Raw genomic sequence first — 116,222 nt, 5'->3', positions numbered from 1 at the left:
TCCTTCGAGTCTGCTAAATTCGTGGGTTGCGTGGGTCAGTATTTTTTGTGTTCGGGACAGGCGTTATCCCAGAAAGGTTACCTACTCTAAGCTTTTCCTGATATATCGTCTACTCAGCCTCGCACACATGGATTGAGTACTGGCGTGGCGTGGCGTGGCGGCGATGCGTATTATTTTCTGTCAACGGATGAAGACCTGCGCAGCGACCAAAGACCTTCAAAACTTTTACTTGAGGTTTTCCAGCGGCCGAAGACCTACACAAACGGCTTATTACCTTCAGATTTAATGTGCGATCACTTTCCAGCGGCCGAAGAGCTACACAAACGGCTTATTACCTTTAGATTTAATGTGCGATCACTTTCCAGCGGCCGAAGACATACACAAACGGCTTATTACCTTCAGATTTAATGTGCGATCACTTTCCAGCGGCCGAAGACCTATACTAACGGCTTATTATCTTCAGATTTAATGTGCGATCACTTTCCAGCGGCCGAAGACCTACACAAACGGCTTATTACCTTTAGATTTAATGTGCGATCACTTTCCAGCGGCCGAAGACCTACACTAACGGCTTATTACCTTCAGATTTAATGTGCGATCACTTTCCAGCGGCCGAAGACCTACACAAACGGCTTATTACATTCAGATTTAATGTGCGATCACTTTCCAGCGGCCGAAGACATACACAAACGGCTTATTACCTTCAGATTTAATGTGCAATCACTTTCCAGCGGCCGAAGACCTACACAAACGGCTTATTACCTTCAGATTTAATGTGCGATCACTTTCCAGCGACCGAAGACCTACACTAACGGCTTAATACCTTCAGATTTAATGTGCGATCACTTTCCAGCGGCCGAAGACCTAGACTAACGGCTTAATACCTTCAGATTTAATGTGCGATCACTTTCCAGCGGCCGAAGACCTACACAAACGGCTTAATACCTTCAGATTTAATGTGCGATCACTTTCCAGCGGCCGAAAACCTACACTAACGGCTTATTACCTTCAGATTTAATGTGCGATCACTTTCCAGCGGCCGAAGACCTAGACTAACGGCTTATTACCTTCAGATTTATTGTGCGATCACTTTCCAGCGGCCGAAGACCTACACTAACGGCTTAATACCTTCAGATTTAATGTGCGATCACTTTCCAGCGGCCGAAGACCTACACTAACGGCTTAATACCTTCAGATTTAATGTGCGATCACTTTCCAGCGGCCGAAGACATACACAAACGGCTTATTACCTTCAGATTTAATGTGCAATCACTTTCCAGCGGCCGAAGACCTACACTAACGGCTTATTACCTTTAGATTTAATGTGCGATCACTTTCCAGCGGACGAAGACATACACAAACGGCTTATTACCTTCAGATTTAATGTGCAATCACTTTCCAGCGGCCGAAGACCTACACAAACGGCTTATTACCTTCAGATTTAATGTGCGATCACTTTCCAGCGGCCGAAGACCTACACTAACGGCTTATTACCTTCAGATTTAATGTGCGATCACTTTCCAGCGGCCGAAGACCTACACTAACGGCTTATTACCTTCAGATTTAATGTGCAATCACTTTCCAGCGGCCGAAGACCTACACAAACGGCTTATTACCTTCAGATTTAATGTGCAATCACTTTCCAGCGGCCGAAGACCTACACAAACGGCTTATTACCTTCAGATTTAATGTGCGATCACTTTCCAGCGGCCGAAGACCTACACTAACGGCTTAATACCTTCAGATTTAATGTGCGATCACTTTCCAGCGGCCGAAGACCTACACTAACGGCTTAATACCTTCGGATTTAATGTGCGATCACTTTCCAGCGGCCGAAGACCTACACAAACGGCTTAATACCTTCGGATTTAATGTGCGATCACTTTCCAGCGGCCGAAGACCTAGACTAACGGCTTATTACCTTCAGATTTAATGTGCGATCACTTTCCAGCGGCCGAAGACCTAGACTAACGGCTTATTACCTTCAGATTTATTGTGCGATCACTTTCCAGCGGCCGAAGACCTAGACTAACGGCTTAATACCTTCAGATTTAATGTGCGATCACTTTCCAGCGGCCGAAGACCTAGACTAACGGCTTATTACCTTCAGATTTAATGTGCGATCACTTTCCAGCGGCCGAAGACCTAGACTAACGGCTTATTACCTTCAGATTTATTGTGCGATCACTTTCCAGCGGCCGAAGACCTAGACTAACGGCTTAATACCTTCAGATTTAATGTGCGATCACTTTCCAGCGGCCGAAGACCTAGACTAACGGCTTATTACCTTCAGATTTAATGTGCGATCACTTTCCAGCGGCCGAAGACCTAGACTAACGGCTTATTACCTTCAGATTTAATGTGCGATCACTTTCCAGCGGCCGAGAGCCTACAAAAACGGTCGAAGACCTGTAAGACCTCAAGTAAAAGTTTGAAGGTCTTCGTCCGTTGACGGAAGAAAAATCCGCGGTGACGATACTGAAGAGGATGTGCGAAAATAGAACTCACGCAATGTACGGTGAGCAACAGTTGTACCGTCACTACCCGACACAACGATGCATTGAGCACTTCCCCTAAACTTTGCATGATACGCAGCAATTCTACTCAAGTGGTATTATGGATTAACCGGAAGACGTGTGCATGTTTCTTTATAAGAAAAAACTGTAGAGAAAAATAAGGCTGCGATTGCCAAAATACTGATAACAAGTTAAGAACATTTTAAGGCTTTATAGACTCTAAAATGTCCATTCTGTTAGGAAATTGCACAAAAATATTCAAAAAATGGCGAAAGTAAGAACATTTTAAGAAAATTTTTAGGGGTAAAACTGAAAAGATTTGGATGTTCTTATAAAAAACGTGTATTACTAAAAAACGAACTTACCAGTTAATTATTGTATTGGGACCTCATATCTAGACATGACCAGCCATTTTCAGATTCATACTCTAATCGTACCCATCCTGCTTTATTCCATCAATTTGAATATTTTTACGTCAATTTTTTTTATAACTGTGACGAAAGAAGACAGAAAATTCCGTAATAAGATTTCTTTGTACAAGATCTACAATCATGGTCATAAATCATTAGATAAAGCAAATTTCAAGTATTTTCCCCTCTCCTCCAATTTTGCAACGTTCGAGATACAGTGTGACTCAAAAGGGGGGCGAAGATCTTGCTTCTTAATTTCTGAGGCAAGATCCTTTGTTTTTCTCAAATATATTTGTCAGTAAATGTAATCTACTTTCGAAGATTTAACAAGGGTTACACGTTATACAGAATTGGGCAAAAAATAGACCATTTTTTGAAGTCGCATTCGACGAAGACGATCGATACCTTTGGATACAGTTAACTACAACAAGTTTTATACTCAAACAAACGAAGAAATATCAGCATTTGAAGTTCTAAATCCAAACAGTTCGAGTACAAATTTAATGTCAATCGTTTTCAAACAGTTAGGACTTATAATTATTCCTGTGTTTGAGCATGGGATACTTGCTTTGTTGTAGGATACTTTTCTGTGAACTAAACCAAACTGTATTTATTTAGTTGAAAACAAACTGTAGAACTGCAAAAAAACATCAAATTTTAAAAAACTATTATGCAACTTTAAACAGAAGTAACAACTCAATTCCCAAATGTAATTATACGTCTAGATTATTATTTACATGGTTGGACTATGTGACTGAAAATATTTTAAAAATGAAGTAAGACTAATTATTTTTAAAAAGTCCGAAGGAGTTGTTAAAAGATGTCCCAGAGCTAGGATAATTTAAAGCTATAAATAAGTGAGAGAGAGGCTGGTGATTACAAAAGTTGCTACTAGTAACAAGGAAACAAAGCCATTTTACGACCTCTTAAAGTGAGTGAAATGTACTCAGAAAAGAATATATTTTGACAGTTTTTGAACTAATGGCAAAAAAAAGTTGAAAATATTAATTTATCAAAGAATAACAGGATAAAAAGTTGATCGAACAACCCAAAGTTTCAAATTAGGATAATAATTTATCGTGTCGCAAGTGAAATCACTTGAGCTTTTAAAAACAAAAGAAGTTTACCAAGACATTGAGTGGAACATTTACTGATGCAAAACCGACCAAAACTTCGACTTATATGCATATGTTGATTAGAGTATCGATACACCAATCTCTCAAAATGGATACATTAGGAGCCACTGTTTACGGAATCCCTTCCATTCTACATGCTTTTGGTTTATTTTTTTTAATCACCACAAAATTTGATGACGACGAAATGACACAAAGACTTTTTTTTATCATGTTAAGTCTGGGTGAGTTGACCATTGCTGTAGGGGAAATGACCAGTTGGATTATCTACGAAACACATGAAACTTTCGTTTACTATATCGAAATTTTGATCACTTTCTTTGCTTATACTTTGATGTATGAAGTTATGATCGCATTAACAGTGGATAGGTTCCTGAAGATTTTTCTCAACATTAAATATCCCTTATATTGGAGCTACAGCCGTACTGTTAAGCTGGTTATTGCCTTCTTCTTTCTGAATGGTATGATGTGTTCTTGTTTCTGGTTAACTAACAGTGTTGATAATCTGTATACCTACTATTTTCTACCATTTGACCTCCTCTTTCTAACTGTTGCTACCTGCACATATGCTTACATCTGTATCAAAATTCATATAAATCGAAGAACACGACACCTTCAGTTTCCACAAAAACAACTGGATTCTAAACATCCAACATCTTCGACAACTACAAAAGAGAAAACGATGATTTTGAGGCAGAATAAACTATTCTTATCAACATTTCTTCTAGTCATAACTTTTTCTTGTTTCAATGTGGTGCCAGATCTCTGCTACTTTTTATTAGACCACAAAGGCTGGCAAAATTGGATTCATATTGTTTGCACTTTTCTATACTGCATAAGTTACATTTGTGATTTTTTTATCTACACTTTTTCATCAAAACCGATCAGAAGGAAGTTGATGAAATGGGTGCGATGCTTTCGACAAAGACTTAGCAACAACCTGAACTAATTTACGGTGTATTTATTTTTTTGGCGAATGAAATTAACGTATCATGCACAAATTACAGCGCCAAATATGGAAAAATATTATATACATCTTTTTGAAAATGAATAAAAAGTATAATCATTAAAATATCTATCTATAACTTAAAATATAAAATTGTAATTTCTAATATACACAGATTTTATTAACACGTGACTAAATTTATCCCTTCAACCCATCGTACACTTAGTGATAATAATAAAAGCTATGCTTCAATTTTTGAAAATATCTTTCCAACGATTTTATCTTTTCAAGCATACATGGGTCTCGAGAAAATAAAAAAACCAGAGAAAGTCTTTAAAAATGCAATTGAAATTCTGTTCTGTCAAAGGATCTCCTTTTAAAAATTTCACCAACCAAACCACACACCCACTAGCACTCTTCTAATGATTCTGGTATCAACTATTTTTTAAACTCAAATTCAATTTCCTTTTAAAGGAATCTTGCGAAGAGGGCTTCTTATTGTTTGCATTATAATGATTGTTCGATTTGGTTTTTTTATTTTGCCAGCGGTTCCAACTCGTCTCTGATTGGCTTAAACCAACAGGTGATGACGTCACAGAGTTCTTAGGTGACTGAGCTCCTGAAAGTGAACTCTTACGCCCTTGGGAAGGGGGCGTTGGTACAATTTCCCTTTGAGTGAAATTCCTGGACGCGAAAGCATTTTCTGAGGACGTTGATGGAGACGAGAAACGTTGTATGGATAAGAGTTCCGTACGTGCGTTGGATAAAGCTTCCGTAAGTTCGTAGCGTTCTTCACACTCACGGCGAACGCATTCACGTAAAGATTGGATCTAACGTGATTGAAAAAAAGTAAAATATTATAAACTATCATAGGTGAGAAAATACCGACAAGGCTAACTTATAGGGACTGCTACATTGGCCTTTTCCAGAAATAGTCTGTGCTCTGTTGAGGATATCGGATATCCAGAGGGTTAACGATTGGGTAAAGTGTCTTTTCAACTAAACAAGTGATACTTTTATGGACCTACCTAGTTATGCATTTAACAAATATAATTGATATCTACGTGAGCATGACCGTTAAACAATCATTCAGAACAGAAAAAGTGACGATCTATTAAAATTAGTCGTTTGTTTCTTATAAAAAAACGTTTAGAAACCAAAATTTCATGCTCTTGAAATAATCTTTCATATTCAAATTTCGTGAGCAAAATAAAACATCTTTCTCATTAAAAAATTGAGTAATTTGGCTACGAACATTGATGTATGCTTATTAATAGTGATTCTTATAAATAAAGATGCGTTTTTTTAGCTGAAAAATTCTTTTTTTTACAAAAATCTGCTCGAGCTATCTTTTACCTACTTTCATGTAAAAAATCAGAAAAAAACAATGATCCAATGTTTCACAAAGTCCAAAAAACCCTTTTTTTAGCCGTTTTTTGGCCCAAATTTGCCCAAAAACATTTTTTTTCGAAAATCAGGCTCCGTCACATTTAAGGGTTTAAAGTTATGCATCTTTGTGCAAAAAATCATAAAGAATGAAAGAGCTAATCTCGAGAAAAGCTAATACCTAAGTAATTGATAATGTGCTTATAAAAAAATATCGAATTTGGCCAGTTTTTCTATAAAACACGCTAAGGGCAACCAAAATTTCATGTCTAAACACACATACTCTCTAAAAGTAAGCCCTCATGAGCAAAAAAAACATCTATCTCATAAAAAAATTGAGTAATTTGACTAAGAACATTGATGTATGCTTATTAAAATAGTGATTCTTATAGATAAACATGCGTTTTTTGAGCCAACAAATTTTTTTTGCAAAAATCTGCTTGAGCCATCTTTTACCTATGATGGTATTCTACTTTCATATAAAAGATCAGAAAAAACTAATGACCCAATTTTTCACAAAGTCTAAAAAATTGGCCCAAAAAATTTTTTTTTCGAAAATCGGGCTCAGTCACATTTTGGCCACCACCATTTTGCACCTTTGTACCAAAAATCAAAAGATTCCTATGATTCAATCCTGAGAAAAGTTGGTAACAGACGAACGAACGAACGAACGGACGAACAAACACAGGTTAATTTATAGGACCTCCACCGGGGTAGGTCCAAAAATACGATATCTTTATAAGAGCAGGGTTGAGCATATTTTGAAGATATTTTGAAGATATTTTGAGCATATTTTGAAGAGTGGATATCTTTACTAATAAAGTAGGATATCGATACTTCGAAAAATCAATATCCTCAACAGTGGGGGTAAAAATTTTTTTCTGGAAAAGCCCATTAGTGATGGTCTAATTTGTTGAATTTTCCTCAAAACAATCTCAACTCTTTTCCGCTTTGGGAATTGTTTCACAGATCCTGAGGGTCTTGCCCTTACTTCGTATACTTCATAATATGTAGTTTATATATTTTTCCCACTTTTTAGAAGAGAAAACCTTATCAAGTAAGTTTGACAAACCTCATTGGTCTTTGAATTAACCAGAGCCTCTTTCTCTGCCAGCTGTACTTTCAAATCTTCTAAGATGCTCTCATAATAAGAAACTTTATTTTGATTTTGTGATGTGAGTTTTTGAGATGTCTTTGTTTCTTGTAACTCTTGTTGAAGCTCTTTGATGGTAGTCTGAAGTTTTGAAATTTCAGTAGATTTTGAGATCTGAAAGTTGATAAAAAATACATTTATAAAAACACAAGGTTGACCAAAACCTAACCTTTTCAAAACAATCTAAATTGTATAGGTTAAGAAGAAAATACTGGTTTAATTTCATTTTAAGCATACCATATTCCTCCCCTTAAGTGTACATTTTGCATGATCGAGGAAAAATTACTGATGGTATGCTATAAATTTTTTGTACCCTAACTATTCCTAGATCTTACAATTTGAAAATCGCAATGAATGAAATTGAAAAAGTTTTGCGAAGAAGACTATTTAAGGAAAGAGAGGTGGTTGATATTTTATTAACGTATTTTCAAAGTTCATAACGTAATTTTATGTAATTAAGTTTTTAATGACTTTTTAATAAGGGAGTTGGCAGGAGTTGATTAAAAATAAAACCTTACAAACAGTTTTCTTGTTTAAAGTGTTAAAGCTTTATCTTTGAAAAGAAAAATATATATTTCATTTCAATGGCCAGCTTTCGAAATTCTTATTAATAAAAACGTTATATTTTTAACTGCCCTATATAGCATGCATTAAAAAAACCATCATAAAAACCGGTATCATGAAGGGGTTATCCTGCATGTAACCGAAATTTATGAGGTTTACGGGTCGTGCACATCGAGAAAAGCTAGAGTAGTTGTCATAGATAAAAGTGGTTATAGGTTAGTAAGATGTTAGTTCGGCTGAAACCCACTATTTTAGATTTTTGAAAAATTACGTAGTAATGCAGACAATTAAAAGAAAACTATCGATTGTGTATTCTTGAAGGAAAATGTGTATAATTTTTGATACTTATTTTGTGTTTTTGAGGAAGGAGTGGTAAAAAAATAAATTCATGTGAGAAGGCAATAATATTATGAAAAAGGCCATCGCGGATTTTTGAAGGAAAATGTGTCAAACTTGTCAATTCATAAGTTCATCAATCCATAAATATGATAGATGAATTTGGGTCATGTTGCATATTTTTAGCGAGAAATATGGTAATGGAGTATGAAAAATATTTTGCTATGCAAATCATGATTATTCATAATTAAATATATCGTTTTAGTATTTGGAACCTTGAGAGCATAGGAGCTTGTGGACAACTCAAACATAATTTAGCATGTGGTCGAGAAATCTCAAAGATGATATGAGATTGAGATCTATCATTAAATAAATAATTCGTTTTAGCATGATGAGCCTACAAAATATTGAATATGTGAAATTTAAATTAGAGTTATGATAAATGTGAGTAAGACTTTTAGTGAGAAATAATGAAAAGTTTTTATTAGTTTGTGATCATTCGTAATTGAACATATCGTTTTTGAACATGGAAAATTATGAAGGAGATAACGGAATAGTGCAATGTGAACAGGAGACCATGACAGGTAGAATGCAAACTGTCCATTGTGTATTTTTAAAGGAAAATAACTAAGTCTTATTTTGTAATTTTAGAGGAGAGTGTGGTGAAAAATGAAAGCATTTCGTTTTTGAACGTGAAGAAATATGAAGGAAATAACTGATAGTGCTGTTAGAATAAGAGGCCATGATAGGTACACAATTAGTTGAATGGAAGGTGCCCCATATATAACCCAATTCATCTACATCAAAACTACTGACATTCGGAAACAACAAACAACCAACGATAGGTGATCCAACCCCAAGAAGGACGGGCCTATTCCTGTTGTGTAAGTTTTTGAATAGTGAGCCTTTAGTCTGTATAATACCTTTAGACTGTGGAGGTATGGAAGTAGAACAAATAGTCTAGTCGGATTGAAGATAATCTACTTGAGACTACCTATGGTCAGGTGTGGTCCAAGAGTAAGCGCCATCTGGGCCGCCGGGGCCACCTGTCAATCCTAACATAGGGTGCATCCTGGATCCAAAAGATGCAACCTATCTTCCATCCGTCCTTAAATCACAGGAACAGTACCATCCCACCCTTTATAGTGAGGTGGACCCTCCCATGTACATGTCAAACAAACTTATACAATCTCTACATCTTATAAGATCAGTCAATCGAGGTGAAGCCAGCAAAAGAAAATTTCCACAATAAACCTATGATCACATTTCAGTCATGGTTAGACCCTGGAAAACTGAAGGTATACAGACCTAGTGTCTGACCTGGGACAGAGTTGAGGCAGTACCATAGGTGTAGCTGTAGAAACAGTGATGTGAGAAGAAAAATAAAAGGAAAAAGAGCTTACTTTGTCAGTGAAGTTGTCTGAAGACTGAGAAGTGAGCAATGTTGATGTTGGTTTGAGGATCTTGAAAGTCAGGATGATGATGAAAGTACAGTGAAAACGATAAAAATCCAATAGGATGAGTAGCAAAGATTGTGAAAATTTTGTAATTTGAAGAGATTCAATACAATTCAATTCAATAGCTGTCTTGAGATTCTTGAAGTCAAGGAATGAAAATTTTCGATGGAGGAACTGGTAGTCTAGTGAAATTGCACTAGAAGGGCTTCAATATCCAAACGTTGGAAGGGTATCTTTTAGTTCGGAAAAGTGAAAGTGAAATCGAAAGTGAAAGTGGAATTGAGAGTGGAAGTAAAAGTGGTTTTCAGTAACAACTTGTGTAAAAAGAAGGAAAAGGAATAGGTAATGGGGGGAGGACGGAGCTTTGTGTGAGAGATCTGAATTCGAGTTAAGCGGCTTATTTGGGCAATAAAAGGACAAAATGGAGAGGAGATGTTAGGTCATAAAAAGTTATGAAAATTATGAAGAGAAAAAAAGAATGACAGAAGTGGGTTTTGAACCCAATTCATTCCGGTGCGACGCGCAATCGGTGACCATCTCACCGGCGCCTTGCCACGGTGGTTAAAAGTAGCTGTATTGTGGCCACATAGACTTAGCCTGTGACGTCACACAGCGAATTATGTTTAGGTTTACAGAGCCTTGTAGAATCATCAAAATGCCTTCAAACTTGGTAAGTAAATTCAAAATAATAAAAGAAAAATTTTTGTCTTGAAAATTTTTAGATTTCCCGATTTCCCGATTTCCCGATTTTCAAAAACGGAAAACCATCATTTTTACCCCCGTCTTTAGTAAAAAATCAGACCTAGCAGAAAATTAAAAGCCTTAATTCCCTAAGTCTTAAGATAGAAAATTTCCTTTTAACCATAACTTCCTTCATGTCAGTTTTCAGCTTTTAAGTATATCGGGAACATACAGTTTTAAACTCTGTAATCCGTTTTTTTACCATATATGGTCATACCTTTAATTCTAAATTTCTTGAGTTAATCAAAAGCTGAAATTAAAAGTGACCCCATTTTTAAGCACAACTCGTCAAGATCTATCGTTTGGAAATGTTGCTTTAAGCATTATACCAACTTCAAATTTTCGTTAAAATTTTGATGACGTATTTTTCGGTCACGTGATGACTTTTTTTCAAAAAAATTTTTGATTTTTTTTGGAAAATAGTTTGAAAAATATTTAGGGCAAAAAAAATTATTCTAAGGCTATAAGAATGATAAAGAACAGGATAATGGATTTAAGTCATTAAGTAAGTGGTAATAAAAAAGCCTATTTTGACCACCGGAAAAGTATGATTTCAAAATGTAATAATTATGAAGTAAATTTGGATTAAAACTTGTTGAATAATCCATGTGGATTACTAGGAGATGAGATAGAGGTTATAGGAAATGCGTTCTTTGGGTCCATAAGGATATAATTAGTGTAGTTGGAATGAAAGAGGGAGTTTCAGAAGGTAGTGTTCGATGGTGAAGGGAAAACGAAAGTGAAAATGGAAAATCTAGAATTAGTGGAAAGCTAGGGGGTAAAGAAGGTATGTAGAAGGGTGGATAGAATGAATAAGGGGGATGAAAGACGGGGGAAACAGAGAATATTTGGTGAATAGGAAGAAATCCATAAAAGATAAGAGTGGAGGAATCAGATGGGGTTCGAACCGAGAGCATTGCGGTGGGAGTCTATGGAAAGAACCATCAGACCAAAAGGTCGAAGTGCGCAGGGGCGAAAACTAGGAGAGTGATCTAGGAGAAGTAAAGAACTAATAATGAAAGTCGAATGTGACATAAAGAACTGTGTGTAAGTGACTATCCAAGATCATCATTAGTAGGAAAGCTAATTAAGATTGTGAGAAGGAAACCATGGCAGACAATAATTGTAGTATAAAGGAGTAACACGAGGGTTGGTACGTAGAAAATATAGTGATAATAAGAGTAGGATTATAATAAATTTATTATCGTAGATTTCAAAACTTGATGGCATATGGTATAACAATTTTATAAAGAAGAGTTTGTAATAGGTTCAAGTATTGGGGCGTGGTTTAACATCGGTGGAAGTCAAGATCGTGCCAAGGGTGGTGTTGTTGCGGTAAACAGTGGTGGGTTTGACGAGGATAGTGTTGAGGGTTGGGTCTTGTTCGATTATGTTCCATTTTCCAAGGATAGTATTTCTGATGTTATTGTCTCGATTGTTGTATAAAATTAAAGGAAGGATTTGACGTGGAGGTTGAGGTGGTTGGTTGATGTTTAGGAGATGGTTTCTAGGGATTTGAAGGGCTCTCATTATGTTACGGTTGATGATTAGAAGAGGATACCCCCGTGCAATAAGAATTTTCATGAGATGGTACAGTTCGGTTTTGAGAATAGAATCATCACTAATAATAAGATTGTATCTTAAAGCCTGTGAGTAGACAATGCCTTCTTTTACGTGGTTCGGGTGGTTGGACATGTAGTGGAGTAGTTGTGATCGGTCGGTAGGTTTGCGGTATATGGTTGTGTGGAACTTATGGTCTTTGATAAATATGGAGAGGTCAAGAAACTGCCCTATATAGCATGCTAGACAACTAAATTCAAGATAATGTAGGATAATGTAAAGGAAAATGAGAGACATTGGTATAGGAACACAAACTAACAGTATTATCTTATTTAGATTATCGTATTATCATAACACTTATACTGTTTATACATGTATCATAAAACGAGAGGTTAGAAACGTCAAAACAGGTTTCACTATTTTCCCTGAAAACTGCAAAAGAACTGGAAATAAAACCTGTCTGAAAAATGAATAATAGAAAATTTGCAAAAATCTTCAAGATCTAAGGAGCTTTAATTGGAGTCGTATTGATGGTTTTATTTACCACTAATTGAAAGTTCGACGATTGATTGAGACGAGAAGTTGTCTCGAAAAATACACCACCAGATCGCCTCGAAAAAAAAAGATTTTTGGGAAAGCCTAATAAATAATGAATCGACATGATAAATGAGGAAATGAAAGTCTTAAGATGGAAATATAAAAAAATTGTTTTTTCTATCCATTTTCGAGAAGAAGGAGCCTTCCTGGACATTTAAAACTTTGAACATCAGAACGTCACGAACAAACTATTTGAAAGTACATCAGAACGTCACGAACAAGCTGTTTGAAAGTACATTCTGAGAAAAATGCTAGGAACTGAGGGAATTATTCTCGTGGTAGCTTATACTATCCCGTTAGTTTTACACTTATTTGGTTTATTTCTGTTGACCATCACTCGATTTGGGGATGAAGAAAAGACGCAAAGGCTGTTCTATATTATGCTGAGTATCAGTGAATTATCAATCTCTATCATGGAAACTACAAGCTTCATACTGGACGTGACAACTGATAAATATTTTCTACGAATGGCAAGTCTGTGGCTGGGTTACACCTTGATGTATGAGATAATGATCGCATTAACAGTGGATAGATTCCTGAAGATTTTTCTCAACATCAAATACCCCCTGTATTGGACATACAGTTGTACAGTGAAATTGGTCATTGCATTTTGTGCCGCCAACTGTATCACATTTGTAACACTTTCACTGGCTGGGACAAGTATTGATGATTTATACGCCTATCACTGTCTACCTTTTGATATTCTGTTTCTCTTAATCGCCGTTGGAACATATACCTACATCTTGGCAATGATAAGAAAGAAAAACAAAGTCCACACTTTCGATATTTCGAACAATGTGCAAACACAATCAACTACCGGAACCCACATACAATCTACTGGCGCCCCAACACATTCAACAGGCGCCCACATACAATCCACCGGCACCGAAACACAACCGCAGAGAACTGCTGGTAAGGAGACAAATCGCAAACGAAGCCAAAGAAAAAGACCGCATCAAAGTAAACTTTTCTTATCCACGTTTCTACTCGTCATAACTTTCTCAATTTTCACGGTCATACCGGATCTGATATACTTTTATTTGGGTATAACAAATTATGAAGGATTTGAAAGTTGGATGCAAGTTGCGCTAGCTATGTCTTATTCTACAAGTTATATTTGTGACTTTCTCATCTATACTTTTTCATCGAAACCAATCAGGAGGACGTTGAGAACACGGAGTCGACGCTAACAGAAACTTTCTATTCATATAAACGTTTTCTTATTTATAAGAAAAATTTTATGTAAGAGCACCAGTCTCAGATTTAGGCCCTCAGAACAATAGCTCTATTGTTTGGAACAATATAAATTTAAGAACAATCTCAGGCTCAACCCAAATTTACGATTCTTATAAAAAAGCGTGCAATTATTGTTTTAAGAATGAAGAAATACTCATGTTATATTTACTCATAATTATCTTTTCATCAACCTACAAAAGATTTGCAGTTTTAAATTTAAGCTCCATAGGTATTCTCATAATAGATTTATCTATAACTTATTCTATTAACATTGTCTATCTATCACTCTTGCCTAAAACGAAAGTTCTAATGAGTTCTAAGTTTAGGACAGATAAGGATGTAATAATTTGTACACATTTTTTTTCTATTCTGCGAATCCCAAATCAGCAATTTTGTCTTTCCAATGAAAAAAGTATAAGACTCTCCGAAATTCAACTTCTAAATCGTTATTTAAAAGAAGGTAACTTATTCCTGGCATACCCGGGAATTATACATCTTTTATCCAAAATCTTGTAAATATCCCTGATTTTACTGAATCCCCTCTAAAAGCTCAACCCCCCTCTTATCCGAAAAAGCCAGCCATCTCCGACAAGTTTCTGAGCTATTCCACATTAAATCCTCGTTTTGCCGAAAAACCTCGAACAATTTGGTAGCTATGTGAGCTTTTCTTCGTTCGATCAATGAACATTTCAAAAGAAAACATTGATATGCTAATATGCTGAGCTTAATACTTAGTCTAACCTTCATAGTCAGGTAGAATTACGTCATAAACCGTCAAAACCGGGCAAAAATGGTGTAGAGATCAGAGGTCCAGGAATATGTCAGGAACCCCCAAAAAAAAGTCCCACCCCCAGGAAGATGGGAACACCCTCAAATCCATAATGGCAGACATGGTACTTTTTTCTACAATTAATCTTGATAACCCTTGATAACTGATTTTTAATGGTTTTCAAATGTCAAATGTCACTAGACAGGGAGATTCCTCTCGATGAGTAGATAAAGAAAATGGGGTCACTTTTGAAATTTGAACCACGTGGTCCCGAAATATAACCTCTAAAGTCCAAAAAATGACGATTTTGATGACGTCAGCATTTTTACCGAGATGGATAAATTGGAACGTCGGTGATTTAATCATGTAGCCCTGATCATGGGCTTACAGACAAATATATGGTTTAGTATGTTTGAACCAACTGTTGGCCATTATGGATTTGAGGGTGTTCCCATCTTCCGGGCTTTTTTTTTGGTGATTCCTGACCTGTTCCTGGACCTCTGTGCAAAATTTCATCTCTAAACCATTTTTGTCCGGGTAGTTATGCAATTCTACCCGACTATCATATTGGTAAAAAATTTATGATGCTTATAAAAATTTTACTTAAAACTGAACAGAAAAGGTCTATTTTTTTAAGTTTAAAAAAATCAAAAGACATAGATTCAGATTCCTTTAAAAAATGGAACTTCAGGGATCATTTCTGAAAGGGACATTAATAATTGATTCTTATTGACTTGTTCGATGAAAGTCAACGAACTGCTTTGGAAAACTATTCATTGAAAATTAAGTGGTTAATCTTAAAATATTTCTCCCTCTTCTCAGATTGAATTTAAGCCCCATCAATTAAAACCTGAGGAGACCAAAATAACCAAATGCAAAATACTTCAACGAAAATAACTTAAGATGTTGACTCACTACCGGGTTTGTGCAGTTATTGCGTATACGATACCATCGGTTGTACACATTTTAGAATTATTTCTATTAATCATAACAAAGTTTGAAGAAGAAGATAAAACACAGAGGTTGTACTTTATCATGTTAAGTTTTGGTGAATTGTCGATATCTTCTTTGGGAACTCTAAGATGGGCATTATATCCGAATGAAAATCCTTTGAAGATGATTCGGACATTCTTCGGCTACACTGTCATGTATGAAATTATGATCGCATTAACACTGGACCGATTCCTGAAGGTTTTTCTGAATATCAAATATCCCTTATTATTGGAGCTACAGTAGTACTGTTAAGCTGGTTATTGGTTTATTTGTTTTGAATGGATCGATGTGTTTCGTCATCTGGATGGCTGACCCAACAGAGAAAACTTTGGATACCTATTTCTATTTGCCTTTTGATGTTCTATTTATCTTAGTTGCCATTGGGACTTATGCTTATATTATATTCGTGAAAATAATGAATAACAGGAAGATAGCAACTTCTGAACACCCTGCAGACAATCAGTCCGCAAACAGCCACTCCTCAAAACAAACAAACAGCCAATCACAATCTTCAAAACAAACAAACAGCCAATCACAATCCTCGAAACAAACAAACAGCCAATCACAATCCATGAAACAAACATATAGCCGATCACAATCCTTGAAACAAACAAACAGCCAATCACAATCATCGAAACATATAAACAACCACTCACAATCCTCGAAACAAACAAACAGCCGATCACAATCCTCAAAACAGTTCTTATCTACGTTCCTTCTCGTTATAACGTTTCTCATTTTCACCGTTATACCTGATTTCGTTTACTTTTATTATGGGCTGAGCGACTACAAAGATATTAAGGGATGGCAAAAAGCCTTGATGACAATGCTTTATTCAACAAGTTACATCTCTGACTTTCTTATCTACACTTTTTCATCCAAACCGATCAGGAAAAAGCTAAAGAAATTGTTTCAACGCCGAAAAGTCGACGCACTGTGATAGTCAAAGATGAAGAAAAAACAAAACTAAAACAAAAAACTAAAAGAAGTCTACTAACTTACCTTTAAAACCACTGCTGCATGACGGGTCTGAAGATTGTTAGACACACTTATCCCTCAAACCTTAATGAAGAGGCTGGATTAGAGTTTAACAAAAACGAATTGACGTCAAAATGTCTGAAGTAGTTGGAATGATTTTCTTCTTCTTTTTTTTATTCATCAAACAAATACACGTGTACACTATACAAACATATATTACAAAACATTACTTAAACATAAATATAGTCCCTCCCCCGCTAGGAACTAACGTTATATCGCCAGAGGTAATAGAGTATGTGAAAAAAAGAGCAAAAAGAATAAGAAAAAAAAAGATCTTGGAGAAGGAAGCTACAATCGTTAGGTAAAAGCCTAAAATAAAGCACCGCTAAACCTTCGTTAAGAAATAGATTGATTTTCTTACATATAAAGACAGCGTTGACTTTATTTCTTCCTGCAAATCTATAACCGAGTCTCCTTACAATTTAAAGGGTTGAAAGATGTTTTCTCAAACAATGGTAGAGAAGTGTTCACAGCCGTTTTGTCGTCATTCAGATAAAAAGCCATTGAATGGGTGAATTCTATTGGCAAGTAAACATTACCAAAAGTCTATACCTTTAAATTGTCAATGTCTTGGTGAATCCTTCTCATTTCTTTTTCAAATTGTTCTTGCAGTTTGGTAATTTGTGCGTTTAACTTAAAAATAATTGAAAATTGATTGGTAGAAACCCTAATAGAATACTAATGAACTAATACATACATAATTTCAAACTGGGTAGATATTGATTAAAGGGTTACTCTATTTCATTAACAAGCCGTTTTGGATTGAATAACTGGAAAAGAGATTTTACCAACTTTTTTCTTAATAAACTAACAAAAACATATTTTTGAAGCTCCCATTTTAAACTTTCACGACATTTTTGTAAGTTTTCACCTCATAGTAACTCAATGAGAAATATTTACAGCTCACCTTGTTTTCTTTATCTCTGTGAATTAGTTTTTCATTTTTTAACTGATCATTCAATCTTTTTTCCAATTCGTTCATTTTCTAAGAGAAGAAATTAACTGTGTTAATTAAATTGATTGTCTTTTATTGGCACCATGTTTTCTACCCCTTCATTATCCTCAATGACAAAAAGGGTGTATATGTTTAAATCCATGGTAATTTAATTTTAGCTTTAGATCTAATTTACATCTAACGTTTGGGAAGAAGCAAAACGCCTTTTTCATGTAAAACACAAATGATCAAGATCTTAACAAACCCCAAAACTTCGTATCATAAAGAAGTATAACAGGTAAATAGTTGATACAACAACATAGTTGATATTGATTAGCCTCGAGCTAAGTACAATTTGTACTACTTTACACTTAACTTTAAAGAAAAGAAACATAAATATAACGTGATACTTGTTCATGTTCTAGTATTAACTGCTGTATTGATTGTTGATGTTCTTCTTTGAGACAGTTTTCTTTTTCCTGCAATGCATTCTGCATCTAGAAAGTTAACCAATGCATTTACAACACTGAACACCTCGAATTCAGCTCCTATGTTACAGTTAATTTCAAATCCATATTTGACAATACAAGCGATTCAAAGGACATGAAATATTTTCTTTGTTGCTGGCAGATTGCTGGAAAAAGTCTCCCCTTAGGCCAAATCCTTTTCTAAGAATACAATTTACACAAATGTTGCTGGCAAACTGTCAACCGGCTTATTGCCCGTTGCAATTGATACATTGTCGGACTCAACAGGAGTGTAGCCAGCAGGATGCCGTTGATTTGTCGGTATCAAACCAGAAGAATATTTATGTACCTAAAATCGCTTGGAGATTCACATATAGACACTTCAAACGACTAACGTAACCATAAGATTTATATTTGGTTGAAAATTATCTCGATTTGAAAAACAAGAGCCTAAGGTAGCCTCGTTTAATCTGAATTAGCATGAAGAAAAGGTTAAAAAAACAAAGTAAGAACACTTTTAAAACAAGTTACTCTTTTTGGCCATCGATCGATCTCTTTCAATTTTTCATTGAAACTTTCTCTTAGTTGTTGTATGCGGTGCTGGTGAGCCTCTATCATTTGTGTTCTGTAAAACGGTGAATCAAAATTGTATCAAATTTTCAATTAAAAAAGAGTTTAGCACTTGACACCCCTTGAAGAATTATTTACCCCTTAATAAGCGATGTAGTGCTCTCTACCTCTAAAGAGTGCTGCACCTTTAGATTTTTTTAAATTTGAAGACTGTTGCATAGTTTTGTGATACTCTCGAGTACCTAATAAGAGCCCTCTCACTAATTAATTTTTAGAAAATTTCCACCCAGGACATTCTTATTCCTACCCCCTCCCCCGCTTAATAATTTTTTGGAAAATGTTTTTAAAAGTTCTGCTGTATTAGCCACCTTTTTTAAAAATTTTAAACCCAGGCGATTTTCAAAAAACCTTCAAAAATTTTATTAACATATACCTTTCTTGCTCCAGTGAGTTGATCTTCTCCTGTTGTCTTCTTGAAAGTGACCTCAATGACTAAAGAAAATAAAAAAAATAGAGTAGAATAGCAAACGTCATAATTATCACTTTCAACATTTGACCGAAATTCAATCCCACAATCCTTTTCATCTTGATTTGTAATGCGTGCAAGTTATTGTGTTGTCAAAAAGTGTAATTGACTTGCAAAAATTAATGCAAAGGATGATGGGATTAAACTCGGACAAACAGTAATTTTGATGTCTGTAGTATGCTATTGACACTAACTTTTATGGTAAGTTATCTGTAAAGTCATCTGAAACCATTCCCAGAACCAAAGAAAAATTCACCCTACATTTTCATCTTTTTGGCTTGATTTTTCAATGTTTTGTAAGTTTTCTCTCAGCGTAACAACTTGAACATTCAAAGATGATATCATTTCAGTGGCTTTCGCTTTCTCACTTTCTTTGTCTCTCTAAAAAAACAAGTACATAAAATAACATAAATTTTGTTGGGGAATATCTCACACATAACATCTTTATCAATAATTTGAATGATATCGATTGCTTTGATATTCAATTAATTAACACTCAACTAAATTAACATTATAAGTAAATCAAAATTGTTGTATAATGTATGGAATAGAAACTATCCAGAAAAATCAATGTGAAATAACCCTAGACACAGTAGCAACAAAACTTTGATAGAAACTTGAAACAGTCATAAGAATCATAAGAAATACATTTTCCTATAATCCATAAAGGTTTTTAAATTAATTAGCAACACAGTTCTCGAGAATCTTTTACTGGAATACCTCAATCGACAGCATCTTTCTTTCCAAATCATTACGTTCATCCTTCATAGTTGCTATTTGAGTTTCTTGCTGTAACAAGGATATCAATTTTAGGAAAACAGACATTATTAACAAATTCGTGGCAAAAATGATTGCTATCATTCATGTATGCATTTAATTAAAATGCAAAAACACCAAAAAATATATTTCGTTGAAATTGTAACACATTTTACATTTTGTAAATTGAAGGCGAAAAACTTACCCCATCTATCAGATTATTTAGATTCTTCTTTTCCTCATTCAATAGATTTTTATGACATTGTTCCTTTTCACCAAGTTTCTAAATAAAAAGAAAATTGACAATGATAACTGTTCTGGCCAAAACTTCTCCATTTATAAAAATATTTCTTTAAAATTCTGAAGAATTTACTGTAATCTAATTAAATTCAAAAGGAAGAATTTATCGAAATTCTCAACATCTTTCTGCAAAATATGCAGTTTGAAATTATTGAATTATCACACAACTGCTAAAATAAAAACTCTGCCAATTTAGGTGTTTTCCCAGCATTCACCAAAAGTTCTGTGCCAAAAAAAGTGATGTCCAAGATATCTAGTATGTGCATTCTGTTCCAAGAAAAGCAAAGCATCAAAATTTGATTTGAAAATTGCAAGTTCCAATTTTCCATCGAACTCCATGTTCTTAATTGACAAACCATCTTGGCCAACCTTGGCTAACAGTCACGCCTAACTCCTAAAATACTTTCTGCCGAGTCCTCTAATCATAGAGTTTCCCAAATAAATATAAAATAAATAAATAAATATAAAAGACTTGAATGAATAAAATTAAAAATATGACGATCTTCACACCATACCTGGGTGAGTTGTTCTTTTGCTTCCTTCTTCAAATTCTCAATGGAAGCTTTGTGTTTTAAGTACTGTACCTCAAATTTCCCTTCCATCTAAAATGTATCATGAAAATAAAGAAAAGACAAGACTCAAGAGACTAACAGGAATAAATTATAGATACAATCAAATTTTCAAAAAGAGCAAAAAAATTAAATTGTGGTCACTTGCTGATTTAAGACAATAGAGCATCATCTTCTGCCGCCAAGAATCGTGGTCGCGCATGGCAGTCTTCAGGTCACTATAATGAAGCCCAGTGTCCCTGCTGACTGCGTCAGTGAAAGTTAATTTTTCAATCTTTCTCAATCTTTACAAAAGAGCAAGTACGTCGGAAACATGTGAAGGAGTGCAATGCTTGTTAAAAGACAACGAAATTACAATTACAAATCTCTTCTTCTTATAAGTTTGACATGGTCTAAAACCGCCTATGATGGTATAATAATAAATGAAAATTAAAATTCAATATAATTAACATTAAACTTACTGAAGATAATTCCTTCTTTAAATGTGTTATTAAACTGTTGTTGATTCCCAATTGACTGACAAATTGATTTTTACATGATTCAATTGTCCTATTTGATTGGTCTTTAAAACTTTTCACATCAATTTTCATTTGGTTTAACTGCGATGATAGGGGTTTTATAATACTATCATAACTTGATTCTAGCTTTCTTTTAAAATTTGAAAGCTTGTTGTTGTGATCATCACACTCATCTCGTAATGTTGTCACTTGATTCTCCAAATTTGAAATAACCAAATTCTGCTTCAACATCTTTTCTTCGGAATATTGAAGCCTGAAATGGATAAAGAAAATTTAGTTATTTATCTGATTCAAATAATCAATTTTCATTCACAGACAATAATTGCAACAGATATCAGAATACGCTATTAATGAGCGAAGGCAGAACAAAGTAACAAGAATGAGCTTCTTATAGAAAGAAAGGAAAATTTAATCATTCATAATAATAATAATATTACTCCATTGATTTTGCATCCAATTGATCGTTCAAATTAAGTTTCTCTTCTGCAAGTGTTCTCAAATCCTTTTTCAAATTATTTTCTCTTTGGTCAAAATGTTTCAATCTCTCAACCTAAAAAATATGATATCATAAAAATAATAATAATAATACCTCTATTATCTAGATCTTATCAAGAAAAAAATGTAATGCATCAAGGAAAATAAATTGTTATTTAAATGAAAAAGATTAATAACTCATGAGACATGAGCAAGTTTCAATACTGTGCAATACTGAGACCAAAACGGTCATCAATCTCAACCAACCAACTTTTATTAAAAAGGGAATTTAGTCAAACAGATAAATCTGGATAAATTAAGATCAAGTATGAAATGGATAAATTTTAAGATCAAGTATGAAAAATAAGTGTGAATTATAATAAAGTGAATTTAAAAATCAAAACAAAAGATATTACAATAATAATTTTTTGTTAACCTAAAAGCTCTATCAAAAACACCAAGCTTGAATTTTTGAGTCACCTGGTAGAGAGAGTTTATATAGAAAAAAATATTTACGTAAAGGGTGGAATGCAATTACTGAGATTTTTCATTTAAGGAGGCCGTGTATTCAACAGAGTGTTAAGCAGAAAGGGTGTTTATTGAAATTTATGGCAAACCTGGAATCATTGAAATAAATTTGTCCAAAATATCTTTTTGATGGAATGATCACCCTGATCCCTGCTAATAATTAACTCTATTTTCAATATACCTCTTTTTGACTTTCCTCTAGCAGCTTTTGCAGTTTTTTCATCTCATTGTGAATAAGGTAGCTGACACCACAATACTTGCATATTGTATCTTCATGGCTCATCTGTTGAATCTCTTTAGGTAAAGGATGTTGGGGTGCAATAAATCCACTTTCATTTGAATTCATGTTTAATTTTCAGCATTTAATTCATTCTATTACTATCAATATTAGGATTACAGATAACTTTTCAGGGAGAAAAAGCCCTATTCCATCTTTCAGTAGATATATAGTTACTTTAACAAAAAGACCGTTTGAAGGACACAATGTCATGTTGGACAATTGAAACTTTAGTATTACAACAATAATACACAAATGCATAACTAGTAACATGTATGTACTAAATATTTCTTATTGTTGCTTTGATGCTGGAGTCAGTTGAGTTTTTTAATTATATTCAACATGACATTGAATTCTACAAACAGAAAAAAATTCTTAATTGACCATGTTATCAAATGGCATTTGAAGGTGGGAAATTCAAACTCATAGCTCAAACCATGCCAATAATTTTGCTATAGACAGTCAGGGATATCCTTGCAATATCATGGGGTTATTTGCATATGCAATTGGCTGCAAATGCAATGGGTAAAAAACAAAAGTAAAAATCATCATGTGCAACTTCATTGGGTAAATAGATAAACTTGTTTTCTTAGATTTGAAGATTATTTCACGGAATAAAAGAAGTTGCCATTTCGATTCCCTTTTGCCACTTTTGATTTAAAGGTCAAATTAGTATGTTTAGCCCCAGACATCCTAATGCATTTACACTGGGTATAAAAAACTTGTTGTAAATGCATACCTTAAGGGAAGAAAATTTCGCGAGAAGAAATTAATTTAATTTCGCGAATTAGAGTTTCAAAATGGCAAATTTCGCGGAATTTAATTTCGCGAATGAGCCAATTTCAAAAGTTTCACGGAATTTAATTTCGCGATTGAGAAATTTCAAAAGAATTTTTTTTACAGAGAAAATGATTTTTCATAATTTTCATCGACATTCAAGACGATTTCAGTCACATTACCAAACTTTAACAACAAAATAATAACATCAAAGATGAATGTTTCTATGATAAGTCATGATTAAACTTCATCGCCTTCTTCTTCCTCCAAAAAATCGAATTTCGCGGAATTTAATTTCGCGATTTAGCCATTTTGATGTGTTTCGCGGAATTTAATTTCGCGAATTTGGGCGTAATTCGCGAAATTAAATTCCGCGAAAATTTCTTCCGCGAAAATTTCTTCTCGCGAAAATTTCTTCCCTTAAGGTAGATGTGCCAGACTGATAGACCTTTTGCAATGTTGTTCTTTCAAATGAGAATAGGTTGGTTCTAAAAAATTGTTAAGACCTTGAAAAATTCCCTTTAAAGAGAGAAACTTTTTTGTGCACCCGGTAGTTGTAGTATGCTATGAAATAAACGTTTATTTTGAAATTTGTTGTTATGATGGTGATTTTATTTGATCATGTTTCATGAAATGTTTTAAGTGTTTGACCTTTCATTCCTTTTCCTAAGCCAGATTGCAGTGCAGTGTTTGATTTTCTTCTCCACACTATATATTAAACTATAATGTTGATACAAGAACATGCCAAAACAGAAATTTGCTCTCATCTTTCGTTGCACAATGTCTCGTCGTTCTGCCTGCCATTTTGGTTTAATTACGTGATAACTCTCCCATCCATACGGTATCCGAAACATTACGCAACCAACAGTATGCTCTTCTCCACATCGCTTTCTACACGGGCAATTATCGGCATAGCAGACAATGCACACAGAGTGTACTAAGCTACGATAATCATGAGATACACTCTGGTACAGAGTAGTAGATCAAGAGCGGAGAGTAGTTTGTTCCGGTAGACCCGTTCTTTACACTGCAGTCTTTACACAATGGTCCTATTCCTGCGTCTTAGTAATTTAATAACATAACCTTTAATATTATCAAGACAATAATGTTTTGTTATCAAAGGCTAAAACGATAACATCTAGTAGTTCCCAAGAGTAATAAAAATGACAAACTTTTCTAACTTTTTTCTTTGTTGGAAGCAAAGTTGTTTTAACAAAACAATCAGAGCAAAAAAATTGTTGTTTTTGATTGACAAGCAAGATACTGCACATGAGATAAAACAAGTCAGGTGTCTGTAAAAGTTAGCTACTCCAGAAGAGTTTTCAAATTTAAATTCCTTTTACAAAAATTATCTCGTAATGTAGAGCTTTGAAAAAGAAAGAAATGAGGGGAAATTTCCGGTCTCTAGCTACACTAGGATATTTAAATATCTTTACAAACACCTAAGATAAGGATTTTTTCCAGTCCTGCTTCTTTAATTTTTTGGAGGGAGGGTTCTTTGATACCGTCAACTGCTCTAACTTGGGACTATCTGACAAAACATAATTTATATTATTGCAATTTCAGTCAGTCCACAGTCGGGTTCAACATATACGCGTGTTTTTATTCACGTGACCGAAGTGCCTACTAAAACAATCCGGGGGTAAGTGGCGAAGCAATGCAGCAGAATATTTGTAAAGTAAAGAAATATCTTTTGGCATTAACAATCAAATATAATATATTACATTATATTTCCTTAATTCAAAAATCAAAAATTCATTTTGCATTCGTGAAAAAAAAATTAAACAAGCGATACTTTTATGGACCTACCTGGTTATCAAACTAATCAGTGAACATTGAAACAATGAAACACATAAGACATAGCTGGTCAAAATACAAAAAAATAAAGAAAATGAAAGCATATCTATTGAGAGAAACTATCAACACTATTGAAAAAGATTTTTGAAAAAGAAATAAAAAAGCTATTATAAGCGCTTTTCTTTATAAAAACCACTAATCAGAAAAATGCACAGCTTAAAAAATAAGGTTTCCAGAAAACTCAAACTGTCGCACTCTACCGTGACATTTTCTTCTGTTAGAAAAAATAATAATAAAAAAACAATTTGGCTAATAACATTGATCTACATAAATAGTAATTCTTATAGATAAAGATTCGTTTTTCAGCCAAAAAAATAATAAGTGTTTACAGAAAACTCAAATCATTACCCTCCACCGTGACATTTTCATCGTAAAAAAACTAATAAAAATAATAATAATAATATGGCTAAGAACATTGATGCATTCTTATTAAAAGTGGTTCTTATAGATAAAAATGCGATTTTTGAGCCAAAATTTTTTTTTGCAAAAATCTGCTTTAGCCATCCTTTATGATTGTACCCTACTTTCATGCTAAAAATCAGAAAAAATTAATTATCCAATTTTTCACAAAGTCCAAAAGTCCTGTTTTTGAGCCGTTTTTTGGCCCAAATTTGCCCCCAAATTTTTTTTCTTCGAAAATCGGGCTCCGTCACATTCGAGGGTTTATAGTCATGCACCTTTGTGCCAAAAATCAGAAAAAACTATTGAGCCAATCTCGAGAAAAGCTGGTAACTAACACACTAACTAACTAACGAACATGGGTTAATTTATAGGACCTCCACCCCACCGGGGTAGGTCCAAAAATAATGAATTTAAAATATTACATACTAAGACACCCCCGTCTTTTACTTTCATTTAATTTCCGGTCTTGAAACGTGCAAATCTCCAGCGCATTTCCAGTGAGTAAATGATTCTGACAATTAACAAAATTGATGATGATTTTTTTTTGGTCAAGCAAATGTCTCGTATTGGGGATTCTAGTCTTGACCCCTAAGCCTACGCAAGATTGAAGCGTTTGGGTAAACGAGACAAAACTCGAAAAAAGCTGGTGTTTTGAAGCGCTTCCGTGCGATTGAATAAATAATATATTATATTTGATTGTCAATGCCAAAAGATATTTCTTTACTTTACGAATAATCTGATGTGTTGCTTTGCCACTTAACCCCGGATTGTTTTAGTAGGCACTTCGGTCACGTAAATAAAAACACGTGTATATGTTGAAGCCGACTGTGGACTGAACAAAATTGCAATAACATAAATTATTGTGGAAGTGAACGCTTTAGACAAATGTTTGGGAAATCAAAAAGACAACTTTTGTGAGAATGTTGAGTTTCATTTATATGGCTGTTTGTGACGCACTGCTGATGTGATTTGGAATCTACGTCAAAAAACGTGTCGAATGGTATATATTAGATTTTTACATATTGTTTTTAAATGAATTTTTTTATAACATTTTAATTAGCTTGTTTCTGTAAATTTTGATTTTAGAATCCTCATTCTGTATTAGATTTTTACTCTGATGATGACAGTTCTTGTGAGTGAGGTCGAATATATAGTTTTTAATAAAAACAAAAATGCTTCTGGTTATTCTATTTGTCATTAAGCTGTTAGCCCAACGAAACACATTTCAATCTGTTTCAATATATCATTACAATGTGCTGAAATCAAATTTTCACTTTTGGTGGTGACATCGTCAGCTGATAAATTACTACCGGACGTGTCCGATGAAATAAATTTTTGGACGCCGAGTAAAATTTTATTTTAGGATCAGTAGATCGTCCCAGCTGTTGAAAAAACTACTTAAAGCACCATAGCTCTCACCCAACAAAATTGTGGATTTTAAAAATTAGATATTCAGAATCTATTAAAAATTTCGCTTTCAATGATATATAACATCATGGGGTTTTGTGAATGTGCTGGAAAGATATTGGTTCTTGAAAGGTCAACAAATGGCCCATTTTTGGCTTAAAATTTGATGAAACAATAAAAATCACAAATATGAATAATATATATTATTCTCATTGTATTTAAACATATTGCCATCAAAACAATAATGATTAAATATTTCCCAAGGCATGTATTTTCGAAGATCAAAAATCATATACTGAAAAATTAGCACTGTTTAAAAAATATGGACATTTTTGGAAAAAAAATGAGAACGAAACATTTTTGAAAAAAAATCTGTTAGTATTTTTCCCTTGGCTATTTCTAAGGAATGACTGAGTCTAAAATTAAATTTTAGCAGCTAAATATTACCAGATGACTTGTTTGAACATCAAGTTGTTTGATATACAAGTTTTGGAGAAAAGCTAATTTTAAAACGCCAACCTGGATTTTCTGTCACGGCGCAACGCAAACTTAAAAGTACACTAAAAAATTGCCTTGGTGTTTTAGAGTGAATTCTTTTAGTGATTCTCAACAGACCTATAAGTCTAATATTTTAAATATTTAAAAACTGAAAAAATTCTGCTTTGTTCAATTTTATTTAGAAATTATGATTTTCCGTCACGGCGCAACGGAATTTTAGACCCCCAAAAAACTCCATTGGACATCTGAAATGACTTAATTTCTTCAGTAACTTCAAAATTATCAATATTTAAAAATATTTGGTAAGGTAAACTACTTTTAGCCTTTATATTATATGCCCATTTTGTAAAAATCTTAATTTTTGTGAGCTTTCCAGGGATTTTAGCCCGGAAATCGGAAATCTGGTCATAACTTTTCACTGGAGCATGTTCCTGCTCTGATTTTTCACATATTGTTCATGAAAAGATATTCTTTACGTCTGAAAATTTTTGGCGTTCTGAAAACTTCATTTTTTGCCATTTTTCAGATTTTTTGGGACAAGCTTTTTGCTTATTGCTAGGTGCAGACAACAAATTCCAAAAACAAGGAAAGAACACTCTTGTCTACTGCTCGTTCGACATCGACTTTTTATTTCTGCCTAATCTTCTCTGAGGCTTTTTTCTGACGCCCTGGTGACTTTTAGAGAGTAAGTTTTAACTTATTACTTATGAAAAGGTTTCTGATCAGAAATACAGCGCGCTATTCGTTGAGCCACACTCGCACAGCAAAACACAAAATTTGGAAATACTTATAGAATGACAATGACAGGGGTAATGTTATTATAATATGGGTAAAATTGCCCCTTTTTTACCAGACGATCTCAATCGAACGGAATTGACGATCGAACCAGTCGAACCAAATCGAACGCAATCAACCGATTGAAATTCGATTGTCGAACACAATCGAATCTCAATTGAACGTCAAAATTCTGGGTAATATTCGATTGGTTAGATTGTTGTTCGACTGGTTCGATCGTCGATTCCGTTCGATTGAGATCGTTTGGCTTTATTCTTGCAGCTTCCCAACATCCAAGCTCTCAAATATCACAAGCCGAATGAAATTACTTTCCATTTCCCGTAGAAATTATGCAATGAACAATCCGGGGGTTAATGAATTGACGATCTAACGCAATCGAACGCAATCGAACATCAATCGAACGCAATCGAATACCGTGAGAGGTCCTAAAGCCGACAGCCCAGCCTAAAGCCGATGGGGTCTTTCAAAGATACAAACTAAAATAAAAACAAACCTTTCGCTGTGACGCAACGAAGATACCAAAGTGTCAACTAAACTGAGAGATTTGATACATTGAACCAATTGAACCAAATAACAATGATTGCTTCTTATAACAAAACATATTTTTTTATTGCAATATGCACAACGTCATAAATGACAACAGTAGTAACAGCATCATAAAAAGTAACGAGATGTTTTGATTTTCCAAAGCACACGAAAATATAAAAGAGGTCTGTGTACAAGCGTGCTCATTTTGAAACGTTACGTAATCAAGCCTGGTTTCTATTACTTTACAATGGCACTTGGCTTGATTGCGGGGCTAGGACTTTGTGTAAGGATACATATAGACGACGTATATTACATTATATTATATATTACATGATAAGAATACAAACAGACGACGTATATTACAATTATTATGTATTACATGACACCTTGCTCCTATTCTAGTAAAGATAATATATGTCGTCAAAGAGTACACTTAAATGAAGAGCTGTCCGATTGCGGGCCTTCCGTAAATAAACATCCGGACTTATAGGTGGTAAAGAGGGCGTTGATAGTTGCCGCCTCATTGATTCGATGTTTGTTATTCAAATTAGTGCTACCGCATCCGCCCTTTTTTCAACTAAGCGCCATTTTTACAATTTAGTCTGTTTGTTTCTTGATAGAAACCAGTCCAAGTTGTTTCGTATTTTTCCCGCACAAGTCACTTTTATTACAAAACTGTTATTGTTTTAAAAAACATGAGCAACTGATCCAGAATAAAAGGTAATTATTTTTACAACTCGCACTTTTTAATTACATTAATTGACATCTTGACATTACAGCTATCTTGTTAGATGTTTTGTTTCCAGAGTTCTAGCAATAGTTTATCGTTCAACTTGGAGAGGGAATGTTTGTAAACATAGAATTTTTTTTCATAACAGTTATTTGGGGGGGTCGGAATTAGGCTGGGCTGTCGGCTTTAGGACCTCTCACGGTATCAATCGAATCTGAAAATTGCGGTAATATTCAATTAATATTCAGTCGATTGCGTTCGATTTGGTTAGACTGGTTCGATCGTAGATTCTGTCGATTGAGATCGTCTGGTTTTTAACCTGAGAAATTCCAGCCGTTACTTACTTATAGCAACCCTGCCGCGCCTGCGGGGCCCAAGGCGCCGAGTATGCACCCGGCACAGTGACAAGCTGTTAATAGCAACCCTGATTGTCCTGATCACCTAAGCAATTCCAAACAACGAAACCCCCTGGAAAATTTAAAATGTCGGAATGAGCAGTAGACGAATCTTACTCACGGCAGACATCCTCCTATCCACTTCCTCTCTTTCTATCCTTTCTATCTCTATCTCCTTTTCTATTTTCCGACTTTCTGAGACTTGTTTTCTGATTTCTACTAACTTTACTGTAACTTTACTGTGAATTTGTTGAATTTTCAAACTTTCTCCAAATATCGGCCCGACCGGGATTCGAACCCACCAAATGAAAGTGTCTTTGATCAGAAACCCAGCGCGCTATCCGTTGAGCCACACTCGCACAGCAGAACTCAAAGTTTGGAAATACTTATAGGATTACAAAAAAGACGGGGGTAATGTTATTATAATATGGGTAAAAAGTGCCCTTTTTTAACCTGACTGAAATTCGAGCCGTTACTAGCAACCCTGCGGGGCCCAAGGCGCCGAGTATACACCCGGCACAGTGACAAGCCGTTACTAGCAACACTCAAAATTGGAAGGAAAAAAAAAATGTAATGGGAGGATGTCTGCCGTGAGTAAAATTCGCAGTAGACAAGAGTTTTTTCCAAAAAAAACAAAGGCCCACAAAAAATTTATTTGGGGGGTGCAAATTATGAGCACAACACTCATCAAAAAGCATTGACAAAAATCTGAAAAATAATTCCTACAGATCATTAATACAGTGTCTGATCTTTCTCTTTTCTTTTCTTTCATTTTGATTCATTCTGTCATTATTCATCTCCGTTTCCAAGGAAGAACGTGCCGATTCAAAAAATGTTTACAGAAACGGTCGCCATTTTGTACAGTAAAAGTATTGCATGGAATATAGTTTAAAGCCATTGCCTGAAACAACAATTTCTTGAGTCGGCACTTTATTCTTGGTCTTGGCGCTGAAACGGCGAGTGAATGGTCTGAAGGTAAAATTTCGTTTGAACTGAACTGTACTGAACTGCTGAATGAAGTTTGATTTTTTCCAGTTTTCTTATATCTTGGTGCTTGGTTCTATAGGTTTTTTTATTTTCAACACAATTTCTTCAGTCATTCAGACAACAGGCCTAATTAACCAGGTCCTCGTCCAACTTTTGATTCTATTATGTTTTGACAGTGCGTGTTTCTTTTTTCAAGTTTTGATTTCAATGTTTCTATTTTTCTGTGAGATGTTTTTTGCTACAAATGTTTGTTTCACCTGCTGTGTGTGTGGGTTAAGTGTCACAGTGTGTCTTTTTGCCCTTTTGTATTGTATTTTCTTGCAGTTGGTCGGTTTCTATGGGGTGAATTGCTGGTGAATTGTGCCAAATCTGTACCAGTCAGTCAGGAGTTCTATCCTAATTAAGCATATTTTTTTCGATCGCACGGACTTTCTTAATTAGGATTATCCCTTTGTTTTTCAATCCTAATTAAGAATATATATCGAATTTCCAGTTTTTTTCCTAAAATACAAATTTCCGCAGATTCTTATCAGCCTCCAATGAAAGAATTTAGTGTGTAGAGCAGATTTTGAAAGTTTGATACAGTAATATGGATGGAGTCTTGAGTTATGACATTTAGAAAAATGTTTTATCACCCCGCGACAAAAACGTGTATAAAACGCGAGAGTATTGCCCTATCTACACCGTAGCAGATAAACATTTATAATGTAGCATGGGCTTTAATATTCCTAATTAGAACTAACGTGCCTAATTAGGCATATTTTTACTTATGGTGTCATTTTGAAGCCCTCCGCCCAAATTTTGTTTTGATTTTTGGCTCAATATATTATCTTTGACCTGCTCTATCTATTGCTCATAGTTAGTTTTGCTCGAGATATTAACCCTTGAACACCGTGTTTTTCAGCCAGAAACAGCTATTTTGTCCAGTTTTTGCGCTTTTTGGAGCTCAATATCTCGAGTTAGGTACTGAAATCACCTATACTTGCAATATATCTCTAATCCTAATTTTTTGAGAGCTTTCCAAAAATATACAACCAGGTCTTCGTTTTCTCAAGCTAAAATTTTCATTAATTTTTAACCCTATGATTTTTGCCTGAGACCGTCATATTTGTCCGAAAATCACACCAAAGTGTCCGAAAAAAAATTGGAAAACATAGTAATTTCGATTCCCCTACCCCTTAGCTTTCCAAAAATGTATAACAAGTGCTTCTAACAAAACAGTCGAGCGATTTTACAAAATGCCCTCTACTACGTTTTAAACACGAAAAATAGATTCAGAATAATTAGAGGTAATTATTTTTACAACTCACACCTTTGATCACATTAATTGACATCTTGGCATTATAGTAATCTTGTTAAGTGTTTTATTTCAAGAGCTCTTGCAATAGTTTATTGTTCAACTTGGAGAGGGAATGTTTGAAAACATATATTTTTTTTTATAGCAGTTATTTGGGGGGTCGGATTTAGGACCACTCATGGTATTAGAGCTTAAGTTTTTGTGGATTTGGTACTGTGGCAGAAAATATCAGTCACAGCTAAGTCACTTTTTGATATTTTATTTTGTCTTCGAAATATTAGCTCAAATCTGTGATGGACCACGCATATGCCTGTCTTCCTACAACTAAATTTTAAATTTGGCTTTCTAAGTTCTTGTCAGTTTTATGTAAAAATGTTGCTTTATAATGGAAATATATGATTTGAAAATTACAAGCCATTTTCTTGAACCAAACTTGAATTCTCGATCCCTGGAACATACTCAAAATTCAGGAAAATTTGAAGCAGATGATGAAGTGTGAAGAATTTCATTAAAAAAATTATTTGTAATAAATAGAAAAGACATTAGAGATTGGAAGTAATATTTTTTGAATTTCTACTTTTTTGTCTAGTCCTTAAAGACAAAATTATATCCCCTTCAAATTATGGGCCGTCAGTGGTTTTTGATTGATTACCAATTCTGGTAGCTAGAAACTTAAAATAAAAGGGTTTAAAAAAATAATTTTTGACTTAACAATAAAACTAACTAATAAGCTTAGTATAACAGTTAACATAATTTCGTTCCAAGATTTTTGACATAAATCTCTTGGTATGTCATGATTTATAATTCTCTACTATAAGAATCATTGCATAAAGCAAGATATCTTTATGTTCCAGGGGTAGTATATAGTACAGTTCAGTATAGCAAATCAGCTTTAAAAGTTATGTTATAATTTTTTCCTACCTTTGACATAAATATTCTCTTCTTTGCCATACAGTTTTTGGTTTTGAAATGTATATCAGTTGCCTTTCAACCTCAAAGAAAAGAATTCTAGCCTGGCTAAAATCTATCAGGTTTGGTACTTTAGTAAACTGTTTGCATCATATTTCAGGGTAATAAACATACAAAATCACAAAATTCTAAAGCAATCATAATGGATGAGGAAGATGGATCACATCACCAAGAGCCTGAACGTCCTTTAGTTTATGAACCACCTGATCTAGAAGGAAGACAACATGTAGCTAAAGGTACCTCACAGACACAAAACAGTACCTATAAACATAATAAGACGACTTTTGTCTTAGAAAAACTGCTTCCATACACAAATTATTTTGTACTCCTCTCGGCAACCCTTTTGAGATATTTTCAAACAGAAAAAATTAAAAGATATTTTGATAACCAATTTTTAAAAGTTAAGAAATATATCTTATGAAAATTATGGCAATAGTAGTTTTGTAGAGGTAGTAATAGTAGAGGTGTATTCTGTCCAGGCTGTCCTTTTAATTCTATTTCCATTCACCAATCACCAAATTCATTTAATTCTTGATTTTATTTCAAGTCACCAATGATTTCCGAATAAGGGAAGATGAATGTTTGGCTGATAAACTGCAAAATGAAGAATGTAAGCAAAGATATTAATTTTTTTTTTCATTCTTTCAGGTATTATTTATGCTTAAGTTTAGAGTAAGATAAGTTTTTCATGAGACAGACAAGTACAGTAGTGTCCATTTTCAAACGTGAAGGGGCTTTGAATAAACAAGTTTTGAATAAGTTTTCTATCTGCATATTATTTTCTTTGACATCAAGGTTGAACTGTATATTACTTTCTGTTTTAGTCGAATATCACTTTGGACAAAACCGTTCAGAGAGATGGCGTGGTCAATTGGACATCAAAAAAGCCAAACAAATTTACTTGCAAGAAGTTGAGAAAGCTGGGCTACTTTCTAAAGATGAGATGAACAAGCTGTATGAATCTGAATTTTTTTTCTTTTGCTAGAATCATTTAATGAATTTCTTCTAATAATTTAGCCAAATGAAGCTGCCATAAGTATTTCTATTGTGTTCTGTGATAAGCTATCTATTTTTATGTACCCAAAATTAATAGTTATTCTTTCGTACTGATATTTTAAAAGGTTATAAATGCAGAGATAGAATTCTGTAATGTTTAAAGTTAATTAATAGTACTGTTTTAAATTTAACCCTATAAATCCACTTTGGTTATCACAGTTTACGTTTTACCCATGTAGACTGATATGGATGGAATCTGCACATTACATTTCAAATAATTTAATAAATTCTTATAATTCGATAACTATCTTAATATTGTAAATAAATAACATTCTAGATGTGTCCAAGATGCGGCTCTTGCGACAGAAATCGACTCTCAAATTAATGAAAAAGTAAGTTATGCTAACTCCTGCAACGTACACTTTGTCCTCCTGTTCTACTACACGTTTTTTTATAAGAACATACAAAATTTTTGAAGCCTTCGAAATGTTCTTAACTTTTTGAGTTTTAAGCCTACAAATGTTATTATTTTCCCCATTGAAACGAGTATTTCTGTCCTTTTTCCTAAGAAATTGGGTGTTTTAGAGCCAGCAAAGCCTTAAAATGTTCTTAACTTGTTCTTAATATTTTTGTTCTTGTATAGTTTGTCCTTATAAAAAAACGTGTATCATCCCCACGCTAAAAAACTTTCGTGAAAGGGAACCTTCATCAAGCTTTTATGGGTTGAATGACAACAAAAATGTGAAATCATTGCATTGATGTATACGCTTTATACGCTCACAGAAACAGACAATAGACGTTTTTCAATCTTGAGCCTTTAGAGTTGAATAGATATATTTTCTACAGACTCCTGGTAGTGGTATTTTTTATCTAAATGCTTTAAAAAAGAAAAGTAAACAAAACTTTTAAAATACAATAATTAATTCTTATATTTATTAATTAATTTAAATTGTCAAAGAATATCCTTGCACTGTAACCTGAGCTAACATTATAAACAATCTAAATCCCCAAATAATATTACAAAACAAATTCCTAGAGGATTCTATCATTAAGTTTGATTGAATAATGATATGAAAATAACAGTAAAAAAGAAATAATAAAATGACAAAAGATTTATTAACAATAAAATCCATACATTAATGTGAACATCCTTAAAAAAGCTGTTCAGAATTACCTATTTTCACTGCTCATTTCTCGTCAAAGATTGCAGAGAAAGCTTTTATCCACTTTCTCAATTACTCACCACTTTTTACCCTTCAACCCCTGTAGTTGTAAAGATGATCAGTTCTTAGCAGAAGAAATTGAAAAAAGACTTGATAATGAAGTGAGTATAATTCCATTCCCTCTCTTCTTCCCCTCCTCTCCTAGTCCCTTTCCCAAGTTCTTTCTCCTGCTATTTGTAGTTCGCTACAAAGTTTTGTACCTAAAATCAATGTTTTTTATTTCCTTTTAAGGAGTAATTTTAAGGTCTAAGAATCCAAAAAGTACATTTACTTAAGAATTGCAGATTGTTTCTTGAGCTACGGAAAGCTTGTTGTCATAAAACAAAAACAATATATTCATGATATGCACCATTGCAATGTCTTCCACGGACCCAACAGCTGATTGGTTGAAAGTGACGTATTGACTGATTTTACGTCACTTGTAACCAATCAGCAATTGGGTCCATGATGTAATGTCAGAAGACATTGCAGTGGTGCATATCATGAATATAATGGTCTATTTCAAATCATCTCCATGACGATTTAAGATAATTTGTTTATGGATCCTTTTTTGACCTAGATTTTACATCTGATACTATTTACCAAGGAAAACTTTAAATTTAGTCATGATTTATTCAGATTTATTTCCATTTATTTATTTTCAAATAATAGAAAGACTTGGATGCGCAACGGAAGACAGCTATCGAGATGCAGGATGAGGTACAAAATACATTTTTACTCAAAAATGAAAAGAATTGCCTGTACTGGATTCTCCTTAGTTGAAAAGCTTATGGGCTTCAAGCAAGAAAAACACTATCTTACACTTATGATACTTATTTTAAAGACGACCTGGTGGGTGAGGTGGTCTTTCTGTTGCTTAAACAGGGTTTTTTAAAGGTCTTTTCGAAGAAATAAACCCTATACTGCAAGTTCTCTTTGTTAAGTTATAAAAAGTTATTTGGCATTTGATTCAAACAAAGCCAGAAATTTCTTATAACCGTATCATTATTTAAACCATTAGGAATTTGCGCGTTATTTGGAAGAGAGGGAACGAAAGAAGTACGAACATGAACGAAGAAAACGTTTACAACAACGATTAGCTGAAGATAAAGTGTCAGAAGGAAAGATTGCTGCCGCTGCACGTGCTAAACAAGACATCAGAGGTATCACAGGGTCGGGGATAGTCTGTGTCCCCTTGGTGTTTCTTTTAAACCCTCTTAAACTTCTTTCCATACTTATAACTCACTTTGTTAACCCTTCTTTTAAACAATACGAAGGAAGATGGGAATTGTAATTTTTATGCAATACATTATTATTAATATATTATTATTATTTGATTGGCACTAAGTATAAGAAGAAATTTTTTGTCAGTATTAGAAGAAGCGTAATTTGGTAATCGTTATCATGAGGCAGGCTTTAGATTCTGTAAAAACTTGATTCAGGAATTACACGACAATTTGTCCATTTACTTTATAGTATCTGTTAGTTCATTAAACTGAATTTTTTGTTATTCGGTCTTTCCATTCAATCCAGACTCGATTTCTTTCTAGATGAATCTGGCTTGGAATCCGGTGCTTCCGAAATGCGAATCCGATCTTCGTCACAGGATAAGTGGGACGTGCAATGTGAGAGTTCAGGGCGTGCTCGAAAAACGCCATCTAAAGATCAAGAGAGGAACGGTAGGAGAGATGAAGAGCGAGAACAAAGAGCAAAAGAACGCGAAATGCAAGAATTGAAAGATAAAGAAATCGCTAAAAGATTGCAGCTGCAAGAAGTGCAGAGCGGGGTATTGTTACAATTTCTTCATTCTTTTACTCACTTTGATATTCATTACTATACTTTAATCGGATTAATTTTTGCGATAGTTAATTTCAAGAGCCAAAAAATCGCGAAATTTTGCGTGGATTTTTTTTTCGCGAATTAGCCAAAAATTAGTTGTTGCCATATGAACGACAAAAATTGTCTATTTTACACTGAAAAAGGCAAATATTTGCAAAAACGCGAAATTAAATCTCGCGAAAATTTATCCGATTAAAGTATTATTCTTTCGCCTATCACGAAGTTTATGTTCTGTAACAATAAAAAGTGAAATATGGATTTTGTTTTGTTGGTTAACTATCCTGTTTTCATATCCTTGAAAGGAGAATTTCCTCTTTGTTGATATTCGATGGGCCAATTTAAAGAATAAATTGCAAGCTTGTCGAATGATGAAGGTTCGGATATAGCCATCTGAGTTTAATTGTGTAACGATCTTACTTTTTTTTCAGGGTAATCATCGCTCTGTAGAAGAACGTGATAGAGTAAGTATTAAATGCATCAAATTGTTACATAAGAATCACCTGTTAGTTAATCTATGTATTAATCTATCTGTGTTCCTCATGCATACCAAGGCGGCTTTAGAAAAACATATCTTATATGAGTTGATTTTCTTGGTTTCCCGCAAGCAATAAAGTTGTTCAGAATTAAATTTCCTTTCCAACGGTATATAATATATTAGGGTTTTTAGGAGACGAAATTTTTGCAAAAAAATGCTGACGTCAACAGAAACATCATATCTGATTTCGTTCGTTGTATTTTACACTGTACACACCTTCAAACGGTCATCCCTATAAATATATTATTTCATCAAATCTCAATTTTGGAGAGCACAAAAAGTTGAAGAAAGTACTTTCTTTAGTTTAAAATTATTTCTCTTAATTTGTTCTTTTTCCGTTTAGATGATTGCGATGCGTCTGCAACAAAAAGAAGCGCAAGAATATAAACGCGAAAGAGAAATGCGAAGGACTCAGGTAATGTTAATTATGAATTTAATCAGCAAACGTTGATTTTCATGGAAGAAAAAATTCCCTTTGGGAATTTACGCTTATTTTTTTGTCACGCTTGAAGCAAATATGATCAATGTTGACTGATGATTTTATCATGCAGTGAAGTCTCCAACTCGAACACGCACGGGGAACACAAATTTGTTCGAGTTAAAAAAAAAATTCGAGTAAGCTTTATAAGGCATTGTAAACTGAAGGGACGAGAAAACTTGTTTGAGTTAAGGAGACTGGATCTTTAGCGTCATATCATTTTCTCTCCTCAGAGCGAAAGGCGGCCCGAAGATTACGACCCTCGACACAATCCAAACGATCAATACGATGATCGAAAACACGAAGAATCGACTCCTTCTCGAAGTATGTCAGAAAAACCTCAACGTAGCAAACACGAACACTCTGAGCAAAGACAACGACCGTCAGAGCATCAACGACAACGACCACCCGAAGAAAGGGAACGTGCGTCTGACAATCAGCAACGGAGACAACGACCACCTGAAGAGAGGCAAAGATCTTTAGAGGATCGAAAACAACGACCACTTGAAGAAAAACATCGGTCGTCAGAGCAAAGGCATAAAACATCACAACAGCGAATCGAAGATGAACCAATTTATTTGAAAGCTGTTGATTCCCCTGAGCACAAGAATTCAGAACCGCGAACAACGGACGCCAGACGCCGCGCAGACCAACCAATCGACCGCGAGAGGGCTCTTCGTCAACAAGAAGAACTTTACAAACAAGCTCAACAAAAATCGAAAGAAGAAAAACGAAGACATGGTTCATCATCAGACGAGCGAAGGCTAGTTGACGATCAATTACTGATGCGTCAACAGGCTCGTGATTTGAGTCGCGTCGGTGGACAGCAGGCTAGCGAACACCGTTCTACGCCGTCAAAAAACAAAAGTAATCAACGTACGCACCATACACCACGTAGCGACGCATATGCTGACGATTATGTAAACACGCGACCGAGCGGGCACGCACCCCGTCGCAACGAAAGTATGTACGACGAACCGGAACAGAATAATTCTATAGACTACACAAATATTGCCCGAAATATTGATCCGACTTATCAAGGGAAAACCCCTGAACCCGATTATGAGACGATCGGGCGACCGGGATTATACAAAGGACAAGTTGGTGTCTTAGAACCGGAAAACCCGTTGTCCAAGTTGCCGCCTGCACATGCGATCCCGAATGTGAAACGGTCTTCGAAGAAGGATGATAAAAAGAAAAACAAAAAATGGTTTTAAATTTTCGTCGTTTTTGAATGTTTTTATGCGTTTTTATGTATGTTTGGCTTTCATGTATAGACTCTTCATGACTCAGCTTCCTGTTATTTATTCTTGCAAGAAATACTTCTAGAAAAATGCAATACTAGAATCCGGTTTTCCATTCGGGAAGAGTCTATTTTTAAAAACATCAAAACTATTTTAAGGAGGCCTTCTAATAAAAGGGTAAAATTATATTAGGATGATAATTATTGATTTTAGAGATTGCACTGCGGTGAAAACGGTGTTGTAAATTTTTTGTTTTTATATATTTTATTATTTTTGAGTTCTAGCCTATCAACATAGTTGATAATTCCAGGCTAAAAATTTTGATTGGTAAAAGGTTTATGTTTTTGATAGAATGGTCATGTTTGTTTTTGGACCTACCGGGAGGTCCTTTAATTTGACCGTTGTCCGTTCGTCTGTTACAAGCTTTTCTCGGGATTGGCTCATTAGTTTTTTTTAATTTTTTGCGCAATGATACAAAATGGCAATGCCTGAAAAGTGACGGAGCCCGATTTTTGAAAAAAAATTTTGGGGGGCAAATTTGGGCCAAAAACTACCTAAAAATAAGGTTTTTTGGACTTTGTGCAAAATTGCTTCATTAGTTTTTCCTGATTTTTGGCAGAAAGATAGAGTGCAAGGTACCCTAAAATGTGGCTGAAGTAATTTTTGTCAGAAAATTTTTTTTCGTCGTCAAATACGGATTTTCGCAAATTTGGGCCAAAAACTACCTAAAAATAAGGTTTTTTGGACTTGGTGCAAAATTGCTTCATTAGTTTTTCCTGATTTTTGGCAGAAAGATAGAGTGCAAGGTACCCTAAAATGTGGCTGAAGTAATTTTTCTTGGAAAATTTTTTTTCGTCGTCAAATACGGATTTTCGCTTTTTTGGGGAAATTCCCTTTTACCATTTTCCTGTTAGCAGCTTTTCTCGGGATTGGCTCATTAGTTTTTTATAATTTTTTGCACAGTGATACAAAATAGCAATGCCTGAAAAGTGACGGAGCCCGATTTTTGAAAAAAAATTTGGGGGGGCAAATTTGGGCCAAAAACTACCTAAAAATAAGGTTTTTTGGACTTTGTGCAAAATTGCTTCATTAGTTTTTCCTGATTTTTGGCAGAAAGATAGAGTGCAAGGTACCCTAAAATGTGGCTGAAGTAATTTTTCTCGGAAAATTTTTTTTCGTCGTCAAATACGGATTTTCGCTTTTTGGGGGAAATTCCCTTTTACCATTTTCCTGTTAGCAGCTCTTCTAGGGATTGGCTCATTAGTTTTTTTTAATTTTTTGCACAATGGTACAAAATAGCAATGCTTGAAAAGTGACGGAGCCCGATTTTTGAAAAAAAATTTTGGGGGGCAAATTTGGGCCAAAAACTACCCAAAAATAAGGTTTTTTGGACTTTGTGCAAAATTGCTTCATTAGTTTTTCCTGATTTTTGGCAGAAAGATAGAGTGCAAGGCATCCTAAAATGTGGCTGAAGTAATTTTTCTCGGAAATTTTTTTTTCGTCGTCAAATACGGATTTTCGCAAATTTGGGCCAAAAACTACCTAAAAATAAGGTCTTTTTTTGGACTTGGTGCAAAATTGCTTCATTAGTCTTTCCTGATTTTTGGCAGAAAGATGGAGTGCAGGGTACCCTAAAATTTGGCTTAAGTAATTTTTCTCGGAAAATTTTTTTTCATCGTAAAATACAAATTTTCTTTTTTGGGGGAAATTCTGTTTTACCATTTTCCTGTTAGCAGCTTTTCTCGGGATCGGCTTTTTATTTTATTTTTTTTTCATTTTTTGCACAATGATACAAAATAGCAATGCCTATAAGTGACGGAGCCCGATTTTGAAAAAAAAATTTGGGGTAAATTTGGGCCAAAAACTACCTAAAAATAAGGTTTTTTGGACTTGGTGCAAAATTGCTTCATTAGTTTTTCCTGATTTTTGTCAGAAAGATAGAGTGCTAGGTACCTTAAAATGTGGCTGTTTAAGTAATTTTTCTAAGGAAAATTTTTTTTTGTCATAAAATTTTCAAAAAAAGACGACCAAGTTACACAATGATAAAAGAAAATAAATCAGACGTTTTTGCATTGTTCTAAAACTTATTGTGTTTGCTCAATACCAATAGTAAAATGTAGAATACCTACTTTTATCTGATTTTGATCAAGGTAGGTCCATTCAGCATGTTGCTTGTTTAATTTTTCTTTTCGCATTGCTATCTAACTTTCATCATCAGGTAGGTCCATTCAGCATGTTGCTTGTTTTTTTTTATATTTTAAGTTATATTTATTACAAATCACATTTTAAGTTTTTCTACGCATCTTATTAAGAATTGTACAATATGAATTTATACTTTTTTGGAAAATAGATAGATCTAAATTTAACAGCCACTTAAAAGGACATCATACCATTTTCTTACACAGCAGATTTTAGATAAAGAAAGTACTTTAAGGAAAGAAATTTTGGCGGAAAGAAATTTTGGCGAATTACCTAAACATTTCGCCAAATTCGCCAAAATTTCTTTCCGCCAAGTTTAAATTTATAGGTCATTCGCCAAAATAAATTCTCGCCAAATTTAGTTTTCTCTCAAGCTAGTCTCTTTTTCTCCTAAAAACCCTTTTTTCTTTTTTCACCTAAAATATTGAACAAAAATGGGTTTATTCTCGCCAAATTTAGAAACTTTATTAAATCGCTAAAATAAATTCCGGCAAATTGCACCAAAATTGGTGAATGGGCTCATTCAAGATTTCTTCTCGCCAAAATTTCTTCTCTTAAGGTATAACTTTCTCCGCCACAAATATTGAGAAATTATTTTATTTATTTTTGCTTTGTCAGCATAACAGGCGCACCTCTTCTCTATATCATAAAAAGACTATCTAGCATTATACCGTTTTATGGATATTTTGAAAAATACCTTTATTACGATACCGTCTCTGATATTCTTAGATTTTTGAAACATTTTGAGGTACAACGTACTATTCTTGACTATTTCTTTTATAATCGTTCTAAATCTTGACGATAGACACAGTGGTTAAAAAGAAACCGATATTTGATAAAAATGGTTAATTTATGGTTTGAATCTGATAACCCATATTCTTTTCGTACGTCATTTATCATAATTTTATTGTTAATCACAATTTTATAATTTGATTGATTAATTTTATCTGATCTTTTTCAGCACATCATAAAGTGAAAAATCTACATTTCTGTCCAGGGGTGTCCATCAAACAAATGTATATGAAAATTGTACTTAGATCGTATCTTTAGCACCCCCTGGACATGGAAGGTTTGTATCAATAGGCTGAAACTGGTTTGGATCTATCTTCTATAGAAGGGGCTAGAAGAGTGTCATTAGAATTTGCTGAGTAGGTCGTAGACGTTATTGGGAAAATAATATAAAATAGTCCTAATGTAATCTTATGAAATTGCTTTGATTTTCTTTGTATTACATGGGTTTTTCCAGAGGTCCGTGCATCAACTATTAGAAGATAATGAAAAATTTCTAGTTTTGCATAATTTGACTTTTCAAACTAGATATCTAGCCTAGGACATTCGAAAAAATTACGTTTTCTGACTTGCCCCCCTCTGAAAAATTCTTTATAAATTCTACTTTTGGATGAAAATTTATTTAGTTATTTTTTCTCATCTTATTTTAGAATAACTGGAATAAATTGAGAATTACAAATTGAAACATGGCAGATGTTGAATCAAAAACGTTTGTACATGCCTTCCAAAGCCTCGACCATGACTCGACTGGTATGGAAATTTAATTCTTTCAGCTTTTTTTAAATCAGTATCCAAGTGATGATCAAAACTAACTTGCTATCACTTTGGTGTATGCAAGAATTTATGACTCAGCGTGATTCTCATGTTGATTTAAATATTCTCAGAGTGTTCTTATTTTCTCATCATTTTTATGGGGCTTTATTTTCTGATTTCGCTAACTCTTGCTATAGACCAGCGTCCGAGATTCAGAAAAGACCATAAAAATGGTTTTCGTAGGGCACCCCTTAGATCAAGGCAAATTTTTGATATTATGCTCATAATAGGGTGTAGAATTGACAAAAAAAATTGCCCTTCGAATCTCCTGCAGTTTTCGAGTGAATCGATATTTAGTTAATCGATAGAACTTATCAAGGATAAAATAAAGAAAATATTAAAAAATGGGGTTATTTGTTAAGTTCGACCACCTAATGCAGAGAAATGGCATTTTTATGGCGAAAAATCGACGTTTTTGGCGTTTTCCGATGACGTCAACATTTTCCTAGAGGGATTTTCAGAAGAAATAATTTCCACTGCTGGATAGCCCTGAATTAGTGGTATCGGAAAATGGTATGGTTTGTTAACTTTCGATGTTCCGATCTTGAGATATCGTTTTTAAGGTGGGTAAATATGCTGAAAAACTGCTGACTCAGCAATGCTGACAAACCATACCATTTTTGGATACTATTAATTCAGGGCTATCCAGTCGTTTTTTCTGAAAATCCCTCTAGGAAAATACTGACGTCGTCGGAAAACGCCAAAAACGTCGATTTTTCGCCTTTAAAATGCCATTTCTCGGCACCAGGTGGTCGAAACTTAACAAAAAAACCCATTTTCTTTATCTACTTTTCATGCTGAATCCGTTGACAGCCTCAGATATTTCTTTTCAGACTTCGGAAAAACCGTTAGTAAAGTTAACTAAAAATCAATTCACTCGAAAACTGCAGGAGATTCGAAGAGCAATTTTTTTTTTGTCAATGCTACACCCTTAGGGGCATAATATCAAAAATTTGCCCTGATCTAAGGGGTGCCTTACGAAGTGACACAATTCACTACCTCGGCCGCTGGTCTACTAATTAGAATGCAAACGGGAGGCCTGATCTGTTTGAATTGTAGAGAGTATTTAACAGTTTCCGGTTGACAAGAACTGAGAATTATAGAACGATTCGAATAAAAGAAGAATTAACGAGAGTTCGTTCGTTCTAACTCCGCTCCTAACTAACCGATTGTACTTTGTTCTAAAATATGACAATTTACCTTTTTCCAGGCTACATACGTATGGACGATTTGAAAGAGATCTTTTTGTCCAACTTGAAAGACGCCTTTGAGCCTGCGGTGATTGAAGTACTTTTTAAGGAACTGGATCCGAAGGAATCTGGTCAAGTGGACATACATAGTAAGTTTATGAACAATATTTTACCTCCGTTTTTCTTGATCAAATCACACGCCAAAGGAAATTTTTTTAAATAAATCATTTGTTTCAAATCATATATGAAAATTATGACTGTATATGTTCATCTCTTATTTTGGACACAAATCTACATTGACGTTCGTTTTTGAAAATATATTAGAACATAGCAATTCTCCTGGATGTTGTAACACATGTTTTCTTTATTGTCACATTTTCAGCTTTCAAACAAGTGTTTGGTTTTTAAAATCCAACTTGGCTTCATTTGTCCATGCTTACATGCGCTGATGAACATAACACAGTTTGTCGAATTGAGAATCTAAAAAATGTATCGTTAGTTTTTATAATAGCCTGACTTTTGTTACTATATAAAACATTGTAGATAGATATTTCCAGTAGACTGTTAACTTTCTCTAATTCAAACCTCTATTATTCGAATCTTTCCGTAATTAGATGTACACATTAGTCGTCTTAGCTAAAAAGTGGTTTAAATTACTCTCTGTAAATTGACTTGATTGATTGATTTTTGGTGTACTATTATTTATAATAGTAAAACGCTCCTGAATAGCTCCAAATTGTGGGGCTTGCAGTGGTGATGGTAGAAATTTATTTTGTAATTATCTAATTATTTTAAGACCTGATTTTCAAAGTTTTGAAAATTATCTATTCCTATTTTGTTAAAAAAGAGTAAAATTTTGAAGTTAACTTTTGACATAAAAGTAATTCTTACTTTAGGATTGATTATTGGAAAGTTTATTTTCGTGTGAATGGCAAAAATGCTGTCTTATTCCAGGAAAACCTTTAGGATCGTCTTTCAAAAGCCTTTGTTCATGTTAATGTTATGTTTTAAATGAGTTTGTTTTTCAGGTCTGGGTGTTTATATTTCATCTCCGAACTTGTCTATTTGAACAGCTCAATGAGAAACTTCGAATATTCTCTTGTCAAATTGTTTCATTCCAAACAAAATTTTAGAATGTTTAGGGAATAAACATCAAGTATATCTATTTCTATTTTTTATCCTAGATGAGCACAAAATGAAAAAAATTCTAGAGTAAAATAAAATTAAAATATGACGGTTATGATTTTGTAACGAAGAAGTTGAAAATTGAGAAGCACAACCCTGTTGGTCCAATACGGGCAATAATGGTTGAGAACAATACCTTGCAAAAGCGATTACAATGACGATACAATTATCCAACTGAGGTTTGTGATGTACCATTTTAGTTTTCGAAAACATCGCTTTTTGTAGAAATTTTTAACCGAAGACTCTTTATAGCCGACGAATAATGAAGCCGATGAACAATAAAATATCCAAATGGGATGGTTTTGGACAGCAAATTTTTGCATTGAATTTCGAATGGGGATGAAATCAAAGTCACTTTCCCAGTGGGGCTGAAATTGTACGGTATTTTGTCCACCGGGGACGAAATTTTTGCCATTTTTTTCAGTGGGCTGGGGTCCCAGCGAGTCTGTGACACAGGGGTGTGAACTCCCTTCTACTAACTATTTATCAACATGGATAGCAATTTCTTCCACCATAATCCATCGTTTCTGAATCACTTTCTCCAGCATCAATCTCACACACCAAACTGGTCTCTTCACATCATCTTCAATCTTATATTGAACAATCGGTGTACCAAATACTCCCACAGATTCGAAGTCACTACAACCATCAATAGATGGTTTAGTATATGAAACAAACAACCGGGTTGTATAAAATCGATCATTCTTAAACCCTTCTGGTCCACTCACGAACACTATTTGAGAAATATTCTGCGTCTTGTTAAACTGAATGGTTATATTGTCTTTCTTATGGACACCCTTAGCCCAAAATACACCTTTGGGACCGTACGGATTTCTTAATCGATTGCTTCCGAAGTGCTGGTCAATAGTTGAAGTGATTTTTGCGAGTGGATTGCCTTCTTTAGATTGATATCGTCTTTGGCCTGGCCAATGAAGTAACTGTTCTCGTTCGGTTCGAGATTGTGCTGATTTCGCACCCCTTCCGAGTTTCCGAACCTGCCCATCAAGTGATGAGAATTTTCCGGCATGTAAGAAAACAGGTGGTCTTATCCGGAAATTAGATGGATTTCCGTTTAAGTAGATTTGATTATAATCGCGGAACAGCCAATCCACTGGTCTTGTCCAATAAAAGAATCGAATGAATTTGGATAAGGTTTTCAGGTGTTTGGTACGATATGTCATTCCAATGAAACCTTGAGATCCAAATTCCAACACTGACCAATTATTATACTCATTCTTCTTTATGAAAGCTCTCATTTTCCTATAGTATTGACTGGCTGCTATGACGTCATCTTCTAGTTGCACAAAATATTCACCCAATTCTTTACAATAGTAATACAAGAATGAGTAATCTAGAGATTGTTTGGAACGCCAATAAACACGTCTCTGGTCATCTCCATACAGTTGTGGTAAATTGAACATGTTTGGATAGAAGCTTTCATTTGGTACTATTACCTGAATCAAACCATTCTTGACTTCCGTTTCGTATTCACTGTTGACATCCATAGTGACTTGCCTCAGGTAATCCTTTCGTTGATCTGCTACCAAAATAATGATTAAGATTTCTTTACGTTTTTTGACATCATCCGGCGCTCGTGACATTAAGGAGCGGAGAGTATCCATTAGGTAATAAGCATGGCTACGTTTCACTGTTGGTATTCCGAACACTAAAAATGCTGAAAAGAAAGATATCATTAGTTATTTGTCAACCTTTAGGCATTGAATTTAAAGCAGAAGGCTAGAGGCAAAGCTTCAATCTTTCCCATACAAGGAAAATAAAGCCTTAAACTATGCGCTGCATTCCGAATGGCGGATTGAATCCAGTACTTTTTGTTTTGTTTTCGCGTTTACATCTTTTTACAAGTTCTGATGGTAAATGTTACTTCCAGCGTTTGTATGAAAACCACGCGCAACTTATGTAGGAAATGAAATATTCTTATACATATACACTAGTTTTTTATTCAAATCCCCCACATTGTATATAGCTCTGTCTTCATAAAATATTTCAAGAAATGATGTATAAACACACTATCAAACAAGGCATTCGCCAAGCATAGAAAGGATCTTTGACCAGCTTACATTGCTCAAAATAGTTCATTACAATTTCTCGTATGAATGATACTTTAAAAAGCATTTTCTTCCGTATACAATCGCCAATTTCTAACCCAGCCTCTTAGTTCTCTTTTTGATAATCTGATAAGGCTCACGATTGTATCACGACCATCAGTAAAAGGTGGTGTTGCAAGTGGCGCTGCCTACGATATTGTGTTTGTTGCAAGTGGCGCTGGCTACGAGATTGTGTTATTACAAACACAAAGTAAATAAATTCTTACCTTTCTCGTTAGAAGGTCTCCGTTTGCCAAGAACTAATGTTGATTTACCGTAAAAGCGCTCCATATTACGAATGTCTCCAAAGGCTAAAATGTTGATAAAAAGTAGTTGCTGTTGAACTTAGGTGGTTTTCCGAAATAATTTGTCCCCTATAATTAATTACTATTTTGCGTACTTTTTTGTTATAAGAGATAATACTTGAAAAACAAGTCCAAGCAAGTTTTTTGAAGTTTGTATCTTTTGATTTATCTTGTGTCGTCGCAGGAGGAATGCAATTGTCAATTCATGATGTTCTTAACAATAATATCCTTTCTCGCTGAAATTTGCACACCTCATGACAAAACCAATCGAAGGTATGCTAGTAGCCTACCCCAAATTACTCGAAAACTTTCGAAGACGTAATAAATAAGTGCCTATAATTCATGATATACATCACTGCAATGTCTTCAACATCTCACCATAGACCCAACAGCTCATTGGTTGTAAGTGACGTAAAATCAGCCAATACGTCAGTTACAACCAATGAGCTGTTGGGTCCGTGATGTAATGTTAGAAGACATTGCAATGGTGCATATCATGAATAGCTTACAAATATTTTAATCTACCTGGTTTTTTGAGCGCCTTGAGGTGAGCTCTCGCGCTTGATACGACATCACTGAGACTTTTTACCACCTGACTTCTCCCTTGCTTTGTGATTTCCACTTCGAAAGATGAATTAGTGGCTGGAAAAGAAAGAACAGTAAATTGATTCATCCAAGCTGACCTTTTTTGATAGACTGGATGATACTAAGATTAATTCACTTGACTCAGAGTCATCAAAAAATTGTCAAAAAAGAAAGTTCAGCCAGAAGTAGACTGTAGTATAAATAAAACTTTGACCTGCTTTGACAGGAGAAAATTACTATGACTTGTTTCTTTCATAAAATTCTCATACGAGGACTACAACGTGAATACTCAGGATCTTTTTACTTACGATTACCAATACTATCACCGATTGCTTTCTGTGGATTCTTCGTCTCTTTTCCATCGCTGGCGAGTCCTAAAAAAAAAGTGATACAGAGGCTGACTAGTAGAGAAAAGGTCCTATCATTGAGTTTAAGCCTCGAAGTCGTTCTAAACTGCATGGCACGCGAGTATACTGTAATCCAAACCTTGCCGTTGCTGAAATTTTTCATGACCTTCAGAACTTAAGACTGCCAGAGGAAAGCTTCTACACCAGGTGCAAGGTAAAAGTCTCACTCGCTCTGGAAGCTACCGTCAAGGTGGTACAACAAACTACACCTTGCAATAGAAGGGTTGATCAAGATTCTTATTGTTTGTTGTTTTGCCGAAGGGAAACCATCGAAAACTAGTTGCAAAATTACAAAAGAAGGAAAGAAATATACCTTTGAAACCTCCCAAAATAAAACTCAAATTGACGATCACAACAAAAAGAAATATGGCAATCTCTAAGTACCGATAAACTTGTTCTTTCGATCTCGTTCTAACAAAGAATAAAAATGCTGCTAAAATCTTGCCGAAAATCCTTTTCAGCCTCATGACTCTTGAACCAAATTGAAATTCTGATTCTAATTTTATTAAAGAGTAATCACGAATAAATAATTTTGATGCAATGTGTAAGATTTTTAAAAATATTCAAAATGTTACGAATTTAAATCGAACATCCAATAAATATCTAATGCCATTCTTCAAAATTCCCGACAATTCTTTTTGAGGTCAATAAATTTTCGGTAAAGGAAAAATAAACTTTTATAACAATCTTATTTTTTGAATTTTTAATTATTTGTAATGTTTTTTTATATAAATTTTAAAAATTTACATCTTCCATTTGTTTTGTTTTTTTACTTTACCATCATTTGAAAAATTGATTCCGGAAAAATTGCGAAATGAGCAGTAGACCTTCAAATAGCACGGTCCGGATGAAAACGTTTGCCTTGAATGGGGGAGGGGGTGGGAATTTCAAAAATCTTAAAGCTAAAAAATCCAGTCGGGATTCTCAAAATATTCAGTCTCTTTTCAAGTGGGTTGGTTAAGTGTAACATTAAATTAAATTTTCATAGCACTTTTTGCCTCACATCGGTCGTTTCATTAGCATGTCAACCGTCTTGATGTCCGTTTTTGAAGAAACAACACCTTCTTGTACAAAATGTGCGCATTGTGAACAAACATTTGACTATTGCTATGTCCTGCAGGCCTTCCTAAGGCTTTGGCTTCTTGTCTCTCTCACTAGAGATGTTTCGTTGCCGAATTTTCATGTGGGTCTGACAGGATTCTGCGACAGACATCGTAGATGTATGATCCATAGATATCTTATATAAAACACTAAGTGACCGTAAAAGTCAATTTATATTTGTGCTAAAACTTATAAATGAACATAAAAAACACAGTAGTGTACTACTAGTGTACACTACTGTGTTTTTTATATTCATTTATATAAGACACTAGATAGAGCTACTATGTATATCCCAAGCAACAGCAGGTGAAGCAAAATAATGCGTCATCGTTGCTTAAAGTAGATCATAGTAGGTCACAGTTCGGCACCGGCAATTTGTTCAACCAAGCAATTAAACCTGAATGACGCGAAGCCACGAAGCGCAAGATAGGCTTCGAACTATGATCTACTTATCAAAGATGGCAGGGATTCATCAATCAAAGGCTTCATCAATCAAATTATCGGCACCGAACTATGGTCTACTTATCAAAGATAGGGGATTATTTTGATTCAAATAGGGACGGAGTAGCTCTATCTAGTGTTTCATTTAAGATATCTGTGGTATGATCCCGTACTAGTGCTACGGTGTGTAAATGATAAGTACCATTGTTTTTTGGCTGATTGATTATGAACGACGTCTATTTTCACTGTTCACGCAACCGAAAAAGCCCATTCACGCATTCACGCAAACCGTTGGAGGCCCATTCATCAATCATCAGAAGACAAAATCTCAAATCTTAAAGTATGTTAGGTGACTTGCAAGTATCACTTCCTCAAAAATTTCGATACATTTAGAAATATTTTTGAAATCTTATCGTATATTTAGAAATTGGTATTAATTAATAGAAGAAAAAACGCGGATGTAATTACATACATTGTCTATGTTGACTCATCAAACAGCTTCGTAATGCGAAAATAATCTAACACATATCAAATGTCTTACAACCCCAATTCTATTGTTTATAAGAACATATTAAGATGTTAGTAGCGCTTAGTAGGTAGGTGCATTGTAATTTGGTGTGAAAATCTGCATTTAACCTTAGCCATTGAAAGGTACTTTCACTTAGTCTTGTTAAATCACGGAAACTGTTAGAAAAATCATCTACTCATTAAAAGAAGTCAAACAGTGTTCTAGTGCCTATTTATCTGAGAATAACAATTCATTTAAGAACATACTAATTAGATTCTCGATGTTCTTATAAAAAGTCCTCATTGCGAAAAGATTCATTGATAACGGTTGAAATTACAGTGAAAGAAAACAGACTTACTGTAAAGTTGGCAGTATAAGAGAAAGACTTATTAGTATTGGAAGTATCTTGGTGTCGTACTATTTTCGTGTACGTACAATTTTCATGACATAGAACAAATATTTGAAGTGTCATATTATACATGACAAATACAACAATAATGTCACAAGATTAGAAAATACTTACATAGTTTTTAAAAAAATAGTCAAATTTGAATTTCGTTGAAAAGAGATTTTGTTTTGTAACGCTTATGTACTAAAAAAATATGCTGCTTCTATAACATGTTATGACTTTCAGACAAGAGTCAAAGACATAAATGTTGGCACAGTTTTATTGTAAAATGACTTTCTAAGGTTTACAAAAGGAAACTGGCCTGTTTATAAAGTAGGGTAGGACAAAGTGACGTACTTTTTTAAAGGAAGGTGTAGTAAATAGTTATATGAACAGAGAATCAAGCTATGAATTCGCTTATCATTCATAATCTTTTAGTTTAAAAGAAGGACGTCTTTTAAATGCTTTACTTATTATCTGCAGGTCGCTTTCATATCATAATACGAACATTTCTTATTTATTTATCATATATTATTTCTTACGTATACTATAAAAAAACTTTTGCTTTACTTTAATACTCTGCTCTACAATAAAAACATTTATGAGTTTTGAAGGCTCTCTATATACTGTAGTAATGATTGTTATAAGGTAAAAGTTCTTTTCCAACGTAAGTGAAAATGAGAAGTATTTGTCGACTTGTTTTTATTTTGAATTTTCGAAGATGAAAAAGGATGAAATGCTGGACAGTTGTTCTAAATGAAATTGTAAGTTTTAGGAAGTCTCTATCATGAAGGACATATGAAAATATTTGCTAAATGTGTTGGAGTATATTGGTTTTACACCTTAAACTCTTTTTGAAAAAGGGCTTATAATTTGTTTGATTCATATTTGTGAAGTTTATTTTCTGTTATTTACGATGTTTCGAAATTGAGAAAGAGCTTTTTGTGTATGTGGTAGTTAGAAGTTTTACGGATAAACTAGAATTAAAGTAGAATTGGGAGAAAAAGATTCAAAATTCATCTTCAGAAAATCTGCCTTAGTCTATCACTCAAAAAAAGGGAGTGGTATAAAAAAACATCCAATTTTTGTCACAAACTTTCATGTAACTTGTTTACTGTATCGCCACAAAAAAAGTACATGAAAGTTTCAAGCAAAGTTGAATAGTTATATCGTTATTCTCTTTTCATTGTGAAAGAAAAGTTAAGGAAGATGAAGTGAAGCAAACATTTTTATTGAAGAATATTGTTTTTGTTTTGTTTCTATTTTGCTGACTGTTGCGGATTTATGTCAGGTGGGGAACTTGTATCAATGAAAAACACAAAATGTAATTACATTTAAACTTTTTCATCGTTAATGACATCATTAGTGAACAATTTGCTAACATGAATAAAATAATGAGTTAAATGAGTGGTCGTTAATTAAATTGAATCATGTAAGATCAGTGTAGTATCTTATGCCGTTGTTGAGAGAAAGTTTTGGCATTGGTGTTGAACTTTTGCAAGTTTCTTCATGATGTTCATGGTTTCTTTTACACTTTTTTTTATAAAAACCAATAAATTATTTTTAAGGCTACACTGTTCTTATTTTTTTTCACTTTGAGCCTCGAACTGTTCTTATGTTGTTCTTATATTTTGGGCAAGAGTATTTTTGTTTGTATATCTGATTTTTTGACTTTTTTGATTCTTTGACCCTTTTACAGTAAGTTGGTCTATAGTTTTGAGCTTGAGCTGTACTGGTTGTATTTTTGTATGTTTATCGTATATTTGTTCGGCAGAATTGAAACTTGAAAACTTGAAACTGCCATCAAAATAACGTCTGACTTTTTATCCTCCTAAACTTTCTTTTTTTCTAGACTGTAATACGAATACCTGTGAATTTCTTTCGTCAATTCTCATGGAAAAGCATTTTTCCCATCCAGATACATGTTTTTTTTATAAGAAAGAGCAAAAGCTTCCGGATGTTTTTTAGGTTTGTGAGTCTAAAATTTGTCTTAAAAATCTTCTTTTGTCCTCCCTTCTGAAAACTACAGCTTAATTGGCTTAATTTCCTAAGAAATTGAGTGTTTTAGATTCAGCAAAGCTTTGGTAAAATGTTCTTAATTTGTTCTTAGTATTTGGTTACGAAGTCTGTTCTGTAGCTTGATTTCTTGAAAAAATTACACATATTAAAATCCATAATGCTGAAAGTTCAAAGAATGTATGCTATTAGTCTTACTTCTAGTCTTACTTAATCTTTTAAGTGCGGGTATATCGGACATTCGTCATTTTTGGTCTAATTAGTAGAAATTGGATTGGCCTCTTTGGTCAAGCAATAAAAAATTTAAGAGTGAGTTTTTCCAGCGAGAATTTATGCTAAAAAGTAAAAAATGCAAAAATTTGTCAAAAATTCATTTTTTAAAGATTTTGACCGTTTTTTGACCATTTTTGATCAACGTGTGATCCAAGAACCTGCAAGTTTGGCCCTGCTTTACTTTATTCTGTCATCTAGCGAATTGATTTGAAGTTTTACCACTTGGCACCTTTCTTTCATTTCCGTCAGAAACATTTTCCCCAAGAGATTGTATGATCTAGTCTCCGTCTAATCTTAATATGTTTTAAAATGTACTTAAAATCTTTTTCGATCTCAATAGCTTATGCCTAGTAGTTTAGTTCTAGCAAGTCTATTCTGTATATTCTATTCAAATTTTTGGTGTTTTGAGCCTCATTGATATTGTATTATGTAATAAAGAGCATTATCATAACTTTTCTCTACTTATTCATAGAAAAAACAAACACAAAAACAAACACAAAATCATGGGGTCGAGTGGAGCATTTGTGTTATTGGGAATCTCAATTATCGGATATATAATCGGGATTGCTGGAATCATCGCTGGGATTCTCGGACCAGCTTGGTGGGTTTTAGAAAGTCATCAAGGAACCACTTCTACAGTACTTAAACAACAAAGAGGTCTTACCAAAAATTGTGATACAAAAGGAGTGAATATTGATGAATCCACTTGTGCAGATCGTGAAGATATTCTGAAATTCGTAGTTGATAATGATGAATTTTCCAAAGGTATGATATTTTCATTTCATTCCAGGACAGGGGAGGATGCGAAGCATTGGCGTATCCTATTGTCGCCAACATCGAAATACCGCCACTCGTTTTTCTTTAATCACTATCAACACAGATCTAAAAAACCCATGTTTTGTCACTTCAAAATACCCGCACGTCACCTCCCCTAATTGGCCCTTTTTACGCCAGCTCTAGGTTAACGCTACATCCGTTACACTGTCACTGCCAAGTTATCAGTTAGGACTTCGAATATAGCGCTTATAAGCCTATAAAAATTGCTAAATTAGCTTAAAGTAGTCAAGGTTAACTGAAATTTTGCAATTTCTAATTTGGCCGGTGAATTGTTGAGAACTTTTTTGAAGATTGATACTTTTTGTGAAGACGAAGAGCAAAAGAAAAGATAAATTTCTACTAAAATCAAACCGTTTTGATATTCTGACTCTATTCATGCGATAACTTTTAATTATGACATTGTTAAAGTATGGTGTATGCGAAACATCTTACAAATAGCCACTCTATAACATGTCTGAAAATGGAAATGGTTGATGTACACTTGTTTTATAATCTTTTATCTTGATGTAGTGTGCACTAAGCTTAAAACATACGGTAATCGTGTGTTATGCTGATTGTTTATAATCTTACGTGCACCCCTGTCTCAGGGTTCCAGTTGGAAATTTTTCCACACAGTGGGGATGAAAATTTCTATCGTAGTTCCAACTGGGATATATATATATAAATTTTACAATCAAAATCTATTTCTAGAAAAAAGATTGGACCTAGAACCAAGTTCAGTGAATTGGTTTTAAGTCGATCTACCAAGTTTCTTGCCTAGGGAAATATTACACAATTGGTCTATTGAAACATTTTCATTATCAGTCACCTGATTGAGAAGTGACTTTGATAGAAATTCTTTTATTCCAAGCCCGTAAATCCAGGTTCTTGAGGGGCATTTTTGGACCTACCCCGATGGGGTGGAGGTTCTATAAATTAACCTGTGTTCGTTCGTCCGTCCGTTCGTTCGTCCGTTCGTCTGTTACCAACTTTTCTCAGGATTGAATCATAGGAATCTTTTGATTTTTGGTACAAAGGTGCAAAATGGTGGTGGCCAAAATGTGAGATTTTTTTTGCTCACAAGGGCTTACTTTTAAAGATTATGTGTGTTTAGACATGAAATTTTAGTTGCTTGGCGTGTTTTTATAGAAAAACTGGCCAAATTCGATATTTTTTTATAAGCACATTATCAATTACTTAGGTATTAGCTTTTTTCGAGATTGGCTCTTTCATTCTTAATGATTTTTTGCACAAAGATGCATAACTATAAACCCTCGTATGTGACGGAGCCCGATTTTCGAAAAAAAAAATTTGGGGCAAATTTGGGCCAAAAAACGGCTGAAAAACGGGTTTTTTGGGCTTTGTGAAAAATTGGATCATTAAATTTTTCTGATTTTTTGTATGAAAGTAGGGTACCATCATAGGTAAAAGATGGCTCAAGCAGATTTTTGCAAAAAAATTTTGTTGGCTCAAAAAACGCATGTTTATCTATAAGAATCACTATTAATAAGCATACATCAATGATCTTAGTCAAATTACTAATTTTTTTTCATGATATAGATGCTTTTTTTGCTCATGAGGGCTTACTTTTAAAGAATATGTGTGTTTAGACATGAAATTTTGGTTGCTTGGCGTGTTTTTATAGAAGAACTGGCCAAATTCAATATTTTTTTATAAGCACAATATTTTTTTATAAGCACAATATCAATTACTTAGGTATTAGCTTTTCTCGAGATTGGCTCTTTCATTCTTTATGATTTTTTGCACAAAGATGCATAACTATAAACCCTCGAATGTGACGGAGCTCGATTTTTGGGGAAAAAAATTTTGGGGTAAATTTCAGCTAAAAACGGCTAAAAAGGTTTTTTGGACTTTGTGAAATATTGGATCATTGTTTTTTTCTGACTTTTTGCATGAAAGTAGGTAAAAGATGGCTCAAGCAGATTTTTGGAAAAAAAGAATTTTTCAGCTCAAAAAACGCTTCTTTATCTATAAGAATCACTATTAATAAGCATACATCAATGTTCTTAAAATTACTGAATTTTTTGATGAGATATATTTTTTTGCTCATGAAGTCTTGAGTATGAAAGAATGTTTCAAGAGCATGAAATTTTGGTTTCTAAACGTTTTTTTATAAGAAACAAACTACTAATTTTAATAGATCGTCACTATTTGTGTTCTGAATGATTGTTTAATGGTCACGCTCACGTAGATATCAATTATATATGTGTTAAATGCATAACCAGGTAGGTCCATAAAAGTATCACTTGTTTTCTTTGAATTTCGAATGGGGATGAAATCAAAGACCATTTTCAGTGCGGCCAAAATCGTAGGGTAATCTCCTACCGGCGACAAAACTTTTGCCAAATTCTCCGGTGAGGGGGTGTCCAACATAACGCGAGCATAAACTTTTGCGAATGGCCCCTTCAAGAATTTTCTAGAAATTTTCTAGATTCTTGCTAGAATTCACGTAAATAGCGAAAGTTTCTGCTCGCGAAACGTCCAAAGCATAGTAAACAATCACATATCTTGGCGGTCTAATCAACTCAAACCATGCTGTAGTGTAAAGCGTGGTACCAAGATAATGACAATCAAAGTATTAAAATTCCTTATTTATATTCCTTGTTATCAAAGAGTGAAACTTTTTTGAAACTCAAGATAAAAAAAAACTCAAATAACAAAATTTATGAAAAAGCATTTTGAAATTAACCATGGAAATTGTTCTTTGGCCCAGCGCTAAGCGAGTGGGCCTTTCATTTGCAACGTTCTGTTCGTACGTGTGTCTGTCCAGGTCTGTCCGTCCGTTTTGGTAGAAGCGGCGCTTAAAACCAGTACCACACTTTTTGCCGTCTGGACAGGGAAAAGCTTGCTAAAGTCAGATACTGGCTATAAAAGATATATTTTCTGATTCCGCGCTCCTTCAAAACAATTTTCAAAACAAAACAAGATGGCGGTCGAAGCGAGGAGGTTGATTCATACTTTCTTGAACATTTTCTTTGCTTTAGTGGTCAAGAGATTTTCAAATCAAAGAAATTTTGTAAAGATTTTTCTTTATAAACCTTTTTCAACATTCTGCCATATCTTATAGTTTTTGCTCAAGTTTTCATAAAGTGAAAATTCTACCTTAAATCACTTTCATTTTTAGTTTCTTGTTTTCAAAAAGACTTTATTTTTAGGAAATAATGGCTTCTGATAAAGAAATAAATAAACTGAAATGAAGCTCATGTGTAAATTGGAACAAGATTGGAACTTTTTCCATGATGCTACGCGTGCGTGAAAATGATTTTTTCTGGATCTGTCTCGTTTGACGAAAGGTGCGATGGCTTGTTTTATCAAACTCGACACAGAATTATTTCAAATAAGCTGATTATGGAATATGTTAATGGAGACTAAAATGCAGCTCATGTGTAAATTTGAACAAGATTGGGACTTTTTTCATGATTCTACACATTAAATAAAATGGGCATTTCTGGATCTGTCGCATTAAAACGGTCAGTCGGTTTCAAACTCGACTCACATCGATCACATAATCATTTAAAGTATATAAACTGATTCTGGAATCTGTTAATGGACACTTAAATGCAGCTCATGGGTAAATTTGAACTAGATTGAAACATTTTTCATGGTTGCAATGCATAAACAGTGAAAATGGTCATTTCTGGATCTGTCATATTAATTGTTAACTCGAACATTAATTGAATTTTATTAGCCTGGATATGCAGACCGTAAACTATTTCACCGTCTAGTTTTTTAAAGATTATTTTTCTGGTTTACGGTCTGGTCCAACTAACATGCCTGCAGGGATATTTCTCCCTGCATATGTGAATGCACTTTATTCGTTAAAAAGCGCCCACTCACTAAGCAGAATATTTGCGAGATTTTTTTATATTTTTCCAGTTTTTCTATGGGTGCGCATAATTTATGGAAAAAGCTGACCTTGTGATAAAAAAAAAACAAATGAAAATGAAAACACAGGTTCATTTCTAAACAAAATGGCCGCTGGAAAGTAGCCTTTATAAAATGTGGCTAATGTTTTGATGTATATAGTTTAAAGTAGTTTTGAAAGTTTTTTGAGTTTGTGAAAGAGGTTTTATGGTAAGTTAATTATGTGTGTCTGCCTGGGTTTTCAAAGTTTTGATGGTCGGTCAACAAGGGTTCACTCACAGGCAGTATCAAACAAACTGTACCCGACTTTTTTAGTTACACCGGACTCTAAAATTTTAGAAACTTTGTACCATTGTTTTTTTTTTCTGAAATTTTGAGTCTGGATACCCAGGCTAGAATTTTATTGGAAAGTTGAATGTAGTTGAAGACATTTTCGCGAGGGGGGTCTGCTGCTAAGGCCTGGTAAAATATTTCATTGGCCAAAGACTGACGTTACAGGCAAAACTGTAAAAGCAAAAAATGGGTAAAAAAATTGACGATTTTTGAAACTCGTACTCTTGGGTACCTAATTGCTGCCCCCCCCGCAAATTATATATTTTTACCCAGGACATTCTTATTCCAACCCCCCTGCTTATTGATCTTTGCGAAATATTTTTAATAGTTCCCTCTTTTGTCCTAATTCTGCTGTATTACATGTTTTTTATAAGCATAACGTTTATAAGCATACCAAGACCTAAATTTGTCTAAAAAATAAGCATATTACAAGCATATTACTGAGCTTGATTTTGAGGTGTGTTAGTGAATTTTTTTTTTCTATAGAAAACGTAATGACAAATCTTTGTGTCATTACTTATTATCCTCATGTATAGCAATGGCAGATTTTGGAAAAATTAGAGACTCGAATTTTTCGGAAAAATAAGCATATGATAAACATACTTCAAGCCTGAGTCTAAAATATCTCTAAGCATAACTGAGCTTGTTTCCCAAAAAACATATGCTTATAAAAAAACGCTCGATTTCAACACGTTACTTTTCGCTGGGCCTTCACGCCCGACGGGCTTCTTGTCTTCTATTCACTCGTCAGCTTTTGAAACGATAACATGGACAGCTATGCACTGCTTCAAGTTTCTCACCTTCAGATGTAGCTATTACTATCTTCAACAATCCATTCAGACAAAATATTTGAAAGAAAGCATCAATCAAATCTTAATCCCAGTCTGTTTTTGACCAGAGTCTACTTCTGGTCGGGCGGCACATACCTGTCAGCTCGCAACTCTAGTACACCCCGGGCTTTGAAACTTTCTTTGTTTTCGTGTTTTACAATTTTGCAAGTTCCGGCGGTAATTTTATTGCCAATCCAGAATGTCAAACAAGCGGACCACGCAACTCAAAGGTTTTATTTTTACATAAGTGTTTCCATTTCATATCAGGACGGTGTCTCTCTATTGTTATATTGTGCTGATATAAACATAAAAATGTTTTTCTTTTCCTCTTTTTGACCAATCTTGCTCCACATCCGTGTCAATTCAATGCAAAACTTAAATTGATGAGTAAGCAAACGATATCACTCTTATTTAAAACAAAATCTTTAAGTAGGAAATAAGTGGTTTCAAATTATACATAAGGAGGTTGGACTCTAGTCTTCGGCTAAACCTTATTGGTTTAATGCTTCGTATGGTGATGAACCCATAGATATCTTATGTAAAATACTAGATAGAGCTACTATGTATATCCCAAGCAACGGCAGGTGAAGAAAAATAATGCGCCATCTTTGCTGAAAGTAGGTCATAGTAGGTCACAGTTCGGTACCGGCAATTTGTTCAACCAAGCAAAAAAACCTGAATGACGCGAAGCCACGAGGCGAAAGATAGGCTTGGGAAGGAGTAGCTCTATCTAGTGTTTTATATAAGATATCTGTGGATGAACCAACTAACAGTATCTCAAATGTGTTGTTTTTCTCATTTTTAGAGAAGGACATTGTGTTGATTATCTTGATCGTTTCACTGGTTTTGTGCTTTATTGCTATTATCCTTTCACTGACTTTGATTTGCTATCGAAGGAAGAAAGCATCGTGGAGATGCGCCGCTTTGTGTACTTTCATATTCGGTCTGTTGGCAGGTGAGGTTCCTTTATTGTTCTCTCTGACCCTGTCTAGCTCTAATACAGTCGATTCTGCAAGTTTTAGGTCTCTTAATTTAATTATAGTTTCATGGTTTGTAACTACAGTTGACGCTCTCTAATTCGATCTTAAAGGGGAATTGGATTTTCATCGAATAAGGGAGGTTATCGAATAAAGGAGCTTCGTTTATGAGAGTTTCTTGCTGACGGGGACTTTAAATTTCATTGAATAAGGAAGCCTATCGAATTGTAGAATGTGAAATTAGATAGAAAGCGTCAACTGTAAATGCTTTTCTATATCATTGAATATATCTTTTCAAATTGGCGTTCTCAGTTGTACAAAATGGTTGCACCTCTGGCTACGCAACCTGGCAACCTCAATGGGTCACGGTCCCGAAATCGTCCTCTGGTAGAAGATTAGAATACAGTCGACATTCTCTAATTCGATTTCCAAGAAAATTAGGTTTTCATCGAATAGTAGAACGTCGTTCCTTGTTGACGGTGACTTTCAATATTATCGAATAATGGAGCGTATCGATTAGTATAAGTCGAATTGGAGAGGTCAGCTGTACTCTAAACAAAAAAGCCGTATTTAATTATCTAACCTTATCTTCGTTTCAGCCCTTGTTGGGTTAGCGGCGCTCGGTTACGCTGAAAGTGAATTCAAAGATCTTTGGCATACGTACAAACACGGATGGTCAAATATCATTTGTTGGGTGGGATGTGGCGCCATGATCTTAGCCGCCATCATGTCTGTATTGCTGTGTTGTGTAACGCCCGGCTCTAGTTCCAGTGATAAGAATATCGGGGTTCATTATGTCGGGAATCGGAATCCGACCTACCAGCATGATTACGCCGGATATTAAATGACGACGTATCTTTTTTAAATGTATTACATCAAAAGAAAAGTGAAAAATTTCTATTACTGATGGGCGTTTGTCGGGCGTTTGTTTGGCGTTGAGAGCAATGTGACGATTAGAGGAGCATGCTAAATGGAATTGGAGAGCGTTTTCAAGAAACTACTTTAGGAAAACCACAAAAGGAGAAGAAATCAGTATATTTATTCATTCGCTCTAATATATGACTATGTGCAAATAACTGGAGTAGAGGCGACGATTTTTTATTCCGACGAGAGATGGATTATTCGGTCAACATGGATCCAAACGATTCATTCACGTCTTTTAGGATGGATTAAGTTATTGGGATATTCGAAAATGGATGATTCCAGTAATATCTATTAATTAGGGAGCTAATATTTCTTATATTAAGTGTCTCGAGCGATTATTAAACATTTCAAGTTACCCATTTTTGTAGCCCTGAATGAAAATATTGGAACAGGATTTTTATAAGTAAAATCCTGTTAACTGCAATTTTTATGACTTAAATATTCAATTTCTTTTTCAATAAACTGTTTTAATTACTTATCTTTTGAATTCACAAAAACAAAAGTAGCTCTGTGGCTTCTGAGGGATTTACTTTTTATGAAATCAGTTCAGGTTTTTCCGGACACATTGTTTTTATTTCGGTCATTTTTTAAATACATTAATGTATTTGCATCTGCCTTTCTGTCACAATATCACAGACTACGGGTGTTTTACTCACAAACTGGAATCTCTGTCAAGAATAACGGTTAGTACCATTAAACTCAGGATAAAATTTTTACATATATTTTTTAATTTCACACTCACATCATATTTTTTTAGTATTTTGTTATAGAGGCTTTAGATACTATACCATAGAACTTTCATTAGTTCGTCGGATCGTCCTTGACTTTATCTCCAAGGTTTTCATTTTTCGTTGAAATTATAAAGTGGGTGTACTACCGTGGCTTGTTAGTACCATGTGTAACCTACTTATACTTAGAGGTTCTAAGTCAACTTACAAGTACTAAGTCGATTTAATTGGGCTAAGTTGTAAGTAAACTTATAAGTACTAAGTCGACTTAGAGGTACTAAGTCGATTTAGAAGTACTAAGTCATAAGTCAACTCCGTAAGAAGCGGGCCTTCTATTGTTGTGTATATAAAAGGGATACATATTGATGTGCAAAGAAAGGGTGGACATATAATGTTGTGTACGGCAATAATGGGCATGTTTTGTGGCCGAGGTCATGATATGCAGTTAAAGCAGAAAAATGAGTGTAATGTAAAGCTCAAGAAAGTGTTGTGGTGGTGGTGTTTGGTTGCTGTGTAAGATCAATTCACAATGTGCGATTTTTCGATTTTGCTTCGGGTCCAGACCTTTTTTAAATTTCACAAAATACATGCCAGAGAGAGTCCCGCGCTTTTTATCAACTTCACTACTAAGTTGACTTAACACTCCTAAGTCGACTTAGCACTTCTAAATCGACTTAGCACTTCTAAGTTGACTTAGCACTACAAAGTTGACTTAGCACTACCAAGTTGACTTTAGCACTACTAAGTCGACTTAGAACCTCTAAAGTATAAGTAGTTTACATATGGCACTAACAAGCCACGGTACACGTTTTTTTTTTTATAAGAACGTCAAAAATTTTCGAAGCCTTCGGATGTTCTTAGTTTTTTGGATTTGAAGCCTAAAAATGTTCTTAAAATGTTCTTATTTTCAGCATTTTCTAAGCATTTTGAAGTAATTTCTTAAGAAAATGCATGTTTTTAAGTCTCCAAAGCCTTAGAATGTTCTTAGAATGTTCTTAAATTTTTGGGCCTCGAAGCCTTATGTTTTTATATAGTTTGTTCTTATAAAAAAAAAACGTGTAGTGTACAAATGAAGAGACATTAATTTTCATAAGAATCATGGAAATCTTTATTGAGGATTGTTTGTTATTCTTTTTTGGCAAATAGCCTAAAATTTCGCAAATTTCTCAATTTTTTCCTGTTCTTATTTTTAGGGTAAATTAAGGTATTATCTTTTCTGATCCCCATTGTTCTTAAAAAAAGTGTTTAAAAATGGTTCGGCAGTAAATTAAACTCACGATAAGCCAAACTTTTTACAAAATGTGATTTATGATTTAGTTTTTTGTAAATAGAAGAATTTGGTTGCAAATATGATTATGCATCTTTTTTAAATAATGAAAAAGTTTTTCGATTTTCGGTTTTTCGGCTCACTACAAAAAGGGAATAGTTTAGGAGGCGGGATGTATTTGAAAACGGTGGTTAGCCCGGGGTGGTGGTGTAAACAGTGGTGGCGGATCTTTACAGTTTTTGTTCCAAACTTTACCGCCACGATTTTTCCCCGTAGACCACCGTGAAGACTGTAAACTTTGCGCATATATTTTTCCCGCGTTTACCATATTCTTTCATATGCCCATATGAAAATTTGTTTCATAATTGCCGTCTAAAATTTTTACGTAAGGGAAGTTTCATAGTCAACAAACCTTAACAAAACTTTAACACAATTTCTCTTAGGCTTATTCCTGAGTCTAAAGATATAAAAGGGGGGGTTTTTAGGGGTCTTAAATACCGTCATACCGACAAAATTTTGGGTCAAATACCGTAATACCGTCGGTGAAAGAAGCCTAATACCGATACCGAAATTATATTTATGTTTTTTTTCGAAAATAATGAATTTTCAGTTATCAAATCTATTGTGTAGTAACAAATTAGAAACTTTACAAATAAGTCTTGTACTTTATGAGGCCCCCCAGTCAACCCTCAATTCAGGTATTCACGCACAATTTTTTGCCAATTCACGTATTCACGCGCGAAAAAAAAACATTTTCACGTTCACGCACCAATTTTGCTTTTACATCTTTGGTTAAACGATTGTGACCTTATTGGGCTGGATTTAACCTTTTTATGGTCTTTAAACAGATTGACCTATTCTTTGCGCCAATATATAAAGTTTTTTGCTAGTTTTGTGACCTTATTCTCGATATTGTCGACTTTTTAAGGCCTTATTTACAGCTCTTTGAGCTTACATAAAGCAATATTTTAGGTCTGCTGCGCCAAAGTTACCCGTAAGATGTCTTTTATATTGAGAATTAATTTAAAATCGATGTTTGGGCCACTCATGGTCTGAGAAGCCGTAGAATTCAACACAGGCTTCATAGAGGTGGTGTTGTGGTGCTTCTAGAGGACGCGAATTCTAAAGTTTAACCCCCCTATATCGGAGGAAAGAAAAGTCAATGAAAAATAAGAACGCGAGCAAAGCGAGCGCGAAAATTTTTCGACAATTTTCGCTCTTCTTTGTTATTGAAAAACGGCCTTAATACGCTATTGTTAGCCAAGTATGCCTTGTTTGGTCACACAATTTTTGATTTTATTTAACACTGACCATTTGTTGGCAAAACTATGGTACGGCAAAGTGACGTACCTGCCGTACCCGGTGCGGCGTTCCAAGAGTTTCGCCCAAGAAAAAATTTAAAATTTAGAATGCCTAGATTGCCTGAAAACGCATCATGTGCAACATGATGTGAATTATTTTTTAATCGTTCGATGCTGCACAAGATGTTTTTAGAACCTTCTTTTACTAATTATTGAAGGAGTAAATACCGCCGGCCTTAATACAGTAATTACTGTCTCTAAGTTACTGCAGTATCAGTGTATTGTATTGTAGTAGCAATAAGTGAATACGGAGAGACGACCATATCATTTAGTGCTAACGGAGGAAATTTTATCTAGACTCGTTCGTTGGATGCAGTATTTGCATCACAAAAGTGTTATCATTAAAAAAATGCACCCGCAGAAAAATAACGAAAATATTTGTTTAGATATCGTAAATTTTTGCTTATTTTGAATAACCTTACCATGACAATAAGTCAATAGGACCTGTGCGAGCGAAGCGAGCAAGAAAATTTTACTGGTTAATAGAACTCATGAAGAAACTAAAAGGTAAATAGTTTTATACCGAAATACCGTTTTTTATCGATAAAAATATCGATATACCGACAAAAAAACAGGCAATTTACCGATACCGGTAGAAAATGAAATACCGTAATCCCGTCGTTTTTTTCTCGTGATACCGATTTAGCGGGGGTAAAAAGGCCCAATACCGTCATACTGTAAAAGTGAAAACCCCTCCATAAAAATCATAGTGGAAAAAAATTGAGGAAAACTAAGGAAAGTAGCATTTCGTTTTTGACAGTGACTATTTTTTACTATATGTGACTTCTTACCCAAAGCTGCACTTTCGATTTCACCTATTGCTAAATGTACCAGAAAAAAACTCGCAAAAGCAGCAGCAAACACCAGAAAAAATATTTTCTGGTGCTTTTTTTTTGGTGAGTCTAGGCCTGGTTTACTATAAAATGGGGAAATCTTGATCCACAAGCTCTTTTAAGCGTTTGGAGACGACTTCAATTAGCGACAATGTTATAATTGTTGCTAAGAAGCAAAGAAAAATAAATATTACACAGTAATTAGTATTTGAAGAAAAAATACATATCAAGTTTATCATGTTTCGTTTAAGAAATATTTAATTTTCAAGGGCTGCCAAATAATTGAAGCAATTATCAAAATGCCATTTCTCCGCTCACGTGATTGAGATTTCTTTTCTGTTACAGAACAAGGGGGTGTGTGAAAGTTGTGTTGTTTACAAAGTTAAACGTTACTTTCACCTGATAGCCTGGGACCAATGAAGTATAAGCCCAAAGGGCTAGAATCGAATCTCCTTGGTAGGATTTGAAGCCTACCAAATCCTACCAAAGTTGCGCGGCCTAGCGCGGTCCGCCTAGTTTTTACACAAATGAAAGATCACTAGAAAGTTTGGACAATTTCAGCCCCACTGGGAAATTGACCTTAAAAACCAAATTACACTCTATGAGAGATCCCCACTGGATTTTTGACCAAGAAACAATAGAATTTCTATCCCGATTGGTATTTTGATAACAATTTTCAACCCCACTGTGGGAAGAAATTCCACCGGGGCTGTGAGACAGGGGTGTAGATAAGCCTTATTTTAGGTCCAAATTTAATTAATCGATTTTTTGAATCAAATTTCAATAATTATTTTAACATAAAATATCGCTTATCGCTTCTGATAATTATAAGTCGGTTTATCTGGTACCAGATGTAGAAATATGCTACGACACGCTTTGCTCTGAAGGTCGGGCATATTTTAACATCTGGAACCTTTGCATTACGGAATTTCTCCTGACCGCGTTCGTAAAATTTAGAAAGAGTCTGGGGACGGTAAAAAGTTACTAGTGCCCCGAACTAAGAGTACACATGCAAAAAAAATTTCCCGTGCGATTTCTACATAGTGCTCCGAACTGAAAAATGTAAACAAAGCAGGACGCGAACTAAAAATTTATTGAGAGTGGCTCTAAACCCAAACCCAATTACAGTTCAATTTATAGCAATAAAATGCGAATTCTTTGCTGCTACTAGAATAAACAAGTTTGTCTCCTCACATCGAATGACAATTTCACCTATTCAAGACCTTTCACTGCCTAAAAAAGTAAACAAGCAATGTCACGAACCAAACAATTAAAAGAGAGTGGCCATGAGCCAAATTTCCCTCAATTTAGTCCAATTTATACAGCAATATGTGAACTTTTTGCTATTTGCAGAATCACTAAGCTTGCCTCAACACACCAAATGAAAATTACACCTGCACTAGATCTTTCACTACCTGAAATATGCATGTCAGCCTCTAAAAATAGAGTTTGGCGAAACAGGCAAAGATGGTTGTCTTTTACCAAAAAATAAAAGCTTTGTCCCCAAGATACTGATACAATATATGGGAACCTCCCTCCAACTTTGTTAGTCTTTGTTATTGATGAAGGAGGATTCTGGCTTTTCCAAATAAACAACACACAGGTCATGAATATGATCAACAAGTTTGTTGATGTGGGTTTGGGGTTGGGACGGTCCGCTGCTCTGCATCATGGTGGGCGGTCAACAGGCTCTAACTAAAGGTCTCAATTGGAATGCAGCAGTTTAAAATTTCAGCATAAAAATTATTGGTAGAAGTAAATAAAACATACCTGATATGCTTTCTTTGATTTGGCCTTTGAAAAAATATAACCAGTCAACCACCAAAAACAAATAAATAACAAAAGATAATTATCAATGTCAAGCATTTTTAACTTAGTGCACTTACTAAGAAATTACACTAGATACTAAATATGATACTGAAAAAGTAATGAAACTGTCAAGTTTCGATAAATCCACCAAAATAAACCAAAAACAGCCAACAATCGAAGGTTTGAATATTTCTCAAGCCTTCTCAGGCAGCAGAGATTCTCATGCTAAATTCAGTCGGGTGCGACCGATAGTCAAGCAAAAAGTGTAAGGACGGCTAGACACGACTGTGATGCGGTACATCAAAGGAAGACTACTATAGGTCTCCGATGGTATATTGGTCCGCTCCTTTAGAGCTTTAGCGTGGGCGGCCGCCAATACGCCATCGGAATATCAGATAATAAGTCGGTAGGGAAGCCTTTCAAGGAGGTGCTTAGTAAAAAAATGATTATTTTACGATAAATGCGTGACTAGGGGGTAATTAACATATTTTTTTAAAGCAAAAATTACAACAAACAAAAAAATTAGCAAACACTTGTGAAGTAACCTACCTTTCAAGCAGTTTTCAAAGAAAGATCAGATTAACACATTGTTGAAAACGAAATTTGTGGATATAATAATCATCTAGAAAATCGTTTTCTTCAAATTTCATTTAGTTAGTGATAGTTAAGACATATAAAATTTGTTTTACTATTATTTGGCAATGAAGTACAATTCATTTCTGACAATATTTAAAAAAATAGTCATTTCCAAGTCATGATAGGGTAAATATGACATTTTGGGCGACATTGTTACTAAAAAAATGTTAAGTACTGTACTGTTGATATTTTGTTAATGTATGCTTAGACTTGGGGGTTTTTGAGGTCAGAACTTTTACAAGTTGAAAAATAAGTCAAACAGTTTTAGCGTCAATATTGCACAAGCTGTATTTGTAGACCATTTGATGAAATATTGCGATTGAGATGTTTTTCATCTTTCTCTCCCTTTGAACCTCCGAATGACGGGGTGCAGGTTTTCATTCTTGCTTGAGTTATAGAAGATGGATGATGATGGCATTTATAAGACTTCTAGGGATTACATACACGTTTTTTTCATAAGAATCCAAAATTTTTGAAGCCTTCGGATTTTCTTAACTTTTTGAGTTTCAAATCTAAAAATGTTCTTAACATGTTCTTATTTTCCCCATTCTTTATGTATTTTTGTCAATTTTCCTAAGAAATCGGCTGTTTTCGAGTCCACGAAGCCTTAAAATGTTCTTAACTTGTTCTTAACATTTTGGCCATTAAAGTCTTATGTTCTTATATAGTTTGTTCTTATAGAAAAAACGTGTACTTGAAATGCAAGGAAATTTAGTACTTATCTTAGAATTCATAAATTCGTCAAAGTCAAACTGATGTACTAAAATAACATGGCAAAAAATATCTAATTTTGGAAATTTATTTTCTCTTTTTCCTATAAGTGTTCAGGGACTGTTTGTCGTTTTTTTGCATTGACAGTTTGCCAATTTTTTATTTCTATACAATATACAATTTTTTTCAAAAAGTACTAGCATTTAATCCTATAAGTAAAATAAAGGTTATTATGGATTTGTAAACTTTTGCATACAAGAGGGGATTAAGGATGTAACCCAAGTTAAGGAATAATGAAGGAATCTTGTTTCTATATGAAACATGTGACAATAATTAAATTTGACGATAAAAACAGGCATCAAGTATTGAATTTGTTTGCTCATAGCACTTCATTGCAAAACATTAACGGATATTCTATGGTCATTCATTGACACGATGATGTGCGTTTTACTACGTTTTACTTAAGTTACCTTTTCAAATTTCGTGTAAATATTACGGGTATTAAAATGTATTACCAATTGACATTTTGCATTTGGTTGACATAGCGAAAGGGGAGCCTTCGGACATCAAGCATTAAGTATTTTACGTGTTATACTTTTTCTGTAGTTGAAGAAATATGTTCTACTAAATTATCTTGCTTTTTTTCAAAGGAAGAAGAAAATTTACTAATCAAGCCAAGTTCTATCTAATAACCTTAAAACAGGCCTATTTCAGCTAGTCAGTATACTGTGGACCTATCACTTTCAAATTGGAGCTGCGGCCCCTGATTAAGTCTGCCTCAATATAATCTTCAGTGGAGACAAAAAAAGTTTGTAACTTTTGGTAGAATTCGAATAAGATAGCGGTTTTGTGCTTCAATTTGTTATTTCTTTAGCTTATTTCATTCATTAATGAATGGCAACTCTCACCAACTATTCTACAATTGCTTTGCTGAAGAGGGAATACCAACTTACTAAAACGAGAAAAATACATACGTCAATAAAGATATTGTAGTTCAGTTTCACAAACACTTGACTATAGTGTACTGACCTCCTCGATGATCTTTTGTGATTCATCTATTTGCGGTCAGGATTTAGATGTTTTTCGTACATCGAGGGAACTAAAAAACAAAACGGCATTAACTTGTTTCAACGATACTGTGTGGTACAAGCATAATATGAAATCTTTTTAAAAATTTTGCGGCAAGGAAGCGTACAATTTTGTACATAGCTTTTCATTTATTTTTATCTAATAAACGTCTTCTGTGTGTGTTTTACTTTAAGGACATGAAATTAAAATAAGAATTTGAACAAAATTACAAACTTAAAAGAATACAATTTGGTTTCAATTGCATTAGCCGAAGCATCAATCTCATTCAATCTGTTTGGATTTTGTTTCTCATTTCCATGGCATCGCAATGGATCACAACAACATATTATCTCGAAGACATACCATATCCGAACAACCTTTATTCAACATAAGCAAACGCGATTACCAGAAATACGAAGAAAAGACAATCCGTTTAGAACACCTATCCGTTCGTTCCCATTCTCCGCCACGAGTATCCGCCTTCCCGGAAATCAAACATCGTTCGAAATCATTTTCATCTAGAAGAAATTCTTCTCCCGACTTTCAACCTCGTTCCAGATCATTTTCAACACGAAGATACTCGTCTCCCGACGGTGATCTATTTTTATCAACAACAACCGAGATTTTTCACCGACAACGTAAATTGTCAGGTTCGGGCGACCTTGGCAGATTCTTTGATGAGAAGAATGAAACAGAATTTGAAAATTCTGGGAAGATTCATCGCCGCAGTTCCGACTTTGGTACATTTTTTGACCAAAACAATAATAAGGAATTAGAAAATCCGAAAAGGTTTCATCGCAGAAGTTCTTTGCCTCCCTTAGCTTCACCAGATTCAATGAAATCTCAACAAAATTTAGCAGATAAATATTATCAGAAGTGGAGAGAAAATAAATTTCCCAAAAAGCCGACCGTCAAGAAATCGAAACGTGCGACCGAGCACCCAGTTGATGACGTCATTATTGAAGAGGGGGCCAGCAAATTATCCATGCAAAAGAACGTGCATTTTAGCCCTGAATTTGAGCAAGTTTTCAAAGATCTTTCTATCTGTGATTAATTCAAAAACATTTCTTATAGAAATCGCAGTGTCAACAAGGTACGACTTTACATAACTTTAATTTTTAGATTCAAGCTGCTAAAAACGTTGGGAAAATGGAAAAACAAAATTAACAGCTTAAATATGATCAACATTTGGTTTAATCATTGGAACATTGGTACATCTTTTTTTTTTTGTGTATTTTCCGTATTATATTGAATTATACTCTGTAAAAATTGTAAATTATACTCGCGCCTTTCAACCCTAGTTCTGGAAAATGTTTTAAAGGGACATAAAAGTACTGACGAAATTTGTAAACAAACCTTATGCAGTGTCAAAATCAAAAATCAAAACAAATATGGCTGATTTTGATTGTTTCAATTGTTTTACAAGTTTGTTTTGGACACGTGATTTTAATTGTTGTCTTTAATGACACGTGGTTCGCGCAATGTTTACATTTTACTACTTTTATGTCCCTATAAAGTACTATCTGTGATTGATTAAAAAAGATCTTTCCAAAGTATCCACAGCTGCCGCAAGCTGGAATTTCTCCGGAATCGAAAAATACACAGGTAGCCATTCTAGAATTGAAATAACCATAAAATCGTTGAGAAATTGAAAGTCAAAGTTTACAGGCGAAAAATGTAAATGAATTAAACTTGACAAACCTCTGGGTGATATCCATTTGCGTTGACACATCATTTGCTTTTTTGTATATTTTGTGTTCTTATAATCTGTAAAAAATTGTACATAGAAACCATATTTAAACTCAAGCTGAAAAAGGTGGAATATTCAAGTAGGTTCCGTTTTAGGGGTCTGACTTAAAGGTTTTGTTTGTAAATAAGTGCGATAACGTTTGCTTACTCATCAATTTTAATTTACAAGCTTTTTCACATTGAATTGACAGAGATGTGAAGCAAGATTGGTCAGAAAGAGGAACAGAAAAACATTTTTTTGCTTATATAAGCACAATATAACAATAGCAAGACACTGTCCTGATATGAAATACATATGTGTCTGATATGAAACGGAAACACTTATGTAAAAACAAAACCTTTAAGGTGAGGAGTAAATTCTGGTCAAGTGGTTGTCTTAGTAATACATTTAATATTTAAATAATGCTCAGATACCATATAATATCTTTGAAGACGTTTCGATTTCGAACCTTCAGTTTGAAAACTAGATTTTCTAGAGTTCGTCGTTATTAAGAGGAATGTCTAATTTTCATGTTAATAATTTATTAAAATGTATATACACCCTAGCTATGTTAAAGTATATATGAGTATAAGTGTTGTAAATTTACAAAATTGTGTGTCAAAGGTTAAAATAATAAGTTTGGTCTTATTTTGTCCGCAATCCATGCTGAATTTTTATTCCAACGTATGAAACTTAGTAAAATAATTTCAAAACACTGTCTATTTCTTTTTCCAAATTTCAATTGCAAAAGACAGCACAATTTTCATAGTCATTTTTAGTCCGTCTGGCTACAATTGTCAGATATTTGCGATATTTGCGAGAGGCCCCCAACCTCACCTAGTAATACCCTCTTAAGTAAACAAAAATTTCCTTCAATGTTTAGGAGGTAGGAGCTCTGACATTAAAAAAAAATCCTTTATCAAACCAGCATAGTATTGTCTTGTAGTGTGACCTCACTATGGTATAAAAAACTAAAGAAACAGTTAAAAAAGAATTATCTTCTTTTCTTTGAAGCGACGAGGCATTGGAAATCACTCCTGGTCCACAGGACTCCCAAGTGGAGCAAATTTTTAATGGCTTCAAAGCCTTTGACGTTTAGCTTTTACAAACAATGATTACTAAAAAGTTGTCCGAAATGTCAAATTAGTATACCCAACTAATAGGTACCCATTGATGGGTCATATTGGAACGAGCTTCTATCACTTCACGGAGAGTGTTATAGCTTTGTTCCGCATTCCCTCCTTCAATGGTTTTATCGAAATAATGATGATAAGTTTCGCTGATGTCAGCACTTTCTTCAATAATTCGATCCAGTTCTTCTCTCTGTGAAATTAACATTATTGAAATCAATTAATAGTCATTTTGAAACACTAGAGATTTCCGAGTACGAAAGTATAATTTGTACTCAAAACAGTAATCCAGCACGATTATTGCTTCAAGATCAGACAGCCTAAAAGTGCTGTTCTTTTTTAATAGAATAAGATGAAACTCAATTTCAATTTTCATTTTGAAACTCAAATTTCAATCAAGAACTAAACCATAGCACTGTTCCGTTACATTTTAAAGTTTAAGGAGCCCTAAAAGAGTTCCGTTTGATTTCGAAATAAAACGATACTAGACAATAAAATAGGCTAAAATTGATTATAGTAGGTTGAAAGTTAATTTATTTCCCTAAGGAATAAATTAGGGTTGGGCTAGATAGAGTACTCTGGCTGAAAAGCGTGCCATGGTTAGATAGGAAATCCTACCGTGGCACTACACGAAATTTCAGCACTTGACCAATCAGAAGCTTCGCGAATTTTCGAGAAGAGTAGCCACGATAATTTTTGCGATATTCACTTGTTTTTGCTTGGAAAAGCTTAAAGTACTCCATTTAGACCATCGGGTTTTACAAAAATCTGTGAGCAGACTAACCGATACAAAAAAGCCAAAGAGTAAACTCACTGTTGAAACTTTAGAGTTAGATTGTTGGTTGTACTTTTGTAATGTTTGCATATCAGGAGCATTGAAAAACACGATGAATGGCATGAACTCTGCTGTACGTAAGAACTTCAAAGCCTATGATGGAAAAAGTATTATTGAAAAATGTCAAACTAATTGAAGTGAAAGCATTTTAACAGTAGAGTCATCAATCGAACCTCTACAACTCGAATGCCTTCCAATTTGGTCATTATTTTGGTCTCATTCAAAATTCATTAAAAATCTCAGAGAGGTGACCCTTTGAAGCTGAAACCCTTCTCCTAATTTTTTAAACCTAAATTCTCAATTGAAAAGTTACTTCCCTTTATTGGAGAGCTTACAACTTTATGAAGTTGAAGTATAAGAATGATGAATAACAAGAGATTCTCACGGAAGCCTCACAATCCACCAGAGCAATTTTACCACTGTTGATGATATCCCTGATAGAACTGAGTTTAGATCCGTAATAATTGCCCTTATCTTCTCCCCATTCGTAATATTTTCCTGCCAAGATATCTTTGTGCATTTCTTCTTTGTTCATGAAGTTATAACCTTTCTTCTGCTCCTCATCTTCCCTCGGTTCACGGCTGGTGTCTGTAAACAGGAGAAAAAAACGTTACCACAGGTAATGAAGGATAATAAAGCAAAGTCTCATATCTTCAGTGTAACATGCCATAAAGGATAACAAGCCAAACGCGTATCTCATGTCCTAACTTGCATCCCCAATGATCTATTTTTCAAAAAAACTTAGGTATTAAATTGTCATCATATTAGATAGTCCAGAAAAGTCACTTCTAAAAAAAGAGGCAATTGCCAGGAATCAGAAATTTGGTTTCTCTTAACGTGAGAAGTCATCGAGTTAATAATTTTCGTCTCCTTTCCTTTTGAGAATGAAAAGGATTATCATGTAAATGGTTAATGAAAATTCTCATACCTGGCACGACGGATACATATCGGTCTGCATAATTGCTCAGTAGACGTGTGATAACTGATTTCTTCCCTAACCCTTGGGTTCCTGTAATGGAAAATACGTTATTTTGAATTGTAATGAATTTCACACCAACTAGGATCGAATAAAAAGATGCAATTAATTATTGTAGGTTACACTTTTGAATGTTTTTGATTTGGTGTCTCGACATTTTTGTGCATTGAATTGACTTACCTTTCGTGAACGTTTGGGAATAGAATTACGTCTGTGTATTTGCCTCCGATTAACTATTCTGTTGTAAATTCTGTTCAAGCAAGGTCAATAGGATTTGAAAATAAGATTAGAGGTTTACTCACCTACAAAAGCTATAACTTTATTTTCGATGGCTGGCATCTTAGCTACTTCTTCATAAAGTCGAACATCAAAACAGTCAAAAACTGAAAAAAAGAAAATGATAGTTTCGACTGACAGCACCAATAATTATTTCAGCAGCCACCTATGAAATTCTATCTCCTTAATCTGGGAAAAGGTATTCAAAAATAATAATGGTGCTTTGGGGAGATAATTGTAAGCCTAAAATGAAGCATAGACTCTACCATGCGTCAGGACCTGGTCATTTCTCCGTCATTTCAGAGCTCTACAAGAAACGACTCATATAGAGCGCTCAACCTGGCTCAACGTAATCAACTTACTTGAATTTTTACAAGTTTGATAAACAATCTTCTTTTTCCCTTTCTTTTGGAATTTACCGAGAACTGGAAAAGAGAAGAATGAGTTATGGAAACCTAAAATGATGAATCTAACGACATACAGTAAACGACCCGTACAATCAATTAATGTTTGATGAATTTAAATTAAAGTCAAATCTCCAATTATCCGAAAAAAGTACCCGCTGTTTAAAAAAAAGGAAAAGTTTAAATAGCTTTTCACACTTACTTTTATTTTGTTTATTCTTTGGTATTAGATTAGCTGCCTTCCTCCTATGAGTAGAGAGAAAGTTGAAAATAGAACATTATGTTGAGATGATACAACTAACATGTAAAGCACTGTCAAAGTGTTTCACCATTACCAGTGCCAAGAATTGTTTCATATTCCCGAGTTCGATTATTTTTGCATTTAGTCAAATTTCTTTAATGTTTGCTTAATTTTCGCAAAAATGAATATTATGGTGCAAAAATCAGTATTTGTGAGAAAAATGGTCCAGGGAAGACGAAATTTGTCCTGAGAAGACCAAAATTGGGTGGCCTTTGTGTCAAAATGTCCCCAAAAATTTTAGTACATGGATACTAAAATACCACTTTTCTAAAATGGGGTGGTGGTATGCAAAAAAATCTCGAATTTACCCTTTTAGAACTCATATATGTCTGAGATTTAGTACCGACTAATCTAGCTAAGATCCAAATATCAATCCCTAAGGGTTTTCTCTTTGTTCAATCCTACCGTACTTTTTCAAAGTTATCGTCCTAGATGCTAAAGGTCCCTAGTATGAGATAAACATGGTGGGATACACCCTGCTAAGTTTAAAGGTGAATATGATTAGCTTACGTCTGTTCCAGTTTGAGACTTGGAATGATCCCTGTTTTGCTTTCATCGATGTGTTTCGCCTGTGTTGTGTGAAATAAAAAGTTTCTTGTTGACACTATCTTTATCAGGGGTGCTTTTAACCTCCTTGGCATTTTCGAGCACCCTGAAACTTTTTGGACTTCTAATATAATCTTATTATCAATGTAAATGTAAATGTTAACGGTAACATATCCAAACATCAGCACACAAAGGGATTCGAAAGTATAGAAATCAGCAAGTGAAAAAATAGCCAATTTTTAAGAGCGCCATCACCCGACTCCCTTCCAAATCACCTCCTTACAAAAATATTCAAATGGAAAAGCGTGGAACTACAAACCTGCCACCAATCAGAATCAGTTTGATCAATGATCTCCAAGATATCACAAGGTTGGAATGATAAACCAGTTTCGCCTTTCGGGAAATCTTTATCTTCGTTGGGTGAGTATTCGAAATGGCAACGCATGTGAACCTGCAACAGAAGATACATGTTTTTTATAAGTAACTGTTTACCCCTACATTAGGCGTACAAACTTTCGCGAGCAGAAACTTTCGCGAGGACGAAAAATCGCGAAATTCACGACATTTACTTTCGCGAATTTAACAGAAAAATATTTTTCGCGAGCAAGACGTAAAATTGAGAATTTTCACATGAAAAATTGGCTTAAAGTTACATTTTATTCAAAGTTTGAAGTTTTACAAACTTTCGCGAGCATAAACTTCCGCGAATGGCCCTTCCTAGAATTTTTAAAGACATTTACTTTCGCGAAAAGGGCCAAAATTCGCGAAAATCGCGAAAGTTTCTGCTCGCGAAAGTTTGTACGCCTAAAGTATATTAGGCTCACACTATGCTTAGCATTATATTGTTCTTAAACAATAGAGCCATTGTTTAGGTACAAAAACTGAGCCTGCATATGCTTATAAACGTTATGTTTATAGAAAAACATGTGTTGAAAAACTGTCGGTATACACTCCAAGATCTGCAGCATCAACAATTGCATCTACTTTTTTCAGAGATGATCGCTATGAAATAGCAAAACATACTTTTATTTTTAAGGTAAATTTGATGAAACATACCTGGCATTTTGAGGTTCTTGAATCTTTGAATGCTGGGATACATTTGACAGTTACTCCCCCTCCGTTCGATTGCTATGGGAAAGAAAGAAAAGAATGGATATAAAATGCATTGAAATTAAGGATGATGATTAAACCAAAACGGTCATCCAAGAGCTTTCCCCAATCTCTTTTTCCATACCCTCGTTTATTTTACCGAACGTTTACGAACTAAAATAAAACGATAAAAAGTAACATTGAGATCGGGGAGGAGGGGGAGATATAAATATACCTACACTTTCTGAGACGGTTTCAGCCATTTTGTTTTTCGACCTTCGAATCCAAAATTTCTTCACTCAATCTCTCTTCAAATCTCAACAAAAAAAACAAATCCAAGATTTTTTTCAACAACTAACCAACCAAAAAGCTTCAATAAAAACCAGCTTTAAAACGTCTGCCCAATCAAAGGAAAAACTTCATCTGCTATATTTTTTTGTATTATATATCATGTTATAACTTTTTCACGAAAAGAAAAATGAGAAGGATGAAATATTAAACAATTCCTCCAGTAGTGAAAAAGAAACCCCCTACGTAAAAATGAAAATATTTAGATAAACAAAATACTAGGTAAATATATGAATTGAATATTAATAATTATAACGAACAAAAAAATTCAAGAATGAAGAAGGAAGGAGTAAGGAAATTATATTTCAAGAAGTTTTTTTTTGTAAAACTGCAAATCTGTAGCATTCTTTGTGTTTTCTTCAGAAAAGTGTCTTTATAAGAACATATTTAGAATAGAAAGCCGTCAAAGTACACCAAATAAAGAAATAAGAAATTAGAGATATTTTCCTTTTCATTTTAAATTTCATTTCCTCATGTAAATATCCCACTCTCGATTATCTTTTCAACAAGAACAAAATTCAGATTCAGATTGTATCGTACAGCATGTTTTGGCTTAAAACTCGCAAAGTTAAGAACATCCGAAAGCTTCATTTTGGATGTTCTCATAAAAAACGTATAACATAATCCAAGCATGAGAAACAGCAAGCGTAAGAGAGACAAAAGCCATAATAAAAAACAACCGATCTTCTTGTTTTTGTTCTTCGAAAAGCTCCCCCTCTGATTCCATATTGTTCTATACGTTTTTTATATAAGAACATCCAAAAACTTTGAAGCCTTTAAGTCTAAAAATATTCTTTAAAATATTCTTAATTTTACCATTCAAACCAACATCTTCACAACAATTTTCATCTTCACAAGTACACGTACACGTTTTTTTTTTATTAGAACACCTAAAATTTGGCTGAGCCTGGACGTGCTTATTATTTTAGCAATTTTCAGCCTTAAATGTTCTTAAATGCGTTCTTAATTTTTCAGACTACTCTAAATCGACAATATCATGCAAAATAAAGAGCATATAAAATTGATACAATTTGGACAATATTTGACTCTCGATTTTAGAAAATCCATGCCTAAGTTGGGTTAAAACTGCTTGAAAAGAGGAAAAAATTGTAGTTTCTTGTCATTTTTTTCCAAACTGAGGCTGGGCATGTTCTTACGATGTTCTTAATTTTTCGACGAATTTCAGCCTCAATGTTCTTATAAACTGGGTTCTAATAAAAAAAAACGTGTATTATTTTATAAATACAAGTTGTTCTTTTTTTATAAGGAACCTTAGCTTGGCTCCGAGCTATGAGTTTTTCATTTTTCTAGAGAATTTGAGCCTCAAAGTTCCTAATAGAGTTCCTTATATACTAAGCTGCCAAGATTGAATTTGCTAAGTTTAAAAACTTTGTTTTAGTATTACAATGGAATACATGAAGTACAGAAAAAGACGTTTATTGAATGTTGTTTCGTCAATATCTTGTCATCTTTTTGTTTAGGCTTTTGTAAATGTGTGCCTCAAGTTTAACTCTCTGTTCCTTAATTTGTTTCCTTATTCTCAGCCTGACCAGTTCCTGAACGATTCCTTACTTTTCAGACTATTTTCAGCCTCGAGTTTCTTATAAAGGTGTTTCTTATAACAAAAAGGTGTAGAATTTATGTCAGTAGTTGATAAAAAGTACCATTCAATTATACCATACTCAAAGTCAAATCCCTCCAAATTGAAAAAGTCAAGTATAACATTACAACATTCACTCGTAAAAAGCTTATTAGCTTGGCAACATCACAAAGAAATTTATTTTTCTCCTCGAAAACGAGAAGAGAGTAATTACAACAGAATCGTAATCAATTATAGTCGAAAATGTTAATCTAATTGTCATTAATCTGTACGGTAGTAATATTCTTAGTAACGAAAAGGCTGAAAATATATCACGAGTTTTAAACTGTAAGCAACACGGTATAACCTCCTCTGGAGGGAGATGTTTGAAGATTTTTTGAATCGAAGCTAAAGTCACAGAAATCATTCCAATAACTATGGTCTGGTTGCCTCATCACCTTTTCCAAGCGAAGATTTTAATTGCCAACTTTGTGCCCACTTTCTGCCTACTCTAACAATTAGAATAGGCAGGGCAGAAAGTCGGCCGTCTAAACTAGAGCATACAAATGTAGATGGTAAGAAAAGCCATAAGAGCAGAGATAAAATATCCATTACTACAGATTATTTTGACTACGAAGGAAAGAAAAACTTTAAAAATTTTCACTCGATGTAATCTGTAATAAAAAAAAATTTTCTGATGTATTATTATTATGATAACAAATCATAGGTTTTGATCAGATCAGACCACAACTTCCAAACCTTGAGATAATAAACATTACTAGGTTCGTTCATATTTCATAAGCACATTAAAATATAACATAAAAGAAGAAACTACAGGCTTAAGTTAAACGCGGTCGGTGAGAGAGCAACATAAGAAATAACTCATAACCTCCCATTAAAGCCAAAAGTTACATAGGCCTACATATACTTTCTAGTACTAGCCCAATATGACCATCTTTAGCCGGAATAGCTTTAAGCTTTTAGTTATTTTTATACTTAGCTGTTTACACTATAAAGGATGATGATTCTTATATATAAAGATATAGATGCAAAAGTTGCTAAGAGACAACATAATGTTTCGTAAAGACTGATTAATATATCAAACTGCTGCGAAAACGGAATAAAAGGAACTCTGTTGTTAGCATTTCATGTAAATGGTTGCAATATGTCTCACTATAATCTGCAGCGGAGGCAAAAATGTATAGAGAAATAAAATTCAAGTTAGATAGCACAAAAATACTACGCAATCAGATGCAATTCAAATTCTAACGAAGTTTTTTTTTCCACTACAGATAATAGTGAGACAGACTTCAGTTCTGATGAAAACATAGAGCGAATTTCGTCCCCGGTACTGAAAATACCCCAAAATTTCAGCATCACTGGGAAACTGACTTTGATTACATCCCCAATCAAATTTTATTGTAAAAAATTGCACTCCAAAACCATCCACACTGGATTTTTTAAGCTTGTAGAATCTCTATCCCCATTGTGATTACAATGGAAAATTTTATCCCCGGGGCTGTGAGACAGGGGTGTTTCAATAAGCCTTCCCTGCCATTCCCTACTTAAACCTAAGACACCATTCCTGAGACCATATTTTAAAGTTGAACCATTCCAAAGAAGTCAGTCTCAATGTTATAATTCAATCGATTGACAATCGATTAATAATCGATTCCTAACCAGTTCTGGACTTTCCACTGACAGTCGGACAGACAGACAGATGCACCAATATGAACTAAAATAAAGCATGACTCAGTTTCACCGTAGAAACAAACAGTTAGCTTACCATTTGTTGGAGTACTTCATCGGGATCTGTACCAACTGGTTCTCCATTGATCTCCTTGATAATGTCTCCCACATTGAACAGTCCTTAAAGAAAACAGATTCAAAATCTACTTTGGAGAAAATAACAACCATAAAAAATGAAGAATGTGCTGAACAAGCGTGCGATTCACTTTTATTGACCCAACAAATTAGAACGTCATAGTTTGGGCTTGATTTGACTAATATCTTCAATTCTTAGGTTGGTCATGTTCCTACGATTTCTTATTTTTTGGCCAAATTTCAGCCTACAAAATGCTTGGGCGCCAGTTAACTCTTTGAGCATCTTGGGAAGAAGGGAAGGTGGCGTGCAAAGAGGCAAAACTTTTTTTGATAACTCTTGAAATATTTATCGCACTAAATATAAATGGGCATCTTTGATGAAAGTTTTGGTATCATTGATGACGTCATCACCATTCTTTGAAAATAACGAAGATAGGACCTCTCTTTAACTTTTTTTTCAACTCAATTTTTTTTGCTCAAGTTTTGTGAGACAATTCCAAGTGACATGTATTTTTGGACCAGAGGGTAAATTTTTTGCCACCTGTTAGTATCGTGTATTTTACAGACTGGTTCAAAATTGCCCTTTTTGCCTCCACAGCCCTAGGATACTGTATCTAGTGATTGCAAAATGCTATTGACTTGAAATTTTGACAAGTGTTAGGTATTGATGATGCAAGCTTTCAGCCAAAATTTCAGCGCAATCGGACAACTGGTTATGCTGAAAGTGAGCATTTTAGGTAAAAAACGGACCGGTCTGTAAAATACCAATCGCTCACTGTACTAAATTGAAAGTTTGCACACTGTCTTGGATGGCCAATATCTATCACTGGTGAAAATATCAACAGCCTTAGTAGTTCCTGAGTTCCGGTAGGTGGTCAACGTGTATTTTACAGACTGGTCTGCAAAGTCCCAAATACTCATGGGAACGAATTTTTCCCGTTACCAGTCTTTTTCTTTCATTTGACAAATAAGCCTTCAGGAACAAATTTTAGTCAAATCAAACGAGCCAATCAGTCAATACATGATTTTGGTCAAGTTTACATTCTGGTCTGTAAAATACTAACTAGACAGGTGGCCGAACCAAAATTTTACAAATCATATTCAATTATCCATATCCACCACTGGTCAAAATTTCAAGTTCATAGCACTTGTTAGTCTTGAGATTTTAAGGGTAAATAGTAAAAAAATAGGAAGATGCTCGAAGGGTTTTTAAGATTCTATTGCCTCTAATACTTTCATTGCGTGATATTGCAAACGAGCGCTTCCAAACTCTCTTTACTTCAATAGTTCGAAAATCTTTTTTTACTAAAACATACTCCAAAATAAAAAATATGGAGCTTGTGTAATAGCCGAAGCTACTCGAAATTTTTTGTAAGCGCTGAGTAAACCAAATTTCGTGAAGTTTGCCTTTTGCTTATCCTATTGTCATGAAAGTCACTCCTGAGATTGTTTTCCAACCAACCATCAGAGCCGTTGAATACGACCGGATAATATCCAGTTAAATTCGAACTATTGTTATTCACTCAAACTACTTACAATCTTTTGCTGAAAGTACGTTTGAATAGCCTCGATTCTCGAACTGTTCGAGTAAGAGAATCTAGACATTTTGATCAGCAGAACACCTTCGAGGACTTACATAGATGCCCCCGAAACTGACAAAGTGGTCATTTTCTGAATCTCACGTTTGTTAATTTCGCATAGCGAAATTATCATGATAGGCTTTAGCGGCGGCGGCGGTGTGGAATAAAATTTAGAAACGAAAGTGGTTAATACTTCTAGAACATTCTCGGATATTCTAAAGATGGATTCACTCGCTAACATAAAATCTAACGTTTTGTTTAATGAATTCGGTCCGCAAGTCCAGCTAGACGTAACCAAGCATTTGTAAACATTGCTCGCTTTTAAATATGGCGGCTTTCAGCATGCTGTCAGCTGCTTGTAATGTATTTTTATCACGTTATTTGTGTTTTAGAATTTCTTTTAGCATAGTATTTTATGTTGGTGTAGTAAATGCAACAATAAAGTGATGGGAACACAGACAGCAGGTATGATCTTTATTACAAGTAGAAATAGGTGTTAATAGTTGATTTAGTTGTGTATGACAGATTATCACTTACTAAGTATTTCACAGAGGAATTTATGGCAGGGGTTATCCAGGGGGCGGGGGTACTTGGGCAATAATCAATCAAAACCAATAGGTATGGATAATCTAATGACATTAAGACAGACCCGATCAATCAAACTTGTCGAACCCATCGAACAATAACTCTATCGTGCTTGAACGATTAAATTTCGAGTAAATAAATTAATAGACCTCTAAGATTTTTTAAAAAATTGTGTTCGTTCAAGTTTGATAAATGGGTTGCGGTCCGATCAGTACGATTTTTCAATATTCGACAAGTTTGATTCATCAGGTTTGGACGGGGTTAGGGAAAGTTTAATTACATATCAGTTGATTGATTATTCAACGATTTGAAAGCAGTGGTTAGGCCGGGGCGGATTAAGAAGTGGCGGAGGTGTTTACAGTGTAAACATTTGGAACCTTTCTTCCGAACTCTACCACCCCTATTTTTCCCGTAAACCGCCCTGACGCCCTGACTCTGCGCATATATATTTTCCCGCGCTTACTGACCCTCTACATGGATGATAGCATCGTCTACGGAATCAGATGATGAATGTCAACATTAGACAAACTTACGGTGTTGGTTATGGGAACCAATTGATTGGTCATTGATTTAAAAATGTATCCGTCGTTTTGCCTTAGTGCAGAAATGGGAATCTTATACAAAACAACGATATGGATCCAGGGCAAGCAACAGCAGTAAAAAAATTTTAGCTTTAAGGGAGAAAAATTTTATGCAGAAAGAAAATTAACCTAAAATTGTCCTAAAATCCCAACTTAATTCCTATTTAGCCAATTTAAAATATTTCATGTATTTTTCCAAATTTGTGCTTTTTTGAGCTTAAATAAAAAACAGTCATTTTTTCTTATTTTAGTAGCAATATTTTGCCAAAAATACCCTTAATGGCCAAATTAAACTCCTGTCATATTTATTTTCAAGGTATCAGCCAAATTAAATGCCCGCCAAAGTTGATTGTGTTTGATTTTGTTCGATTGAGGTAATATTATATCTAATGTCATTAAAGTATGTGAACTTTTTAAACAATTTATCAGGACCCATTTATGAAATAAAAAGTGATTCATCGTTGGAAAGACATAGTAGAGTTGAATAATCTAAAATATTAAAAGCTTTTGACATATTGAGAAATTATATGAAGAAAAATGAAAGAAGATTGAAAAATTAAGATTGTTACATCTTGATTGCGATATGATACTAAAGTATATTTGAACATGGAGGATTTCGAATCTCTGCACAGATTTTACGTATCTCACTAAGATAAAAAATTACAGCCCTGTGGAGTAGGGCTAAAACAACCAAAAAATGACCAAAATATAGCAAATATATACTTTGAGCTTTTAAAATTTAGGCAAACTTTCACTTTATAGATATTTTCGATACAACATTTTTCTTTCTTTTTTTCGTACATGTAATCACATGATAACGAGTGTAATCTGTTCGGAGAATAATTGCACAAGTGATTTTTCGTATTGCGTAAATTTCGCCCCAAAATTTCAAGCCAATGATGAGAAAGTTAAATTTTCTGATAATTTTTTTCTTAACTCAATCTCATCTTGATACAGTGACAATATATCTTAAAAGAGAAAATTGACAAAGATAATAAAACAAAATTGACAGAGGAACAAAAAGCAGTGTTATTGTCAACGACAATCCGCGCCTTGATCATTTCTCGGGGTTTCCACTGATTTCATAAAGGGTATTTCTCTACATTCTAGAACTTTCCCTATGGTGTGCAGATGTTAATTTTGAATTGTGTTAGCTTGGAATTTCCCAGGAGTTGGGGGATAATAAAATGAACAAATGAAAGCTCATTTATTATTGAAATACATTAATAATACATTTCGTCCGAAAGAAACCATTGTTTCGTCGAAACCACCCTGTCCCACATGGTGTTTGAGGGGGTTTTTATCAAGGAGAAGAAGATGGCAAAAATTAACTTTACAGCTCGTATCTCCATAACTCGAACGGGATTTTTAGTGTCCTATGAACGTATTGATCCACATTTTGCATCAGTAAACTCTACTTTTGACTCTAGCATTTGTTCGTTTACTTTGGCGTTAAAGTGATGGAGACTCGATTCCGGGGAGGGGGTGGTGTGCTTCGGCAAAAGGCGTATGTGCCGCTGGTCAGGGCACCTTTTTCACCTCCCAGGTAGGATCACAAAAATACCAAAATAGAAAAATCAGTCCCTCGTAGGGTGTCTTTTTGGGGGAATTTGAGATTGTATTTGGTATAATATACTATTAACCTGGTACTACCGGGTGACCCACGAAAAAGTTCGGACGTTTCTCGGCGTCTTGAGGCCGAACAAATGTCCCAAAGTGCTTGGAGTTTTATTATTTAGAAAGTAGATATCCTAACTTAAAATCCGAGCCATTACTTTTTAAATTTGACGCACAAGTTCCCTAGTTATGAGCTTTTAAACTCAAAATTCACTTTTCGGAAAGTGTAAAAAACAGGTAAAAAAGGGGTATCAAATTAGGTATTTTTAGACGTTTTTGATATACAGTTTTTGAGAAAATTCCTTGAAAGTGCCAATTTTGATAAAAACTAGTCTTGGTTTAAACAAAAACTACTTTAAAAGGTGTTTTTAATAATTATTAATGTCATAAAACTCGTTAAATAAGTCAATTTATAAGAGATTTTCTAATTGATTGCATTAATTTAATACCTCTTTTTTACGTGTTTTTTACACTTTCCGAAAAGTGAATTTTGAGTTTAAAAGGTCATAAGTAGAGAACTAGTTGGTCAAATTTAAAAAGTGATAGCTCAAATTTTAAGTTAGGATATCTACTTTTTAAATACCAAAATTCCGAGCACTTTGGGACATTTGTTCGGCCTCAAGACGCCGAGAAAGGTCCGAACTTTTTCGTGGGTCACCCGGTATTTCAGAGAGAAAAAGAGCTCCAATGGTATTTTACAGTCCCCTCAATACCAGATACCAGATCCGACGTTATGGATGAAAGTGGAGAAGTTAAAGTTCTGCAAAACAGAAATTTGCGTAGCGGTTCTTGCGGGAGATTTAGCGATCATGAAGTACCACATCTCGTTATACATTTGTTTTATTGAAGCAAGTTCCTTGATTGTAAGGAGACAAAGATCATGTATTACAAGGAAAAAGGCTTTCATTGGATCTTTATGTACAAGGGTTTGTCTGATAACCGATATGGTGAGTCGTTAAAATTATAACATCAGAACGGTTTGTATTGCCTGACTGCGTTTGAAAATTTCTAAAAGTCTAGAGCCATAAAATTGAAAAAAATCGAAGGCACTAACGTGATTATTGCTGTCAAAATAGTGAATTTTTGTACGGGCCACATGGATAAATGCAAAAAAATTGTATTTAATTTATGTATTTAATTGCGCATCAAAGAAGGGCGATGGTAAATTTGCCCGCTTGTGTATTCTTAAAGTCACCATTGGTTGACAAACAGTCAGTCCACCTGAGCAATCTCTAACTAATTTTCAATTGGTTTATATCCCATTCAAAATCTTTACATACTGATTTTAATGAATGTAAAAAAAACGCAAGGCATTGAAAATTGACAGTATTGGTAAAGGACGTTAGGATTCAACTACACACTGCAAATAACTGATTTAAAAAAATGAAGTAAAAACAGTCTTGGTGAGCAGAATTTTGTCATTTGTGCTTTGAGAAATGCTCTTATAAATATGTACTTGGTGAATCATGGAATGATGGCAAAAGTGAGTTTTTGGGTTATGAGTAAAGTAAGATAAATTGGATAAATGGAATATTAAGATACATGGGGAATTTCCCTCTTGACTATTATGATGCTGGCATGACAACAGAGAAGATAATTTATGAAACAGCATGAATCATTTGTTGTTAGCACATACTCTACAAAATTAGAAATTCTACCTTTAAGGAAAATTAAAATGAACCAGTAAAATTAGTAAGGAAACTTATTCATATAACCATCATACCTCACAGAGAATGGTTTTTAGTCATGGCGTTCTTAATAGAATTTTAGAACCCTACGGTCAAAACAAAATGAATTCATTTCCTGCACTGCAGTCTAGAAAGAAGTACATAAAAATCAAAAAGGATATCCCTGTCTCTTATCTCGAGCTCAGCAAGGATCGATGGTAATTGGGAAAATCATAATGAAGGTCGTCTAAAAGGGTTTCCCAGGTCTTGAAAATCTTAACAATGGAATCAACAAGGCGCATCGCACTAGACTCTGAACCTTGCACTCTTTCCTTTCCCAGTGCGCAAAACATAGCTGGGTATCATGTACTTTCGAACTCATTGAAGTCAATATATATTTCCCAGTACACTAATTAAATGTGAGTTTCACTTTAGGTTTTAAGCCTTAAAATTCACTTAAGATACTCTATACAAAATCTTTATACAAGAACGAAAATTTTACGCAGTCAATTAGCTCTACTTTGGATCATCGTATTTATGGCATTCCTCATCTTTTGACAAAATCGACAGAAAACCATTCACTTGATTTTTCGCTTGAATTTGTGACCACTAGAAAATCGGGTTTCTCTTACAAACATAACATAATTTCTCTTACATAACGAAAAATTTCTATCCCGCCAAAATTTCTTCTCTTAAGGCCGATCTCCACTTTCGCGCGAAAAAGCGCGAAACTTTTATGTCAATCGTTTTTGCCCGTAAAAAAGATTAAGTTATAAATAAAAAGTTGAAAGGAGTTACGTCAGATTTGCTCAATGGAAGTGCTTCATTTTTCAACCGACCAAAAACGTTAAAAAGTTTTCGCCATGCGGGTTCCCGAAACTCTTGTTTTAAAGTATGAGAATATTGAGCTGTAAATTATAAATGAAATTGCTTATAGCAATGAATGTAAATAACAATATACCTTGTCGATCAACCAGTGTGCCACGTAAGATACGTTGAATAAAAATACAGCCATCTTTATGTTTTCCTAGGCTGATACCCTAAAGTTGAAAAATAAATTAAGACATCTTAAATGCCGTCTCACATAAAAACGGAGGCAAAGCATAAAGTAGTCTATAATGCTAGACAACACAATTTAGGAAATGGCTATGGTAAAGTAAGCGAAACTAAAGGATTACTATATACAGACTAACATTACAGGCGCCGCGGCAGCGGGTGGGGTGGGGCAGTCGAAAGAAAAAACTAATCAAGCCAAATTCTGTTCAATAAACTTAAAATAGACCATGGTGGCGCCTCCTTTGTCATTATATTGTGGTCTTATCACTTTCAAAGTTGTCCCGCGGCCCCTGCAATCGCTTTTTCATATAACACCTATATCACTGTATAGTACGTATTGTAAACCACTCCATCTACGCATTAAGTCGATAATCTAAGTTGGAGTCGAAATTTACTAACAAGAGGTTCCTTATCATTTTTGCTGAGGCCAACAACACGAACAGGGGGTCCTTTATTGATTTCATCTTCGCTGGGTAAGAAGTTATCTTCACGATATGTCTCATGGGTGATGCTCTCGTATGCTTCAATAAGACTCTAAATTAGATTAAGATATTTACTAGAAATTACACCAATTCGTCTTTGAAGTTATTTTTCCTCGTAGTAATGTACATTTTTAAAGAAAATCCTTTGTCAATGAAGAGTGGATTGGTTAATTCTAAACGTTTTGGAGCAATTTTAAAATATAACTTTTAATTCACCAGATTTGATAAATGGCCTATCCAAATTTTGAGTTTTTTTGGAAATATTATTTCGGTTTCAAGTAGGGAATCTTTATACAGGCGCCAAGATCGTTAGACGACAGAGAAGACATTGCATTGCTGCAGTAACAGTTTTGCCTGGGTTTATTAGGAACAAACTTATTAGTATGTATAAACAACCAACCCCTTTCGAAACTTACCCTAAAGTGTGGTTTCAACATGATTTGTGAAAGCTCGTCACATTTATTGTCCTCCTCGAATTTCTTCAACTCTGATGCAATCTGTATAGCAAGAGAATAATGTAACAACACCTCTGGAGAACCTATTCACTACTTTCCAAGAAACAACATTTCATCAGACACAAGCCACAATTGATAGTTTATTTACTTAGCTATTAACCATTATTTCAAAACGTATAAACAGTTCTAATAGAATGCAAACGAGTTCCTTTAATTTTATATCATAAACTCCCAGGTCAAAGATTGATCAAAATCAGAAATTCAAAAAACTCTTTCGGAAAAATCACCTCTATTTTGTTGAAAAAAGTATATTCCATTGACTTTCAACATCCAAATATTCGACAGCTAAAGTGGATATGATGGATTTAAGGAAGGGGTTCAAAATTCATGCAGGAGAATGTTTCTTTTAAGCCATATATTTTTCATCCATATAAAGAAATAAAGACTCTCTGTCATAAATTTTGAACCCCATCAGATCCCCCACTGATATAGAGTCAATATCAGAGTCAGTCAAAAGAAATTGAATCATTACCTCAATACACAATGCGACATATTGGTCTTTTTTATCGTGCGTTAATGGTTCATGAAGTGTTGTGTGGATCTGAAAAAAAAGTCAAACTTATGCAATTATGGGTCGGAAGATGTTCTGATGTATTCAACTTAACAACCACACTGAACTGGAACACCAAAGTTTTATCAACTATTATATGAAGGGTCAATTCTAGCTACTTCTATAAAAAAGAATAAAGATTTTCATGGAAAGGTAATTATCAGATATTTGACCGTTAGAAAATAACATGATAAGTATTTTAGAAAATAAATCGCCATTAAATTTTCTACTTAAAATTTTCAATTCTTGTTACAAGGCCAGATATTAGTTTTCAGTTTTAAAATGCCTTCTTTGCCTTGATTGTCCCTTATAATAAGCCTCCTTTTCATGGATTGTCCACACAAAATAGAACCAAATAGATATACCTGAAGTAACTTTTGAAATTTGGGATTCTCTAAGACCTTTGATAATACTTCTTTGTTCTCAATATTTGATTTTCCCAACTCTTCAAGAACATTATCAAGACCTGAGAAATAAAAATATTTGTAATAAAAAATTTAAAATATTTTTTTACAGAACCTGTAATTAGTACCAGTAATCCTATGAGTAAATTACGGTAAGTAACAAAGAAGAAAGTTTTAGGTTTTTTTGAAAAATTGAGGATACTTCTTATTTGTCATCTAACAAAAACAAAATCCTCTCAACTATTTTTACCACAGGGCTCGAAATAACGATATTTAGGTGGTCGGACACACTGTCCGATCAAAAATTGATTTGGGTCGGACATGTCCTAAGGCTTTTAAAGTAAAATGGGTCGGACATGTCCGATTGATTTGTATGTGGGGTATACTTCAAGTCTAATACAAGCTTCTGATAGAATTTTACATTGATCACGAAGAAGCTAAACAAATGTCAATTAATGGTCAGAAGCCCATGCTTTTTACTTGAAGCATGCTTTCATTTGTTGAGAAAAAGCATCACACAAAATGAATATCTAACACTAATGATCGCAACTTTGAGAGTTTTTGTGTATAAATAAAGAAGTTACTAATTCTATGTAAATTACAATTTCTTTTGGAAATTTCACAACGCATCTGACAAATTTTCCGAAGGCACCAAAAGTAATTGGGTCGGACATGATGTCCGACTAGAATCGATTTGGGTCGGACATTTCAGCAATTGGGTCGGACAATGTCCGATGTCCGACCGTTATTTCGAGCCCTGTACCAAAAAGAGGCTACTACATTTCAATTTTCATTTTCATAATATTTCTGTACTGTATGTGGTTTTCATGCTCGAAATAAAAATGAAGCACCAAAATCAGCAAAATGATAACAACTTGACAAGGCAGAGATTTTCTGGCAATCTGAGCTCCCATCAAGTTTTTTCCCTACCAAACAAATTGAATATTACTTTTACTTTCAAGGGATTTAAGTACATATGCTCATAGTGATAGGCTTTTGTTTAACAAAATCCTTTCATTAAAAGCGATGATGATCATCACAAAATTCCCATTCTTTAAATACTGGAAAAACTGGAATCCTTAACTTTCAGACTCTGTCATAAAAATCTTCCTTTGATTCCTTTCCTTAAAACTAGGGGTATTTTTTTTTGAAAACTCAAACATCAAATATCTTGGTGTTTTGTTTGGCTCTCATCTTAACACTGGAAGGCCCCCTCTCCTCTCATAGTCTACCACTTCATTCTCTATGTCTATTTCTAAATCCAAAGGGTTTGCTGTTTGATGCTGATAAAATTTTTGATGTCATCCACTATTTTGCTCATATAATGAGGGCATCATGTGGCTTACATGTCAAAATACATCCACGGTTAAGCTGAATAATTTATATGCCTGATGCAAAAAGAACGAAATTTTGTGGCTTACAGTATACTCAACTTATAAAATATCAAAACTTGAAGTGTGAGTAAAATGTGTGGCTGACAGGCAAAACACAAAAAAGTACATTTAACAACACAAAAGTATGTACCGTCAACTTGTCTAACTTATCTAGCCCCTCGCCCTGATGGGATTAACAAATACCGTGAGTGGTCGACTAAATCCGACAACCCTGCCTAAATCCGACCCCCCAAATAACTGCTATGAAAAAAAATTCTATGTTTACAAACATTCTCTCTCCAAGTTGAACAATAAACTATATTGCAAGAACTCTCGAAAAAATACATCTAACAAGATGTCAATTAATGTGATAAAAAAAGTGTGAGTTGTTAAAATTATTACCTCTATTATTCTAAATCCGTTGCTCGTGTTTAAACCGTTAACAATTTTGTTAATAACAAATTATGTTTTGTATAAGAAGCAATTAATGTTTTGGTTCAATTGGTTCAGTGTATCAAATCTCTCAGTTTAGTTGACACTTTGGCATCTTCATTGCGTCACAGCGATAAGTTTGTTTTTATTTTAGTTTGTATATTTCAAAGACCCCATCAGATTTAGGCAGGGCTGTCGGATTTAGGACCACTCACGGTAACGAGTGTGTAACTTGACTTGCCGCGCGAGTGACGTCAAACGCTCCATCGTTTTGCCACTATATGGTCTTCTTCGTTCCAGACATTCGCGTGTGTTCCACTACAGATTCTTTTCATATTTCGATTTAAAAGCCTACTCGGTGCAAAAGAGAAATTGTATATTTTTTAATACGCGGTTTATTAACTCAAATCAAATGACTTTGGATTGGAGGTTCGGTGAAATGGTGGCCAAATTGCTGTCCCATGTTTTGTCAGATAGTCTCAAGTTAGAGCACTTGACGGTACATTTAACCCTTTTTGGTAAATTTAGCCTTTCTTCTTTCAAGTCTAGGAGGTCCCATTCAGAGAACACTTAGGCGGCAATCACAAATATCTTCATTTCGCGTCCTCGTTGGGTCTAAAAAGTGAGTCGTTCGTAAAAATTTTCGGGTTTCCATTTTTCCATCCATTTTTGGAGTGCATTCTTGGAGGAAACTGCCAGCCAGCCAACAGCCAAAACAACCGTGTGTGGTTTAAAATTATGACCTTTGAACACTGTGACCTCCGACCCCAAAATGGCGTATGTAATGATAATTGCAAAAAATCGGCAATAATAAAATTTTTGAACAAAGGAAAGGTCATTGACAGAAGAATAAAAAGTCTCCGACAATTTTACCGACTTGCCGACTCCATTCTACTCAATTTTTGAGAGTCGGTCGGGCGACGCGAAACGGAGATATTTATGATTGCCGCCTTATTACAGTATAGACCTAACTCTTCACACAAAAACTACGGGAAACGCATGTTTGGACTTTGTACCCTATGCTGCACTCAAGCACTTAAGCCAAAGTCCCGCAAAGGTGGGACAAAAATCAGTTTTTTGAAGTTTGCAAAAAAACGCCACATAGAAGATCTTTCAAATTCAGTATGTGAATAGAGCAGTAAAAAATACAACTTTTCTATTTTTCCTTTTTTTTGCAAAAGTTCTAGGAATGAAAATAAAGGGATAATGATAATTGAATACTATCCATTGAACCCGCGGCACTGTCGTAAAGCTAGAATCGCTTCGCGTACTCTTCGCTTGAGAAAATGATTGACAGATTGAAGTTTTTCATCCGCGCAGGCAGGAGTTCATGGAGCGTTCTCGGCTCAATCCTCGGACACGTCCTCGGACCGCGCTAAAAATGGTAGACTGAGCTGTGATAGATCATTTCGATAGAAGTTATTGGAATGTTTACAGAACAAGGCTCTTGGTAGAAAATCGTTTGTTTTATTGTCAATGATGACAGTGCGGTTATTAATTTTGTTAGATCTGACAAATTGATGTTTGTAAGTGCACTTTATAGTTTTGATTCCCATTGAAGAATCATATTCTGGTTTTCATGTTATTAGATGCTGTTTTAGAGCTTTAGGTCTACACTGTATTATTCCAATATCATGTGGTTTTCTACACTTACAAAAAAACAAAAATATTTGGACTTCAGCTTGCCTCAACCACAATCTTGACTCAAATAACAATTTTTTTTTAATCATATCTCCACGTTGAGGTCTATTGCCCTATGAAATTTCTAAGGCTGACTCAAAAAATATGAAGAGTTATTCCATCCAAAAAGTTGTTTTCAGCATTTTTTACAAATTGTGTCACATTATGTCACACTACAGTATTTATATTTGATTAGCATCATTTTGTCCATTGATATTCCAAATTACTACAATCATTATTTTCAAAAATTGTCAATTAACTTACAAATATCTGCCAAATTATCTTCAGGAGTCATCGTTGAGTGCTTGGTGAAATGTTTCTTGTCTTTTACTTACTTTTTTACCTTTTGCATTTCTTGTGCAGTCGGGTTCGAGTAAAGTCTGCTCTGACAGAAAACACTAGAATTCAGGTTTAACCCGACTGTGTATCGAAAAAGGAAACAACGCTTCCAATGCGCCATCATAGCATCTTAAATTTTGCACCAATGAAATACGCGAATTCAGATCACATGTCAAAATAATTTAATTGGCGCGAAATGTTTCTCTCTGGGTCATATCAATTGTCATGAGACATCTTTTATGAATAACTTTTACAAAAAACAATTCCCAATAACTTTAACGTTATGAAAATTGTAAAGAAAGTTAAATTTTTAATCACAATGACTGTTGTAAAAACAATTATTGTGTTGGTATATACCCGGGGGGGGGGGGGCACTCGATCTGAAAACGACCATACGTTCGGCCCAAAATTTGGCTTCTAAAATCGGACCCTTACAGTGCAGGGAATTTCCATGAAATATCATACCCTTACAGTGCACTTTTCCAAAATTTCTCGTCCGTAAGGGCGAAAATTTTTGCAATTTTCCAAGAAAATGTGGAATTTTTCCTCCAAAATTGACCAATTTTGTGCCAATTTTACCAAATAATTGGCCTTTTATCACAATTTCCTACCCTTACAGTGCAGTTCAGTGCAGTTTTGTAATTTCCTACCCTTACAGTGCACTAGCTGAACTATGAAAAACCTACCCTTAAGGGCCGAACGTCTGGTAGGTCATTTACCTTGAGTGCCCCCCCCGGGGGTATATATTTTCTTACATTTTGTTAAACACACACAACAACCTCTTCTACTCAAGAGTCATGTTCGAACTCGATACTTTTTTTCGGGACACACTGTACAATACACAATACATTCCTCAACCAAACCTCTTTGTTATATGTGAATCGCGTTGTCTCTTATCAATTTTTGTGGAATGCATTATGTATCTGACATGATAAAAGTATCTAGGGTGAGCGCTTATGACGGTTTCCAGTGCAACTATCAAATGAGAAATAGAATTTATGGCACTAAATTGCTCTACAAATAGCACAATTTTTGTCTGACTATATTTTTTTGCCCACCCGGAATTGTCTGCTTTTCGAACGCGAAAGATTACTAATCCAAAAACAAAACGTCAGATTTCATTTGTTCTTCGATTTCGAAATCATTGCACTGCAGTAATGTCAGATTTTTATGGACGTATTGTTTTGAGAAGTTCCCCCTCTGAGAAGGGTAGCCGCATCAGCCTTCACCTGGGTGTTCTCTGGCGTCCATCAGCAACGCAAATAAAGCCTGAAGACGTGGTTGGCATTTTCTTTCCCCTTCAAATTAGGAAAAGCATTAAAAAGATGTATGAATCCTAAGAAATAGTCTATATGATATGATAAATGTCATATAATATGATATAGGTTTTGTAAAGGTCTACGATTCAACACCATGACCAACACCCTGACATTGCCTACTTTTCGAATGCGAAAGATTACGTAATTCAAAGACAAAACGTCAGGATTTCATTTGTTCTTCTATTTTGAAGCCGTTGAAGCCAAGAGAGAGGGAGAGGAGAAACTCGCATCAGAGCCTGCACCAGGAGGGTACCATCTCTGGCGTACATCAGTAACGTAAAAAAAGCCTGTAATGCACGGGGACGAAGTTGCTTTTTCTTTTACACATGTGCGGATTGGGTAAATTAAGGTAAGTCAAATATTCCAAATTTATCGGAATTTTTTAGCAACCAGCACCGTTAGTATTAGTAACCATTGAAATATGTCGACTTGACATTTAGTATACGGTAATCGCTGTATCATAATTTTTTTTAATCAAAAATATTATGGAAAAACTTAAAAATGATGACGTCAGTAAAACAAGGAACATAAAATTTGGACCAAAGATGTCATCTAAGTTTTTCGGAAAAAAATTCAAAATTTGCTCACGTCAGTATTCCATTGCAAAATTTCTAATATAATATTGCTGTTTTCTGTTGATGTCACCGCATTTCAAAAAAAATTCCAAAATAATCCTCTTAATGTTTGCAGCTTAAAAACTTAATACCCTATTATTATAGTTTTTGTGCATCTGTAACATGTTTTTTTCTATTCAGAATAGTATTCTTCAATTTAAAGGAGAAAAATGCACAAATCTGTGCAGATTTCCCTTCCAGAAGTACGTTGGCTATGATTAAGGTGTCAGGATACGGCTGCGTGACGTAATTAAACATAATGTCAAAACTAATAATCAAGTGAATTATGATGACATCAACTTATGACGTCATAAATCGTAAGACAGTTCTAACTTTAAAAGTACCTTATCGGGGAAAAATGTCGGGCGAAAGTGACGAAAATTTTGAGGGGGTGACGAAATTTTTCCCCGACATTTTATCACCCGACCAAAACTTGTACCAAATTTTTTTATCCCCGACCAAAACATTTACTCGAAATTTTATACCGTAACCAAAATTCAAATCTAATTTTTTACACCTTTATTTATTTCCCGATAAGGTACATGTTGAATCTTTCTCAAATTTGGACCATGATGCATCTTATTAATTAATGCCTCACTTTCGGAGTAGTAACTTTTAATGAGGTCAATAAAGTTACAAAAATCGAAAAATATCAATTTCTGCTAAAGTCATCAAATTATTCAAATAGTTTTTTTTTTAAGATACATATCTGTTAGATGTATCATTGGTCCGAATTTGGTAAAGATTTGACTTGCACTTATATAGTACTAGACGCTTTTTTATAAGAATAGTGAGTGCACTTTGGATCAGGGTCAAGTATTCTTAAATTCCAAAATTGAGGGTGAAATATTCTTAACACATTCTTTCTTTTTTAGACTTGATCAATATGAGAGTTTGAGACTTTTTAGTGCACATTGAGAGCTAAAATCATACTTCGCTGCCTCAAAGTTTCAAAATGAGTTTAACAAAAAACCTAGTTTTTTCTGTTATTAGGGTACTTTTACAATTTAGTCAATTTTCACTCTAGAAGATATTCCTATATAAAAAAGCGTGTATTGGACAGGTCTTTTCAAAAACATTTGGTACTTTCATTTGCATAATATTGTGTCCAACATTGTAAATCCACTTTTATTATTTTCTAAACTTCATTATAAATCATAAATCTTTTTTGAATATCTACAAAAATATTTAACAATAATTTACATTTTGTCACTTTAAAAGGAAATATAAACAAAAGGAGAATGAAAATCAAGACTAAAATTCAAATGTATATTGTTAAGTCTTCTTCAGTTGCAGAACTGATCTGCCTTTATTCTGAACAACAAAAAGATGAACAAAAGATAAATGATTGTGAATGAAATCCAACAAAGTAACGAAGTGAATTTTCTAACAAACCATAATCTTTCTGAAAATACGACAACTTCTTCAAGGCATTTGTTTGACATATATTTATTCGTAGGAAACTATCCTGTTGTGCTTGGATCCCTTTCTCTTCTCAATAGTTGAGATGCGATAAGATTTGCAAGTGCTGAAAAAAAAAGAAACTCAATTTTATTCATACATATTCGTCAGCCTTTCTTTCAAATGAGTATTCGAGATCCATCAGCATATTAATAAGATTGTCAGCATACAATAAAAAAGAAGAAGAAAATCTGATTGATTAGAGCCTTTGGAGTTTCAAAAAATCAAATTAGAGCCTTAAAGGGCTTCAAGTTTATAATAAAATCTCAGTAAAATGAAAACTTGATTTTGAAGAAGAATGAATTAAACCTCATTATTTACTAACATAATAATTTCTTCTGCAATTCTTTTCTTGAGAGCTTTCTGCCTGCCAATATCGCATTCAGTGCTAGTATATTCACACACGGTCTCTTCAGGTCTCATTTAAGATCGCTTTTAAATACCGGTCTCTTCTCAAAAGTTGAGATGCAATACGAATTGCAAACGCTAAAAAAAAGAAACATAGTTTTATCTATACGAGTAAATGATTTGTTTGGGATTCGGAACAGTAACGTTTGATAAAGAAATGAGAAAACGCTCACTAACTGAAAAAATATCCATCTTGTTAAAACTAGAATCAACAGACTAGATGTTTAAAAACTTTTTAGACAATACTTACAATATTTGAATTTCCAAATCATAATTCTGTGATCACGAAACAGTTTTGCCTTGAGGATATTGCTTATTTTCAAATCAATGGAAATTTCAAATCAATATTGTCATAAAGGTGATAATTATTATCATTATTTTTGAGTATTATTTATCCCCCATTAATCATCTTTTGACAGGATCTTCAACTTTTACTTCAATGAAAATGGAGTCATCTGCCAAGTAACCGCCATTTAATAAACTACTCAAATCAAGGAATTTGGGGCATCCTGCCGCCATGTTCATTTCTTTATCAGGTTTACGGAAGGATGTGGAAGTTTTATCGGTATTAAAAGTTTCTCTCTTATCATTTTGTCTGCTTTTATGATTGATCATCCTGATTGAAATTTTCTTTTGGAACGGCCATTCAAGGAGGTTATCGTAGTGATTTCTCATTAAAACAAAGTATATTGAGATATGTGTTCCTTGGCCCATGCCATCACCATTAAGGTAAACTCGTAAACAAAATTTATAACCGTTTGGGGAAGTAAAGCATGGTGGTGAATGCAATGCAAAAATTTTTCCTTGGCGTGCTTGTTCAAGTCTGTGGGTAAAGTTTTCCAGCCTATATATCAATGTACCGTTTGTGGAGCGATGCTCTAAAAGTTTCACTTTGAGGTTGGTATCTGCTAAATTTGCACTTAACATAGCTTGGTCGCTTTCAACTTTTCTTATTAATTCTTCACTTTCGCTCAATTTAGTAATGTCAAAAAGTGCATTTCCTTTTGTTGATAAGTTCCCTACAATATTCTTGAGTTCACTTTCTTTTTTCTCATATTGATTTTGTTCCAGATCACTAACAACATTATAAAGTTTTTGAAATTTAGATTCAAGAAGATTAATATCCCTATCTTTCTTTTGAGACTTCTCTAAAAGTTCCTTGCATTTGTTTTGTAGGATTTGGTAATCATTGTGTAAAGATGAGAATTTCCTATCCATTGTTTGTTTATCTCTTGTCATTTGCATTATCTTGCTATCAAGGTTTTTATTTTCTTCCAATACACCTTGAACAAATTCTAATACACAATGATCATAGCTATGGTAATTTGAAATATGTTCTTCATGTTCCTTAGCACTTCTGCCATAGGTATTTTTGCACCCAAATTGTTCATAAGGACATTTTGTACCTTGGCAATCTTTCCAATGGTTATGAGAGTTTGATGATTCAACTTCTTTTCCACAACTTGGACATTTAAATTTTGGTTTCATTTTGGTTTCCTCAGTATCGAAAGTTTCCTGAAAATGGAACATATAAAAAAATATAGCATGCAATTAACAAAGAAGGGAATTTAAATGATTGGAGTTTCAAAGCATCAAAGTAGAGCTATATAAGCTATATAATAAAATTTCAAAAGAGCCAAAACCTTCTTTCAAAAGCATCAACAGGTCCAGCAGCAAACAACTTTAAATGAAATGTCCTTAATTACTTACCTCCATTTCAACATCGTAATTTCCAGTGCAATCTTTTGCTCGATGTTCTGCAAATTGTTTCTTGAGAACTTTCTGCCTACAAATATCGCATTCAGTTCTTGCATATTGACAGTCTGTTTCTTCATGTCTCTGGAAATAAAAGGTATTAATAGCCAATATTTAAAATCTGAGAATTGACAATAGTGTTAAAATCTTTCAAAAAATATGATGTTACTAAATTTTCAATGTTACTACCTTAAGTTGGTCTCTATTTGCAATGTTAGCTTTTTTAGGCTTATGCAAAACCGACATCCCTCGTCTAATTTCGACACCCTTCTTTAGAGATGGGAATAATAGGAAGGTCAGAATCACCGATTAAAATAGATTTCTTCCCCTTTACCGCTAAGCAAGTCAATCAGCAATTTTGACCTTTCTTTTATTCTCAACTCTAAAAAAGGGTAGTCAGAATTAGATGAGATATGACGAAATTAGACAAACTTATGTTAGGTGTAGTATTCAAAACATTGTAAAGACCTTTAACTGAAATGAGCATATTTACATTTATATCATTGAGTGCTCCTTTCCATTTACATTCTTCATAAAAACACTGGACTTGGATTTTGGATATTTCTCTGACCATGAATTTATCTAGTCTTGTAAAACTGTCATGTTCAATTTTTTCCCCATCAAGTGGACATATTTCAGAGCCTATTTCTCTGCGTCTATCTTCATAGCATGAGGTACAGGCCACCATTCCTTTAAAAAAATCAGTAGACCTTTTGTTTACCACAATGTTATACTGAATAAAAATTCAAACACCAAAACAATGATGAGAGGAAAATTTGTGCACTATTATGATTATGCATTAGGCTACACGTTTTTTTTTTATAAGGAACACGTTTATAAGGAACTCGAGGCTGAAAATGGTCCAAAAAATAAGGAATTGTTAAGGAACTGCTCAGGCTGAGAATAAGAAAACAAGTTTTAAGGAATCCAATTTTTGAGAATCCAAACTGAGCAGCTATGTAAATAAGGAACTTGATAAGGAACTTTGAGGCTGAAATTCTCTGTAAAAATAAGGAACTCCAGGCTCAGAGCAAAGTTAAGGTTCCTTATAAAAAAAAACAACGCGTATTTCATTTTAAAAACCATACAGGGGTGTATTACTGTCAACAAACTTTTCCCGAGTTGGGGGTCAAATCTTAGATTTTTCAAGGGGGTAATTGAAGGTTTTCAGGACATCTTGATTAATATAAAGGTCTAAAAAATATAAATTACAAACAATACAATAGCTAATATCTACTTCAAAACAAGGCAAGGATATCTGTCAAACAAGACTCTGAACGACAAGGCCCAAGAGTTGAAGCTATCCAGATATAATTATCATATCTTTGACTTTGACATGGTTGGTATGATTAAAAATGGAATTGACTAGGCCGCTTATAAAGTAATGCTACAGAACTTGAAGTAACATGCAACCTGGTAATTTATAAAGGAGTTGTACCTCTGTCAGTCTGCAGTGGATTTTGCATAAGTTTTCCACATAGTGGACAAGCAAAGCGTTTATCAACGGGTGTAACAGGAGTGATTTCTCTATCCCCAAGAAGAATTTTTTCCATATCTTGTATTATTCTAAAAAAGAAGATCCTATTTTTAGAATTTAAACAATTCCTGGAAGAACTCCAAAAAAAATAAAAACCATCATCAGCAAAGTTCATTTGAAAAAACCCAAGCGCAAAACGTCAAAAAAAAAGAACTTTCGGTTTGATTTTCAAAATGTAAACAAAACTTTGGAGTTTCCCTTTATTCTCTCGCTCATTTGATTGGCTATCGGATACGTCATCATAAGATGGCGCCTCGGCAAAATTTCCATTTAACCATCAAAGGGGAAAACCGAAGAGCCATCCTTTGGGAAATTATAGACTTTCAAAATATCAAAATACTGAAATCTGGAATTATCCTTTTCGAGATTCGCGAGTGTTGTACTTTTTAGAGTTCTACTTTTTAACCTAATTTTTTGAACAAAATATAAAGAGACATTTTAATACAAAAAATGAAAAAAATTGAAATTAAAAAAATCTGCTTACTTGTCGTACTGTAAGGAGCCAGTTGATCTGTGTGATTTCGGCGAAACAAATTGTGGAATAGATTGGATACCTGACATAGAACAATACATAATTGAGAATTTATCCATCATATGAAAAATCGTTTGAACCGCAAAACATATACAGTAAAGGTAAAAACCAGTAAAATACGGCCTGAATAAAAGTACCTTGTTGATGAGAAAAGAATGTCATTTCTGTTGTGATCTTCTTCTCAAAGTTTTTTCTTTTTGATTAAAAGGGTTTTCCCCTGTAAAACAGTATTAAGTAGTTGATTGAAAATTCTGAAGATGTCTTGTCCCTTTGAAGAATATAACAGAAATGACTACTTTTTTCATGAACATTTATATACATCTCGTTCAAAACATGACACGTCGCGAATGAACAGGTTTTTCCCAGAAAATTCTCTATTTGTTCCTTCTGAAGAGGGAAGAGGGAATTTCCCAATAGCAGTCACATGCGCGGGCATGACCGTTAACAAAGGGCATTTTTTGGAAACCCCTAGAGAAAAAAATTCAAAAAAAAACAACAGTGCAGTGTGCAGTCCTCCTTAACTCGAACCTCTATAACTCGAATATCGAACAATTTTTGGTCCCTTCTGTTAAAAATGCCTTATAAACCTACTACGTAACTAGAAATTTATACTCGATTAAATTTGTGTTCCTTGTCGTGTTATGGAAGACTCCGCCGTGTAAGCTTTATGGTAGTCGGGTAGTCTGAATCGCAGACCTCTACAAAACCCGTTCTTAAAATTAAATTTTGTTTCATACCATTTATACTTTCTTACCGCTACAGTGAAGTCTCTATAACTCCATAACTCGAACACGGACGTGGAACACAAAACTTGTTCGAGTCAAAGAGGCATAGACCCCACTGTACTTACACGCTATTTGTAAATCCAAAAGTTTATAAAATAAAAAAACCATTATATTTCATGACATTTTTCGGAGTCCTTTTGACTCTTTTGACCTAGTACAACCCCCGTCATCTCGTTCCCGTTACGTCAAATTTTTCCAAACGAACACAAAAACTCTGAACAATTCTACTTTTTAGTTTAATTAGTCATTCCCATTTGTACTTACTAAAGTCACTTATTAAAAAATCGCTGATGATAGTTTGAAATCTTTCAAGATAATGTCAACAAAATTATCCAGTGATCGTCAGTTTTATTTACTCTGTACTCTGACTGCATGAATAAATAAGATTATTTTGATTATCAAGAGCAAAATAATTGACAAAGCAAAATGGGGGTATTAAGGTTGGCGAATGTCGTATGTCCGGGTCAAACCTCTGAAATGACTAAACTTTAGCGGAAAAAAGTGTCTTCCACCGGTCATTTTTTTCACAAATTTTTCAGCTATAGTGGTTTAAATAGCCTGGTTTTAGTATATAAATACCCTAATTTGGGGTTGTCAGAGGTAAAATCTCCGCAACCCTCCGGAAATTAGGTCTCCCTGTTTATCATATTTTGAAAAAATCCGATCCCCCTTTTGCAGTTGGAGTTCCCTACTATTTGAGACCTTAGTGAAGCGCTTCCCCCTAAAGCTCCAACCCCAAATCTCAATGGTTGAAGTAGCAACAGGGCTGCGGACTCATGATCACTGAAACTTGGAGGAGGGTTTAAGCATTGAAAAGCAGTGTTTGTTCGTGGCAAAGCATTAAACATTAAACACATCAATCTAGCTTCTGCTGAAGAACGGTGCTGAACGGTGCGATTTCAACTAACTGACTGCAGAAGTGCTAGTGCGTTTCGTGTTAGTGGTGGTACACCTTACCGACCAAACCGACCGAAATAAATTAAAATCTGACTCGGCTGAGGTAGAAGTAGAGATGACTTATTTCACCTCTTGGGGTATGAATCCCAGGCGGCTGGCGACTGTATTCAGCATTTAGAACAGTGTGATAACGCTGTAATCCGATGAAAAATAAGCCCATTTGTCATCACAGGCTTCATGTTAAAACAGGCCCGATATCAATCAACCTCCTCCCGCCAGAGAATATTTGGCGCTATCTATCAGTAAGCAGCAAAAAACCCATATCTCCGGGGTTGGCCTGACATCTGAAACGCACGCTATTACGCTAATTGTCAGTACTTATACGGTCTAACTCTGACTATTGTACTACTCAATATTTTACATTGTTCGACTCAATCTACTCAATCTACTCTGTACCAGAGTGTATCTCACGTTTATCGCTACGGCAATGAATTTTGAAATTAGCCGTAGATACTGGGTCTGTGTACAGACAAGACTCAATCAAGCGAGAATAATTCACAGCTTTTTCTGGCAATATATTTAAAAAGTAAGATCATCAGAAAGAGTCAACTTGATTCGCATAATAGAATGTGGTGTCTTATATAGAGAATCAGCGCTTGGGAATATAACGCACGTCAGATACATATAGTTTTTTCAAAAAGACAAACAAGGACATGTTTCTAATCACATTTTTGTAAACAGAAACCCCTGATGTCACAAGAACCAAACATGGAAAGGACTGGAAAGGCATGATCAACAGTCAATACCATCTCAGATGATTTAAAATGCGTAAAATTCAGAGTGGGAGTATCAATATACGGTTTCGTTTAAACCAGATTGCTTGAATAAACAATAGCGCTAACTCAATCAATTACAAAGCTATTTCTTTCATCCAATATATACAGTACCAACATCTTGATTTATAAAGTCCGAAAGTACCGAAAGGCTAGATGTCGGTATATGTATATATTAAAAATGAAAGTTGTTCAAAGCACGGAGGTAGTTCAAAGGGTATTTTAGAAACGACTTTCAGTGGAAGGTTCAAACATGGAGGTATAAAAACATTTTTATACCTCTATGGTTCAAATTAAATAATAAAAGAATAAGATAGATAGATATCATGCCCTCCAATATCTCGGTATAGGGTCCTACCCAGGTACCCATTGAGGAGTAGAAATCACGGCACAAACAAGCATTGAAGCTCTTCGAATCTGAGCTGCCGAGTCATGGCGTATATCTTGACACTGCTGGGAGAACCTAGTCACGATGGCTGGAACATCTTCCCACTCTCTTGTATACCAGAGTAGTGGTACCTAATTTTTGCCAAGTGAATGTGCATGACAGGAAACGAACTCAGGTCCACAGATTTATATTATAATTATAATACCCGAAGGGCTAGATGTCGTGCTTTAAGACATCGCAGGCAAAATAAATTGAATATCGTAAGAAATATAGTTTCAATTCTTTTCAAAAATCCTCGAAGCTTCTGATTGGTCAAGCGCTGAAATTCTATTGTAATGTCACGTGATCCAATTAACCACGACACACTTTTCAACAAAAGCACGACATCTAGCCCTTCTGGCTTTAAATCTGTGCTCAGGCCTCCCAGATTGTAGTCAAAAAGCGATGACTGACATACCACTAAGCCTCTTCTTTATTAAGAAGATAGTACCAATGTATCAATTTTTTTATCTTTATTCCTTATACAGAAATCAACACTCTCAATCATGTGTTTTGTAGCCCCAGCTCTCTGACCAGTGACTTAGCTTAGCAGATAACTGTCAACTCTCAACAAAATTTCCTCGCCCTCTAGTCTATTAGTGCATGACTTTTATGTGAACGTCTCGAATATAAATCTTTTTTCCGATTTTAGATTATCCTTCACCCAATAACCAATGGTATCTAATCGAAGATAGAAGACAAATTCAGAAACACATAAATCTCCTCTTCTGAAGATAGGACCTTGCATAAACGGCAATAGTGATCAGTGCTTTTGTAGTCTGAATCGCAGATACAGAACCACAGACAGTATAGCCTACCCTGAATCCGTTAAAGGAAGGCAGCAGCCGATGTTTCCGGTGGCACACTTTCGGTGCCATTCATATAATACTTTCGCCGTGGATAGGGGGAGGTGGGGGGAGCAAAAGCGTACGTCTATTGTTTGAATGACGGAGGGTAAGTTACTTAGATATAACATATCTTCTTTTATGTTATGTTAGTTATCTCGTTACCTCCCTCTGATATTATCAAATTTGGTACAATCTTTCTCTTATCAAACAGCTCAACTTCACCTTTGAAGCAAAGAATGGGTTATAACTCGTAATATTTTGAGATATCATCATGGGTCAGGTTTATTTAGGTTCCTTAATGCCAGTCTTGGTAGAAAATCATAGTTTTTAAATGAAGAAAAAGTGTGCTTGGCTATTTGAAACATAGGGTGTAATTGCCTTCCGTAGAAAGCTTCCTTTTTTGAAGAATTTCCTCAAAAAATTGGCGAATACGAACTTCAATCTACGTTATCGGGGAAAAAAATGTCGGAAATATTTCCGACATTTTTATCACCCGACCAAAACTGCAAATATACATAAGCACCGTGACTAAAGACCTCGGAAAAAAAAGAGAGAGTGGTCATAAAGTATCTACTCTAGACATGTCCAAAAATCTTTCGAACCCCCCCCCCCCCTTAACCAAGACAAAAAATTTCGCACCTTCCCCCTAAGAAAAATCTTAAATACCCCCCCCCCTCGTGCAATCCTTGCCTTGTTCATAAGTTAAATGAAAGTTGCTCAAATGTGAAATTGGATTTCAAACATTTAAAATTTTTTGCACCCCCCTAAAATCCTACACCCCCTCTAGTAGATATCTTATGACCACTCCCTAAGTGCAATGCCCCAAGACCGATATGATGAAATCATTTGATTTTTAAGCCCCAAAAAGAGCGAAGGAGGAATCTTCAACCTTGAAGATTTCATCTCATGCAAGCGTAAGATTCGAGCCGATTTTAGGCTGCTCTAACCAAAAGATATATGTCATATTCTTCAAATTTCGTGAAATTGTATGGCTTTATCAGTGAGCTGTAATAGTTGGCTGTATATATAGTCAACGATAAAAAATGTACGATGAGTAAAATAAAATTTTTGCGGCTGGAAAAGCAGATTATATGGCTGGAAACATACCAATTACAGGTTGGCTTTTACTAATCTACAGGTTGAATTGGTGGTCAATTTTATTGAGAGTAATTAAGCAATGCAATGACGTCTTTGGAATGTTTTGTTAATTGGATGATGATCTCAAATCAAAATAAACCCACCATCATTTGAGGCTGTTTAAGGGGTGTGGATGATGGCTACCACGTGCAATTACTTCGAATTCTTTCAAAACAATGATTGGATCGTCAAATAGTATCAAATATTGCCAAATCAACCTGTTTAGTATTGGTTCAATGACAACCGTCATCACATTAAAATGAGTATACCCGCCGTCGTTAGAGCAGGTGCGAGAAACTCTTGACAAAATCTAAACTTGGTCTCTTTTTTTTACCATTTTTCATTCTTTCATGGATGATACTTAAGGAAAAATTCAAACAAAATAAAACTGAAGCAGAGTTGGTTTGATGTTTGATTCCCTAAATAGTAATACACCATTTCGGAATTCATTAGCTGTCTTGTTAGTTTTCTATATCTTTGAATCTATTGGGTTTAATATATAGTGTTAAATTTGGCAGTAAAAAGATACAAAATCATGAAAATATCGTCTCCTGATAATGTCATCCGCGAACTTAAGTTCCGGCGAAATGAGCTCAACCGCGAGATTTAATCCTCACGAAAATTTCTCCCATTATTAAAGTATTTCGTTAGTCTTTGGTGGTCACATAGAAAGTATGCTAAAAAGTTGCATATCAATAATAGGAACATTTTTGCATAATTTTTTTTGCAAATTTTGCTGACGTCAGTAGAAATCAGCAAAATACGAAATTTTGCAATAAAGTGCTGACATCAGCAAAATTTCAAAAAAAAAATTTTTCAAAATAATCCTTTTAATGGTGTGCAACTTTGGTCCAAATTTCATGTTTTTACCATAAGCCAGACAGGAGTTATTCAAAAAACAAGTTTTGCTGACGTCAGCATTTTTTGGTTTTTGCCTAATATCTTTTTTTGGGTGAAAAAATTAATTATGGCACAGCAATTCCAGTGGTCTACACTCCAACACGCTTCTTTCGATGTATGAAGTGATATGCTATGACAAGTGGAAACGGTGATAAAAAATTCAGGTAAGTTTGAAAAATCTGGACAGGCCTTAATTTGCCTGAGTTACCTTGAGTGCCCTCCCCCCGGGCAGTTTATATACTGATTTACAAGAAAATTGTAATTCAAAACAAGTTTTAATCGTATTTATCAATTTCTTCAAGGAAATCTGTCGAAATCAGACAAAATCCAGTCTTTTTGTTAAATCAACACGAGGGAGTGCTTCAAATATCCTTATAAGAATTAATAGACAGCTCAGACGAACACCCTCCATCTTGGCTTGAAAAAAGCGGTGCATGCCTTACATGTGACAGTGCGGTATTTACACATCACGAAAATCAAAAGGGAAGAATGGAATATCCCTGGGCTTTGCTGACGTCAAGAAATTTAATGACGTCCTCTAAGGGAATATACTCATTTAAGCTTTTCCGAGTAACATATTTTCATTTATAAGAACAAATTCTGTCGCTTATGATTTATCAAAACCAAGTATTTATCACTACTGCGGTCATTACATTTTTGTACTTACAATAGCGTTACAATCAAATGGTTCAAAAATTAGGGTTAAACTTGATGTTTACCAATTATCACATATACTTCTGTCTCCAAGATCGGGTCAAGAAGACGTTCCAGTCTTTTGTTACTAAATTTATAAGCAAATTCTTCAAAATTCTCTTGTAAGAAATTTCTTAACATCTAAAAACTACAAGCATGTAAGCTGAGAATGACAGAACGTATGTCAACCCTATTGTTCTTTAATGATTTGCAATCAATTAAATAGTGTGGTCATTATAACACAATTTTAAACAATACTTTTGGCATCATTGTTTATTTTCTTATTGTTCTCTAGTAAAATATTCATTGAAGAATAACAAGCATTTTGATTTTCCTCCAAAGTAAATGATTTACTTACTGGTCGTTTTGTCATCTGTTTTGTTGGCATAGAATATAATTTCAGTTGGAAAAAAGAGTTTTTGCTTGCGAGTAATAGTTTGTTAGTTGGGAGGAATCTAACCCTAAGACTACCGTTTAATGCTTCGACATAGTTTGCATTCTATGTTTCAATACTCTGAGGAGAAGATTGCGTTGGCATGAAATACAATTTCAGTTGGCAATAAAGAGTTTTTGATTGTTATGGAAGGTTGGTTACATAGCTAGCCAGAAATTTTGCCACGAATTACTCTTAGTGATGCTTCTAGGTTGCATCGGTAACACAATGAATTCATTGGTTCTCGGTTTCGGTAATATGTTTGTTTGAAAGAAATCTGTTCATTTAGGGGCTTGTATGTAGGGGCTTGCATGTAGGGGCTTGCATGTAGGGGCTTGTATCAAGCCTTTTAGATAACATATACTCGGTAGCAGGGAACTCATACCCATACTCACACCATATTCAAAAGATATACGTAACCTTATCAATGGTTGATTAGTTTTTTGATCAATTTTAATTTTGACATTCTTTTAAGCTTCATTATATATATTCCTATAAAATCGTTTTAGTAATTGTATTACTTTTCCACTGAACGTCTTATACTATTACGAGTTCCTAAAATTCTTAGAAAAAATTGCATCAGTTGTTGCAAGGTTTGTCAAATAGACGATAACATTAACATTCCTCTACGTCACTCCAAAATAGTTTTTGTAATTTCCCATCAGTATAAAAAAACTTCATGTCAGTAACAACGAAACTCTGCTAAGGCAAGCTAAATGCTTTTTTATAAGAACCGGTTATGGTTGTTGTTCTTATTTCTACCTTATTCATCTATTAGCCACCCCCTTCTCACAGACCCGGTAGGATTTTTTCGGCCACTGGGTAGTCTAGCAAGCTAGACGACTAATTCAGACATATTAGAAATAAAGCAAAAAAGTAAATTTTAGTCGTCTAGAAACCTTTGTGCACTAACTCCAAACAAAAAAAAAGTGTCAATATCGCAATTAAAATTTTTTCCCGCTCAAAAAAAGTTCTTGAAAATAAAATGTGTGTGGATTTGTGTGTTAAAAATGTTTCATTTGAGTTGATTTTATTTTGAGAGTTTGTTGTTGCTTGATAAATTGTTTTTTCGCTACGCAAGTTTCTGCGTAGCTAGGCCCGGTATCTATAAGGCTGGAACACCGGATTCTTCCAGTCGTTTATACAAACTAAATCCCGTATCATTATTTGTGTTTATTATTAGTATTACACGCATTATAAACGACTCCAGTCTAGCCACTGGGATAAAATTAACGGACTGAAACTTGATGAGGATTGATATTTCCATATTTTTGATATATTCTTATTTTATTTTATATATTTTTCAAATCCTCAGGATTCTTTTGTTTTCAAGTCAGAAAATTCAGTGGGGATGTGAACAATAGCATAATATTTTGCAGCGAGGATTATTTTATTTGATTGATATATTTCAGTGGGGACAAAAATTGGAGCATAATTTTCCATCGAGGACGATTTTTTGGCCAATTTTTCCAGTGGGAAGGGTTCCCAGTGAGTCTGTGAGAAAAGGGTGTATTTAGCCTACAGGAATTAGAAAAGAAATAGAATATGAAGATGTAACTGATCTTAATCTATTGCTTATGTTTTGTTCAAAATTCACAAGCCTTATGTTCTTGAAACAAGAATCGCAAAATTGCGACTAAATATTTCCTTAAAAATGAAGGTCATTATTGACATATATAAAAAGGGATAATTAGCCTTAGTAAAAGAAAGCAAGGTGAGAGTTACAAGTTACAATTCCAAGTCTTAAGTTGTTCAACAACTCTACAAATGTCGTGTCACCCTATTGAGGGTGAGCTTTTATCGTGAGAAAATAATATTTTAATCCACGCAAGTGGTAAAAAATACTTAGAGAAAATGGTACTATGAAAGCCCATTCTATACTCCTAAATGATAGTTGAAAGATCAGCAGTTGAGAGGGTTGATTAAAATAGAAATCAAAGCACACATAATAAAGTATACATATATATTTATCCAGAAAGAACTGGCATGTTATTTGCTTTGTTTTGGTATTTAAAAATATGTACTCATCAGTCCTAAAAAAAATAAAAATTTGAATATAATGAGGGCAATAAGTCTGGTTAAATGTTACTTTATTCACAAGATTTAAGGATTACTGAAAAAATACTACTGCAGATGAACTAAACTCAAAAACTAAAACTTTACAATAAATTTACATTAGGACAAAGTAAAAATCTATCTTTAATAGCAACAAAGAAAAGAATATGCCTCAAAGTTTTAAAGCATTTAAATAGCTTTAAACAGAGCTAGTCAGAGCTTCAATTCAGTTCAGTAGGTATAGAGAATTCAAGATTTGAAAACAGACACTGCATTGGTTTACAACAAGACTAGAGAAAGATGTCAACCATCCACACGGTTCATGAAAAAAATAAAGTATTTATCAAAAAAAGGTTCTCTTTTTTTTGGTAATCAATTCCAACAAACAACAATCAAGATACCCTAACAGGATCCCACGGTGTAAACAACAACAAAACCCACACCACCAAAATTGTAAAAATAAGTCAATATAATTTCTATCAACAATTTCTCGTCGTCGTAAGATGTTTTTTTTCCAAAATTCTGATACCAATCATGGCTGGAGTCATCATGTGTAGGAAACAAAACTGTGTATAACAACAAAAGTTTATTGAAAATCATCCCACGGTCATGGTAAAGCTAAAGATTTATCAACCAAACAAAACTGGCGCCAAGTCAAATCTGTCGGTTAAAAATTTCCATGAAAATTACAATCACAATCGAAACTTATCTCATAAAATGCTTTTTTCAACATTCTGGAGGGTTCAAAGTTAGATGTATCATATGTAAAGCCAAGCAATACATGAAAAGTCATTTGCTATCCCATTTGCCATGAGATATATGAGTCAAGAAATCAAACAAAAACCAACAAATCAAAAAACCAACAAGTCTCTTCACTTTCATGTCACATCGTGTTTATATGGGGTAACCAGAAAGTCAATCCACAAGAACAGCCATCTCCCTTTATTATGAAGTGTTCCAAAACTATTGGTAGGTTGTTTGGAAGTAAAGAAACCCACACAGTTTGATTTATTTTAAAGATTTTAACTTGAAAACAAACTGCATCTTTCTAGCAGCAAATACTCATGTTTCAACCTGCTACATAACAATTGCCAGTCGGGTCTGCTACTAACATGTAATAGTTTTATTATAACTGGGCTTGAGAATCCGTAAGGAACTTGTAACATATATTATATATATAGTTTATCAGTCGACTTGAATCATGATGCATTACTTATAATTCACTGGATGCATCTTTCGCTGTGAAAATAAAAACGGGCGTCAGTCAGGGCGTACGGAAGGCGTTTTGACACGGGAAATTATGGAGAAAGCCCGTTTTAATAAATATTTCCCTTTTGGAAAGCGGGAAATATTTAAAAAAAGCGTGGTACATTTGTAACATTCATAACTGGTATATTCATTTTTTTTTTTTTTTTTTTTTTTTTTTGTACATTTGACAAGTGCAGTAAGCATGAAACTCGGAGTAGTGTACTATTTACTTTGTTTATGATGAAAGATAACTTTTAAAATTTAAATTGGCTCTGATTTCATTGAGCACTCTGCAGCATCAATCACAAACAAATCTAACTGGTATATTCATAAAAATAGGGAAGGTCCCTTCCACTCTATGTAATTAGGAAAGAAAATACATTTCCTTGCATTCAAAAGAATAAGGAAACTTAATTACTTTAATTAGTTCTTGGTAAGAAATTGCTCATAGAGTGATGATATTCAGTCAACCTGTCATGTATTTTGTCTTATACTTTCGTTCTATAGAAGGAAGTTCTTTTTTCAGTCGACAAACTTCTTTTACTAAATACTTCCCCATGTGTCAATGGCTTAGAAACAAAACGAATATTTTGAGGTGGATCCTAACCTGAGTAAATTTACGAAGATCAGTCTTTTATTTTTTTTCATGATCTTCAGTTCAATGTTTTTTAAAGAAGAGAAAATTTACACTAGACTCGGAGCTCACTTGGAGAACCCACCTCTCCCAAAAGACACCCCTAATTACGACTACGCGAAGCTTTTCTCTATGGCGCATCATGAAATTTGTTATAACGCAAAACGGCAAATAATAGCCTAAATTGGACATCCCACCTCAAATTTCTACCCAATCATCACATCAAAAAAGTCACTCACACCATTACGCAAACCACCGGGAGACCTCCTTAGACTATACTAAAATAAAAATGAATATATGTTCTCAAAGTATTGAAATTCAAGTACATCAAGATAAAAGATTTCTAGGGTGTGAATTTTTATGAACACTTGATATATAAACGAAACCCTCTTCAAACAAACACTGAACAGTTGACTTACCCTACAATTTCAAACTATATTTTTAAGGTACATGTCCAAATAAAGCTTAGTCGAAGACATTTTATAGAACGAGAATATGATAAAGGAAATTCCCCCAAAGACCAATTTTTAAGGATTTTGAGTCATTTTTCACATATTTGTGGCCACCTTCATCACGTACTGACCTTTCTTATCATCGTTATCACAATCAAGAAATTCGTTCCAAGAATCAAATTTAGCAAAGTTAAGCAAATTCCTATATAAGCGAAAGACGGAAAATTGAGATGACCTTAGCCCACCGTTAGACGTAATAAGGTGCTAATATATAATGACAAAGAAATTTACCATACAAATGGGCAATGGTTCGAAAATCTTTAAATACCTTTACACATAAAATACAACTGTTATTAATCCTAGCATTTTAGTCAATTGTTTTCTGCCATGAGGAGATCACCGAGTCGAAAACAAATTTTGATTTTCATTCGAGGTTCTAAAAAGTGGGATTAGTTTTTCGAAAATTTTGACATCTAAATTTTCCCCTTTCTCCCCCAAAATCTTCCACATTTTCCCCAAATCATCCCAAAAAACTTACTAGTGACTGATTTTTCTATTTTGACGTTTTCGCAACCCTACGCCTTGGTCCTGGGACTCGTGGAAGTGAAAAAGATACCCTGACCAGCGGCACATCCCCACAATCCCCGTACCCCTTTTTGCCCAAGCACCCATCCCGGTATTCTGATTCTTTATTATGATTAATTCTTATAACTTACATGAAAATTCAAATTCAAGAAACAAAATCAAAAGACACACTGAACCTATTTGGGGAATTCAAAACTTATGCATCATTTTCTATTATTTTAAAGAACCATGGTAAATCATGGTAAATTGATTTTAAACCCCCGTCTGGTTCACCAATCTCGGATGAGGTCAAAAGCGTATTTCTAGACGATCAAAAAGCGATTTCCGACCTCAAACTTTCTGCACATTACAACTTCCTTTGGAAAGGAAAGCACCTGAAACAAGTTCAAGTTAATGACCTCAGAAAGGTCAAAGTGTTGTGAACCTCATCCATCAAGTTATTTCGAAATTGGTTGTAACTGAGAAATTAGACGAACGTAGAGCAATGTAAACGACAATTGTAGATAAATGTACTAGTCGTTTATTTCAAAGTGTCACTGATGGTTTTAAAAAAGGTCTCATACTTTCAAGACTCTGATTCTGATTATTTTCTTTTTCCTCACATTTGCGGGCTCAAACTATTCCATTAATTTCATTCATACAGACCACTGAGCCAAGATTTTTCTTCCAAACTAATTAATACACGTGTCCTAGCTAAAGGAAGTACACGTTTCATCAACACCATCGCGTGTTTTGACTGTTTTGAGTTCTTAGAAGTCATCAGTCATATCGAAAGTTAGATGCCACATTCAGTTTTTTTCTGTGGTTGTCAGGGGATGGTTGATCCCGTTGTATCCCCTATCCACTGGATGTACCATCCCTGCTTCCAGTGGTGGATTTCACTTTCAATCTGGCGTTTGTATGTAACCACGCGGTTCACGCATTTCAGATGGGAAATAATTAGCTTCACTTCCTATCCAAGAGTTTCAAACTGAAGATCACCTTTCTCTCAGGAATTAGGACATTATATGATCCTCGAAATTTTAAGGACTAAATTTTCCTGTAACATCCTATTGTGTGTGCAAATTGATGTAAAATTCACATGACGGTCCGAAAAATACATAGCTTCTTACTAATTCAACAATTAGAAGTTGTCATTGTTCCAAAAAATGTTGAAAGAAAAAACAAAAGAAAATGCTTAGTAATGCAAGTTGCATCCAATTAGTATTATTTAATTGTATTTGTAGCTCATTATTTGATTTAATCAGTTTATACAATATAATAGATTTAGTATGGATGATTTAAAGTATAGAAAGTATCGTTAATTGGAGGTTTGAATTGCTCACTTAAAGCACATGGTTCGTTTTCATATTCTTGTTTCGATGGTTTTCGTTTTACATGTACGTGTTGATAGCTGGGGTTTTGTTCTGCTTGTAGATTTCGTTAACCTGCTGAGCAATGCAATAGTGTCATATTGGACTTGATTGACTTTATCTCGAGCTGGAGGTGAATAATACCCCTGTCTCTCAACCTCGATGGAAAGATTGTCTCTCAGCCCCGGTTTTCCCACAGGGGGATAAAAGTTTTTATCGAAATTCCAATGTGGATAGAAATTTTATTGTTAGAAGCTCAAAAAATCTAGTGGGAGTGGTTTTGGAATGCAATTTTTTTTCATTGAACTTGGAATGGGGATAAAATTGTGGGGTATTTTTCCCACCGGGGACGAGATTTTGGCCATATTTTCCAGTGGGGCTGGAATTCCAGTGGGTCTGTGATACAGGGGTGTTGAAAAGGCAAGTCCCCAAGTCCTTTGGAATTTGTAATGCAAAAAAGAACTGGTACACAACGTCGTTTCGACGTTAATCTAACGCGGTTATATGGATGTTATGAACGTTAATTGGACGTTAAAACGACGCTATTTTCTGGTTGGAAAAGGACAAGGTTTAACTGAAGACAGTGATCTAGAGGAAGTAAGGTCTGTACCCTGCAGCAGGTACCGGGCAGCGGGTGAAACGCTGGGTGGGTATCTTATTCAGGTTTCATTACCTTCTATCTTGGAATAAAAGGTATAGAATTATAATTATTGCCAAACTTGTAACAAATCACAAAATCTCTTTTCAAATTCTAAGAAGGGATATTGCAAAAGGATTACCTTATGTAAAAGTTACGTAAATGACCGGAAAGTGGAATCCTGAAAAAAAAGAAAAAACGAAATCACACGAGCTAGATATTCTTTGCTTGATTAACATATTGCTGTTACATTGTGAACAAGTTGCTTTTAATGAAACAAAGTATAGTGACTTGAAGAGGTTTTTCAAAATCATTACGCGCTTTTTAATAACAGGGATAATCTCAAAAAAAGAATCGGGGTAAGAAAACTTTTGAATGCAGTGGTTTTATAAACGTGGTTTACCGTTTTTTCAACTCGGATAGCGGTTGACGATTCTATGAAAAGCCTAGCTCAAGTCCCGTTTAGGTTATACTATTCAATACACAGCATTTTTATTCAGCATTTAAAATCTGTCTTAAAGGGGGAAACCCGGCTAAGGCCAAAGGTCAAGACCTTTATGATTGGTTCGCTTGTTAAAATGTCTCCACAATAAAAAGTACCTTTCATTT

General features: G+C 34.4%; 7 protein-coding genes and 1 long non-coding RNA gene across 10 annotated transcripts; 3 read left to right on the top strand and 5 right to left on the bottom strand.

The window, feature by feature from the left end:
* Window positions 1–4,979: 4,979 nt before the first annotated feature.
* Window positions 4,980–22,857, bottom strand: LOC136799106 (putative leucine-rich repeat-containing protein DDB_G0290503). The gene is made up of 14 exons (XM_067055792.1): window positions 22,659–22,857; window positions 21,913–22,025; window positions 21,419–21,728; window positions 20,904–20,990; window positions 20,294–20,371; window positions 20,053–20,121; window positions 19,594–19,713; window positions 19,240–19,298; window positions 18,768–18,861; window positions 18,180–18,266; window positions 17,743–17,820; window positions 17,388–17,468; window positions 7,464–7,658; window positions 4,980–5,835 (listed from the first exon to the last, which is right to left on the bottom strand). The coding sequence occupies exons 1-14, from the start codon at window positions 22,821–22,823 to the stop codon at window positions 5,440–5,442; spliced, it is 1,932 nt and encodes a 643-aa protein (XP_066911893.1). The 5' UTR covers window positions 22,824–22,857; the 3' UTR covers window positions 4,980–5,439.
* Window positions 22,858–33,496: 10,639 nt separating this feature from the next.
* On the top strand, window positions 33,497–39,740 carry LOC136799104 (trichohyalin-like). Of its 2 annotated transcripts, none has more exons than XM_067055788.1 (10): window positions 33,497–33,632; window positions 33,944–34,006; window positions 34,221–34,350; window positions 35,662–35,716; window positions 36,267–36,314; window positions 36,616–36,757; window positions 37,145–37,380; window positions 37,862–37,894; window positions 38,312–38,383; window positions 38,680–39,740. In XM_067055788.1, exons 1-10 carry the CDS (start codon window positions 33,539–33,541, stop codon window positions 39,661–39,663), a joined length of 1,857 nt encoding a protein of 618 aa, XP_066911889.1. In that variant the 5' UTR covers window positions 33,497–33,538; the 3' UTR covers window positions 39,664–39,740. The 2 variants fall into 2 exon arrangements, with proteins under 2 accessions (XP_066911889.1, XP_066911891.1); XM_067055790.1 differs by lacking the exon at window positions 35,662–35,716 and adding an exon at window positions 34,730–34,784.
* A 3,573-nt stretch (window positions 39,741–43,313) lies between these two features.
* LOC136799103 (uncharacterized) lies at window positions 43,314–45,237 on the top strand. The gene is made up of 3 exons (XR_010845474.1): window positions 43,314–43,428; window positions 44,702–44,830; window positions 45,064–45,237. It is a non-coding gene; the product is annotated as an uncharacterized lncRNA (long non-coding RNA).
* Window positions 45,238–45,778: 541 nt separating this feature from the next.
* On the bottom strand, window positions 45,779–47,537 carry LOC136799099 (alpha-1,3-mannosyl-glycoprotein 4-beta-N-acetylglucosaminyltransferase A-like). The gene has a single exon (XM_067055785.1). It carries the CDS (start codon window positions 47,486–47,488, stop codon window positions 46,346–46,348), a length of 1,143 nt encoding a protein of 380 aa, XP_066911886.1. The 5' UTR covers window positions 47,489–47,537; the 3' UTR covers window positions 45,779–46,345.
* A 185-nt stretch (window positions 47,538–47,722) lies between these two features.
* On the bottom strand, window positions 47,723–49,795 carry LOC136799019 (uncharacterized). Its single transcript, XM_067055699.1, has 5 exons — window positions 49,582–49,795; window positions 49,170–49,235; window positions 48,802–48,918; window positions 48,199–48,282; window positions 47,723–47,778 (listed from the first exon to the last, which is right to left on the bottom strand). Exons 1-5 carry the CDS (start codon window positions 49,733–49,735, stop codon window positions 47,723–47,725), a joined length of 477 nt encoding a protein of 158 aa, XP_066911800.1. The 5' UTR covers window positions 49,736–49,795.
* A 2,160-nt stretch (window positions 49,796–51,955) lies between these two features.
* On the top strand, window positions 51,956–61,706 carry LOC136799098 (uncharacterized). The gene is made up of 3 exons (XM_067055784.1): window positions 51,956–54,760; window positions 60,665–60,814; window positions 61,436–61,706. The coding sequence occupies exons 1-3, from the start codon at window positions 54,499–54,501 to the stop codon at window positions 61,678–61,680; spliced, it is 657 nt and encodes a 218-aa protein (XP_066911885.1). The 5' UTR covers window positions 51,956–54,498; the 3' UTR covers window positions 61,681–61,706.
* Window positions 61,707–72,427: 10,721 nt separating this feature from the next.
* On the bottom strand, window positions 72,428–94,105 carry LOC136799097 (protein PALS2-like). Its single transcript, XM_067055783.1, has 17 exons — window positions 93,997–94,105; window positions 90,209–90,309; window positions 89,766–89,834; window positions 89,195–89,275; window positions 88,696–88,830; window positions 88,202–88,280; window positions 81,173–81,255; window positions 77,427–77,498; window positions 76,690–76,821; window positions 76,335–76,393; window positions 75,726–75,769; window positions 75,482–75,544; window positions 75,146–75,226; window positions 74,796–74,876; window positions 74,253–74,455; window positions 73,847–73,960; window positions 72,428–73,225 (listed from the first exon to the last, which is right to left on the bottom strand). Exons 1-17 carry the CDS (start codon window positions 94,025–94,027, stop codon window positions 73,046–73,048), a joined length of 1,608 nt encoding a protein of 535 aa, XP_066911884.1. The 5' UTR covers window positions 94,028–94,105; the 3' UTR covers window positions 72,428–73,045.
* Window positions 94,106–97,101: 2,996 nt separating this feature from the next.
* Window positions 97,102–102,050, bottom strand: LOC136799096 (TNF receptor-associated factor 3-like). 2 transcript variants are annotated; one of them, XM_067055781.1, is made up of 8 exons: window positions 101,835–102,050; window positions 101,650–101,719; window positions 101,067–101,194; window positions 100,122–100,318; window positions 99,584–99,712; window positions 98,124–99,388; window positions 97,791–97,951; window positions 97,102–97,532 (listed from the first exon to the last, which is right to left on the bottom strand). In XM_067055781.1, the coding sequence occupies exons 1-6, from the start codon at window positions 101,857–101,859 to the stop codon at window positions 98,279–98,281; spliced, it is 1,659 nt and encodes a 552-aa protein (XP_066911882.1). In that variant the 5' UTR covers window positions 101,860–102,050; the 3' UTR covers window positions 97,102–97,532; window positions 97,791–97,951; window positions 98,124–98,278. The 2 variants fall into 2 exon arrangements, with proteins under 2 accessions (XP_066911882.1, XP_066911883.1); XM_067055782.1 differs by having other exon boundaries at window positions 99,280–99,388.
* Window positions 102,051–116,222: the final 14,172 nt, after the last annotated feature.

Source organism: Clytia hemisphaerica, unplaced genomic scaffold (genome assembly GCF_902728285.1).
Source record: "Clytia hemisphaerica strain Z4C2 unplaced genomic scaffold, Clytia hemisphaerica genome assembly, whole genome shotgun sequence".
NCBI lineage: Eukaryota > Metazoa > Cnidaria > Hydrozoa > Leptothecata > Clytiidae > Clytia > Clytia hemisphaerica.
This window is presented reverse-complemented; position numbering and strand designations above follow the sequence as displayed.

Excerpts from the sequence above, each read along its gene's own strand:
- LOC136799106 (XM_067055792.1), bottom strand. The coding sequence starts at position 22,823 with ATGAATTCAAATGAAAGTGGATTTATTGCACCCCAACATCCTTTACCT. Across the intron at positions 20,372-20,903 it reads CAAAAGAACAACTCACCCAG|AAACTTGGTGAAAAGGAACA; the intron begins GTATGGTGTGAA and ends CTTTTTATTTAG. Across the intron at positions 5,836-7,463 it reads TTAATTCAAAGACCAATGAG|ATCCAATCTTTACGTGAATG; the intron begins GTTTGTCAAACT and ends CAATCACGTTAG.
- LOC136799104 (XM_067055788.1), top strand. The coding sequence starts at position 33,539 with ATGGATGAGGAAGATGGATCACATCACCAAGAGCCTGAACGTCCTTTA. Across the intron at positions 35,717-36,266 it reads AAAAAAGACTTGATAATGAA|AAAGACTTGGATGCGCAACG; the intron begins GTGAGTATAATT and ends TTCAAATAATAG. Across the intron at positions 38,384-38,679 it reads GAGAAATGCGAAGGACTCAG|AGCGAAAGGCGGCCCGAAGA; the intron begins GTAATGTTAATT and ends TTCTCTCCTCAG.
- LOC136799099 (XM_067055785.1), bottom strand. The coding sequence starts at position 47,488 with ATGGATACTCTCCGCTCCTTAATGTCACGAGCGCCGGATGATGTCAAA.
- LOC136799019 (XM_067055699.1), bottom strand. The coding sequence starts at position 49,735 with ATGAGGCTGAAAAGGATTTTCGGCAAGATTTTAGCAGCATTTTTATTC. Across the intron at positions 49,236-49,581 it reads TATTTTGGGAGGTTTCAAAG|GACTCGCCAGCGATGGAAAA; the intron begins GTATATTTCTTT and ends CTTTTTTTTTAG. Across the intron at positions 48,919-49,169 it reads CGGTGATAGTATTGGTAATC|CCACTAATTCATCTTTCGAA; the intron begins GTAAGTAAAAAG and ends TTTCTTTTCCAG.
- LOC136799098 (XM_067055784.1), top strand. The coding sequence starts at position 54,499 with ATGGGGTCGAGTGGAGCATTTGTGTTATTGGGAATCTCAATTATCGGA. Across the intron at positions 54,761-60,664 it reads TAATGATGAATTTTCCAAAG|AGAAGGACATTGTGTTGATT; the intron begins GTATGATATTTT and ends TCTCATTTTTAG. Across the intron at positions 60,815-61,435 it reads CATATTCGGTCTGTTGGCAG|CCCTTGTTGGGTTAGCGGCG; the intron begins GTGAGGTTCCTT and ends TCTTCGTTTCAG.
- LOC136799097 (XM_067055783.1), bottom strand. The coding sequence starts at position 94,027 with ATGACTCCTGAAGATAATTTGGCAGATATTT. Across the intron at positions 75,545-75,725 it reads AAAGAATAAACAAAATAAAA|TTCTCGGTAAATTCCAAAAG; the intron begins GTAAGTGTGAAA and ends TCTCTTTTCCAG. Across the intron at positions 73,226-73,846 it reads CTAACTCTAAAGTTTCAACA|AGAGAAGAACTGGATCGAAT; the intron begins GTGAGTTTACTC and ends TTAATTTCACAG.
- LOC136799096 (XM_067055781.1), bottom strand. The coding sequence starts at position 101,859 with ATGACATTCTTTTCTCATCAACAAG. Across the intron at positions 101,720-101,834 it reads ATTCTTTTCTCATCAACAAG|GTATCCAATCTATTCCACAA; the intron begins GTACTTTTATTC and ends GTTCTATGTCAG. Across the intron at positions 99,389-99,583 it reads ATTACGATGTTGAAATGGAG|GAAACTTTCGATACTGAGGA; the intron begins GTAAGTAATTAA and ends TTCCATTTTCAG.